Here is a 144,179-nt window from a genome sequence, read left to right as displayed (position 1 = left end):
ACTTCAAGAAACCGCTTGCAAAGGTAACGAAGCTTCTCATAAGATACACAGCTAGTGGGGTGTCACTTGAGGCAGACTGGCCAAAGTATCAAAAAAATGTGTATTTGGGTGAGCAACTAGCAGGAATCACTATGACACTCATACGGCAGCCAATGCCTCGTCACCAGCATAATCACATCAGCAACTTCAAGAAACCCCTGGCAAAAGTTACAATGACTCTTAAGATACACAACTAGTGGCGTAGCTATCAGGCAGACTGGAAAGAGTATCTAAAAAATGTGTATTTGGGTGAAGAACTTGCAGGAATCTCTATGACTCTCTTGAGGTATCCAATGATTCGTCACCAGCAGATCAAATCAGCAACTTCTAGAAACCCCTTTCAAAAGTAACGATGTTTCTCTTAAGATACACAACTAGTGGCGTATCGCTTCAGGCACACTGGAAACAGTATCTAAAAAATGTGTATTTGGGTGAGCAACTGGCACGAAACACTGTGACTCTCTTAGGGTAGCCAATATCTCGTCACCAGTATAATCACAGCTTCAAAGTCAAGAAACCGCTGGCAAGAGTAACGATGTTTCTCTTAAGATACACAACTAGTGGCGTATCGCTTCAGGCAGACGCCACAGTATCTCAAAATGTGTATTTGTGTGAGCAACTGGCAGGAAGCACTATGACTCTCTTAAGGTAGCCAATGCCTCGTCACCAACATAATCCCATCACCAACTTCAAGAAACCGTTTGCAAAGGTAACGAAGCTTCTCATAAGATAAGCAGCTAGTGGCGTGTCACTTGAGGCAGACTGGCCAAAGTATCAAAAAAATGTGTATTTGGGTGAGCAACTAGCAGGAATCACTATGACACTCATAGGGTAGCCAATGCCTCGTCACCAGCATAATCACATCAGCAACTTCAAGAAACCCCTGGCAAAAGTTACAATGACTCTTGAGATACACAACTAGTGGCGTAGCTATCAGGCAGACTGGAAAGAGTATCTAAAAAATGTGTATTTGGGTGAAGAACTGGCAGGAATCTCTATGACTCTCTTGAGGTAGCCAATGCCTCGTCACCAGCAGAATCAAATCAGCAACTTCTGGAAACCCCTGGTAAAAGTAACGATGTTTCTCTTAAGATACACAACTAGTGGCGTATCGCTTCAGGCAGACTGGCCACAGTATCTCAAAATGTGTATTTCGGTGAGCAACTGGCAGGAAGCACTATGACACTCTTAAGGTAGCCAATGCCTCGTCACCAACATAATCCCATCACCAACTTCAAGAAACCGCTTGCAAAGGTAACGAAGCTTCTCATAAGATACACAGCTAGTGGGGTGTCACTTGAGGCAGACTGGCCAAAGTATCAAAAGAATGTGTATTTGGGTGAGCAACTAGCAGGAATCACTATGAGACTCATAGGGTAGCCAATGCCTCGTCACCAGCATAATCACATCAGCAACTTCAAGAAATCCCTGGCAAAAGTTACAATGACTCTTAAGATACACAACTAGTGGCGTAGCTATCAGGCAGACTGGAAAGAGTATCTAAAAAATGTGTAATTGGGTGAAGAACTGGCAGGAATCTCTATGACTCTCTTGAGGTAGCCAATGCCTCGTCACCAGCAGAATCAAATCAGCAACTTCTAGAAACCCCTGGGAAAAGTAACGATGTTCCTCTTAAGATACACAACTAGTGGCGTATCGCTTCAGGCACACTGGAAACAGTATCTAAAAAATGTGTATTTGGGTGAGCAACTGGCACGAAACACTGTGACTCTCTTAGGGTAACCAATATCTCGTGACCAGTATAATCACATCTTCAAAGTCAAGAAACCGCTGGCAAGAGTAACGATGTTTCTCTTAAGATACACAACTAGTGGCGTATCGCTTCAGGCAGACTGGCCACAGTATCTCAAAATGTGTATTTGGGTGAGCAACTGGCAGAAAGCACTATGACTCTCTTAAGGTAGCCAATGGCTCGTCACCAACATAATCACATCACCAACTTCAAGAAACCGCTTGCAAAGGTAACGAAGCTTCTCATAAGATACACAGCTAGTGGGGTGTCACTTGAGGCAGACTGGCCAAAGTATCAAAAAAATGTGTATTTGGGTGAGCAACTAGCAGGAATCACTATGACACTCATATGGTAGCCAATGCCTCGTCACCAGCATAATCACATCAGCAACTTCAAGAAGCCCCTGGCAAAAGTTACAATGACTCTTAAGATACACAACTAGTGGCGTAGCTATCAGGCAGACTGTAAAGAGTATCTAAAAAATGTGTATTTGGATGAGCAACTGGCAGGAAACACTGTGACTCTCTTAGGGTAGCCAATATCTCGTCACCAGTATAATCACATCTTCAAAGTCAAGAAACCGCTGGCAATAGTAACGATGTTTCTCTTAAGATACACAACTAGTGGCGTATCGCTTCAGGCAGACTGGCCACAGTATCTCAAAATGTGTATTTGGGTGAGCAACTGGCAGGAAGCACTATGACTCTCTTAAGGTAGCCAATGCCTAGTCACCAACATAATTCCATCACCAACTTCAGGAAACCGCTTGCAAAGCTAACGAAGCTTCTCATAAGATACACAGCTAGTGGGGTGTCACTTGAGGAGACTGGCCAAAGTATCAAAAAAATGTGTATTTGGGTGAGCAACTAGCAGGAATCACTATGACACTCATAGGGCAGCCAATGCCTCGTCATCAGCATAATCACATCAGCAACTTCAAGAAACCCCTGGCAAATGTTACAATGACTCTTAAGATACACAACTAGTGGCATAGCTATCAGGCAGACTGGAAAGAGTATCTAAAAAATGTGTATTTGGGTGAAGAACTGGCAGGAATCTCTATGACCCTCTTGAGGTAGCCAATGATTCGTCAACAGCAGAATCAAATCAGCAACTTCTAGAAACCCCTTTCAAAAGTAACGATGTTTCTCTTAAGATACACAACTAGTGGCGTATCGCTTCAGGCACACTGGAAACAGTATCTAAAAAATGTGTATTTGGGTGAGCAACTGGCACGAAACACTGTGACTCTCTTAGGGAAACCAATATCTCGTCACCAGTATAATCACATCTTCAAAGTCAAGAAACCGCTGGCAAGAGTAACGATGTTTCTCTTAAGATACACAACTAGTGGCGTATCGCTTCAGGCAGACTGGCCACAGTATCTCAAAATGTGTATTTGGGTGAGCAACTGGCAGGAAGCACTATGACTCTCTTAAGGTAGTCAATGCCTCGTCACCAACATAATCACATCACCAACTTCAAGAAACCGCTTGCAAAGGTAACGAAGCTTCTCATAAGATACACAGCTAGTGGGGTGTCACTTGAGGCAAACTGGCCAAAGTATCAAAAAAATGTGTATTTGGGTGAGCAAATAGCAGGAATCACTATGACACTCATAGGGTAGCCAATGCCTCGTCACCAGCATAATCACATCAGCAACTTCAAGAAACCCCTGGCAAAAGTTACAATGACTCTTAAGATACACAACTAGTGGCGTAGCTATCAGGCAGACTGTAAAGAGTATCTAAAAAATGTGTATTTGGATGAGCAACCGGCAGGAAACACTGTGACTCTCTTAGGGTAGCCAATATCTCGTCGCCAGTATAATCACATCTTCAAAGTCAAGAAACCGCTGGCAAGAGTAACGATGTTTCTCTTAAGATACACAACTAGTGGCGTATCGCTTCAGGCACACTGGAAACAGTATCTAAAAAATGTGTATTTGGGTGAGCAACTGGCACGAAACACTGTGACTCTCTTAGGGTAACCAATATCTCGACACCAGTATAATCACATCCTCAAAGTCAAGAAACCGCTGGCAAGAGTAACGATGTTTCTCTTAAGATACACAACTAGTGGCGTATCGCTTCAGGCAGACTGGCCACAGTATCTCAAAATGTGTATTTGGGTGAGCAACTGGCAGAAAGCACTATGACTCTCTTAAGGTAGCCAATGCCTCATCACCAACATAATCACATCACCAACTTCAAGAAACCGCTTCCAAAGGTAACGAAGCTTCTCATAAGATACACAGCTAGTGGGGTGTCACTTGAGGCAGACTGGCCAAAGTATCAAAAAAATGTGTATTTGGGTGAGCAACTAGCAGGAATCACTATGACACTCATAGGGTAGCCAATGCCTCGTCACCAGCATAATCACATCAGCAACTTCAAGAAACCCCTGGCAAAAGTTATAATGACTCTTAAGATACACAACTAGTGGCGTAGCTATCAGGCAGACTGGAAAGAGTATCTAAATAATGTATATTTGGGTGAAGAACTGGCAGGAATCTCTATGACTCTCTTGAGGTAGCCAATGCCTCGTCACCAGCAGAAACAAATCAGCAACTTCTAGAAACCCCTGGCAAAAGTAACGATGTTTCTCTTAAGATACACAACTAGTGGCGTATCGCTTCAGGCACACTGGAAACAGTATCTAAAAAATGTGTATTTGGGTGAGCAACTGGCACGAAACACTGTGACTCTCTTAGGGTAACCAATATCTCGTCACCAGTATAATCACATCTTCAAAGTCAAGAAACCGCTGGCAAGAGTAACGATGTTTATCTTAAGATACACAACTAGTGGCGTATCGCTTCAGGCAGACTGGCCACAGTATCTCAAAATGTGTATTTGGGTGAGCAACGGGCAGAAAGCACTATGACTCTCTTAAGGTAGCCAATGCCTCGTCACCAACATAATCACATCACCAACTTCAAGAAACCGCTTGCAAAGGTAACGAAGCTTCTCATAAGATACACAGCTAGTGGGGTGTCACTTGAGGCAGACTGGCCAAAGTATCAAAAAAATGTGTATTTGGGTGAGCAACTAGCAGGAATCACTATGACACTCATAGGGTAGCCAATGCCTCGTCACCAGCATAATCACATCAGCAACTTCAAGAAGCCCCTTTCAAAAGTTACAATGACTCTTAAGATACACAACTAGTGGCGTAGCTATCAGGCAGACTGGAAAGAGTATCTAAAAAAAGTGTATTTGGATGAGCAACTGGCACGAAACACTGTGACTCTCTTAGGGTAGCCAATATCTCGTCACCAGTATAATCATATCTTCAAAGTCAAGAAACCGCTGGCAAGAGTAACGATGTTTCTCTTAAGATACACAACTAGTGGCGTATCGCTTCAGGCAGACTGGAAACAGTATCTAAAAAATGTGTATTTGTGTAAGCAACTGGCACGAAACACTGTGACTCTCTTAGGGTAGCCAATATCTCGTCACCAGTATAATCACAGCTTCAAAGTCAAGAAACCGCTGGCGAGAGTAACGATGTTTCTCTTAAGATACACAACTAGTGGCGTATCGCTTCAGGCACACTGGAAACAGTATCTAAAAAATGTGTATTTGGGTGAGCAACTGGCACGAAACACTGTGACTCTCTTAGGGTAACCAATATCTCGACACCAGTATAATCACATCCTCAAAGTCAAGAAACCGCTGGCAAGAGTAACGATGTTTCTCTTAAGATACACAACTAGTGGCGTATCGCTTCAGGCAGACTGGCCACAGTATCTCAAAATGTGTATTTGGGTGAGCAACTGGCAGAAAGCACTATGACTCTCTTAAGGTAGCCAATGCATCATCACCAACATAATCACATCACCAACTTCAAGAAACCGCTTCCAAAGGTAACGAAGCTTCTGATAAAATACACAGCTAGTGGGGTGTCACTTGAGGCAGACTGCCCAAAGTATCAAAAAAATGTGTATTTGGGTGAGCAACTAGCAGGAATCACTATGACACTCATAGGGTAGCCAATGCCTCGTCACCAGCATAATCACATCAGCAACTTCAAGAAACCCCTGGCAAAAGTTATAATGACTCTTAAGATACACAACTAGTGGCGTAGCTATCAGGCAGACTGGAAAGAGTATCTAAATAATGTATATTTGGGTGAAGAACTGGCAGGAATCTCTATGACTCTCTTGAGGTAGCCAATAATTCGTCACCAGCAGAATCAAATCAGCAACTTCTAGAAACCCCTTTCAAAAGTAACGATGTTTCTCTTAAGATACACAACTAGTGGCGTATCGCTTCAGGCACACTGGAAACAGTATCTAAAAAATGTGTATTTGGATGAGCAACTGGCAGGAAACACTGTGACTCTCTTAGGGTAGCCAATATCTCGTCACCAGTATAATCACATCTTCAAAGTCAAGAAACCGCTGGCAAGAGTAACGATGTTTCTCTTAAGATACACAACTAGTGGCGTATCGCTTCAGGCAGACGCCACAGTATCTCAAAATGTGTATTTGGGTGAGCAACTGGCAGAAAGCACTATGACTCTCTTAAGGTAGCCAATGCCTCGTCACCAACATAATCACATCACCAACTTCAAGAAACCGCTTGCAAAGGTAACGAAGCTTCTCATAAGATACACAGCTAGTGGGGTGTCACTTGAGGCAGACTGGCCAAAGTATCAAAAAAATGTGTATTTGGGTGAGCAAATAGCAGGAATCACTATGACACTCATAGGGTAGCCAATGCCTCGTCACCAGCATAATCACATCAGCAACTTCAAGAAACAGCTGGCAAAAGTTACAATGACTCTTAAGATACACAACTAGTGGCGTAGCTATCAGGCAGACTGTAAAGAGTATCTAAAAAATGTGTATTTGGATGAGCAACTGGCAGGAAACACTGTGACTCTCTTAGGGTAGCCAATATCTCGTCACCAGTATAATCACATCTTCAAAGTCAAGAAACCGCTGGCAAGAGTAACGATGTTTCTCTTAAGATACACAACTAGTGGCGTATCGCTTCAGGCAGACTGGCCACAGTATCTCAAAATGTGTATTTGGGTGAGCAACTGGCAGGAAGCACTATGACTCTCTTAAGGTAGCCAATGCCTAGTCACCAACATAATTCCATCACCAACTTCAGGAAACCGCTTGCAAAGCTAACGAAGCTTCTCATAAGATACACAGCTAGTGGGGTGTCACTTGAGGAGACTTGCCAAAGTATCAAAAAAATGTGTATTTGGGTGAGCAACTAGCAGGAATCACTATGACACTCATAGGGCAGCCAATGCCTCGTCATCAGCATAATCACATCAGCAACTTCAAGAAACCCCTGGCAAAAGTTACAATGACTCTTAAGATACACAACTAGTGGCGTAGCTATCAGGCAGACTGGAAAGAGTATCTACAAAATGTGTATTTGGGTGAAGAACTGGCAGGAATCTCTATGACTCTCTTGAGGTAGCCAATGATTCGTCAACAGCAGAATCAAATCAGCAACTTCTAGAAACCCCTTTCAAAAGTAACGATGTTTCTCTTAAGATACACAACTAGTGGCGTATCGCTTCAGGCACACTGGAAACAGTATCTAAAAAATGTGTATTTGGGTGAGCAACTGGCACGAAACACTGTGACTCTCTTAGGGAAACCAATATCTCGTCACCAGTATAATCACATCTTCAAAGTCAAGAAACCGCTGGCAAGAGTAACGATGTTTCTCTTAAGATACACAACTAGTGGCGTATCGCTTCAGGCAGACTGGCCACAGTATCTCAAAATGTGTATTTGGGTGAGCAACTGGCAGGAAGCACTATGACTCTCTTAAGGTAGTCAATGCCTCGTCACCAACATAATCACATCACCAACTTCAAGAAACCGCTTGCAAAGGTAACGAAGCTTCTCATAAGATACACAGCTAGTGGGGTGTCACTTGAGGCAGACTGGCCAAAGTAACAAAAAAATGTGTATTTGGGTGAGCAAATAGCAGGAATCACTATACCACTCATAGGGTAGCCAATGCCTCGTCACCAGCATAATCACATCAGCAACTTCAAGAAACCCCTGGCAAAAGTTACAATGACTCTTAAGATACACAACTAGTGGCGTAGCTATCAGGCAGACTGGAAAGAGTATCTAAAAAATGTGTATTTGGATGAGCAACTGGCAGGAAACACTGTGACTCTCTTAGGGTAGCCAATATCTCGTCACCAGTATAATCACATCTTCAAAGTCAAGAAACCGCTGGCAAGAGTAACGATATTTCTCTTAAGATACACAACTAGTGGCGTATCGCTTTAGGCACACTGGAAACAGTATCTAAAAAATGTGTATTTGGGTGAGCAACTGGCACGAAACACTGTGACTCTCTTAGGGTAGCCAATATCTCGTCACCAGTATAATCACATCTTCAAAGTCAAGAAACCGCTGGCAAGAGTAACGATGTTTCTCTTAAGATACACAACTAGTGGCGTATCGCTTCAGGCAGACTGGCCACAGTATCTCAAAATGTGTATTTGGGTGAGCAACTGGCAGGAAGCACTATGACTCTCTTAAGGTAGCCAATGCCTAGTCACCAACATAATTCCATCACCAACTTCAGGAAACCGCTTGCAAAGCTAACGAAGCTTCTCATAAGATACACAGCTAGTGGGGTGTCACTTGAGGAGACTTGCCAAAGTATCAAAAAAATGTGTATTTGGGTGAGCAACTAGCAGGAATCACTATGACACTCATAGGGCAGCCAATGCCTCGTCATCAGCATAATCACATCAGCAACTTCAAGAAACCCCTGGCAAATGTTACAATGACTCTTAAGATACACAACTAGTGGCATAGCTATCAGGCAGACTGGAAAGAGTATCTAAAAAATGTGTATTTGGGTGAAGAACTGGCAGGAATCTCTATGACCCTCTTGAGGTAGCCAATGATTCGTCAACAGCAGAATCAAATCAGCAACTTCTAGAAACCCCTTTCAAAAGTAACGATGTTTCTCTTAAGATACACAACTAGTGGCGTATCGCTTCAGGCACACTGGAAACAGTATCTAAAAAATGTGTATTTGGGTGAGCAACTGGCACGAAACACTGTGACTCTCTTAGGGAAACCAATATCTCGTCACCAGTATAATCACATCTTCAAAGTCAAGAAACCGCTGGCAAGAGTAACGATGTTTCTCTTAAGATACACAACTAGTGGCGTATCGCTTCAGGCAGACTGGCCACAGTATCTCAAAATGTGTATTTGGGTGAGCAACTGGCAGGAAGCACTATGACTCTCTTAAGGTAGTCAATGCCTCGTCACCAACATAATCACATCACCAACTTCAAGAAACCGCTTGCAAAGGTAACGAAGCTTCTCATAAGATACACAGCTAGTGGGGTGTCACTTGAGGCAAACTGGCCAAAGTATCAAAAAAATGTGTATTTGGGTGAGCAAATAGCAGGAATCACTATGACACTCATAGGGTAGCCAATGCCTCGTCACCAGCATAATCACATCAGCAACTTCAAGAAACCCCTGGCAAAAGTTACAATGACTCTTAAGATACACAACTAGTGGCGTAGCTATCAGGCAGACTGTAAAGAGTATCTAAAAAATGTGTATTTGGATGAGCAACCGGCAGGAAACACTGTGACTCTCTTAGGGTAGCCAATATCTCGTCGCCAGTATAATCACATCTTCAAAGTCAAGAAACCGCTGGCAAGAGTAACGATGTTTCTCTTAAGATACACAACTAGTGGCGTATCGCTTCAGGCACACTGGAAACAGTATCTAAAAAATGTGTATTTGGGTGAGCAACTGGCACGAAACACTGTGACTCTCTTAGGGTAACCAATATCTCGACACCAGTATAATCACATCCTCAAAGTCAAGAAACCGCTGGCAAGAGTAACGATGTTTCTCTTAAGATACACAACTAGTGGCGTATCGCTTCAGGCAGACTGGCCACAGTATCTCAAAATGTGTATTTGGGTGAGCAACTGGCAGAAAGCACTATGACTCTCTTAAGGTAGCCAATGCCTCATCACCAACATAATCACATCACCAACTTCAAGAAACCGCTTCCAAAGGTAACGAAGCTTCTCATAAGATACACAGCTAGTGGGGTGTCACTTGAGGCAGACTGGCCAAAGTATCAAAAAAATGTGTATTTGGGTGAGCAACTAGCAGGAATCACTATGACACTCATAGGGTAGCCAATGCCTCGTCACCAGCATAATCACATCAGCAACTTCAAGAAACCCCTGGCAAAAGTTATAATGACTCTTAAGATACACAACTAGTGGCGTAGCTATCAGGCAGACTGGAAAGAGTATCTAAATAATGTATATTTGGGTGAAGAACTGGCAGGAATCTCTATGACTCTCTTGAGGTAGCCAATGCCTCGTCACCAGCAGAAACAAATCAGCAACTTCTAGAAACCCCTGGCAAAAGTAACGATGTTTCTCTTAAGATACACAACTAGTGGCGTATCGCTTCAGGCACACTGGAAACAGTATCTAAAAAATGTGTATTTGGGTGAGCAACTGGCACGAAACACTGTGACTCTCTTAGGGTAACCAATATCTCGTCACCAGTATAATCACATCTTCAAAGTCAAGAAACCGCTGGCAAGAGTAACGATGTTTCTCTTAAGATACACAACTAGTGGCGTATCGCTTCAGGCAGACTGGCCACAGTATCTCAAAATGTGTATTTGGGTGAGCAACTGGCAGAAAGCACTATGACTCTCTTAAGGTAGCCAATGCCTCGTCACCAACATAATCACATCACCAACTTCAAGAAACCGCTTGCAAAGGTAACGAAGCTTCTCATAAGATACACAGCTAGTGGGGTGTCACTTGAGGCAGACTGGCCAAAGTATCTCAAAATGTGTATTTGGGTGAGCAACTGGCAGGAAGCACTATGACTCTCTTACGGTAGCCAATGCCTCGTCACCAACATAATCACATCACCAACTTTAAGAAACCGCTTGCAAAGGTAACGAAGCTTCTCATAAGATACACAGCTAGTGGGGTGTCACTTGAGGCAGACTGGCCAAAGTATCAAAAAAATGTGTATTTGGGTGAGCAACTAGCAGGAATCACTATGACACTCATAGGGTAGCCAATGCCTCGTCACCAGCATAATCACATCAGCAACTTCAAGAAACCCCTGGCAAAAGTTACAATGACTCTTAAGATACACAACTAGTGGCGTAGCTATCAGGCAGACTGGAAAGAGTATCTAAAAAATGTGTATTTGGGTGAAGAACTGGCAGGAATCTCTATGACTCTCTTGAGGTAGCCAATGATTCGTCAACAGCAGAATCAAATCAGCAACTTCTAGAAACCCCTTTCAAAAGTAACGATGTTTCTCTTAAGATACACAACTAGTGGCGTATCGCTTCAGGCACACTGGAAACAGTATCTAAAAAATGTGTATTTGGGTGAGCAACTGGCACGAAACACTGTGACTCTCTTAGGGAAACCAATATCTCGTCACCAGTATAATCACATCTTCAAAGTCAAGAAACCGCTGGCAAGAGTAACGATGTTTCTCTTAAGATACACAACTAGTGGCGTATCGCTTCAGGCAGACTGGCCACAGTATCTCAAAATGTGTATTTGGGTGAGCAACTGGCAGGAAGCACTATGACTCTCTTAAGGTAGTCAATGCCTCGTCACCAACATAATCACATCACCAACTTCAAGAAACCGCTTGCAAAGGTAACGAAGCTTCTCATAAGATACACAGCTAGTGGGGTGTCACTTGAGGCAGACTGGCCAAAGTATCAAAAAAATGTGTATTTGGGTGAGCAACTAGCAGGAATCACTATGACACTCATAGGGTAGCCAATGCCTCGTCACCAGCATAATCACATCAGCAACTTCAAGAAACCCCTGGCAAAAGTTACAATGACTCTTAAGATACACAACTAGTGGCGTAGCTATCAGGCAGACTGTAAAGAGTATCTAAAAAATGTGTATTTGGATGAGCAACTGGCAGGAAACACTGTGACTCTCTTAGGGTAGCCAATATCTTGTCACCAGTATAATCACATCTTCAAAGTCAAGAAACCGCTGGCAAGAGTAACGATGTTTCTCTTAAGATACACAACTAGTGGCGTATCGCTTCAGGCACACTGGAAACAGTATCTAAAAAATGTGTATTTGGGTGAGCAACTGGCACGAAACACTGTGACTCTCTTAGGGTAACCAATATCTCGTCACCAGTATAATCACATCATCAAAGTCAAGAAACCGCTGGCAAGAGTAACGATGTTTCTCTTAAGATACACAACTAGTGGCGTATCGCTTCAGGCAGACTGGCCACAGTATCTCAAAAGGTGTATTTGGGTGAGCAACTGGCAGAAAGCACTATGACTCTCTTAAGGTAGCCAATGCCTGGTCACCAACATAATCACATCACCAACTTCAAGAAACCGCTTGCAAAGGTAACGAAGCTTCTCATAAGATACACAGCTAGTGGGGTGTCACTTGAGGCAGACTGGCCAAAGTATCAAAAAAATGTGTATTTGGGTGAGCAACTAGCAGGAATCACTATGACACTCATAGGGTAGCCAATGCCTCGTCACCAGCATAATCACATCAGCAACTTCAAGAAACCCCTGGCAAAAGTTACAATGACTCTTAAGATACACAACTAGTGGCGTAGCTATCAGGCAGACTGGAAAGGGTATCTAAAAAATGTGTATTTGGATGAGCAACTGGCAGGAAACACTGTGACTCTCTTAGGGTATCCAATATCTCGTCACCAGTATAATCACATCTTCAAAGTCAAGAAACCGCTGGCAAGAGTAACGATGTTTCTCTTAAGATACACAACTAGTGGCGTATCGCTTCAGGCAGACTGGCCACAGTATCTCAAAATGTGTATTTGGGTGAGCAACTGGCAGGAAGCACTATGACTCTCTTAAGGTAGCCAATGCCTAGTCACCAACATAATCCCATCACCAACTTCAGGAAACCGCTTGCAAAGCTAACGAAGCTTCTCATAAGATACACAGCTAGTGGGGTGTCACTTGAGGAGACTTGCCAAAGTATCAAAAAAAGGTGTATTTGGGTGAGCAACTAGCAGGAATCACTATGACACTCATAGGGCAGCCAATGCCTCGTCACCAGCATAATCACATCAGCAACTTCAAGAAACCCCTGGCAAAAGTTACAATGGATCTTAAGATACACAACTAGTGGCGTAGCTATCAGGCAGACTGGAAAGAGTATCTAAAAAATGTGTATTTGGGTGAAGAACTGGCAGGAATCTCTATGACTCTCTTGAGGTAGCCAATGATTCGTCACCAGCAGAATCAAATCAGCAACTTCTAGAAACCCCTTTTAAAAGTAACGATGTTTCTCTTAAGATACACAACTAGTGGCGTATCGCTTCAGGCACACTGGAAACAGTATCTAAAAAATGTGTATTTGGGTGTGCAACTGGCACGAAACACTGTGACTCTCTTAGGGAAACCAATATCTCGTCACCAGTATAATCACATCTTCAAAGTCAAGAAACCGCTGGCAAGAGTAACGAAGTTTCTCTTAAGATACACAACTAGTGGCGTATCGCCTCAGGCAGACTGGCCACAGTATCTCAAAATGTGTATTTGGGTGAGCAACTGGCAGGAAGCACTATGACTCTCTTAAGGTAGTCAATGCCTCGTCACCAACATAATCACATCACCAACTTCAAGAAACCGCTTGCAAAGGTAACGAAGCTTCTCATAAGATACACAGCTAGTGGGGTGTCACTTGAGGCAGACTGGCCAAAGTATCAAAAAAATGTGTATTTGGGTGAGCAAATAGCAGGAATCACTATGACACTCATAGGGTAGCCAATGCCTCGTCACCAGCATAATCACATCAGCAACTTCAAGAAACCCCTGGCAAAAGTAACAATGACTCTTAAGATACACAACTAGTGGCGTAGCTATCAGGCAGACTGTAAAGAGTATCTAAAAAATGTGTATTTGGATGAGCAACTGGCAGGAAACACTGTGACTCTCTTAGGGTAGCCAATATCTCGTCACCAGTATAATCACATCTTCAAAGTCAAGAAACCGCTGGCAAGAGAAACGATGTTTCTCTTAAGATACACAACTAGTGGCGTATCGCTTCAGGCACACTGGAAACAGTATCTAAAAAATGTGTATTTGGGTGAGCAACTGGCACGAAACACTGTGACTCTCTTAGGGTAACCAATATTTCGTCAGCAGTATAATCACATCCTCAAAGTCAAGAAACCGCTGGCAAGAGTAACGATGTTTCTCTTAAGATACACAACTAGTGGCGTATCGCTTCAGGCAGACTGGCCACAGTATCTCAAAATGTGTATTTGGGTGAGCAACTGGCAGAAAGCACTATGACTCTCTTAAGGTAGCCAATGCCTCGTCACCAACATAATCACATCACCAACTTCAAGAAACCGCTTGCAAAGGTAACGAAGCTTCTCATAAGATACACAGCTAGTGGGGTGTCACTTGAGGCAGACTGGCCAAAGTATCAGAAAAATGTGTATTTGGGTGAGCAAATAGCAGGAATCACTATGACACTCATAGGGTAGCCAATGCCTCGTCACCAGCATAATCACATCAGCAACTTCAAGAAACCCCTGCCAAAAGTTACATTGACTCTTAAGATACACAACTAGTGGCGTAGCTATCAGGCAGACTGTAAAGAGTATCTAAAAAATGTGTATTTGGATGAGCAACTGGCAGGAAACACTGTGACTCTCTTAGGGTAGCCAATATCTCGTCACCAGTATAATCACATCTTCAAAGTCAAGAAACCGCTGGCAAGAGAAACGATGTTTCTCTTAAGATACACAACTAGTGGCGTATCGCTTCAGGCACACTGGAAACAGTATCTAAAAAACGTGTATTTGGGTGAGCAACTGGCACGAAACACTGTGACTCTCTTAGGGTAACCAATATTTCGTCGCAGTATAATCACATCCTCAAAGTCAAGAAACCGCTGGCAAGAGTAACGATGTTTCTCTTAAGATACACAACTAGTGGCGTATCGCTTCAGGCAGACTGGCCACAGTATCTCAAAATGTGTATTTGGGTGAGCAACTGGCAGAAAGCACTATGACTCTCTTAAGGTAGCCAATGCCTCGTCACCAACATAATCACATCACCAACTTCAAGAAACCGCTTGCAAAGGTAACGAAGCTTCTCATAAGATACACAGCTAGTGGGGTGTCACTTGAGGCAGACTGGCCAAAGTATCAAAAAAATGTGTATTTGGGTGAGCAACTAGCAGGAATCACTATGACACTCATAGGGTAGCCAATGCCTCGTCACCAGCATAATCACATCAGCAACTTCAAGAAACCCCTGGCAAAAGTTACAATGACTCTTAAGATACACAACTAGTGGCGTAGCTATCAGGCAGACTGTAAAGAGTATCTAAAAAATGTGTATTTGGATGAGCAACTGGCAGGAAACACTGTGACTCTCTTAGGGTAGCCAATATCTCGTCACCAGTATAATCACATCTTCAAAGTCAAGAAACCGCTGGCAAGAGTAACGATGTTTCTCTTAAGATACACAACTAGTGACGTATCGCTTCAGGCACACTGAAAACAGTATCTAAAAAATATGTATTTGGGTGAGCAACTGGCACGAAACACTGTGACTCTCTTAGGGTAACCAATATCTCGTCACCAGTATAATCACATCTTCAAAGTCAAGAAACCGCTGGCAAGAGTAACGATGTTTCTCTTAAGATACACAACTAGTGGCGTATCGCTTCAGGCAGACTGGCCACAGTATCTCAAAATGTGTATTTGGGTGAGCAACTGGCAGAAAGCACTATGACTCTCTTAAGGTAGCCAATGCCTCGTCACCAACATAATCACATCACCAACTTCAAGAAACCGCTTGCAAAGGTAACGAAGCTTCTCATAAGATACACAGCTAGTGGGGTGTCACTTGAGGCAGACTGGCCAAAGTATCAAAAAAATGTGTATTTGGGTGAGCAACTAGCAGGAATGACTATGACACTCATAGGGTAGCCAATGCCTCGTCACCAGCATAATCACATCAGCAACTTCAAGAAACCCCTGGCAAAAGTTACAATGACTCTTAAGATACACAACTAGTGGCGTAGCTATCAGGCAGACTGGAAAGAGTATCTAAAAAATGTGTATTTGGGTGAAGAACTGGCAGGAATCTCTATGACTCTCTTGAGGTAGCCAATAATTCGTCACCAGCAGAATCAAATCAGCAACTTCTAGAAACCCCTTTCAAAAGTAACGATGTTTCTCTTAAGATACACAACTAGTGGCGTATCGCTTCAGGCAGACTGGCCACAGTATCTCAAAATGTGCATTTGGGTGAGCAATGGCAATAAGCACTATGACTCTCTTAAGGTAGCCAATGCCTCGTCACCAAAATAATCCCATCACCAACTTCAGGAAACCGCTTGCAAAGGTAATGAAGCTTCTCATAAGATACACAGCTAGTGGGGTGTCACTTGAGGCAGACTGGACAAAGTATCAAAAAAATGTGTATTTGGGTGAGCAACTAGCAGGAATCACTATGACACTCATAGGGTAGCCAATGCCTCGTCACCAGCATAATCACATCAGCAACTTCAAGAAACCCCTGGCAAAAGTTACAATGACTCTTAAGATACACAACTAGTGGCGTAGCTATCAGGCAGACTGGAAGGAGTATCTAAAAAATGTGTGTTTGGTGAAGAACTGGCAGGAATCTCTATGACTCTCTTGAGGTAGCCAGTGCTTCGTCACCAGCAGAATCAAATCAGCAACTTCTAGAACCCCTTTCAAAAGTAACGATGTTTCTCTTAAGATACACAACTAGTTTCGTATCGCTTCAGGCACACTGGAAACAGTATCTAAAAAATGTGTATTTGGGTGAGCAACTGGCACGAAACACTGTGACTCTCTTAGGGTAACCAATATCTCGTCACCAGTATAATCACATCCTCAAAGTCAAGAAACCGCTGGCAAGAGTAACGATGTTTCTCTTAAGATACACAACTAGTGGCGTATCGCTTCAGGCAGACTGGCCACAGTATCTCAAAATGTGTATTTGGGTGAGCAACTGGCAGAAAGCACTATGACTCTCTTAAGGTAGCCAATGCCTCGTCACCAACATAATCACATCACCAACTTCAAGAAACCGCTTGCAAAGGTAACGAAGCTTCTCATAAGATACACAGCTAGTGGGGTGTCACTTGAGGCAGACTGGCCAAAGTATCAAAAAAATGTGTATTTGGGTGAGCAACTAGCATGAATCACTATGACACTCATAGGGTAGCCAATGCCTCGTCACCAGCATAATCACATCAGCAACTTCAAGAAACCCCTGGCAAAAGTTACAATGACTCTTAAGATACACAACTAGTGGCGTAGCTATCAGGCAGACTGGAAAGAGTATCTAAAAAATGTGTATTTGGGTGAAGAACTGGCAGGAATCTCTATGACTCTCTTGAGGTAGCCAATAATTCGTCACCAGCAGAATCAAATCAGCAACTTCTAGAAACCCCTTTCAAAAGTAACGATGTTTCTCTTAAGATACACAACTAGTGGCGTATCGCTTCAGGCACACTGGAAACAGTAACTAAAAAATGTGTATTTGGGTGAGCAACTGGCACGAAACACTGTGACTCTCTTAGGGTAACCAATATCTCGTCACCAGTATAATCACATCTTCAAAGTCAAGAAACCGCTGGCAAGAGTAACGATGTTTCTCTTAAGATACACAACTAGTGGCGTATCGCTTCAGGCAGACTGGCCACAGTATCTCAAAATGTGTATTTGGGTGAGCAACTGGCAGAAAGCACTATGACTCTCTTAAGGTAGCCAATGCCTCGTCACCAACATAATCACATCACCAACTTCAAGAAACCGCTTGCAAAGGTAACGAAGCTTCTCATAAGATACACAGCTAGTGGGGTGTCACTTGAGGCAGACTGGCCAAAGTATCAAAAAAATGTGTATTTGGGTGAGCAACTAGCAGGAATCACTATGACACTCATAGGGTAGCCAATGCCTCGTCACCAGCATAATCACATCAGCAACTTCAAGAAACCCCTGGCAAAAGTTACAATGACTCTTAAGATACACAACTAGTGGCGTAGCTATCAGGCAGACTGGAAAGAGTATCTAAATAATGTATATTTGGGTGAAGAACTGGCAGGAATCTCTATGACTCTCTTGAGGTAGCCAATAATTCGTCACCAGCAGAATCAAATCAGCAACTTCTAGAAACCCCTTTCAAAAGTAACGATGTTTCTCTTAAGATACACAACTAGTGGCGTATCGCTTCAGGCAGACTGGCCACAGTATCTCAAAATGTGCATTTGGGTGAGCAATGGCAATAAGCACTATGACTCTCTTAAGGTAGCCAATGCCTCGTCACCAACATAATCCCATCACCAACTTCAGGAAACCGCTTGCAAAGGTAATGAAGCTTCTCATAAGATACACAGCTAGTGGGGTGTCACTTGAGGCAGACTGGACAAAGTATCAAAAAAATGTGTATTTGGGTGAGCAACTAGCAGGAATCACTATGACACTCATAGGGTAGCCAATGCCTCGTCACCAGCATAATCACATCAGCAACTTCAAGAAACCCCTGCCAAAAGTTACATTGACTCTTAAGATACACAACTAGTGGCGTAGCTATCAGGCAGACTGTAAAGAGTATCTAAAAAATGTGTATTTGGATGAGCAACTGGCAGGAAACACTGTGACTCTCTTAGGGTAGCCAATATCTCGTCACCAGTATAATCACATCTTCAAAGTCAAGAAACCGCTGGCAAGAGAAACGATGTTTCTCTTAAGATACACAACTAGTGGCGTATCGCTTCAGGCACACTGGAAACAGTATCTAAAAAACGTGTATTTGGGTGAGCAACTGGCACGAAACACTGTGACTCTCTTAGGGTAACCAATATTTCGTCAGCAGTATAATCACATCCTCAAAGTCAAGAAACCGCTGGCAAGAGTAACGATGTTTCTCTTAAGATACACAACTAGTGGCGTATCGCTTCAGGCAGACTGGCCACAGTATCTCAAAATGTGTATTTGGGTGAGCAACTGGCAGAAAGCACTATGACTCTCTTAAGGTAGCCAATGCCTCGTCACCAACATAATCACATCACCAACTTCAAGAAACCGCTTGCAAAGGTAACGAAGCTTCTCATAAGATACACAGCTAGTGGGGTGTCACTTGAGGCAGACTGGCCAAAGTATCAAAAAAATGTGTATTTGGGTGAGCAACTAGCAGGAATCACTATGACACTCATAGGGTAGCCAATGCCTCGTCACCAGCATAATCACATCAGCAACTTCAAGAAACCCCTGGCAAAAGTTACAATGACTCTTAAGATACACAACTAGTGGCGTAGCTATCAGGCAGACTGTAAAGAGTATCTAAAAAATGTGTATTTGGATGAGCAACTGGCAGGAAACACTGTGACTCTCTTAGGGTAGCCAATATCTCGTCACCAGTATAATCACATCTTCAAAGTCAAGAAACCGCTGGCAAGAGTAACGATGTTTCTCTTAAGATACACAACTAGTGACGTATCGCTTCAGGCACACTGAAAACAGTATCTAAAAAATATGTATTTGGGTGAGCAACTGGCACGAAACACTGTGACTCTCTTAGGGTAACCAATATCTCGTCACCAGTATAATCACATCTTCAAAGTCAAGAAACCGCTGGCAAGAGTAACGATGTTTCTCTTAAGATACACAACTAGTGGCGTATCGCTTCAGGCAGACTGGCCACAGTATCTCAAAATGTGTATTTGGGTGAGCAACTGGCAGAAAGCACTATGACTCTCTTAAGGTAGCCAATGCCTCGTCACCAACATAATCACATCACCAACTTCAAGAAACCGCTTGCAAAGGTAACGAAGCTTCTCATAAGATACACAGCTAGTGGGGTGTCACTTGAGGCAGACTGGCCAAAGTATCAAAAAAATGTGTATTTGGGTGAGCAACTAGCAGGAATGACTATGACACTCATAGGGTAGCCAATGCCTCGTCACCAGCATAATCACATCAGCAACATCAAGAAACCCCTGGCAAAAGTTACAATGACTCTTAAGATACACAACTAGTGGCGTAGCTATCAGGCAGACTGGAAAGAGTATCTAAAAAATGTGTATTTGGGTGAAGAACTGGCAGGAATCTCTATGACTCTCTTGAGGTAGCCAATAATTCGTCACCAGCAGAATCAAATCAGCAACTTCTAGAAACCCCTTTCAAAAGTAACGATGTTTCTCTTAAGATACACAACTAGTGGCGTATCGCTTCAGGCAGACTGGCCACAGTATCTCAAAATGTGCATTTGGGTGAGCAATGGCAATAAGCACTATGACTCTCTTAAGGTAGCCAATGCCTCGTCACCAAAATAATCCCATCACCAACTTCAGGAAACCGCTTGCAAAGGTAATGAAGCTTCTCATAAGATACACAGCTAGTGGGGTGTCACTTGAGGCAGACTGGACAAAGTATCAAAAAAATGTGTATTTGGGTGAGCAACTAGCAGGAATCACTATGACACTCATAGGGTAGCCAATGCCTCGTCACCAGCATAATCACATCAGCAACTTCAAGAAACCCCTGGCAAAAGTTACAATGACTCTTAAGATACACAACTAGTGGCGTAGCTATCAGGCAGACTGGAAGGAGTATCTAAAAAATGTGTGTTTGGTGAAGAACTGGCAGGAATCTCTATGACTCTCTTGAGGTAGCCAGTGCTTCGTCACCAGCAGAATCAAATCAGCAACTTCTAGAACCCCTTTCAAAAGTAACGATGTTTCTCTTAAGATACACAACTAGTTTCGTATCGCTTCAGGCACACTGGAAACAGTATCTAAAAAATGTGTATTTGGGTGAGCAACTGGCACGAAACACTGTGACTCTCTTAGGGTAACCAATATCTCGTCACCAGTATAATCACATCCTCAAAGTCAAGAAACCGCTGGCAAGAGTAACGATGTTTCTCTTAAGATACACAACTAGTGGCGTATCGCTTCAGGCAGACTGGCCACAGTATCTCAAAATGTGTATTTGGGTGAGCAACTGGCAGAAAGCACTATGACTCTCTTAAGGTAGCCAATGCCTCGTCACCAACATAATCACATCACCAACTTCAAGAAACCGCTTGCAAAGGTAACGAAGCTTCTCATAAGATACACAGCTAGTGGGGTGTCACTTGAGGCAGACTGGCCAAAGTATCAAAAAAATGTGTATTTGGGTGAGCAACTAGCATGAATCACTATGACACTCATAGGGTAGCCAATGCCTCGTCACCAGCATAATCACATCAGCAACTTCAAGAAACCCCTGGCAAAAGTTACAATGACTCTTAAGATACACAACTAGTGGCGTAGCTATCAGGCAGACTGGAAAGAGTATCTAAAAAATGTGTATTTGGGTGAAGAACTGGCAGGAATCTCTATGACTCTCTTGAGGTAGCCAATAATTCGTCACCAGCAGAATCAAATCAGCAACTTCTAGAAACCCCTTTCAAAAGTAACGATGTTTCTCTTAAGATACACAACTAGTGGCGTATCGCTTCAGGCACACTGGAAACAGTAACTAAAAAATGTGTATTTGGGTGAGCAACTGGCACGAAACACTGTGACTCTCTTAGGGTAACCAATATCTCGTCACCAGTATAATCACATCTTCAAAGTCAAGAAACCGCTGGCAAGAGTAACGATGTTTCTCTTAAGATACACAACTAGTGGCGTATCGCTTCAGGCAGACTGGCCACAGTATCTCAAAATGTGTATTTGGGTGAGCAACTGGCAGAAAGCACTATGACTCTCTTAAGGTAGCCAATGCCTCGTCACCAACATAATCACATCACCAACTTCAAGAAACCGCTTGCAAAGGTAACGAAGCTTCTCATAAGATACACAGCTAGTGGGGTGTCACTTGAGGCAGACTGGCCAAAGTATCAAAAAAATGTGTATTTGGGTGAGCAACTAGCAGGAATCACTATGACACTCATAGGGTAGCCAATGCCTCGTCACCAGCATAATCACATCAGCAACTTCAAGAAACCCCTGGCAAAAGTTACAATGACTCTTAAGATACACAACTAGTGGCGTAGCTATCAGGCAGACTGGAAAGAGTATCTAAATAATGTATATTTGGGTGAAGAACTGGCAGGAATCTCTATGACTCTCTTGAGGTAGCCAATAATTCGTCACCAGCAGAATCAAATCAGCAACTTCTAGAAACCCCTTTCAAAAGTAACGATGTTTCTCTTAAGATACACAACTAGTGGCGTATCGCTTCAGGCAGACTGGCCACAGTATCTCAAAATGTGCATTTGGGTGAGCAATGGCAATAAGCACTATGACTCTCTTAAGGTAGCCAATGCCTCGTCACCAACATAATCCCATCACCAACTTCAGGAAACCGCTTGCAAAGGTAATGAAGCTTCTCATAAGATACACAGCTAGTGGGGTGTCACTTGAGGCAGACTGGACAAAGTATCAAAAAAATGTGTATTTGGGTGAGCAACTAGCAGGAATCACTATGACACTCATAGGGTAGCCAATGCCTCGTCACCAGCATAATCACATCAGCAACTTCAAGAAACCCCTGGCAAAAGTTACAATGACTCTTAAGATACACAACTAGTGGCGTAGCTATCAGGCAGACTGGAAGGAGTATCTAAAAAAAGTGTGTTTGGTGAAGAACTGGCAGGAATCTCTATGACTCTCTTGAGGTAGCCAGTGCTTCGTCACCAGCAGAATCAAATCAGCAACTTCTAGAACCCCTTTCAAAAGTAACTATGTTTCTCTTAAGATACACAACTAGTTTCGTATCGCTTCAGGCACACTGGAAACAGTATCTAAAAAATGTGTATTTGGGTGAGCAACTGGCACGAAACACTGTGACTCTCTTAGGGTAACCAATATCTCGTCACCAGTATAATCACATCCTCAAAGTCAAGAAACCGCTGGCAAGAGTAACGATGTTTCTCTTAAGATACACAACTAGTGGCGTATCGCTTCAGGCAGACTGGCCACAGTATCTCAAAATGTGTATTTGGGTCAGCAACTGGCTGGAAGCACTATGACTCTCTGAAGGTAGTCAATGCCTCGTCACCAACATAATCACATCACCAACTTCAAGAAACCGCTTGCAAAGGTAACGAAGCTTCTCATAAGATACACAGCTAGTGGGGTGTCACTTGAGGCAGACTGGCCAAAGTATCAGAAAAATGTGTATTTGGGTGAGCAAATATCAGGAATCACTATGACACTCATAGGGTAGCCAATGCCTCGTCACCAGCATAATCACATCAGCAACTTCAAGAAACCCCTGGCAAAAGTTACAATGACTCTTAAGATACACAACTAGTGGCGTAGCTATCAGGCAGACTGTAAAGAGTATCTAAAAAATGTGTATTTGGATGAGCAACTGGCAGGAAACACTGTGACTCTCTTAGGGTAGCCAATATCTCGTCACCAGTATAATCACATCTTCAAAGTCAAGAAACCGCTGGCAAGAGTAACGATGTTTCTCTTAAGATACACTACTAGTGGCGTATCGCTTCAGGCACACTGGAAACAGTATCTAAAAAATATGTATTTGGGTGAGCAACTGGCACGAAACACTGTGACTCTCTTAGGGTAACCAATATCTCGTCACCAGTATAATCACATCTTCAAAGTCAAGAAACCGCTGGCAAGAGTAACGATGTTTCTCTTAAGATACACAACTAGTGGCGTATCGCTTCAGGCAGACTGGAAGGAGTATCTAAAAAATGTGTGTTTGGTGAAGAACTGGCAGGAATCTCTATGACTCTCTTGAGGTAGCCAGTGCTTCGTCACCAGCAGAATCAAATCAGCAACTTCTAGAACCCCTTTCAAAAGTAACGATGTTTCTCTTAAGATACACAACTAGTTTCGTATCGCTTCAGGCACACTGGAAACAGTATCCAAAAAATGTGTATTTGGGTGAGCAACTGGCACGAAACACTGTGACTCTCTTAGGGTAACCAATATCTCGTCACCAGTATAATCACATCCTCAAAGTCAAGAAACCGCTGGCAAGAGTAACGATGTTTCTCTTAAGATACACAACTAGTGGCGTATCTCTTCAGGCAGACTGGCCACAGTATCTCAAAATGTGTATTTGGGTGAGCAACTGGCAGAAAGCACTATGACTCTCTTAAGGTAGCCAATGCCTCGTCACCAACATAATCACATCACCAACTTCAAGAAACCGCTTGCAAAGGTAACGAAGCTTCTCATAAGATACACAGCTAGTGGGGTGTCACTTGAGGCAGACTGGCCAAAGTATCAAAAAAATGTGTATTTGGGTGAGCAACTAGCAGGAATCACTATGACACTCATAGGGTAGCCAATGCCTCGTCACCAGCATAATCACATCAGCAACTTCAAGAAACCCCTGGCAAAAGTTACAATGACTCTTAAGATACACAACTAGTGGCGTAGCTATCAGGCAGACTGTAAAGAGTATCTAAAAAATGTGTATTTGGATGAGCAACTGGCAGGAAACACTGTGACTCTCTTAGGGTAGCCAATATCTCGTCACCAGTATAATCACATCTTCAAAGTCAAGAAACCGCTGGCAAGAGTAACGATGTTTCTCTTAAGATACACAACTAGTGACGTATCGCTTCAGGCACACTGAAAACAGTATCTAAAAAATATGTATTTGGGTGAGCAACTGGCACGAAACACTGTGACTCTCTTAGGGTAACCAATATCTCGTCACCAGTATAATCACATCTTCAAAGTCAAGAAACCGCTGGCAAGAGTAACGATGTTTCTCTTAAGATACACAACTAGTGGCGTATCGCTTCAGGCAGACTGGCCACAGTATCTCAAAATGTGTATTTGGGTGAGCAACTGGCAGAAAGCACTATGACTCTCTTAAGGTAGCCAATGCCTCGTCACCAACATAATCACATCACCAACTTCAAGAAACCGCTTGCAAAGGTAACGAAGCTTCTCATAAGATACACAGCTAGTGGGGTGTCACTTGAGGCAGACTGGCCAAAGTATCAAAAAAATGTGTATTTGGGTGAGCAACTAGCAGGAATGACTATGACACTCATAGGGTAGCCAATGCCTCGTCACCAGCATAATCACATCAGCAACTTCAAGAAACCCCTGGCAAAAGTTACAATGACTCTTAAGATACACAACTAGTGGCGTAGCTATCAGGCAGACTGGAAAGAGTATCTAAAAAATGTGTATTTGGGTGAAGAACTGGCAGGAATCTCTATGACTCTCTTGAGGTAGCCAATAATTCGTCACCAGCAGAATCAAATCAGCAACTTCTAGAAACCCCTTTCAAAAGTAACGATGTTTCTCTTAAGATACACAACTAGTGGCGTATCGCTTCAGGCAGACTGGCCACAGTATCTCAAAATGTGCATTTGGGTGAGCAATGGCAATAAGCACTATGACTCTCTTAAGGTAGCCAATGCCTCGTCACCAAAATAATCCCATCACCAACTTCAGGAAACCGCTTGCAAAGGTAATGAAGCTTCTCATAAGATACACAGCTAGTGGGGTGTCACTTGAGGCAGACTGGACAAAGTATCAAAAAAATGTGTATTTGGGTGAGCAACTAGCAGGAATCACTATGACACTCATAGGGTAGCCAATGCCTCGTCACCAGCATAATCACATCAGCAACTTCAAGAAACCCCTGGCAAAAGTTACAATGACTCTTAAGATACACAACTAGTGGCGTAGCTATCAGGCAGACTGGAAGGAGTATCTAAAAAATGTGTGTTTGGTGAAGAACTGGCAGGAATCTCTATGACTCTCTTGAGGTAGCCAGTGCTTCGTCACCAGCAGAATCAAATCAGCAACTTCTAGAACCCCTTTCAAAAGTAACGATGTTTCTCTTAAGATACACAACTAGTTTCGTATCGCTTCAGGCACACTGGAAACAGTATCTAAAAAATGTGTATTTGGGTGAGCAACTGGCACGAAACACTGTGACTCTCTTAGGGTAACCAATATCTCGTCACCAGTATAATCACATCCTCAAAGTCAAGAAACCGCTGGCAAGAGTAACGATGTTTCTCTTAAGATACACAACTAGTGGCGTATCGCTTCAGGCAGACTGGCCACAGTATCTCAAAATGTGTATTTGGGTGAGCAACTGGCAGAAAGCACTATGACTCTCTTAAGGTAGCCAATGCCTCGTCACCAACATAATCACATCACCAACTTCAAGAAACCGCTTGCAAAGGTAACGAAGCTTCTCATAAGATACACAGCTAGTGGGGTGTCACTTGAGGCAGACTGGCCAAAGTATCAAAAAAATGTGTATTTGGGTGAGCAACTAGCATGAATCACTATGACACTCATAGGGTAGCCAATGCCTCGTCACCAGCATAATCACATCAGCAACTTCAAGAAACCCCTGGCAAAAGTTACAATGACTCTTAAGATACACAACTAGTGGCGTAGCTATCAGGCAGACTGGAAAGAGTATCTAAAAAATGTGTATTTGGGTGAAGAACTGGCAGGAATCTCTATGACTCTCTTGAGGTAGCCAATAATTCGTCACCAGCAGAATCAAATCAGCAACTTCTAGAAACCCCTTTCAAAAGTAACGATGTTTCTCTTAAGATACACAACTAGTGGCGTATCGCTTCAGGCACACTGGAAACAGTAACTAAAAAATGTGTATTTGGGTGAGCAACTGGCACGAAACACTGTGACTCTCTTAGGGTAACCAATATCTCGTCACCAGTATAATCACATCTTCAAAGTCAAGAAACCGCTGGCAAGAGTAACGATGTTTCTCTTAAGATACACAACTAGTGGCGTATCGCTTCAGGCAGACTGGCCACAGTATCTCAAAATGTGTATTTGGGTGAGCAACTGGCAGAAAGCACTATGACTCTCTTAAGGTAGCCAATGCCTCGTCACCAACATAATCACATCACCAACTTCAAGAAACCGCTTGCAAAGGTAACGAAGCTTCTCATAAGATACACAGCTAGTGGGGTGTCACTTGAGGCAGACTGGCCAAAGTATCAAAAAAATGTGTATTTGGGTGAGCAACTAGCAGGAATCACTATGACACTCATAGGGTAGCCAATGCCTCGTCACCAGCATAATCACATCAGCAACTTCAAGAAACCCCTGGCAAAAGTTACAATGACTCTTAAGATACACAACTAGTGGCGTAGCTATCAGGCAGACTGGAAAGAGTATCTAAATAATGTATATTTGGGTGAAGAACTGGCAGGAATCTCTATGACTCTCTTGAGGTAGCCAATAATTCGTCACCAGCAGAATCAAATCAGCAACTTCTAGAAACCCCTTTCAAAAGTAACGATGTTTCTCTTAAGATACACAACTAGTGGCGTATCGCTTCAGGCAGACTGGCCACAGTATCTCAAAATGTGCATTTGGGTGAGCAATGGCAATAAGCACTATGACTCTCTTAAGGTAGCCAATGCCTCGTCACCAACATAATCCCATCACCAACTTCAGGAAACCGCTTGCAAAGGTAATGAAGCTTCTCATAAGATACACAGCTAGTGGGGTGTCACTTGAGGCAGACTGGACAAAGTATCAAAAAAATGTGTATTTGGGTGAGCAACTAGCAGGAATCACTATGACACTCATAGGGTAGCCAATGCCTCGTCACCAGCATAATCACATCAGCAACTTCAAGAAACCCCTGGCAAAAGTTACAATGACTCTTAAGATACACAACTAGTGGCGTAGCTATCAGGCAGACTGGAAGGAGTATCTAAAAAAAGTGTGTTTGGTGAAGAACTGGCAGGAATCTCTATGACTCTCTTGAGGTAGCCAGTGCTTCGTCACCAGCAGAATCAAATCAGCAACTTCTAGAACCCCTTTCAAAAGTAACTATGTTTCTCTTAAGATACACAACTAGTTTCGTATCGCTTCAGGCACACTGGAAACAGTATCTAAAAAATGTGTATTTGGGTGAGCAACTGGCACGAAACACTGTGACTCTCTTAGGGTAACCAATATCTCGTCACCAGTATAATCACATCCTCAAAGTCAAGAAACCGCTGGCAAGAGTAACGATGTTTCTCTTAAGATACACAACTAGTGGCGTATCGCTTCAGGCAGACTGGCCACAGTATCTCAAAATGTGTATTTGGGTCAGCAACTGGCTGGAAGCACTATGACTCTCTGAAGGTAGTCAATGCCTCGTCACCAACATAATCACATCACCAACTTCAAGAAACCGCTTGCAAAGGTAACGAAGCTTCTCATAAGATACACAGCTAGTGGGGTGTCACTTGAGGCAGACTGGCCAAAGTATCAGAAAAATGTGTATTTGGGTGAGCAAATATCAGGAATCACTATGACACTCATAGGGTAGCCAATGCCTCGTCACCAGCATAATCACATCAGCAACTTCAAGAAACCCCTGGCAAAAGTTACAATGACTCTTAAGATACACAACTAGTGGCGTAGCTATCAGGCAGACTGTAAAGAGTATCTAAAAAATGTGTATTTGGATGAGCAACTGGCAGGAAACACTGTGACTCTCTTAGGGTAGCCAATATCTCGTCACCAGTATAATCACATCTTCAAAGTCAAGAAACCGCTGGCAAGAGTAACGATGTTTCTCTTAAGATACACTACTAGTGGCGTATCGCTTCAGGCACACTGGAAACAGTATCTAAAAAATATGTATTTGGGTGAGCAACTGGCACGAAACACTGTGACTCTCTTAGGGTAACCAATATCTCGTCACCAGTATAATCACATCTTCAAAGTCAAGAAACCGCTGGCAAGAGTAACGATGTTTCTCTTAAGATACACAACTAGTGGCGTATCGCTTCAGGCAGACTGGAAGGAGTATCTAAAAAATGTGTGTTTGGTGAAGAACTGGCAGGAATCTCTATGACTCTCTTGAGGTAGCCAGTGCTTCGTCACCAGCAGAATCAAATCAGCAACTTCTAGAACCCCTTTCAAAAGTAACGATGTTTCTCTTAAGATACACAACTAGTTTCGTATCGCTTCAGGCACACTGGAAACAGTATCCAAAAAATGTGTATTTGGGTGAGCAACTGGCACGAAACACTGTGACTCTCTTAGGGTAACCAATATCTCGTCACCAGTATAATCACATCCTCAAAGTCAAGAAACCGCTGGCAAGAGTAACGATGTTTCTCTTAAGATACACAACTAGTGGCGTATCTCTTCAGGCAGACTGGCCACAGTATCTCAAAATGTGTATTTGGGTGAGCAACTGGCTGGAAGCACTATGACTCTCTGAAGGTAGTCAATGCCTCGTCACCAACATAATCACATCACCAACTTCAAGAAACCGCTTGCAAAGGTAACGAAGCTTCTCATAAGATACACAGCTAGTGGGGTGTCACTTGAGGCAGACTGGCCAAAGTATCAGAAAAATGTGTATTTGGGTGAGCAAATATCAGGAATCACTATGACACTCATAGGGTAGCCAATGCCTCGTCACCAGCATAATCACATCAGCAACTTCAAGAAACCCCTGGCAAAAGTTACAATGACTCTTAAGATACACAACTAGTGGCGTAGCTATCAGGCAGACTGTAAAGAGTATCTAAAAAATGTGTATTTGGATGAGCAACTGGCAGGAAACACTGTGACTCTCTTAGGGTAGCCAATATCTCGTCACCAGTATAATCACATCTTCAAAGTCAAGAAACCGCTGGCAAGAGTAACGATGTTTCTCTTAAGATACACTACTAGTGGCGTATCGCTTCAGGCACACTGGAAACAGTATCTAAAAAATATGTATTTGGGTGAGCAACTGGCACGAAACACTGTGAGTCTCTTAGGGTAACCAATATCTCGTCACCAGTATAATCACATCTTCAAAGTCAAGAAACCGCTGGCAAGAGTAACGATGTTTCTCTTAAGATACACAACTAGTGGCGTATCGCTTCAGGCAGACTGGAAGGAGTATCTAAAAAATGTGTGTTTGGTGAAGAACTGGCAGGAATCTCTATGACTCTCTTGAGGTAGCCAGTGCTTCGTCACCAGCAGAATCAAATCAGCAACTTCTAGAACCCCTTTCAAAAGTAACGATGTTTCTCTTAAGATACACAACTAGTTTCGTATCGCTTCAGGCACACTGGAAACAGTATCCAAAAAATGTGTATTTGGGTGAGCAACTGGCACGAAACACTGTGACTCTCTTAGGGTAACCAATATCTCGTCACCAGTATAATCACATCCTCAAAGTCAAGAAACCGCTGGCAAGAGTAACGATGTTTCTCTTAAGATACACAACTAGTGGCGTATCGCTTCAGGCAGACTGGCCACAGTATCTCAAAATGTGTATTTGGGTGAGCAACTGGCTGGAAGCACTATGACTCTCTGAAGGTAGTCAATGCCTCGTCACCAACATAATCACATCACCAACTTCAAGAAACCGCTTGCAAAGGTAACGAAGCTTCTCATAAGATACACAGCTAGTGGGGTGTCACTTGAGGCAGACTGGCCAAAGTATCAGAAAAATGTGTATTTGGGTGAGCAAATATCAGGAATCACTATGACACTCATAGGGTAGCCAATGCCTCGTCACCAGCATAATCACATCAGCAACTTCAAGAAACCCCTGGCAAAAGTTACAATGACTCTTAAGATACACAACTAGTGGCGTAGCTATCAGGCAGACTGTAAAGAGTATCTAAAAAATGTGTATTTGGATGAGCAACTGGCAGGAAACACTGTGACTCTCTTAGGGTAGCCAATATCTCGTCACCAGTATAATCACATCTTCAAAGTCAAGAAACCGCTGGCAAGAGTAACGATGTTTCTCTTAAGATACACTACTAGTGGCGTATCGCTTCAGGCACACTGGAAACAGTATCTAAAAAATATGTATTTGGGTGAGCAACTGGCACGAAACACTGTGACTCTCTTAGGGTAACCAATATCTCGTCACCAGTATAATCACATCTTCAAAGTCAAGAAACCGCTGGCAAGAGTAACGATGTTTCTCTTAAGATACACAACTAGTGGCGTATCGCTTCAGGCAGACTGGCCACAGTATCTCAAAATGTGTATTTGGGTGAGCAACTGGCAGAAAGCACTATGACTCTCTTAAGGTAGCCAATGCCTCGTCACCAACATAATCACATCACCAACTTCAAGAAACCGCTTGCAAAGGTAACGAAGCTTCTCATAAGATACACAGCTAGTGGGGTGTCACTTGAGGCAGACTGGCCAAAGTATCAAAAAAATGTGTATTTGGGTGAGCAACTAGCAGGAATCACTATGACACTCATAGGGTAGCCAATGCCTCGTCACCAGCATAATCACATCAGCAACTTCAAGAAACCCCTGGCAAAAGTTACAATGACTCTTAAGATACACAACTAGTGGCGTAGCTATCAGGCAGACTGGAAAGAGTATCTAAAAAATGTGTATTTGGGTGAAGAACTGGCAGGAATCTCTATGACTCTCTTGAGGTAGCCAATAATTCGTCACCAGCAGAATCAAATCAGCAACTTCTAGAAACCCCTTTCAAAAGTAACGATGTTTCTCTTAAGATACACAACTAGTGGCGTATCGCTTCAGGCAGACTGGCCACAGTATCTCAAAATGTGCATTTGGGTGAGCAATGGCAATAAGCACTATGACTCTCTTAAGGTAGCCAATGCCTCGTCACCAACATAATCCCATCACCAACTTCAGGAAACCGCTTGCAAAGGTAATGAAGCTTCTCATAAGATACACAGCTAGTGGGGTGTCACTTGAGGCAGACTGGACAAAGTATCAAAAAAAATGTGTATTTGGGTGAGCAACTAGCAGGAATCACTATGACACTCATAGGGTAGCCAATGCCTCGTCACCAGCATAATCACATCAGCAACTTCAAGAAACCCCTGGCAAAAGTTACAATGACTCTTAAGATACACAACTAGTGGCGTAGCTATCAGGCAGACTGGAAGGAGTATCTAAAAAATGTGTGTTTGGTGAAGAACTGGCAGGAATCTCTATGACTCTCTTGAGGTAGCCAGTGCTTCGTCACCAGCAGAATCAAATCAGCAACTTCTAGAACCCCTTTCAAAAGTAACGATGTTTCTCTTAAGATGCACAACTAGTTTCGTATCGCTTCAGGCACACTGGGTAACAGTATCTAAAAAATGTGTATTTGGGTGAGCAACTGGCACGAAACACTGTGACTCTCTTAGGGTAACCAATATCTCGTCACCAGTATAATCACATCCTCAAAGTCAAGAAACCGCTGGCAAGAGTAACGATGTTTCTCTTAAGATACACAACTAGTGGCGTATCGCTTCAGGCAGACTGGCCACAGTATCTCAAAATGTGTATTTGGGTGAGCAACTGGCTGGAAGCACTATGACTCTCTGAAGGTAGTCAATGCCTCGTCACCAACATAATCACATCACCAACTTCAAGAAACCGCTTGCAAAGGTAACGAAGCTTCTCATAAGATACACAGCTAGTGGGGTGTCACTTGAGGCAGACTGGCCAAAGTATCAGAAAAATGTGTATTTGGGTGAGCAAATATCAGGAATCACTATGACACTCATAGGGTAGCCAATGCCTCGTCACCAGCATAATCACATCAGCAACTTCAAGAAACCCCTGGCAAAAGTTACAATGACTCTTAAGATACACAACTAGTGGCGTAGCTATCAGGCAGACTGGAAAGAGTATCTAAAAAATGTGTATTTGGGTGAAGAACTGGCAGGAATCTCTATGACTCTCTTGAGGTAGCCAATAATTCGTCACCAGCAGAATCAAATCAGCAACTTCTAGAAACCCCTTTCAAAAGTAACGATGTTTCTCTTAAGATACACAACTAGTGGCGTATCGCTTCAGGCACACTGGAAACAGTATCTAAAAAATGTGTATTTGGGTGAGCAACTGGCACGAAACACTGTGACTCTCTTAGGGTAACCAATATCTCGTCACCAGTATAATCACATCTTCAAAGTCAAGAAACCGCTGGCAAGAGTAACGATGTTTCTCTTAAGATACACAACTAGTGGCGTATCGCTTCAGGCAGACTGGCCACAGTATCTCAAAATGTGTATTTGGGTGAGCAACTGGCAGAAAGCACTATGACTCTCTTAAGGTAGCCAATGCCCCGTCACCAACATAATCACATCACCAACTTCAAGAAACCGCTTGCAAAGGTAACGAAGCTTCTCATAAGATACACAGCTAGTGCGGTGTCACTTGAGGCAGACTGGACAAAGTATCAAAAAAATGTGTATTTGGGTGAGCAACTAGCAGGAATCACTATGACACTCATAGGGTAGCCAATGCCTCGTCACCAGCATAATCACATCAGCAACTTCAAGAAACCCCTGGCAAAAGTTACAATGACTCTTAAGATACACAACTAGTGGCGTAGCTATCAGGCAGACTGGAAGGAGTATCTAAAAAATGTGTGTTTGGTGAAGAACTGGCAGGAATCTCTATGACTCTCTTGAGGTAGCCAGTGCTTCGTCACCAGCAGAATCAAATCAGCAACTTCTAGAACCCCTTTCAAAAGTAACGATGTTTCTCTTAAGATACACAACTAGTGGCGTATCGCTTCAGGCACACTGGAAACAGTATCTAAAAAATGTGTATTTGGGTGAGCAACTGGCACGAAACACTGTGACTCTCTTAGGGAAACCAATATCTCGTCACCAGTATAATCACATCTTCAAAGTCAAGAAACCGCTGGCAAGAGTAACGATGTTTCTCTTAAGATACACAACTAGTGGCGTATCGCTTCAGGCAGACTGGCCACAGTATCTCAAAATGTGTATTTGGGTGAGCAACTGGCAGAAAGCACTATGACTCTCTTAAGGTAGCCAATGCCTCGTCACCAACATAATCACATCACCAACTTCAAGAAACCGCTTGCAAAGGTAACGAAGCTTCTCATAAGATACACAGCTAGTGGGGTGTCACTTGAGGCAGACTGGCCAAAGTATCAAAAAAATGTGTATTTGGGTGAGCAACTAGCAGGAATCACTATGACACTCATAGGGTAGCCAATGCCTCGTCACCAGCATAATCACATCAGCAACTTCAAGAAACCCCTGGCAAAAGTTACAATGACTCTTAAGATACACAACTAGTGGCGTAGCTATCAGGCAGACTGGAAAGAGTATCTAAAAAATGTGTATTTGGGTGAAGAACTGGCAGGAATCTCTATGACTCTCTTGAGGTAGCCAATAATTCGTCACCAGCAGAATCAAATCAGCAACTTCTAGAAACCCCTTTCAAAAGTAACGATGTTTCTCTTAAGATACACAACTAGTGGCGTATCGCTTCAGGCAGACTGGCCACAGTATCTCAAAATGTGCATTTGGGTGAGCAATGGCAATAAGCACTATGACTCTCTTAAGGTAGCCAATGCCTCGTCACCAACATAATCCCATCACCAACTTCAGGAAACCGCTTGCAAAGGTAATGAAGCTTCTCATAAGATACACAGCTAGTGGGGTGTCACTTGAGGCAGACTGGACAAAGTATCAAAAAAATGTGTATTTGGGTGAGCAACTAGCAGGAATCACTATGACACTCATAGGGTAGCCAATGCCTCGTCACCAGCATAATCACATCAGCAACTTCAAGAAACCCCTGGCAAAAGTTACAATGACTCTTAAGATACACAACTAGTGGCGTAGCTATCAGGCAGACTGGAAGGAGTATCTAAAAAATGTGTGTTTGGTGAAGAACTGGCAGGAATCTCTATGACTCTCTTGAGGTAGCCAGTGCTTCGTCACCAGCAGAATCAAATCAGCAACTTCTAGAACCCCTTTCAAAAGTAACGATGTTTCTCTTAAGATACACAACTAGTTTCGTATCGCTTCAGGCACACTGGAAACAGTATCTAAAAAATGTGTATTTGGGTGAGCAACTGGCACGAAACACTGTGACTCTCTTAGGGTAACCAATATCTCGTCACCAGTATAATCACATCCTCAAAGTCAAGAAACCGCTGGCAAGAGTAACGATGTTTCTCTTAAGATACACAACTAGTGGCGTATCGCTTCAGGCAGACTGGCCACAGTATCTCAAAATGTGTATTTGGGTGAGCAACTGGCAGAAAGCACTATGACTCTCTTAAGGTAGCCAATGCCTCGTCACCAACATAATCACATCACCAACTTCAAGAAACCGCTTGCAAAGGTAACGAAGCTTCTCATAAGATACACAGCTAGTGGGGTGTCACTTGAGGCAGACTGGCCAAAGTATTAAAAAAATGTGTATTTGGGTGAGCAACTAGCATGAATCACTATGACACTCATAGGGTAGCCAATGCCTCGTCACCAGCATAATCACATCAGCAACTTCAAGAAACCCCTGGCAAAAGTTACAATGACTCTTAAGATACACAACTAGTGGCGTAGCTATCAGGCAGACTGGAAAGAGTATCTAAAAAATGTGTATTTGGGTGAAGAACTGGCAGGAATCTCTATGACTCTCTTGAGGTAGCCAATAATTCGTCACCAGCAGAATCAAATCAGCAACTTCTAGAAACCCCTTTCAAAAGTAACGATGTTTCTCTTAAGATACACAACTAGTGGCGTATCGCTTCAGGCACACTGGAAACAGTATTTAAAAAATGTGTATTTGGGTGAGCAACTGGCACGAAACACTGTGACTCTCTTAGGGTAACCAATATCTCGTCACCAGTATAATCACATCCTCAAAGTCAAGAAACCGCTGGCAAGAGTAACGATGTTTCTCTTAAGATACACAACTAGTGGCGTATCGCTTCAGGCAGACTAGCCACAGTATCTCAAATTGTGTATTTGGGTGAGCAACTGGCAGAAAGCACTATGACTCTCTTAAGGTAGCCAATGCCTCGTTACCAACATAATCACATCACCAACTTCAAGAAACCGCTTGCAAAGGTAACGAAGCTTCTCATAAGATACACAGCTAGTGGGGTGTCACTTGAGGCAGACTGGCCAAAGTATCAAAAAAATGTGTATTTGGTTGAGCAACTAGCAGGAATCACTATGACACTCATAGGGTAGCCAATGCCTCGTCACCAGCATAATCACATCAGCAACTTCAAGAAACCCCTGGCAAAAGTTACAATGACTCTTAAGATACACAACTAGTGGCGTAGCTATCAGGCAGACTGGAAAGAGTATCTAAAAAATGTGTATTTGGGTGAAGAACTGGCAGGAATCTCTATGACTCTCTTGAGGTAGCCAATAATTCGTCACCAGCAGAATCAAATCAGCAACTTCTAGAAACCCCTTTCAAAAGTAACGATGTTTCTCTTAAGATACACAACTAGTGGCGTATCGCTTCAGGCACACTGGAAACAGTATCTAAAAAATGTGTATATGGGTAAGCAACTGGCACGAAACATTGTGACTCTCTTAGGGTAGCCAATATCTCGTCACCACTATAATCACATCTTCAAAGTCAAGAAACAGCTGGCAAGAGTAACGATGTTTTTCTTAAGATACACAACTAGTGGCGTATCGCTTCAGGCAGACTGGCCACAGTATCTCAAAATGTGCATTTGGGTGAGCAATGGCAATAACCACTATGACTCTCTTAAGGTAGCCAATGCATCGTCACCAACATAATCCCATCACCAACTTCAGGAAACCGCTTGCAAAGGAAACGAAGCTTCTCATAAGATACACAGCTAGTGGGGTGTCACTTGAGGCAGACTGGACAAAGTATCAAAAAATGTGTATTTGGGTGAGCAACTAGCAGGAATCACTATGACACTCATAGGGTAGCCAATGCCTCGTCACCAGCATAATCACATCAGCAACTTCAAGAAACCCCTGGCAAAAGTTACAATGACTCTTAAGATACACAACTAGTGGCGTAGCTATCAGGCAGACTGGAAAGAGTATCTAAAAAATGTGTATTTGGGTGAAGAACTGGCAGGAATCTCTATGACTCTCTTGAGGTAGCCAATGCCTCGTCACCAGCAGAATCAAATCAGCAACTTCTAGAAACCCCAGGCAAAAGTAACGATGTTTCTCTTAAGATACACAACTAGTGGCGTATCGCTTCAGGCACACTGGAAACAGTATCTAAAAAATGTGTATTTGGGTGAGCAACTGGCACGAAACGCTGTGACTCTCTTAGGGTAACCAATATCTCGTCACCAGTATAATCACATCTTCAAAGTCAAGAAACCGCTGGCAAGAGTAACGATGTTTCTCTTAAGATACACAACTAGTGGCGTATCGCTTCAGGCAGACTGGCCACAGTATCTCAAAATGTGTATTTGGGTGAGCAACTGGCAGGAAGCACTATGACTCTCTTAAGGTAGTCAATGCCTCGTCACCAACATAATCACATCACCAACTTCAAGAAACCGCTTGCAAAGGTAACGAAGCTTATCATAAGATACACAGCTAGTGGGGTGTCACTTGAGGCAGACTGGCCAAAGTATCAAAAAAATGTGTATTTGGGTGAGCAAATAGCAGGAATCACTATGACACTCATAGGGTAGCCAATGCCTCGTCACCAGCATAATCACATCAGCAACTTCAAGAAACCCCTGGCAAAAGTTACAATGACTCTTAAGATACACAACTAGTGGCGTAGCTATCAGGCAGACTGGAAAGAGTATCTAAAAAATGTGTATTTGGATGAGCAACTGGCAGGAAACACTGTGACTCTCTTAGGGTAGCCAATATCTCGTCACCAGTATAATCACATCTTCAAAGTCAAGAAACCGCTTTCAAGAGTAACGATGTTTCTCTTAAGATACACAACTAGTGGCGTATCGCTTCAGGCACACTGGAAACAGTATCTAAAAAATGTGTATTTGGGTGAGCAACTGGCACGAAACACTGTGACTCTCTTAGGGTAACCAATATCTCGTCACCAGTATAATCACATCCTCAAAGTCAAGAAACCGCTGGCAAGAGTAACGATGTTTCTCTTAAGATACACAACTAGTGGCGTATCGCTTCAGGCAGACTGGCCACAGTATCTCAAAATGTGTATATGGGTGAGCAACTGGCAGAGAGCACTATGACTCTCTTAAGGTAGCCAATGCCTCGTCACCAACATAATCCCATCACCAACTTCAAGAAACCGCTTGCAAAGGTAACGAAGCTTCTCATAAGATACACAGCTAGTGGGGTGTCACTTGAGGCAGACTGGCCAAAGTATCAAAAAAATGTGTATTTGGGTGAGCAACTAGCAGGAATCACTATGACACTCATAGGGTAGCCAATGCCTCGTCACCAGCATAATCACATCAGCAACTTCATGAAACCCCTGGCAAAAGTTACAATGACTCTTAAGATACACAACTAGTGGCGTAGCTATCAGGCAGACTGGAAAGAGTATCTCAAAAATGTGTATTTGGGTGAAGAACTGGCAGGAATCTCTATGACTCTCTTGAGGTAGCCAATGCCTCGTCACCAGCAGAATCAAATCAGCAACTTCTAGAAACCCCTGGCAAAAGTAACGATGTTTCTCTTAAGATACACAACTAGTGGCGTATCGCTTCAGGCACACTGGCCACAGTATCTCAAAATGTGTATTTGGGTGAGCAACTGGCAGGAAGCGCTATGACTCTCTTAAGGTAGCCAATGCCTAGTCACCAACATAATCCCATCACCAACTTCAGGAAACCGCTTGCAAAGCTAACGAAGCTTCTCATGAGATACTCAGCTAGTGGGGTGTCACTTGAGGAGACTTGCCAAAGTATCAAAAAAATGTGTATTTGGGTGAGCAACTAGCAGGAATCACTATGACACTCATAGGGCAGACAATGCCTCGTCACCAGCATAATCACATCAGCAACTTCAAGAAACCCCTGGGAAAAGTTACAATGACTCTTAAGATACACAACTAGTGGCGTAGCTATCAGGCAGACTGGAAAGAGTATCTAAAAAATGTGTATTTGGGTGAAGAACTGGCAGGAAGCTCTATGACTCTCTTGAGGTAGCCAATGCCTCGTCACCAGCAGAATCAAATCAGCAACTTCTAGAAACCCCTGGCAAAAGTAACGATGTTTCTCTTAAGATACACAACTAGTGGCGTATCGCTTCAGGCACACGAAACAGTATCTAAAAAATGTGTATTTGGGTGAGCAACCGGCACGAAACACTGTGACTCTCTTAGGGTAACCAATATCTCGTCACCAGTACAATCACAGCTTCAAAGTCAAGAAACCGCTGGCAAGAGTAACGATGTTTCTCTTAAGATACACAACTAGTGGCGTATCGCTTCAGGCAGACTGGCCACAGTATCTCAAAATGTGTATTTTGGTGAGCAACTGGCAGGAAGCACTCTGACTCTCTTAAGGTAGCCAATGCCTCGTCACCTACATAATCCCATCACCAACTTCAAGAAACCGCTTGCAAAGGTAACGAAGCTTCTCATAAGATACACAGCTAGTGGGGTGTCACTTGAGGCAGACTGGCCAAAGTATCAAAAAAATGTGTATTTGGGTGAGCAACTAGCAGGAATCACTATGACACTCATAGGGTAGCCAATGCCTCGTCACCAGCATAATCACATCAGCAACTTCTAGAAACCCCTGGCAAAAGTTACAATGACTCTTAAGATACACAACTAGTGGCGTAGCTATCAGGCAGACTGGAAAGAGTATCTAATAAATGTGTATTTGGGTGAAGAACTGGCAGGAATCTCTATGACTCTCTTGAGGTAGGCAATGCCTCGTCACCAGCTGAATCAAATCAGCAACTTCTAGAAACCCCTGGCAAAAGTAACGATGTTTCTCTTAAGATACACAACTAGTGGCGTATCGCTTCTGGCACACTGGAAACAGTATCTAAAAAATGTGTATTTGGGTGAGCAACTAGCACGAAACACTGTGACTCTCTTAGGGTAACCGATATCTCGTCACCAGTATAATCACATCTTCAAAGTCAAGAAACCGCTGGCAAGAGTAACGATGTTTCTCTTAAGATACACAACTAGTGGCGTATCGCTTCAGGCAGACTGGCCACAGTATCTCAAAATGTGTATTTGGGTAAGCAACTGGCAGAAAGCACTATGACCCTCTTAACGTAGCCAAAGCCTCGTCACCAACATAATCACATCATCAACTTCAAGAAACCGCTTGCAAAGGTAACGAAGCTTCTCATAAGATACACAACTAGTGGGGTGTCACTTGAGGCAGACTGGCCAAAGTATCAAAAAAATGTGTATTTGGGTGAGCAACTAGCAGGAATCACTATGACACTCATAGGGTAGCCAATGCCTCGTCACCAGCATAATCACATCAGCAACTTCAAGAAACCCCTGGCAAAAGTTACAATGACTCTAAAGATACACAACTAGTGGCGTAGCTATCAGGCAGACTGGAAAGAGTATCTAAAAATTTGTATTTGGATGAGCAACTGGCAGGAAACACTGTGACTCTCTTAGGGTAGCCAATATCTCGTCACCAGTATAATCACATCTTCAAAGTCAAGAAACCGCTGGCAAGAGTAACGATGTTTCTCTTAAGATACACAACTAGTGGCGTATCGCTTCAGGCAGACTGGCCACAGTATCTCAAAATGTGTATTTGGGTGAGCAACTGGCAATAAGCACTATGACTCTCTTAAGGAAGCCAATGCCTCGTCACCAACATAATCCCATCACCAACTTCAGGAAACCGCTTGCAAAGGTAACGAAGCTTCTCATAAGATACACAGCTAGTGGGGTGTCACTTGAGGCAGACTGGCCAAAGTATCAAAAAAATGTGTATTTGGGTGAGCAACTAGCAGGAATCACTATGACACTCATAGGGTAGCCAATGCCTCGTCACCAGCATAATCACATCAGCAACTTCAAGAAACCCCTGGCAAAAGTTACAATGACTCTTAAGATACACAACTAGTGGCGTAGCTATCAGGCAGACTGGAAAGAGTATCTAAAAAATGTGTATTTGGGTGAAGAACTGGCAGGAATCTCTATGACTCTCTTGAGGTAGCCAATGCTTCGTCACCAGCAGAATCAAATCAGCAACTTCTAGAAAACCCTTTCAAAAGTAACGATGTTTCTCTTAAGATACACAACTAGTGGCGTATCGCTTCAGGCACACTGGAAACAGTATCTAAAAAATGTGTATTTGGGTGAGCAACTGGCACGAAACACTGTGACTCTCTTAGGGTAGCCAATATCTCGTCACCAGTATAATCACATCTTCAAAGTCAAGAAACCGCTGGCAAGAGTAACGATGTTTCTCTTAAGATACACAACTAGTGGCGTATCGCTTCAGGCAGACTGGCCACAGTATCTCAAAATGTGTATTTGGGTGAGCAACTGGCAGGAAGCACTATGACTCTCTTAAGGTAGCCAATGCCTAGTCACCAACATAATCCCATCACCAACTTCAGGAAACCGCTTGCAAAGGTAACGAAGCTTCTCATAAGATACACAGCTAGTGGGGTGTTATTTGAGGCAGACTGGCCAAAGTATCAAAAAAATGTGTATTTGGGTGAGCAACTAGCAGGAATCACTATGACACTCATAGGGTAGCCAATGCCTCGTCACCAGCATAATCACATCAGCAACTTCAAGAAACCCCTGGCAAAAGTTACAATGACTCTTAAGATACACAACTAGTGGCGTAGCTATCAGGCAGACTGGAAAGAGTATCTAAAAAATGTGTATTTGGGTGAAGAACTGGCAGGAATCTCTATGACTCTCTTGAGGTAGCCAATGCCTCGTCACCAGCAGAATCAAATCAGCAACTTCTAGAAACCCCTGGCCAAAGTAACGATGTTTCTCTTAAGATACACAACTAGTGGCGTATCGCTTCAGGCACACTGGAAACAGTATCTAAAAAATGTGTATTTGGGTGAGCAGCTGGCACGAAAAACTGTGACTCTCTTAGGGTAACCAATATCTCGTCACCAGTATAATCACATCTTCAAAGTCAAGAAACCGCTGGCAAGAGTAACGATGTTTCTCTTAAGATACACAACTAGTGGCGTATCGCTTCAGGCAGACTGGCCACAGTATCTCAAAATATGTATTTGGGTGAGCAACTGGCAGGAAGCACTATGACTCTCTTAAGGTAGCCAATGCCTAGTCACCAACATAATCCCATCACCAACTTCAGGAAACCGCTTGCAAAGGTAACGAAGCTTCTCATAAGATACACAGCTAGTGGGGTGTCACTTGAGGCAGACTGGCCAAAGTATCAAAAAAATGTGTATTTGGGTGAGCAACTAGCAGGAATCACTATCACACTCATAGGGCAGCCAATGCCTCGTCACCAGCATAATCACATCAGCAACTTCAAGAAACCCCTGGCAAAAGTTACAATGACTCTTAAGATACACAACTAGTGGCGTAGCTATCAGGCAGACTGTAAAGAGTATGTAAAAAATGTGTATTTGGGTTCAGAACTGGCAGGAATCTCTATGGCTCTCTTGAGGTAGCCAATGCCTCGTCACCAGCAGAATCAAATCAGCAACTTCTAGAAACCCCTTTCAAAAGTAACGATGTTTCTCTTAAGATACACAACTACTGGCGTATCGCTTCAGGCACACTGGAAACAGTATCTAAAAAATGTGTATTTGGGTGAGCAACTGGCACGAAACACTGTCACTCTCTTAGGGTAGCCAATATCTCGTCACCAGTATAATCACAGCTTCAAAGTCAAGGAACCGCTGGCAAGAGTAACGATGTTTCTCTTAAGATACACAACTAGTGGCGTATCGCTTCAGGCAGACTGGCCACAGTATCTCAAAATGTGTATTTGGGTGAGCAACTGGCAGGAAGCACTATGACTCTCTTAAGGTAGCCAATGCCTCGTCACCAACATAATCCCATCACCAACTTCAAGAAACCGCTTGCAAAGGTAACGAAGCTTCTCATAAGATACACAGCTAGTGGGGTGTCACTTGAGGCAGACTGGCCAAAGTATCAAGAAAATGTGTATTTGGGTGAGCAACTAGCAGGAATCACTATGACACTCATAGGGCAGCCAATGCCTCGTCACCAGCATAATCACATCAGCAACTTCAAGAAACCCCTGGCAAAAGTTACAATGACTCTTAAGATACACAACTAGTGGCGTAGCTATCAGGCAGACTGGAAAGAGTATCTAAAAAATGTGTATTTGGATGAGCAACTGGCAGGAAACACTGTGACTCTCTTAGGGTAGCCAATAACTCGTCACCAGTATAATCACATCTTCAAAGTCAAGAAACCGCTGGCAAGAGTAACGATGTTTCTCTTAAGATACACAACTAGTGGCGTATCGCTTCAGGCAGACTGGCCACAGTATCTCAAAATGTGTATTTGGGTGAGCAACTGGCAGGAAGCACTATGACTCTCTTAAGGTAGCCAATGCCTAGTCACCAACATAATCCCATCACCAACTTCAGGAAACCGCTTGCAAAGGTAACGAAGCTTCTCATAAGATACACAGCTAGTGGGGTGTCACTTGAGGCAGACTGGCCAAAGTATCAAAAAATGTGTATTTGGGTGAGCAACTAGCAGGAATCACTATGACACTCATAGGGTAGCCAATGCCTCGTCACCAGCATTATCACATCAGCAACTTCAAGAAACCCCTGGCAAAAGTTACAATGACTCTTAAGATACACAACTAGTGGCGTAGCTATCAGGCAGACTGTAAAGAGTATCTAAAAAATGTGTATTTGGGTGAAGAACTGGCAGGAATCTCTATGACTCTCTTGAGGTAGCCAATGCCTCGTCACCAGCAGAATCAAATCAGCAACTTCTAGAAACCCCTGGCCAAAGTAACGATGTTTCTCTTAAGATACACAACTAGTGGCGTATCGCTTCAGGCACACTGGAAACAGTATCTAAAAAATGTGTATTTGGGTGAGCAACTGGCACGAAAAACTGTGACTCTCTTAGGGAAACCAATATCTCGTCACCAGTATAATCACATCTTCAAAGTCAAGAAACCGCTGGCAAGAGTAACGATGTTTCTCTTAAGATACACAACTAGTGGCGTATCGCCTCAGGCAGACTGGCCACAGTATCTCAAAATGTGTATTTGGGTGAGCAACTGGCAGGAAGCACTATGACTCTCTTAAGGTAGTCAATGCCTCGTCACCAACATAATCACATCACCAACTTCAAGAAACCGCTTGCAAAGGTAACGAAGCTTCTCATAAGATACACAGCTAGTGGGGTGTCACTTGAGGCAGACTGGCCAAAGTATCAAAAAATGTGTATTTGGGTGAGCAAATAGCAGTAATCACTATGACACTCATAGGGTAGCCAATGCCTCGTCACCAGCATAATCACATCAGCAACATCAAGAAACCCCTGGCAAAAGTAACAATGACTCTTAAGATACACAACTAGTGGCGTAGCTATCAGTCAGACTGTAAAGAGTATCTAAAAAATGTGTATTTGGATGAGCAACTGGCAGGAAACACTGTGACTCTCTTAGGGTAGCCAATATCTCGTCACCAGTATAATCACATCTTCAAAGTCAAGAAACCGCTGGCAAGAGTAACGATGTTTCTTTTAAGATACACAACTAGTGGCGTATCGCTTCAGGCACACTGGAAACAGTATCTAAAAAATGTGTATTTGGGTGAGCAACTGGCACGAAACACTGTGACTCCCTTAGGGTAACCAATATCTCGTCACCAGTATAATCACATCCTCAAAGTCATGGAACCGCTGGCAAGAGTAACGATGTTTCTCTTAAGATACACAACTAGTGGCGTATCGCTTCAGGCAGACTGGCCACAGTATCTCAAAATGTGTATTTCGGTGAGCAACTGGCAGGAAGCACTATGACTCTCTTAAGGTAGCCAATGCCTCGTCACCAACATAATCCCATCACCAACTTCAAGAAACCGCTTGCAAAGGTAACGAAGCTTCTCATAAGATACACAGCTAGTGGGGTGTCACTTGAGGCAGACGGGCCAAAGTATCAAAAAAATGTGTATTTGGGTGAGCAACTAGCAGGAATCACTATGACACTCATAGGGCAGCCAATGCCTCGTCACCAGCATAATCACATCAGCAACTTCAAGAAACCCCTGGCAAAAGTTACAATGACTCTTAAGATACACAACTAGTGGCGTAGCTATCAGGCACACTGGAAACAGTATCTAAAAAATGTGTATTTGGATGAGCAACTGGCAGGAAACACTGTGACTCTCTTAGGGTAGCCAATATCTCGTCACCAGTATAATCACATCTTCAAAGTCAAGAAACCGCTGGCAAGAGTAACGATGTTTCTCTTAAGCTACACAACTAGTGGCGTATCGCTTCAGGCAGACTGGCCACAGTATCTCAAAATGTGTATTTGGGTGAGCAATGGCAATAAGCACTATGACTCTCTTAAGGTAGCCAATGCCTCGTCACCAACATAATCCCATCACCAACTTCAGGAAACCGCTTGCAAAGGTAACGAAGCTTCTCATAAGATACACAGCTAGTGGGGTGTCACTTGAGGCAGACTGGACAAAGTTTCAAAAAAATGTGTATTTGGGTGAGCAACTAGCAGGAATCACTATGACACTCATAGGGTAGCCAATGCCTCGTCACCAGCATAATCACATCAGCAACTTCAAGAAACCCCTGGCAAAAGTTACAATGACTCTTAAGATACACAACTAGTGGCGTAGCTATCAGGCAGACTGGGAAGAGTATCTAAAAAATGTGTATTTGGGTGAAGAACTCGCAGGAATCTCTATGACTCTCTTGAGGTAGCCAGTGCTTCGTCACCAGCAGAATCAAATCAGCAACTTCTAGAACCCCTTTCAAAAGTAACGATGTTTCTCTTAAGATACACAACTAGTGGCGTATCGCTTCAGGCACACTGGAAACAGTATCTAAAAAATGTGTATTTGGGTGAGCAACTGGCACGAAACACTGTGACTCTCTTAGGGTAGCCAATATCTCGTCACCAGTATTATCACAGCTGCAAAGTCAAGAAACCGCTGGCAAGAGTAACGATGTTTCTCTTAAGATACACAACTAGTGGCGTATCGCTTCAGGCAGACTGGCCACAGTATCTCAAAATGTGTATTTGGGTGAGCAACTGGCAGGAAGCACTATGACTCTCTTAAGGTAGCCAATGCCTCGTCACCAACATAATCCCATCACCAACTTCAAGAAACCGCTTGCAAAGGTAACGAAGCTTCTCATAAGATACACAGCTAGTGGGGTGTCACTTGAGGCAGACTGGCCAAAGTATCAAAAAAATGTGTATTTGGGTGAGCAACTAGCAGGAATCACTATGACACTCATAGGGCAGCCAATGCCTCGTCACCAGCATAATCACATCAGCAACTTCAAGAAACCCCTGGCAAAAGTAACAATGACTCTTAAGATACACAACTAGTGGCGTAGCTATCAGGCAGACTGTAAAGAGTATCTAAAAAATGTGTATTTGGATGAGCAACTGGCAGGAAACACTGTGACTCTCTTAGGGTAGCCAATATCTCGTCACCAGTATAATCACATCTTCAAAGTCAAGAAACCGCTGGCAAGAGTAACGATGTTTCTTTTAAGATACACAACTAGTGGCGTATCGCTTCAGGCACACTGGAAACAGTATCTAAAAAATGTGTATTTGGGTGAGCAACTGGCACGAAACACTGTGACTCCCTTAGGGTAACCAATATCTCGTCACCAGTATAATCACATCCTCAAAGTCATGGAACCGCTGGCAAGAGTAACGATGTTTCTCTTAAGATACACAACTAGTGGCGTATCGCTTCAGGCAGACTGGCCACAGTATCTCAAAATGTGTATTTCGGTGAGCAACTGGCAGGAAGCACTATGACTCTCTTAAGGTAGCCAATGCCTCGTCACCAACATAATCCCATCACCAACTTCAAGAAACCGCTTGCAAAGGTAACGAAGCTTCTCATAAGATACACAGCTAGTGGGGTGTCACTTGAGGCAGACTGGCCAAAGTATCAAAAAAATGTGTATTTGGGTGAGCAACTAGCAGGAATCACTATGACACTCATAGGGCAGCCAATGCCTCGTCACCAGCATAATCACATCAGCAACTTCAAGAAACCCCTGGCAAAAGTTACAATGACTCTTAAGATACACAACTAGTGGCGTAGCTATCAGGCACACTGGAAACAGTATCTAAAAAATGTGTATTTGGATGAGCAACTGGCAGGAAACACTGTGACTCTCTTAGGGTAGCCAATATCTCGTCACCAGTATAATCACATCTTCAAAGTCAAGAAACCGCTGGCAAGAGTAACGATGTTTCTCTTAAGCTACACAACTAGTGGCGAATCGCTTCAGGCAGACTGGCCACAGTATCTCAAAATGTGTATTTGGGTGAGCAATGGCAATAAGCACTATGACTCTCTTAAGGTAGCCAATGCCTCGTCACCAACATAATCCCATCACCAAATTCAGGAAACCGCTTGCAAAGGTAACGAAGCTTCTCATAAGATACACAGCTAGTGGGGTGTCACTTGAGGCAGACTGGACAAAGTATCAAAAAAATGTGTATTTGGGTGAGCAACTAGCAGGAATCACTATGACACTCATAGGGTGGCCAATGCCTCGTCACCAGCATAATCACATCAGCAACTTCAAGAAACCCCTGGCAAAAGTTACAATGACTCTTAAGATACACAACTAGTGGCGTAGCTATCAGGCAGACTGGAAAGAGTATCTAAAAAATGTGTATTTGGGTGAAGAACTCGCAGGAATCTCTATGACTCTCTTGAGGTAGCCAGTGCTTCGTCACCAGCAGAATCAAATCAGCAACTTCTAGAACCCCTTTCAAAAGTAACGATGTTTCTCTTAAGATACACAACTAGTGGCGTATCGCTTCAGGCACACTGGAAACAGTATCTAAAAAATGTGTATTTGGGTGAGCAACTGGCACGAAACACTGTGACTCTCTTAGGGTAGCCAATATCTCGTCACCAGTATAATCACAGCTTCAAAGTCAAGAAACCGCTGGCAAGAGTAACGATGTTTCTCTTAAGATACACAACTAGTGGCGTATCGCTTCAGGCAGACTGGCCACAGTATCTCAAAATGTGTATTTGGGTGAGCAAATGGCAGGAAGCACTATGACTCTCTTAAGGTTGCCAATGCCTAGTCACCAACATAATCCCATCACCAACTTCAGGAAACCGCTTGCAAAGGTAACGAAGCTTCTCATAAGATACACAGCTAGTGGGGTGTCACTTGAGGCAGACTGGACAAAGTATCAAAAAAATGTGTATTTGTTTGAGCAACTAGCAGGAATCACTATGACACTCATAGGGTAGCCAATGCCTCGTCACCAGCATAATCACATCAGCAACTTCAAGAAACCCCTGGCAAAAGTTACAATGACTCTTAAGATACACAACTAGTGGCGTAGCTATGAGGCAGACTGTAAAGAGTATCTAAAAAATGTGTATTTGGATGAGCAACTGGCAGGAAACACTGTGACCTTCTTAGGGTAGCCAATATCTCGTCACCAGTATAATCACATCTTCAAAGTCAAGAAACCGCTGGCAAGAGTAACGATGTTTCTCTTAAGATACACAACTATTGGCGTATCGCTTCAGGCAGACTGGCCACAGTATCTCAAAATGGGTATTTGGGTGAGCAATGGCAATATACAATTAGACTCTCTTAAAGTAGCCAATGCCTCTTCACCAACATAATCCCATCACAAACTTCCGGAAACCGCTTGCAAAGGTAACGAAGCTTCTCATAAGATACACAGCTAGTGGGGTGTCACTTGAGGCAGACTGGCCAAAGTATCAAAAAAATGTGTATTTGGGTGAGCAACTAGCAGGAATCACTATGACACTCATAGGGTAGCCAATGCCTCGTCACCAGCATAATCACATCAGCAACTTCAAGAAACCCCTGGCAAGAGTTACAATGACTCTTAAGATACACAACTAGTGGCGTAGCTATCAGGCAGACTGAAAAGAGTATCTAAAAAATGTGTATTTGGGTGAAGAACTGGCAGGAATCTCTATGACTCTCTTGAGGTAGCCAGTGCTTCGTCACCAGCAGAATCAAATCAGCAACTTCTAGAAACCCTTTCAAAAGTAACGATGTTTCTCTTCAGATACACAACTAGTGGCGTATCGCTTCAGGCACACTGGAAACAGTATCTAAAAAATGTGTATTTGGGTGAGCAACTGGCACGAAACACTGTGACTCTCTTAGGGTAGCCAAGATCTCGTCACCAGTATAATCACAGCTTCAAAGTCAAGAAACCGCTGGCAAGAGTAACGATGTTTCTCTTAAGATACACAACTAGTAGCGTATCGCTTCAGGCAGACTGGCCACAGTATCTCAAAATGTGTACTTTGGTGAGCAACTGGCAGGAAGATCTATGACTCTCTTAAGGTAGCCAATGCCTCGTCACCAGCAGAATCAAATCAGCAACTTCTATAAACCCCTGGCAAAAGTAACGATGTTTCTCTTAAGATACACAACTAGTGGCGTATCGCTTCAGGCACACACGCCACAGTATCTCAAAATGTGTATTTGGGTGAGCAACTGGCAGGAAGCGCTATGACTCTCTTAAGGTAGCCAATGCCTAGTCACCAACATAATCCCATCACCAACTTCAGGAAACCGCTTGCAAAGCTAACGAAGCTTCTCATAAGATACACAGCTAGTGGGGTGTCACTTGAGGAGACTTGCCAAAGTATCAAAAAAATGTGTATTTGGGTGAGCAACTAGCAGGAATCACTATGACACTCATAGGGCAGCCAATGCCTCGTCACCAGCATAATCACATCAGCAACTTCTAGAAACCCCTGGCAAAAGTTACAATGACTCTTAAGATACTCAACTAGTGGCGTAGCTATTAGGCAGACTGGAAAGAGTATCTAAAAAATGTGTATTTGGGTGATGAACTGGCAGGAATCTCTATGACTCTCTTGAGGTAGCCAATGCCTCGTCACCAGCAGAATCAAATCAGCAACTTCTAGAAACCCCTGGCAATAGTAACGATGTTTCTCTGAAGATACACAACTAGTGGCGTATCGCTTCAGGCACACTGGAAACAGTATCTAGAAAATGTGTATTTGGGTGAGCAACTAGCACGAAACACTGTGACTCTCTTAGGGTAACCAATATCTCGTCACCAGTATAATCACATCTTCAAAGTCAAGAAACCGCTGGCAAGAGTAACGATGTTTCTCTTAAGATACACAACTAGTGGCGTATCGCTTCAGGCAGACTGGCCACAGTATCTCTAAATGTGTATTTGGGTGAGCAACTGGCAGAAAGCACAATGACTCTCTTAACGTAGCCAAAGCCTCGTCACCAACATAATCACATCACCAACTTCAAGAAACCGCTTGCAAAGGTAACGAAGCTTCTCATAAGATACACAACTAGTGGGGTGTCACTTGAGGCAGACTGGCCAAAGTATCAAAAAAATGTGTATTTGGGTGAGCAACTAGCAGGAATCACTATGACACTCATAGGGTAGCCAATGCCTCATCACCAGCATAATCACATCAGCAACTTCAAGAAACCCCTGGCAAAAGTTACAATGACTCTTAAGATACACAACTAGTGGCGTAGCTATCAGGCAGACTGGAAAGAGTATCCAAAAATGTGTATTTAAATGAGCAACTGGCAGGAAACACTGTGACTCTCTTAGGGTAGCCAATATCTCGTCACCAGTATAATCACATCTTCAAAGTCAAGAAACCGCTGGCAAGAGTAACGATGTTTCTCTTTAGATACACAACTAGTGGCGTATCGCTTCAGGCAGACTGGCCACAGTATCTCAAAATGTGTATTTGGGTGAGCAACTGGCAATAAGCACTATGACTCTCTTAAGGAAGCCAATGCCTCGTCACCAACATAATCCCATCACCAACTTCAGGAAACCGCTTGCAAAGGTAACGAAGCTTCTCATAAGATACACAGCTAGTGGGGTGTCACTCGAGGCAGACTGGCCAAAGTATCAAAAAAATGTGTATTTGGGTGAGCAACTAGCAGGAATCACTATGACACTCATAGGGTAGCCAATGCCTCGTCACCAGCATAATCACATCAGCAACTTCAAGAAACCCCTGGCAAAAGTTACAATGACTCTTAAGATACACAACTAGTGGCGTAGCTATCAGGCAGACTGGAAAGAGTATCTAAAAAAGGTGTATTTGGGTGAAGAACTGGCAGGAATCTCTATGACTCTCTAGAGGTAGCCAATGCTTCGTCACCAGCAGAATCAAATCAGCAACTTCTAGAAAACCCTTTCAAAAGTAACGATGTTTCTCTTAAGATACACAACTAGTGGCGTATCGCTTCAGGCACACTGGAAACAGTATCTAAAAAATGTGTATTTGGGTGAGCAACTGGCACGAAATACTGTGACTCTCTTAGGGTAACCAATATCTCGTCACCAGTATAATCACATCTTCAATGTCAAGAAACCGCTGGCAAGAGTAACGATGTTTCTCTTAAGATACACAACCAGTGGCGTATCGCTTCAGGCAGACTGGCCACAGTATCTCAAAATGTGTATTTGGGTGAGCAACTGGCAGAAAGCACTATGACTCTCTTAAGGTAGGCAATGCCTCGTCACCAACATTATCACATCACCAACTTCAAGAAACCGCTTGCAAAGGTAACGAAGCTTCTCATAAGATACCCAGCTAGTGGGGTGTCTTTTTATGCAGACTGGCCAAAGTATCAAAAAAATGTGTATTTGGGTGAGCAACTAGCAGGAATCACTATGACACTCATAGGGTAGCCAATGCTACGTCACCAGTATAATCACATCTTCAAAGTGAAGAAACCGCTGGCAAGAGTAACGATGTTTCTCTTAAGATACACAACTAGTGGCGTATCGCCTCAGGCAGACTGGAAACAGTATCTAAAAAATGTGTATTTGGATGAGCAACTGGCACGAAAAACTGTGACTCTCTTAGGGTAACCAATATCTCGTCACCAGTATAATCACATCTTCAAAGTCAAGAAACCGCTGGCAAGAGTAACGATGTTTCTCTTAAGATACACAACTAGTGGCGTATCGCCTCAGGCAGACTGGCCACAGTAACTCAAAATGTGTATTTGGGTGAGCAACTGGCAGGAAGCACTATGACTCTCTTAAGGTAGCCAATGCCTAGTCACCAACATAATCCCATCACCAACTTCAGGAAACCGCTTGCAAAGGTAACGAAGCTTCTCATAAGATACATAGCTAGTGGGGTATCACTTGAGGCAGACTGGCCAAAGTATCAAAAAAATGTGTATTTGGGTGAGCAACTAGCAGGAATCACTATGACACTCATAGGGCAGCCAATGCCTCGTCACCAGCATAATGACATCAGCTACATCAAGAAACCCCTGGCAAAAGTTACAATGACTCTTAAGATACACAACTAGTGGCGTAGCTATCAGGCAGACTGGAAAGAGTATCTAAAAAAGGTGTATTTGGGTGAAGAACTGGCAGGAATCTCTATGACTCTCTTGAGGTAGCCAATGCTTCGTCACCAGCAGAATCAAATCAGCAACTTCTAGAAAACCCTTTCAAAAGTAACGATGTTTCTCTTAAGATACACAACTAGTGGCGTATCGCTTCAGGCACACTGGAAACAGTAACTAAAAATGTGTATTTGGGTGAGCAACTGGCACGAAACACTGTGACTCTCTTAGGGTAACCAATATCTCGTCACCAGTATAATCACATCTTCAAAGTCAAGAAACCGCTGGCAAGAGTAACGATGTTTCTCTTAAGATACACAACTAGTGGCGTATCGCTTCAGGCAGACTGGCCACAGTATCTCAAAATGTGTATTTGGGTGAGCAACTGGCAGAAAGCACTATGACTCTCTTAAGGTAGCCAATGCCTCGTCACCAACATTATCACATCACCAACTTCAAGAAACCGCTTGCAAAGGTAACGAAGCTTCTCATAAGATACACAGCTAGTGGGGTGTCACTTTAGGCAGACTGGCCAAAGTATCAAAAAAATGTGTATTTGGGTGAGCAACTAGCAGGAATCACTATGACACTCATAGGGTAGCCAATGCTACGTCACCAGTATAATCACATGTTCAAAGTCAAGAAACCGCTGGCAAGAGTAACGATGTTTCTCTTAAGATACACAACTAGTGGCGTATCGCTTCAGGCAGACTGGCCACAGTAACTCAAAATGTGTATTTGTTTGAGCAACTGGCAGGAAGCACTATGACTCTCTTAAGGTAGTCAATGCCTAGTCACCAACATAATCCCATCACCAGCTTCAGAAAACCGCTGGCAAAGGTAACGAAGCTTCTCATAAGATACACAGCTAGTGGGGTGTCATTTGAGGCAGACTGGCCAAAGTATCAAAAAAATGTGTATTTGGGTGAGCAACTAGCAGGAATCACTATGACACTCATAGGGTAGCCAATGCCTCATCACCAGCATAATCACATCAGCAACTTCAAGAAACCCCTGGCAAAAGTTACAATGACTCTTAAGATACACAACTAGTGGCGTAGCTATCAGGCAGACTGTAAAGAGTATCTAAAAAATGTGTATTTGTGTGAAGAACTGGCAGGAATCTCTATGACTCTCTTGAGGTAGCCAATGCCTCGTCACCAGCAGAATCAAATCAGCAACTTCTAGAAACCCCTGGCAAAAGTAACGATGTTTCTCTTAAGATACACAACTAGTGGCGTATCGCTTCAGGCACACTGGAAACAGTATCTAAAAAATGTGTATTTGGGTGAGCAACTGGCACGAAAAACTGTGACTCTCTTAGGGTAACCAATATCTCGTCACCAGTATAATCACATCTTCAAAGTCAAGAAACCGCTGGCAAGAGTAACGATGTTTCTCTTAAGATACACAACTAGTGGCGTATCGCATCAGGCAGACTGGCCACATTATCTCAAAATGTGTATTTGGGTGAGCAACTGGCAGGAAGCACTAGACTCTCTTAAGGTAGCCAATGCCTAGTCACCAACATAATCCCATCACAAACTTCAGGAAACCGCTTGCAAAGGTAACGAAGCTTCTCATAAGATACACAGCTAGTGGGGTGTCACTTGAGGCAGACTGGCCAAAGTATCAAAAAAATGTGTATTTGGGTGAGCAACTAGCAGGAATCACTATGACACTCATAGGGCAGCCAATGCCTCGTCACCAGCATAATCACATCAGCAACTTCAAGAAACCCCTGGCAAAAGTTACAATGACTCTTAAGATACACAACTAGAGGCGTATCTATCAGGCAAACTGGAAAGAGTATCTAAAAAATGTGTATTTGGATGAGCAACTGGCAGGAAACACTGTGACTCTCTTAGGGTAGCCAATATCTCGTCACCAGTATAATCACATCTTCAAAGTCAAGAAACTGCTGGCAAGAGTAACGATGTTTCTCTTAAGATACACAACTAGTGGCGTATCGCTTCAGGCAGACTGGCCACAGTATCTCAAAATGTGTATTTGGGTGAGAAACTGGCAGGAAGCACTATGACTCTCTTAAGGTAGCTAATGCCTCGTCACCAACATAATCCCATCACCAACTTCAAGAAACCGCTTGCAAAGGTAACGAAGCTTCTCATAAGATACACAGCTAGTGGGGTGTCACTTGAGGCAGACTGGCCAAAGTATCAAAAAAATGTGTATTTGGGTGAGCAACTAGCAGGAATCACTATGACACTCATAGGGTAGCCAATGCCTCGTCACCAGCATAATCACATCAGCAACTTTCTAGAAACCCCTGGCAAAAGTTACAATGACTCTTAAGATACACAACTAGTGGCGTAGCTATCAGGCAGACTGGAAAGAGTATCTAAAAAATGTGTATTTGGGTGAAGAACTGGCAGGAATCTCTATGACTCTCCTGAGGTAGCCAATGCCTCGTCACCAGCAGAATCAAATCAGCAACTTCTAGAAACCCCTGGCAAAGGTAACGATGTTTCTCTTAAGATACACAACTAGTGGCGTATCGCCCAGGCATACTAGAAACAGTATCTAAAAAATGTGTATTTGCGTGAGCAACTGGCACGAAACACTGTGACTCTCTTAGGGTAACCAATATCTCGTCACCAGTATAATCACATCTTCAAAGTCAAGAAACCGCTGGCAAGAGTAACGATGTTTCTCTTAAGATACACAACTAGTGGCGTATCGCTTCAGGCAGACTGGCCACAGTATCTCAAAATGTGTATTTGGGTGAGCAACTGGCAGGAAGCACTATGACTCTCTTAAGGTAGCCAATGCCTCGTCACCAACAAATCCCATCACCAACTTCAGGAAACCGCTTGCAAAGGTAACGAAGCTTCTCATAAGATACACAGCTAGTGGGGTGTCACTTTAGGCAGACTGGCCAAAGTATCAAAAAAATGTGTATTTGGGTGAGCAACTAGCAGGAATCACTATGACACTCATAGGGTAGCCAATGCCTCGTCACCAGCATAATCACATCAGCAACTTCAAGAAACCCCTGGCAAAAGTTACAATGACTCTTAAGATACACAACTAGTGGCGTAGCTATCAGGCAGACTGTGAAGAGTATCTAAAGAATGTGTATTTGGGTGAAGAACTGGCAGGAATCTCTATGACTCTCTTGAGGTAGCCAATGCTTCGTCACCAGCAGAATCAAATCAGCAACTTCTAGAAACCCCTTTCAAAAGTAACGATGTTTCTCTTAAGATACACAACTAGTGGCGTATCGCCTCAGCCACACTGGAAACAGTATCTAAAAAATGTGTATTTGGGTGAGCAACTGGCACGAAACACTGTGACTCTCTTAGGGTAACCAATATCTCGTCACCAGTATAATCACATCTTCAAAGTCAAGAAACCGCTGGCAAGAGTAACGATGTTTCTCTTAAGATACACAACTAGTGGCGTATCGCTTCAGGCAGACTGGCCACAGTATCTCAAAATGTGTATTTGGGTGAGCAACTGGCAGGAAGCACTATGACTCTCTTAAGGTAGCCAATGCCTCGTCACCAACATAATCCCATCACCAACTTCAGGAAACCGCTTGCAAAGGTAACGAAGCTTCTCATAAGATACACAGCTAGTGGGGTGTCACTTTAGGCAGACTGGCCAAAGTATCAAAAAAATGTGTATTTGGGTGAGCAACTAGCAGGAATCACTATGACACTCATAGGGTAGCCAATGCCTCGTCACCAGCATAATCACATCAGCAACTTCAAGAAACCCCTGGCAAAAGTTACAATGACTCTTAAGATACACAACTAGTGGCGTAGCTATCAGGCAGACTGGAAAGAGTATCTAAAAAATTTGTATTTGGATGAGCAACTGGCAGGAAACACTGGGACTCTCTTAGGGTAGCCAATATCTCGTCACCAGTATAATCACATCTTCAAAGTCAAGAAACCGCTGGCAAGAGTAACGATGTTTCTCTTAAGATACACAACTAGTGGCGTATCGCTTAAGGCAGACTGGCCACAGTATCTCAAAATGTGTATTTGGGTGAGCAACTGGCAGGAAGCACTATGACTCTCTTAAGGTAGCCAATGCCTTGTCACCAACATAATCCCATCACCAACTTCAGGAAACCGCTTGCAAAGGTAACGAAGCTTCTCATAAGATACACAGCTAGTGGGGTGTCACTTGAGGCAGACTGGCCAAAGTATCAAAAAAATGTGTATTTGGGTGAGCAACTAGCAGGAATCACTATGACACTCATAGGGCAGCCAATGCCTCGTCACCAGCATAATCACATCAGCAACTTCAAGAAACCCCTGGCAAAAGTTACAATGACTCTTAAGATACACAACTAGTGGCGTAGCTATCAGGCAGACTGGAAAGAGTATCTAAAAATGTGTATTTGGGTGAAGAACTGGCAGGAATCTCTATGACTCTCTTGAGGTAGCCAATGATTCGTCACCAGCAGAATCAAATCAGCAACTTCTAGAAAACCCTTTCAAAAGTAACGATGTTTCTCTTAAGATACACAACTAGTGGCGTATCGCTTCAGGCACACTGGAAACAGTATCTAAAAAATGTGTATTTGGGTGAGCAACTGGCACGAAACACTGTGACTCTCTTAGGGTAGCCAATATCTCGTCACCAGTATAATCACAGCTTCAAAGTCAAGAAACCGCTGGCAAGAGTAACGATGTTTCTCTTAAGATACACAACTAGTGGCGTATCGCTTCAGGCAGACTGGCCACTGTATCTCAAAATGTGTCATTGGGTGAGCAACTGGCAGTAAGCACTATGACTCTCTTAAGGTAGCCAATGCCTCGTCACCAACATAATCACATCACCAACTTCAAGAAACCGCTTGCAAAGGTAACGAAGCTTCTCATAAGATACACAGCTAGTGGGGTGTCACTTGAGGCAGACTGGCCAAAGTATCAAAAAAATTTGTATTTGGGTGAGCAACTAGCAGGAATCACTATGACACTCATAGGGTAGCCAATGCCTCGTCACGAGCATAATCACATCAGCAACTTCAAGAAACCCCAAGCAAAAGTTACAATGACTCTTAAGATACACATCTAGTGGCGTAGCTATCAGGCACACTGGAAAGAGTATCTAAAAAATGTGTATTTGGATGAGCAACTGGCAGGAAACACTGTGACTCTCTTAGGGTAGCCAATATCTCGTCACCAGTATAATCACATCTTCAAAGTCAAGAAACTGCTGGCAAGAGTAACGATGTTTCTCTTAAGATACACAACTAGTGGCGTATCGCTTCAGGCAGACTGGCCACAGTATCTCAAAATGTGTATTTGGGTGAGCAACTGGCAGGAATCACTATGACACTCATAGGGTAGCCAATGCCTCGTCACCAGCATAATCACATCAGCAACTTCAAGAAACCCCTGGCAAAAGTAACGATGTTTCTCTTAAGATACACAACTAGTGGCGTATCGCTTCAGGCACACTAGAAACAGTATCTAAAAAATGTGTATTTGGGTGAGCAACTGGCACGAAACACTGTGACTCTCTTAGGGTAACCAATATCTCGTCACCAGTATAATCACATCTTCAAAGTCAAGAAACCGCTGGCAAGAGTAACGATGTTTCTCTTAAGATACACAACTAGTGGCGTATCGCTTCAGGCAGACTGGCCACAGTATCTCAAAATGTGTATTTGGGTGAGCAACTGGCAGGAAGCACTATGACTCTCTTAAGGTAGCCAATGCCTTGTCACCAACATAATCCCATCACCAACTTCAGGAAACCGCTTGCAAAGGTAACGAAGCTTCTCATAAGATACACAGCTAGTGGGGTGTCACTTGAGGCAGACTGGCCAAAGTATCAAAAAAATGTGTATTTGGGTGAGCAACTAGCAGGAATCACTATGACACTCATAGGGCAGCCAATGCCTCGTCACCAGCATAATCACATCAGCAACTTCAAGAAACCCCTGGCAAAAGTTACAATGACTCTTAAGATACACAACTAGTGGCGTAGCTATCAGGCAGACTGGAAAGAGTATCTAAAAAATGTGTATTTGGGTGAAGAACTGGCAGGAATCTCAATGACTCTCTTGAGGTAGCCAATGATTCGTCACCAGCAGAATCAAATCAGCAACTTCTAGAAACCCCTTTCAAAAGTAACGATGTTTCTCTTAAGATACACAACTAGTGGCGTATCGCTTCAGGCACACTGGAAACAGTATCTAAAAAATGTGTATTTGGGTGAGCAACTGGCACGAAACACTGTGACTCTCTTAGGGTAGCCAATATCTCGTCACCAGTATAATCACAGCTTCAAAGTCAAGAAACCGCTGGCAAGAGTAACGATGTTTCTCTTTAGATACACAACTAGTGGCGTATCGCTTCAGGCAGACTGGCCACAGTATCTCAAAATGTGTATTTGGGTGAGCAACTGGCAGGAAGCACTATGACTCTCTTAAGGAAGCCAATGCCTCGTCACCAACATAATCCCATCACCAACTTCAAGAAACCGCTTGCAAAGGTAACGAAGCTTCTCATAAGATACGCAGCTAGTGGGGTGTCACTTGAGGCAGACTGGCCAAAGTATCAAAAAAATGTGTATTTGGGTGAGCAACTAGCAGGAATCACTATGACACTCATAGGGTAGCCAATGCCTCGTCACCAGCATAATCACATCAGCAACTTCAAGAAACCCCCTGGCAAAAGTTACAATGACTCTTAAGATACACAACTAGTGGCGTAGCTATCAGGCAGACTGGAAAGAGTATCTAAAAAATGTGTATTTGGATGAGCAACTGGCAGGAAACACTGTGACTCTCTTAGGGTAGCCAATATCTCGTCACCAGTATAATCACATCTTCAAAGTCAAGAAACCGCTGGCAAGAGTAACGATGTTTCTCTTAAGATACACAACTAGTGGCGTATCGCTTCAGGCAGACTGGCCACAGTATCTCAAAATGTGTATTTGGGTGAGCAACTGGCAGGAAGCACTATGACTCTCTTAAGGTAGCCAATGCCTCGTCACCAACAAATCCCATCACCAACTTCAGGAAACCGCTTGCAAAGGTAACGAAGCTTCTCATAAGATACACAGCTAGTGGGGTGTCACTTTAGGCAGACTGGCCAAAGTATCAAAAAAATGTGTATTTGGGTGAGCAACTAGCAGGAATCACTATGACACTCATAGGGTAGCCAATGCCTCGTCACCAGCATAATCACATCAGCAACTTCAAGAAACCCCTGGCAAAAGTTACAATGACTCTTAAGATACACAACTAGTGGCGTAGCTATCAGGCAGACTGTGAAGAGTATCTAAAGAATGTGTATTTGGGTGAAGAACTGGCAGGAATCTCTATGACTCTCTTGAGGTAGCCAATGCTTCGTCACCAGTAGAATCAAATCAGCAACTTCTAGAAACCCCTTTCAAAAGTAACGATGTTTCTCTTAAGATACACAACTAGTGGCGTATCGCCTCAGGCACACTGGAAACAGTATCTAAAAAATGTGTATTTGGGTGAGCAACTGGCACGAAACACTGTGACTCTCTTAGGGTAACCAATATCTCGTCACCAGTATAATCACATCTTCAAAGTCAAGAAACCGCTGGCAAGAGTAACGATGTTTCTCTTAAGATACACAACTAGTGGCGTATCGCTTCAGGCAGACTGGCCACAGTATCTCAAAATGTGTATTTGGGTGAGCAACTGGCAGGAAGCACTATGACTCTCTTAAGGTAGCCAATGCCTCGTCACCAACATAATCCCATCACCAACTTCAGGAAACCGCTTGCAAAGGTAACGAAGCTTCTCATAAGATACACAGCTAGTGGGGTGTCACTTTAGGCAGACTGGCCAAAGTATCAAAAAAATGTGTATTTGGGTGAGCAACTAGCAGGAATCACTATGACACTCATAGGGTAGCCAATGCCTCGTCACCAGCATAATCACATCAGCAACTTCAAGAAACCCCTGGCAAAAGTTACAATGACTCTTAAGATACACAACTAGTGGCGTAGCTATCAGGCAGACTGGAAAGAGTATCTAAAAAATTTGTATTTGGATGAGCAACTGGCAGGAAACACTGGGACTCTCTTAGGGTAGCCAATATCTCGTCACCAGTATAATCACATCTTCAAAGTCAAGAAACCGCTGGCAAGAGTAACGATGTTTCTCTTAAGATACACAACTAGTGGCGTATCGCTTAAGGCAGACTGGCCACAGTATCTCAAAATGTGTATTTGGGTGAGCAACTGGCAGGAAGCACTATGACTCTCTTAAGGTAGCCAATGCCTTGTCACCAACATAATCCCATCACCAACTTCAGGAAACCGCTTGCAAAGGTAACGAAGCTTCTCATAAGATACACAGCTAGTGGGGTGTCACTTGAGGCAGACTGGCCAAAGTATCAAAAAATGTGTATTTGGGTGAGCAACTAGCAGGAATCACTATGACACTCATAGGGCAGCCAATGCCTCGTCACCAGCATAATCACATCAGCAACTTCAAGAAACCCCTGGCAAAAGTTACAATGACTCTTAAGATACACAACTAGTGGCGTAGCTATCAGGCAGACTGGAAAGAGTATCTAAAAAATGTGTATTTGGGTGAAGAACTGGCAGGAATCTCTATGACTCTCTTGAGGTAGCCAATGATTCGTCACCAGCAGAATCAAATCAGCAACTTCTAGAAAACCCTTTCAAAAGTAACGATGTTTCTCTTAAGATACACAACTAGTGGCGTATCGCTTCAGGCACACTGGAAACAGTATCTAAAAAATGTGTATTTGGGTGAGCAACTGGCACGAAACACTGTGACTCTCTTAGGGTAGCCAATATCTCGTCACCAGTATAATCACAGCTTCAAAGTCAAGAAACCGCTGGCAAGAGTAACGATGTTTCTCTTAAGATACACAACTAGTGGCGTATCGCTTCAGGCAGACTGGCCACTGTATCTCAAAATGTGTCATTGGGTGAGCAACTGGCACTAAGCACAATGACTCTCTTAAGGTAGCCAATGCCTCGTCACCAACATAATCACATCACCAACTTCAAGAAACCGCTTGCAAAGGTAACGAAGCTTCTCATAAGATACACAGCTAGTGGGGTGTCACTTGAGGCAGACTGGCCAAAGTATAAAAAAAATTTGTATTTGGGTGAGCAACTAGCAGGAATCACTATGACACTCATAGGGTAGCCAATGCCTCGTCACGAGCATAATCACATCAGCAACTTCAAGAAACCCCAAGCAAAAGTTACAATGACTCTTAAGATACACAACTAGTGGCGTAGCTATCAGGCACACTGGAAAGAGTATCTAAAAAATGTGTATTTGGATGAGCAACTGGCAGGAAACACTGTGACTCTCTTAGGGTAGCCAATATCTCGTCACCAGTATAATCACATCTTCAAAGTCAAGAAACTGCTGGCAAGAGTAACGATGTTTCTCTTAAGATACACAACTAGTGGCGTATCGCTTCAGGCAGACTGGCCACAGTATCTCAAAATGTGTATTTGGGTGAGCAACTGGCAGGAAGCACTATGCCTCTCTTAAGGTAGCTAATGCCTCGTCACCAACATAATCCCATCACCAACTTCAAGAAACCGCTTGCAAAGGTAACGAAGCTTCTCATAAGATACACAGCTAGTGGGGTGTCACTTGAGGCAGACTGGCCAAAGTATCAAAAAAATGTGTATTTGGGTGAGCAACTAGCAGGATTCACTATGACACTCATAGGGTAGCCAATGCCTCGTCACCAGCATAATCACATCAGCAACTTCAAGAAACCCCTGGCAAAAGTTACAATGACTCTTAAGATACACAACTAGTGGCGTAGCTATCAGGCAGACTGTAAAGAGTATCTAAAAAATGTGTATTTGGGTGAAGAACTGGCAGGAATCTCTATGACTCTCTTGAGGTAGCCAATGCCTCGTCACCAGCAGAATCAAATCAGCAACTTCTAGAACCCCTGGCAAAAGTAACGATGTTTCTCTTAAGATACACAACTAGTGGCGTATCGCTTCAGGCACACTAGAAACAGTATCTAAAAAATGTGTATTTGGGTGAGCAACTGGCACGAAACACTGTGACTCTCTTAGGGTAACCAATATCTCGTCACCAGTATAATCACATCTTCAAAGTCAAGAAACCGCTGGCAAGAGTAACGATGTTTCTCTTAAGATACACAACTAGTGGCGTATCGCTTCAGGCAGACTGGCCACAGTATCTCAAAATGTGTATTTGGGTGAGCAACTGGCAGGAAGCACTATGACTCTCTTAAGGTAGCCAATGCCTTGTCACCAACATAATCCCATCACCAACTTCAGGAAACCGCTTGCAAAGGTAACGAAGCTTCTCATAAGATACACAGCTAGTGGGGTGTCACTTGAGGCAGACTGGCCAAAGTATCAAAAAAATGTGTATTGGGGTGAGCAACTAGCAGGAATCACTATGACACTCATAGGGCAGCCAATGCCTCGTCACCAGCATAATCACATCAGCAACTTCAAGAAACCCCTGGCAAAAGTTACAATGACTCTTAAGATACACAACTAGTGGCGTAGCTATCAGGCAGACTGGAAAGAGTATCTAAAAAATGTGTATTTGGGTGAAGAACTGGCAGGAATCTCAATGACTCTCTTGAGGTAGCCAATGATTCGTCACCAGCAGAATCAAATCAGCAACTTCTAGAAACCCCTTTCAAAAGTAACGATGTTTCTCTTAAGATACACAACTAGTGGCGTATCGCTTCAGGCACACTGGAAACAGTATCTAAAAAATGTGTATTTGGGTGAGCAACTGGCACGAAACACTGTGACTCTCTTAGGGTAGCCAATATCTCGTCACCAGTATAATCACAGCTTCAAAGTCAAGAAACCGCTGGCAAGAGTAACGATGTTTCTCTTTAGATACACAACTAGTGGCGTATCGCTTCAGGCAGACTGGCCACAGTATCTCAAAATGTGTATTTGGGTGAGCAACTGGCAGGAAGCACTATGACTCTCTTAAGGAAGCCAATGCCTCGTCACCAACATAATCCCATCACCAACTTCAAGAAACCGCTTGCAAAGGTAACGAAGCTTCTCATAAGATACGCAGCTAGTGGGGTGTCACTTGAGGCAGACTGGCCAAAGTATCAAAAAAATGTGTATTTGGGTGAGCAACTAGCAGGAATCACTATGACACTCATAGGGTAGCCAATGCCTCGTCACCAGCATAATCACATCAGCAACTTCAAGAAACCCCCTGGCAAAAGTTACAATGACTCTTAAGATACACAACTAGTGGCGTAGCTATCAGGCAGACTGGAAAGAGTATCTAAAAAATGTGTATTTGGATGAGCAACTGGCAGGAAACACTGTGACTCTCTTAGGGTAGCCAATATCTCGTCACCAGTATAATCACATCTTCAAAGTCAAGAAACCGCTGGCAAGAGTAACGATGTTTCTCTTAAGATACACAACTAGTGGCGTATCGCTTCAGGCAGACTGGCCACAGTATCTCAAAATGTGTATTTGGGTGAGCAACGGGCAGGAAGCACTATGACTCTCTTAAGAAAGCCAATGCCTCGTCACCAACATAATCCCATCACCAACTTCAGGAAACCGCTTGCAAAGGTAACGAAGCTTCTCATAAGATACACAGCTAGTGGGGTGTCACTTTAGGCAGACTGGCCAAAGTATCTAAAAAATGTGTATTTGGGTGAGCAACTAGCAGGAATCACTATGACACTCATAGGGTAGCCAATGCCTCGTCACCAGCATAATCACATCAGCAACTTCAAGAAACCCCTGGCAAAAGTTACAATGACTCTTAAGATACACAACTAGTGGCGTAGCTATCAGGCAGACTGTAAAGAGTATCTAAAAAATGTGTATTTGGGTGAAGAACTGGCAGGAATCTCTATGACTCTCTTGAGGTAGCCAATGCTTCGTCACCAGCAGAATCAAATCAGCAACTTCTAGAAACCCCTTTCAAAAGTAACGATGTTTCTCTTAAGATACACAACTAGTGGCGTATCGCCTCAGGCACACTGGAAACAGTATCTAAAAAATGTGTATTTGGGTGAAGAACTGGCAGGAATCTCTATGACTCTCTTGAGGTAGCCAATAATTCGTCACCAGTATAATCACATCTTCAAAGTCAAGAAACCGCTGGCAAGAGTAACGATGTTTCTCTTAAGATACACAACTAGTGGCGTATCGCTTCAGGCAGACTGGCCACAGTATCTCAAAATGTGTATTTGGGTGAGCAACTGGCAGGAAGCACTATGACTCTCTTAAGGTAGCCAATGCCTCGTCACCAACATAATCCCATCACCAACTTCAAGAAACCGCTTGCATAGGTAACGAAGCTTCTCATAAGATACACAGCTAGTGGGGTGTCACTTGAGGCAGACTGGCCAAAGTATCAAAAAAATGTGTATTTGGGTGAGCAACTAGCAGGAATCACTATGACACTCATAGGGCAGCCAATGCCTCGTCACCAGCATAATCACATCAGCAACTTCAAGAAACCCCTGGCAAAAGTTACAATGACTCTTAAGATACACAACTAGTGGCGTAGCTATGAGGCAGACTGGAAAGAGTATCTAAAAATGTGTATTTGGGTGAAGAACTGGCAGGAATCTCTATGACTCTCTTGAGGTAGCCAATGATTCGTCACCAGCAGAATCAAATCAGCAACTTCTAGAAACCCCTTTCAAAAGTAACGATTTTCTCTTAAGATACACAACTAGTGGCGTATCGCTTCAGGCACACTGGCAACAGTATCTAAAAAATGTGTATTTGGATGAGCAACTGGCAGGAAACACTGTGACTCTCTTAGGGTAGCCAATATCTCGTCACCAGTATAATCACATCTTCAAAGTCAAGAAACTGCTGGCAAGAGTAACGATGTTTCTCTTAAGATACACAACTAGTGGCGTATCGCTTCAGGCAGACTGGCCACAGTATCTCAAAATGTGTATTTGGGTGAGCAACTGGCAGGAAGCACTATGACTCTCTTAAGGTAGCTAATGCCTCGTCACCAACATAATCCCATCACCAACTTCAAGAAACCGCTTGCAAAGGTAACGAAGCTTCTCATAAGATACACAGCTAGTGGGGTGTCACTTGAGGCACACTGGCCAAAGTATCAAAAAAATGTGTATTTGGGTGAGCAACTAGCAGGATTCACTATGACACTCATAGGGTAGCCAATGCCTCGTCACCAGCATAATCACATCAGCAACTTCAAGAAACCCCTGGCAAAAGTTACAATGACTCTTAAGATACACAACTAGTGATGTAGCTATCAGGCAGACTGTAAAGAGTATCTAAAAAATGTGTATTTGTGTGAAGAACTGGCAGGAATCTCTATGACTCTCTTGAGGTAGCCAATGCCTCGTCACCAGCAGAATCAAATCAGCAACTTCTAGAACCCCTGGCAAAAGTAACGATGTTTCTCTTAAGATACACAACTAGTGGCGTATCGCTTCAGGCACACTAGAAACAGTATCTAAAAAATGTGTATTTGGGTGAGCAACTGGCACGAAACACTGTGACTCTCTTAGGGTAACCAATATCTCGTCACCAGTATAATCACATCTTCAAAGTCAAGAAACCGCTGGCAAGAGTAACGATGTTTCTCTTAAGATACACAACTAGTGGCGTATCGCTTCAGGCAGACTGGCCACAGTATCTCAAAATGTGTATTTGGGTGAGCAACTGGCAGGAAGCACTATGACTCTCTTAAGGTAGCCAATGCCTTGTCACCAACATAATCCCATCACCAACTTCAGGAAACCGCTTGCAAAGGTAACGAAGCTTCTCATAAGATACACAGCTAGTGGGGTGTCACTTGAGGCAGACTGGCCAAAGTATCAAAAAAATGTGTATTTGGGTGAGCAACTAGCAGGAATCACTATGACACTCATAGGGCAGCCAATGCCTCGTCACCAGCATAATCACATCAGCAACTTCAAGAAACCCCTGGCAAAAGTTACAATGACTCTTAAGATACACAACTAGTGGCGTAGCTATCAGGCAGACTGGAAAGAGTATCTAAAAAATGTGTATTTGGGTGAAGAACTGGCAGGAATCTCAATGACTCTCTTGAGGTAGCCAATGATTCGTCACCAGCAGAATCAAATCAGCAACTTCTAGAAACCCCTTTCAAAAGTAACGATGTTTCTCTTAAGATACACAACTAGTGGCGTATCGCTTCAGGCACACTGGAAACAGTATCTAAAAAATGTGTATTTGGGTGAGCAACTGGCACGAAACACTGTGACTCTCTTAGGGTAGCCAATATCTCGTCACCAGTATAATCACAGCTTCAAAGTCAAGAAACCGCTGGCAAGAGTAACGATGTTTCTCTTTAGATACACAACTAGTGGCGTATCGCTTCAGGCAGACTGGCCACAGTATCTCAAAATGTGTATTTGGGTGAGCAACTGGCAGGAAGCACTATGACTCTCTTAAGGAAGCCAATGCCTCGTCACCAACATAATCCCATCACCAACTTCAAGAAACCGCTTGCAAAGGTAACGAAGCTTCTCATAAGATACGCAGCTAGTGGGGTGTCACTTGAGGCAGACTGGCCAAAGTATCAAAAAAATGTGTATTTGGGTGAGCAACTAGCAGGAATCACTATGACACTCATAGGGTAGCCAATGCCTCGTCACCAGCATAATCACATCAGCAACTTCAAGAAACCCCCTGGCAAAAGTTACAATGACTCTTAAGATACACAACTAGTGGCGTAGCTATCAGGCAGACTGGAAAGAGTATCTAAAAAATGTGTATTTGGATGAGCAACTGGCAGGAAACACTGTGACTCTCTTAGGGTAGCCAATATCTCGTCACCAGTATAATCACATCTTCAAAGTCAAGAAACCGCTGGCAAGAGTAACGATGTTTCTCTTAAGATACACAACTAGTGGCGTATCGCTTCAGGCAGACTGGCCACAGTATCTCAAAATGTGTATTTGGGTGAGCAACGGGCAGGAAGCACTATGACTCTCTTAAGAAAGCCAATGCCTCGTCACCAACATAATCCCATCACCAACTTCAGGAAACCGCTTGCAAAGGTAACGAAGCTTCTCATAAGATACACAGCTAGTGGGGTGTCACTTTAGGCAGACTGGCCAAAGTATCTAAAAAATGTGTATTTGGGTGAGCAACTAGCAGGAATCACTATGACACTCATAGGGTAGCCAATGCCTCGTCACCAGCATAATCACATCAGCAACTTCAAGAAACCCCTGGCAAAAGTTACAATGACTCTTAAGATACACAACTAGTGGCGTAGCTATCAGGCAGACTGTAAAGAGTATCTAAAAAATGTGTATTTGGGTGAAGAACTGGCAGGAATCTCTATGACTCTCTTGAGGTAGCCAATGCTTCGTCACCAGCAGAATCAAATCAGCAACTTCTAGAAACCCCTTTCAAAAGTAACGATGTTTCTCTTAAGATACACAACTAGTGGCGTATCGCCTCAGGCACACTGGAAACAGTATCTAAAAAATGTGTATTTGGGTGAAGAACTGGCAGGAATCTCTATGACTCTCTTGAGGTAGCCAATAATTCGTCACCAGTATAATCACATCTTCAAAGTCAAGAAACCGCTGGCAAGAGTAACGATGTTTCTCTTAAGATACACAACTAGTGGCGTATCGCTTCAGGCAGACTGGCCACAGTATCTCAAAATGTGTATTTGGGTGAGCAACTGGCAGGAAGCACTATGACTCTCTTAAGGTAGCCAATGCCTCGTCACCAACATAATCCCATCACCAACTTCAAGAAACCGCTTGCATAGGTAACGAAGCTTCTCATAAGATACACAGCTAGTGGGGTGTCACTTGAGGCAGACTGGCCAAAGTATCAAAAAAATGTGTATTTGGGTGAGCAACTAGCAGGAATCACTATGACACTCATAGGGCAGCCAATGCCTCGTCACCAGCATAATCACATCAGCAACTTCAAGAAACCCCTGGCAAAAGTTACAATGACTCTTAAGATACACAACTAGTGGCGTAGCTATGAGGCAGACTGGAAAGAGTATCTAAAAATGTGTATTTGGGTGAAGAACTGGCAGGAATCTCTATGACTCTCTTGAGGTAGCCAATGATTCGTCACCAGCAGAATCAAATCAGCAACTTCTAGAAACCCCTTTCAAAAGTAACGATTTTCTCTTAAGATACACAACTAGTGGCGTATCGCTTCAGGCACACTGGCAACAGTATCTAAAAAATGTGTATTTGGGTGAGCAACTGGCACGAAACACTGTGACTCTCTTAGGGTAGCCAATATCTCGTCACCAGTATAATCACAGCTTCAAAGTCAAGAAACCGCTGGCAAGAGTAACGATGTTTCTCTTAAGATACACAACTAGTGGCGTATCGCTTCAGGCAGACTGGCCACGGTATCTCAAAATGTCTATTTGGGTGAGCAACTGGCAGGAAGCACTATGACTCTCTTAAGGTAGCCAATGCCTCGTCACCAACATAATCCCATCACCAACTTCAAGAAACCGCTTGCATAGGTAACGAAGCTTCTCATAAGATACACAGCTAGTGGGGTGTCACTTGAGGCAGACTGGCCAAAGTATCAAAAAAATGTGTATTTGGGTGAGCAACTAGACAGAATCACTATGACACTCATAGAGTAGCCAATGCCTCGTCACCAGCATAATCACATCAGCAACTTCAAGAAACCCCTGGCAAAAGTTACAATGACTCTTAAGATACACAACTAGTGGCGTAGCTATCAGGCAGACTGTAAAGAGTATCTAAAAAATGTGTATTTGGGTGAAGAACTGGCAGGAATCTCTATGACTCTCTTGAGGTAGCCAATGCCTCGTCACCAGCAGAATCAAATCAGCAACTTCTAGAACCCCTGGCAAAAGTAACGATGTTTCTCTTAAGATACACAACTAGTGGCGTATCGCTTCAGGCACACTAGAAACAGTATCTAAAAAATGTGTATTTGGGTGAGCAACTGGCACGAAACACTGTGACTCTCTTAGGGTAACCAATATCTCGTCACCAGTATAATCACATCTTCAAAGTCAAGAAACTGCTGGCAAGAGTAACGATGTTTCTCTTAAGATACACAACTAGTGGCGTATCGCTTCAGGCAGACTGGCCACAGTATCTCAAAATGTGTATTTGGGTGAGCAACTGGCAGGAAGCACTATGACTCTCTTAAGGTAGCCAATGCCTTGTCACCAACATAATCCCATCACCAACTTCAGGAAACCGCTTGCAAAGGTAACGAAGCTTCTCATAAGATACACAGCTAGTGGGGTGTCACTTGAGGCAGACTGGCCAAAGTATCAAAAAAATGTGTATTTGGGTGAGCAACTAGCAGGAATCACTATGACACTCATAGGGCAGCCAATGCCTCGTCACCAGCATAATCACATCAGCAACTTCAAGAAACCCCTGGCAAAAGTTACAATGACTCTTAAGATACACAACTAGTGGCGTAGCTATCAGGCAGCCTGGAAAGAGTATCTAAAAAATGTGTATTTGGGTGAAGAACTGGCAGGAATCTCAATGACTCTCTTGAGGTAGCCAATGATTCGTCACCAGCAGAATCAAATCAGCAACTTCTAGAAACCCCTTTCAAAAGTAACGATTTTCTCTTAAGATACACAACTAGTGGCGTATCGCTTCAGGCACACTGGCAACAGTATCTAAAAAATGTGTATTTGGGTGAGCAACTGGCACGAAACACTGTGACTCTCTTAGGGTAGCCAATATCTCGTCACCAGTATAATCACAGCTTCAAAGTCAAGAAACCGCTGGCAAGAGTAACGATGTTTCTCTTAAGATACACAACTAGTGGCGTATCGCTTCAGGCAGACTGGCCACGGTATCTCAAAATGTCTATTTGGGTGAGCAACTGGCAGGAAGCACTATGACTCTCTTAAGGTAGCCAATGCCTCGTCACCAACATAATCCCATCACCAACTTCAAGAAACCGCTTGCATAGGTAACGAAGCTTCTCATAAGATACACAGCTAGTGGGGTGTCACTTGAGGCAGACTGGCCAAAGTATCAAAAAAATGTGTATTTGGGTGAGCAACTAGACAGAATCACTATGACACTCATAGAGTAGCCAATGCCTCGTCACCAGCATAATCACATCAGCAACTTCAAGAAACCCCTGGCAAAAGTTACAATGACTCTTAAGATACACAACTAGTGGCGTAGCTATCAGGCAGACTGTAAAGAGTATCTAAAAAATGTGTATTTGGGTGAAGAACTGGCAGGAATCTCTATGACTCTCTTGAGGTAGCCAATGCCTCGTCACCAGCAGAATCAAATCAGCAACTTCTAGAACCCCTGGCAAAAGTAACGATGTTTCTCTTAAGATACACAACTAGTGGCGTATCGCTTCAGGCACACTAGAAACAGTATCTAAAAAATGTGTATTTGGGTGAGCAACTGGCACGAAACACTGTGACTCTCTTAGGGTAACCAATATCTCGTCACCAGTATAATCACATCTTCAAAGTCAAGAAACTGCTGGCAAGAGTAACGATGTTTCTCTTAAGATACACAACTAGTGGCGTATCGCTTCAGGCAGACTGGCCACAGTATCTCAAAATGTGTATTTGGGTGAGCAACTGGCAGGAAGCACTATGACTCTCTTAAGGTAGCCAATGCCTTGTCACCAACATAATCCCATCACCAACTTCAGGAAACCGCTTGCAAAGGTAACGAAGCTTCTCATAAGATACACAGCTAGTGGGGTGTCACTTGAGGCAGACTGGCCAAAGTATCAAAAAAATGTGTATTTGGGTGAGCAACTAGCAGGAATCACTATGACACTCATAGGGCAGCCAATGCCTCGTCACCAGCATAATCACATCAGCAACTTCAAGAAACCCCTGGCAAAAGTTACAATGACTCTTAAGATACACAACTAGTGGCGTAGCTATCAGGCAGACTGGAAAGAGTATCTAAAAAATGTGTATTTGGGTGAAGAACTGGCAGGAATCTCAATGACTCTCTTGAGGTAGCCAATGATTCGTCACCAGCAGAATCAAATCAGCAACTTCTAGAAACCCCTTTCAAAAGTAACGATGTTTCTCTTAAGATACACAACTAGTGGCGTATCGCTTCAGGCACACTGGAAACAGTATCTAAAAAATGTGTATTTGGGTGAGCAACTGGCACGAAACACTGTGACTCTCTTAGGGTAGCCAATATCTCGTCACCAGTATAATCACAGCTTCAAAGTCAAGAAACCGCTGGCAAGAGTAACGATGTTTCTCTTTAGATACACAACTAGTGGCGTATCGCTTCAGGCAGACTGGCCACAGTATCTCGAAATGTGTATTTGGGTGAGCAACTGGCAAGAAGCACTATGACTCTCTTAAGGAAGCCAATGCCTCGTCACCAACATAATCCCATCACCAACTTCAAGAAACCGCTTGCAAAGGTAACGAAGCTTCTCATAAGATACGCAGCTAGTGGGGTGTCACTTGAGGCAGACTGGCCAAAGTATCAAAAAAATGTGTATTTGGGTGAGCAACTAGCAGGAATCACTATGACACTCATAGGGTAGCCAATGCCTCGTCACCAGCATAATCACATCAGCAACTTCAAGAAACCCCCTGGCAAAAGTTACAATGACTCTTAAGATACACAACTAGTGGCGTAGCTATCAGGCAGACTGGAAAGAGTATCTAAAAAATGTGTATTTGGATGAGCAACTGGCAGGAAACACTGTGACTCTCTTAGGGTAGCCAATATCTCGTCACCAGTATAATCACATCTTCAAAGTCAAGAAACCGCTGGCAAGAGTAACGATGTTTCTCTTAAGATACACAACTAGTGGCGTATCGCTTCAGGCAGACGCCACAGTATCTCAAAATGTGTATTTGGGTGAGCAACGCGCAGGAAGCACTATGACTCTCTTAAGAAAGCCAATGCCTCGTCACCAACATAATCCCATCACCAACTTCAGGAAACCGCTTGCAAAGGTAACGAAGCTTCTCATAAGATACACAGCTAGTGGGGTGTCACTTTAGGCAGACTGGCCAAAGTATCTAAAAAATGTGTATTTGGGTGAGCAACTAGCAGGAATCACTATGACACTCATAGGGTAGCCAATGCCTCGTCACCAGCATAATCACATCAGCAACTTCAAGAAACCCATGGCAAAAGTTACAATGACTCTTAAGATACACAACTAGTGGCGTAGCTATCAGGCAGACTGTAAAGAGTATCTAAAAAATGTGTATTTGGGTGAAGAACTGGCAGGAATCTCTATGACTCTCTTGAGGTAGCCAATGCTTCGTCACCAGCAGAATCAAATCAGCAACTTCTAGAAACCCCTTTCAAAAGTAACGATGTTTCTCTTAAGATACACAACTAGTGGCGTATCGCCTCAGGCACACTGGAAACAGTATCTAAAAAATGTGTATTTGGGTGAAGAACTGGCAGGAATCTCTATGACTCTCTTGAGGTAGCCAATAATTCGTCACCAGTATAATCACATCTTCAAAGTCAAGAAACCGCTGGCAAGAGTAACGATGTTTCTCTTAAGATACACAACTAGTGGCGTATCGCTTCAGGCAGACTGGCCACAGTATCTCAAAATGTGTATTTGGGTGAGCAACTGGCAGGAAGCACTATGACTCTCTTAAGGTAGCCAATGCCTCGTCACCAACATAATCCCATCACCAACTTCAAGAAACCGCTTGCATAGGTAACGAAGCTTCTCATAAGATACACAGCTAGTGGGGTGTCACTTGAGGCAGACTGGCCAAAGTATCAAAAAAATGTGTATTTGGGTGAGCAACTAGCAGGAATCACTATGACACTCATAGGGCAGCCAATGCCTCGTCACCAGCATAATCACATCAGCAACTTCAAGAAACCCCTGGCAAAAGTTACAATGACTCTTAAGATACACAACTAGTGGCGTAGCTATGAGGCAGACTGGAAAGAGTATCTAAAAATGTGTATTTGGGTGAAGAACTGGCAGGAATCTCTATGACTCTCTTGAGGTAGCCAATGATTCGTCACCAGCAGAATCAAATCAGCAACTTCTAGAAACCCCTTTCAAAAGTAACGATTTTCTCTTAAGATACACAACTAGTGGCGTATCGCTTCAGGCACACTGGCAACAGTATCTAAAAAATGTGTATTTGGGTGAGCAACTGGCACGAAACACTGTGACTCTCTTAGGGTAGCCAATATCTCGTCACCAGTATAATCACAGCTTCAAAGTCAAGAAACCGCTGGCAAGAGTAACGATGTTTCTCTTAAGATACACAACTAGTGGCGTATCGCTTCAGGCAGACTGGCCACGGTATCTCAAAATGTCTATTTGGGTGAGCAACTGGCAGGAAGCACTATGACTCTCTTAAGGTAGCCAATGCCTCGTCACCAACATAATCCCATCACCAACTTCAAGAAACCGCTTGCATAGGTAACGAAGCTTCTCATAAGATACACAGCTAGTGGGGTGTCACTTGAGGCAGACTGGCCAAAGTATCAAAAAAATGTGTATTTGGGTGAGCAACTAGACGGAATCACTATGACACTCATAGAGTAGCCAATGCCTCGTCACCAGCATAATCACATCAGCAACTTCAAGAAACCCCTGGCAAAAGTTACAATGACTCTTTAGATACACAACTAGTGGCGTAGCTATCAGGCAGACAGGAAAGAGTATCTAAAAAATGTGTATTTGGGTGAAGAACTGGCAGGAATCTCTATGACTCTCTTGAGGTAGCCAATGCCTCGTCACCAGCAGAATCAAATCAGCAACTTCTAGAAACCCCTGGCAAAAGTAACGATGTTTCTCTTAAGATACACAACTAGTGGCGTATCGCTTCAGGCACACTGGAAACAGTATCTAAAAAATGTGTATTTGGGTGAGCAACTGGCACGAAACACTGTGACTCTCTTAGGGTTGCCAATATCTCGTCACCAGTACAATCACATCTTCAATGTCAAGAAACCGCTGGCAAGAGTAACGATGTTTCTCTTAAGATACACAACTAGTGGCGTATCGCTTCAGGCAGACTGGCCACAGTATCTCAAAATGTGTATTTGGGTGAGCAACTGGCAGGAAGCACTATGACTCTCTTAAGGTAGCCAATGCCTCGTCACCAACATAATCCCATCACCAACTTCAGGAAACCACTTGCAAAGGTAACGAAGCTTCTCATAAGATACACAGCTAGTGGGGTGTCACTTGAGGCAGACTGGCCAAAGTATCAAAAAATGTGTATTTGGGTGAGCAACTAGCAGGAATCACTATGACACTCATAGGGCAGCCAATGCCTCGTCACCAGCATAATCACATCAGCAACTTCAAGAAACCCCTGGCAAAAGTTACAATGACTCTTAAGATACACAACTAGTGGCGTAGCTATCAGGCAGACTGGAAAGAGTATCTAAAAAATGTGAATTGGGTGAAGAACTGGCAGGAATCTCTATGACTCTCTTGAGGTAGCCAGTGATTCGTCACCAGCAGAATCAAATCAGCAACTTCTAGAAACCCCTTTCAAAAGTAACGATGTTTCTCTTAAGATACACAACTAGTGGCGTATCGCTTCAGGCACACTGGAAACAGTATCTAAAAAATGTGTATTTGGGTGAGCAACCGGCACGAAACACTGTGACTCTCTTAGGGTAACCAATATCTCGTCACCAGTATAATCACATCTTCAAAGTCAAGAAACCGCTGGCAAGAGTAACGATGTTTCTCTTAAGATACACAACTAGTGGCGTATCGCTTCAGGCAGACTGGCCACAGTATCTCAAAATGTGTATTTGGGTGAGCAACTGGCAAAAAGCACTATGACTCTCTGAAGGTAGCCAATGCCTCGTCACCAACATAATCACATCACCAACTTCAAGAAACCGCTTGCAAAGGTAACGCAGCTTCTCATAAGATACACAGCTAGTGGGGTGTCACTTGAGGCAGACTGGCCAAAGTATCAAAAAAATGTGTATTTGGGTGAGCAACTAGCAGGAATCACTATGACACTCATAGGGTAGCCAATGCCTCGTCACCAGCATAATCACATCAGCAACTTCAAGAAACCCCTGGCAAAAGTTACAATGACTCTTAAGATACACAACTAGTGGCGTAGCTATCAGGCAGACTGGAAAGAGTATCTAAAAAATGTGTATTTGGGTGAAGAACTGGCAGGAATCTCTATGACTCTCTTGAGGTAGCCAATGATTCGTCGCCAGCAGAATCAAATCAGCAACTTCTAGAAACCCCTTTCAAAAGTAACGATGTTTCTCTTAAGATACACAACTAGTGGCGTATCGCTTCAGGCACACTGGAAACAGTATCTAAAAAATGTGTATTTGGGTGAGCAACTGGCACGAAACACTGTGACTCTCTTAGGGTAGCCAATATCTCGTCACCAGTATAATCACAGCTTCAAAGTCAAGAAACCGCTGGCAAGAGTAACGATGTTTCTCTTAAGATACACAACTAGTGGCGTATCGCTTCAGGCAGACTGGCCACTGTATCTCAAAATGTGTCATTGGGTGAGCAACTGGCAGTAAGCACTATGACTCTCTTAAGGTAGCCAATGCCTCGTCACCAACATAATCACATCACCAACTTCAAGAAACCGCTTGCAAAGGTAACGAAGCTTCTCATAAGATACACAGCTAGTGGGGTGTCACTTGAGGCAGACTGGCCAAAGTATCAAAAAAATTTGTATTTGGGTGAGCAACTAGCAGGAATCACAATGACACTCATAGGGTAGCCAATGCCTCGTCACGAGCATAATCACATCAGCAACTTCAAGAAACCCCAAGCAAAAGTTACAATGACTCTTAAGATACACAACTAGTGGCGTAGCTATCAGGCACACTGGAAAGAGTATCTAAAAAATGTGTATTTGGATGAGCAACTGGCAGGAAACACTGTGACTCTCTTAGTGTAGCCAATATCTCGTCACCAGTATAATCACATCTTCCAAGTCAAGAAACTGCTGGCAAGAGTAACGATGTTTCTCTTAAGATACACAACTAGTGGCCTATCGCTTCAGGCAGACTGGCCACAGTATCTCAAAATGTGTATTTGGGTGAGCAACTGGCAGGAAGCACTATGACTCTCTTAAGGTAGCTAATGCCTCGTCACCAACATAATCCCATCACCAACTTCAAGAAACCGCTTGCAAAGGTAACGAAGCTTCTCATAAGATACACAGCTAGTGGGGTGTCACTTGAGGCAGACTGGCCAAAGTATCAAAAAAATGTGTATTTGGGTGAGCAACTAGCAGGAATCACTATGACACTCATAGGGTAGCCAATGCCTCGTCACCAGCATAATCACATCAGCAACTTCAAGAAACCCCTGGCAAAAGTTACAATGACTCTTAAGATACACAACTAGTGGCGTAGCTATCAGGCAGACTGTAAAGAGTATCTAAAAAATGTGTATTTGGGTGAAGAACTGGCAGGAATCTCTATGACTCTCTTGAGGTAGCCAGTGATTCGTCACCAGCAGAATCAAATCAGCAACTTCTAGAAACCCCTTTCAAAAGTAACGATGTTTCTCTTAAGATACACAACTAGTGGCGTATCGCTTCAGGCACACTGGAAACAGTATCTAAAAAATGTGTATTTGGGTGAGCAACCGGCACGAAACACTGTGACTCTCTTAGGGTAACCAATATCTCGTCACCAGTATAATCACATCTTCAAAGTCAAGAAACCGCTGGCAAGAGTAACGATGTTTCTCTTAAGATACACAACTAGTGGCGTATCGCTTCAGGCAGACTGGCCACAGTATCTCAAAATGTGTATTTGGGTGAGCAACTGGCAAAAAGCACTATGACTCTCTGAAGGTAGCCAATGCCTCGTCACCAACATAATCACATCACCAACTTCAAGAAACCGCTTGCAAAGGTAACGCAGCTTCTCATAAGATACACAGCTAGTGGGGTGTCACTTGAGGCAGACTGGCCAAAGTATCAAAAAAATGTGTATTTGGGTGAGCAACTAGCAGGAATCACTATGACACTCATAGGGTAGCCAATGCCTCGTCACCAGCATAATCACATCAGCAACTTCAAGAAACCCCTGGCAAAAGTTACAATGACTCTTAAGATACACAACTAGTGGCGTAGCTATCAGGCAGACTGGAAAGAGTATCTAAAAAATGTGTATTTGGGTGAAGAACTGGCAGGAATCTCTATGACTCTCTTGAGGTAGCCAATGATTCGTCGCCAGCAGAATCAAATCAGCAACTTCTAGAAACCCCTTTCAAAAGTAACGATGTTTCTCTTAAGATACACAACTAGTGGCGTATCGCTTCAGGCACACTGGAAACAGTATCTAAAAAATGTGTATTTGGGTGAGCAACTGGCACGAAACACTGTGACTCTCTTAGGGTAGCCAATATCTCGTCACCAGTATAATCACATCTTCAAAGTCAAGAAACCGCTGGCAAGAGTAACGATGTTTCTCTTAAGATACACAACTAGTGGCGTATCGCTTCAGGCAGACTGGCCACTGTATCTCAAAATGTGTCATTGGGTGAGCAACTGGCAGTAAGCACTATGACTCTCTTAAGGTAGCCAATGCCTCGTCACCAACATAATCACATCACCAACTTCAAGAAACCGCTTGCAAAGGTAACGAAGCTTCTCATAAGATACACAGCTAGTGGGGTGTCACTTGAGGCAGACTGGCCAAAGTATCAAAAAAATTTGTATTTGGGTGAGCAACTAGCAGGAATCACAATGACACTCATAGGGTAGCCAATGCCTCGTCACGAGCATAATCACATCAGCAACTTCAAGAAACCCCAAGCAAAAGTTACAATGACTCTTAAGATACACAACTAGTGGCGTAGCTATCAGGCACACTGGAAAGAGTATCTAAAAAATGTGTATTTGGATGAGCAACTGGCAGGAAACACTGTGACTCTCTTAGTGTAGCCAATATCTCGTCACCAGTATAATCACATCTTCCAAGTCAAGAAACTGCTGGCAAGAGTAACGATGTTTCTCTTAAGATACACAACTAGTGGCCTATCGCTTCAGGCAGACTGGCCACAGTATCTCAAAATGTGTATTTGGGTGAGCAACTGGCAGGAAGCACTATGACTCTCTTAAGGTAGCTAATGCCTCGTCACCAACATAATCCCATCACCAACTTCAAGAAACCGCTTGCAAAGGTAACGAAGCTTCTCATAAGATACACAGCTAGTGGGGTGTCACTTGAGGCAGACTGGCCAAAGTATCAAAAAAATGTGTATTTGGGTGAGCAACTAGCAGGAATCACTATGACACTCATAGGGTAGCCAATGCCTCGTCACCAGCATAATCACATCAGCAACTTCAAGAAACCCCTGGCAAAAGTTACAATGACTCTTAAGATACACAACTAGTGGCGTAGCTATCAGGCAGACTGTAAAGAGTATCTAAAAAATGTGTATTTGGGTGAAGAACTGGCAGGAATCTCTATGACTCTCTTGAGGTAGCCAATGCCTCGTCACCAGCAGAATCAAATCAGCAACTTCTAGAACCCCTGGCAAAAGTAACGATGTTTCTCTTAAGATACACAACTAGTGGCGTATCGCTTCAGGCACACTAGAAACAGTATCTAAAAAATGTGTATTTGGGTGAGCAACTGGCACGAAACACTGTGACTCTCTTAGGGTAGCCAATATCTCGTCACCAGTATAATCACATCTTCAAAGTCAAGAAACCGCTGGCAAGAGTAACGATGTTTTTCTTAAGATACACAACTAGTGGCGTATCGCTTCAGGCAGACTGGCCACAGTATCTCTAAATGTGTATTTGGGTGAGCAACGGGCAGGAAGCACTATGACTCTCTTAAGATAGCCAATGCCTCGTCACCAACATAATCCCATCACCAACTTCAGGAAACCGCTTGCAAAGGTAACGAAGCTTCTCATAAGATACACAGCTAGTGGGGTGTCACTTTGGGCAGATTGGCCAAAGTATTTAAAAAATGTGTATTTGGGTGAGCAACTAGCAGGAATCACTATGACACTCATAGGGTAGCCAATGCCTCGTCACCAGCATAATCACATCAGCAACTTCAAGAAACCCCTGGCAAAAGTTACAATGACTCTTAAGATACACAACTAGTGGCGTAGCTATCAGGCAGACTGTAAAGAGTATCTAAAAAATGTGTATTTGGGTGAAGAACTGGCAGGAAACTCTATGACTCTCTTGAGGTAGCCAATGCTTCGTCACCAGCAGAATCAAATCAGCAACTTCTAGAAACCCCTTTCAAAAGTAACGATGTTTCTCTTAAGATACACAACTGGTGGCGTATCGCCTCAGGCACACTGGAAACAGTATCTAAAAAATGTGTATTTGGGTGAAGAACTGGCAGGAATCTCTATGACTCTCTTGAGGTAGCCAATAATTCGTCACCAGTATAATCACATCTTCAAAGTCAAGAAACCGCTGGCAAGAGTAACGATGTTTCTCTTAAGATACACAACTAGTGGCGTATCGCTTCAGGCAGACTGGCCACAGTATCTCAAAATGTGTATTTGGGTGAGCAACTGGCAGGAAGCACTATGACTCTCTTAAGGTTGCCAATGCCTCGTCACCAACATAATCCCATCACCAACTTCAAGAAACCGCTTGCATAGGTAACGAAGCTTCTCATAAGATACACAGCTAGTGGGGTGTCACTTGAGGCAGACTGGCCAAAGTATCAAAAAAATGTGTATTTGGGTGAGCAACTAGCAGGAATCACTATGACACTCATAGGGCAGCCAATGCCTCGTCACCAGCATAATCACATCAGCAACTTCAAGAAACCCCTGGCAAAAGTTACAATGACTCTTAAGATACACAACTAGTGGCGTAGCTGTGAGGCAGACTGGAAAGAGTATCTAAAAATGTGTATTTGGGTGAAGAACTGGCAGGAATCTCTATGACTCTCTTGCGGTAGCCAATGATTCGTCACCAGCAGAATCAAATCAGCAACTTCTAGAAACCCCTTTCAAAAGTAACGATTTTCTCTTAAGATACACAACTAGTGGCGTATCGCTTCAGGCACACTGGCAACAGTATCTAAACAATGTGTATTTGGGTGAGCAACTGGCACGAAACACTGTGACTCTCTTAGGGTAGCCAATATCTCGTCACCAGTATAATCACAGCTTCAAAGTCAAGAAACCGCTGGCAAGAGTAACGATGTTTCTCTTAAGATACACAACTAGTGGCGTATCGCTTCAGGCAGACTGGCCACGGTATCTCAAAATGTCTATTTGGGTGAGCAACTGGCAGGAAGCACTATGACTCTCTTAAGGTAGCCAATGCCTCGTCACCAACATAATCCCATCATAAACTTCAAGAAACCGCTTGCATAGGTAACGAAGCTTCTCATAAGATACACAGCTAGTGGGGTGTCACTTGAGGCAGACTGGCCAAAGTATCAAAAAAATGTGTATTTGGGTGAGCAACTAGACGGAATCACTATGACACTCATAGAGTAGCCAATGCCTCGTCACCAGCATAATCACATCAGCAACTTCAAGAAACCCCTGGCAAAAGTTACAATGACTCTTAAGATACACAACTAGTGGCGTAGCTATCAGGCAGACAGGAAGGAGTATCTAAAAAATGTGTATTTGGGTGAAGAACTGGCAGGAATCTCTATGACTCTCTTGAGGTAGCCAATGCCTCGTCACCAGCAGAATCAAATCAGCAACTTCTAGAAACCCCTGGCAAAAGTAACGATGTTTCTCTTAAGATACACAACTAGTGGCGTATCGCTTCAGGCACACTGGAAACAGTATCTAAAAAATGTGTATTTGGGTGAGCAACTGTCACGAAACACTGTGACTCTCTTAGGGTTGCCAATATCTCGTCACCAGTACAATCACATCTTCAAAGTCAAGAAACCGCTGGCAAGAGTAACGATGTTTCTCTTAAGATACACAACTAGTGGCGTATCGCTTCAGGCAGACTGGCCACAGTATCTCAAAATGTGTATTTGGGTGAGCAACTGGCAGGAAGCACTATGACTCTCTTAAGGTAGCCAATGCCTCGTCACCAACATAATCCCATCACCAACTTCAGGAAACCACTTGCAAAGGTAACGAAGCTTCTCATAAGATACACAGCTAGTGGGGTGTCACTTGAGGCAGACTGGCCAAAGTATCAAAAAAATGTGTATTTGGGTGAGCAACTAGCAGGAATCACTATGACACTCATAGGGCAGCCAATGCCTCGTCACCAGCATAATCACATCAGCAACTTCAAGAAACCCCTGGCAAAAGTTACAATGACTCTTAAGATACACAACTAGTGGCGTAGCTATCAGGCAGACTGGAAAGAGTATCTAAAAAATGTGTATTTGGGTGAAGAACTGGCAGGAATCTCTATGACTCTCTTGAGGTAGCCAGTGATTCGTCGCCAGCAGAATCAAATCAGCAACTTCTAGAAACCCATTTCAAAAGTAACGATGTTTCTCTTAAGATACACAACTAGTGGCGTATCGCTTCAGGCACACTGGAAACAGTATCTAAAAAATGTGTATTTGGGTGAGCAACTGGCACGAAACACTGTGACTCTCTTAGGGTAACCAATATCTCGTCACCAGTATAATCACATCTTCAAAGTCAAGAAACCGCTGGCAAGAGTAACGATGTTTCTCTTAAGATACACAACTAGTGGCGTATCGCTTCAGGCAGACTGGGCACAGTATCTCAAAATGTGTATTTGGGTGAGCAACTGGCAAAAAGCACTATGACTCTCTGAAGGTAGCCAATGCCTCGTCACCAACATAATCACATCACCAACTTCAAGAAACCGCTTGCAAAGGTAACGCAGCTTCTCATAAGATACACAGCTACTGGGGTGTCACTTGAGGCAGACTGGCCAAAGTATCAAAAAAATGTGTATTTGGGTGAGCAACTAGCAGGAATCACTATGACACTCATAGGGTAGCCAATGCCTCGTCACCAGCATAATCACATCAGCAACTTCAAGAAACCCCTGGCAACAGTTACAATGACTCTTAAGATACACAACTAGTGGCGTAGCTATCAGGCAGACTGGAAAGAGTATCAAAAAAATGTGTATTTCGATGAGCAACTGGCAGGAAACACTGTGACTCTCTTAGGGTAGCCAATATCTCGTCACCAGTATAATCACATCTTCAAAGTCAAGAAACCGCTGGCAAGAGTAACGATGTTTCTCTTGAGATACACAACTAGTGGCGTATCGCTTTAGGCAGACTGGCCACAGTATCTCAAAATGTGTATTTGGGTGAGCAACTGGCAGGAAGCACTATGACTCTCTTAAGGTAGCCAATGCCTCGGCCTCAACATAATCCCATCACCAACTTCAGGAAACCGCTTGCAAAGGTAACGAAGCTTCTCATAAGATACACAGCTAGTGGGGTGTCACTTGAGGCAGACTGGCCAAAGTATCAAAAAAATGTGTATTTGGGTGAGCAACCAGCAGGAATCACTATGACACTCATAGGGTAGCCAATGCCTCGTCACCAGCATAATCACATCAGCAACTTCAAGAAACCCCTGGCAAAAGTTACAATGACTCTTAAGATACACAACTAGTGGCGTAGCTATCAGGCAGACTGGAAAGAGTATCAAAACAATGTGTATTTGGATGAGCAACTGGCAGGAAACACTGTGACTCTCTTAGGGTAGCCAATATCTCGTCACCAGTATAATCACATCTTCAAAGTCAAGAAACCGCTGGCAAGAGTAACGATGTTTCTCTTAAGATACACAACTAGTGGCGTATGGCTTCAGGCAGACTGGCCACAGTATCTCAAAATGTGTATTTGGGTTAGCAACTGGCAGAAAGCACTATGACTCTCTTAAGGTAGCCAATGCCTCGTCACCAACATAATCCCATCACCAACTTCAGGAAACCGCTTGCAAAGGTAACGAAGCTTCTCATAAGATACACAGCTAATAGGGTGTCACTTGAGGCAGACTGGCCAAAGTATCAAAAAAATGTGTATTTGGGTGAGCAACTAGCAGGAATCACTATGACACTCATAGGGTAGCCAATGCCTCGTCACCAGCATAATCACATCAGCAACTTCAAGAAACCCCTGGCAAAAGTTACAATGACTCTTAAGATACACAACTAGTGGCGTAGCTATCAGGCAGACAGGAAAGAGTATCTAAAAAATGTGTATTTGGGTGAAGAACTGGCAGGAATATCTATTTACTCTCTTGAGGTAGCCAATGATTCGTCACCAGCAGAATCAAATCAGCAACTTCTAGAAACCCCTTTCAAAAGTAACGATGTTTCTCTTAAGATACACAACTAGTGGCGTATCGCTTCAGGCACACTGGAAACAATATCTAAAAAATGTGTATTTGGGTGAGCAACTGGCACGAAACACTGTGACTCTCTTAGGGTAACCAATATCTCGTCACCAGTATAATCACATCTTCAAAGTCAAGAAACCGCTGGCAAGAGTAACGATGTTTCTCTTAAGATACACAACTAGTGGCGTATCGCTTCAGGCAGACAGGCCACAGTATCTCAAAATGTGTATTTGGGTGAGCAACTGGCAGAAAGCACTATGACTCTCTTAAGGTAGCCAATGCCTCGTCACCAACATAATGCTATCACCAACTTCAAGAAACCGCTTGCAAAGGTAACGAAGCTTCTCATAAGATACACAGCTAGTGGGGTGTCACTTGAGGCACACTGGCCAAAGTATCAAAAAAATGTGTATTTGGGTGTGCAACTAGCAGGAATCACTATGACACTCATAGGGTAGCCAATGCCTCGTCACCAGCATAATCACATCAGCAACTTCAAGAAACCCCTGGCAAAAGTTACAATGACTCTTAAGATACACAACTAGTGGCGTAGCTATCAGGCAGACTGGAAAGAGTATCTAAAAAATGTGTATTTGGGTGAAGAACTGGCAGGAATCTCTATGACTCTCTTGAGGTAGCCAGTGATTCGTCACCAGCAGAATCAAATCAGCAACTTCTAGAAACCCCTTTCAAAAGTAACGATGTTTCTCTTAAGATACACAACTAGTGGCGTATCGCTTCAGGCACACTGGAAACAGTATCTAAAAATGTGTATTTGGGTGAGCAACTGGCACGAAACACTGTGACTGTCTTAGGGTAACCAATATCTCGTCACCAGTATAATCACATCTTCAAAGTCAAGAAACCGCTGGCAAGAGTAACGATGTTTCTCTTAAGATACACAACTAGTGGCGTATCGCTTCAGGCAGACTGGCCACAGTATCTCAAAATGTGTATTTGGGTGAGCAACTGGCAGAAAGCACTATGACTCTCTTAAGTTAGCCAATGCCTCGTCACAAACATAATCCCATCACCAACTTCAGGAAACCGCTTGCAAAGTTAACGAAGCTTCTCATAAGATACACAGCTAGTGGGGTGTCACTTGAGGCAGACTGGCCAAAGTATCAAAAAAATGTGTATTTGGGTGAGCAACTAGCAGGAATCACTATGACACTCATAGGGCAGCCAATGCCTCGTCACCAGCATAATCACATCAGCAACTTCAAGAAACCCCTGGCAAAAGTTACAATGACTCTTAAGATACACAACTAGTGGCGTAGCTATCAGGCAGACTGGAAAGAGTATCTAAAAAATGTGTATTTGTGTGAAGAACTGGCAGGAATCTCTATGACTCTCTTGAGGTAGCCTATGATTCGTCACCAGCAGAATCAAATCAGCAACTTCTAGAAACCCCTTTCAAAAGTAACGATGTTTCTCTTAAGATACACAACTAGTGGCGTATCGCTTGAGGCACACTGGAAACAATATCTAAAAAATGTGTATTTGGGTGAGCAACTGGCACGAAACACTGTGACTCTCTTAGGGTTGCCAATATCTCGTCACCAGTACAATCACATCTTCAAAGTCAAGAAACCGCTGGCAAGAGTAACGATGTTTCTCTTAAGATACACAACTAGTGGCGTATCGCTTCAGGCAGACTGGCCACGGTATCTCAAAATGTCTATTTGGGTGAGCAACTGGCAGGAAGCACTATGACTCTCTTAAGGTAGCCAATGCCTCGTCACCAACATAATCCCATCACCAACTTCAAGAAACCGCTTGCATAGGTAACGAAGCTTCTCATAAGATACACAGCTAGTGGGGTGTCACTTGAGGCAGACTGGCCAAAGTATCAAAAAAATGTGTATTTGGGTGAGCAACTAGACGGAATCACTATGACACTCATAGAGTAGCCAATGCCTCGTCACCAGCATAATCACATCAGCAACTTCAAGAAACCCCTGGCAAAAGTTACAATGACTCTTAAGATACACAACTAGTGGCGTAGCTATCAGGCAGACAGGAAAGAGTATCTAAAAAATGTGTATTTGGGTGAAGAACTGGCAGGAATCTCTATGACTCTCTTGAGGTAGCCAATGCCTCGTCACCAGCAGAATCAAATCAGCAACTTCTAGAAACCCCTGGCAAAAGTAACGATGTTTCTCTTAAGATACACAACTAGTGGCGTATCGCTTCAGGCACACTGGAAACAGTATCTAAAAAATGTGTATTTGGGTGAGCAACTGGCAGGAAACACTGTGACTCTCTTAGGGTTGGCAATATCTCGTCACCAGTACAATCACATCTTCAAAGTCAAGAAACCGCTGGCAAGAGTAACGATGTTTCTCTTAAGATACACAACTAGTGGCGTATCGCTTCAGGCACACTGGAAACAGTATCTCAAAATGTGTATTTGGGTGAGCAACTGGCAAAAAGCACTATGACTCTCTGAAGGTAGCCAATGCCTCGTCACCAACGTAATCACATCACCAACTTCAAGAAACCGCTTGCAAAGGTAACGCAGCTTCTCATAAGATACACAGCTAGTGGGGTGTCACTTGAGGCAGACTGGCCAAAGTATCAAAAAAATGTGTATTTGGGTGAGCAACAAGCAGGAATCACTATGACACTCATAGGGTAGCCAATGCCTCGTCACCAGCATAATCACATCAGCAACTTCAAGAAACCCCTGGCAACAGTTACAATGACTCTTAAGATACACAACTAGTGGCGTAGCTATCAGGCAGACTGGAAAGAGTATCAAAAAAATGTGTATTTGGATGAGCAACTGGCAGGAAACACTGTGACTCTCTTAGGGTAGCCAATATCTCGTCACCAGTATAATCACATCTTCAAAGTCAAGAAACCGCTGGCAAGAGTAACGATGTTTCTCTTGAGATACACAACTAGTGGCGTATAGCTTTAGGCAGACTGGCCACAGTATCTCAAAATGTGTATTTGGGTGAGCAACTGGCAGGAAGCACTATGACACTCTTAAGGTAGCCAATGCCTCGGCCTCAACATAATCCCATCACCAACTTCAGGAAACCGCTTGCAAAGGTAACGAAGCTTCTCATAAGATACACAGCTAGTGGGGTGTCACTTGAGGCAGACTGGCCAAAGTTTCAAAAAAATGTGTATTTGGGTGAGCAACTAGCAGGAATCACTATGACACTCATAGGGCAGCCAATGCCTCGTCACCAGCATAATCACATCAGCAACTTCAAGAAACCCCTGGCAAAAGTTACAATGACTCTTAAGATACACAACTAGTGGCGTAGCTATCAGGCAGACTGGAAAGAGTATCTAAAAAATGTGTATTTGGGTGAAGAACTGGCAGGAATCTCTATGACTCTCTTGAGGTAGCCAGTGATTCGTCACCAGCAGTATCAAATCAGCAACTTCTAGAAACCCCTTTCAAAAGTAACGATGTTTCTCTTAAGATAAACAACTAGTGGCGTATCGCTTCACGCACACTGGAAACAGTATCTAAAAAATGTGTATTTGGGTGAGCAACTGGCACGAAACACTGTGACTCTCTTAGGGTAACCAATATCTCGTCACCAGTATAATCACATCTTCAAAGTCAAGAAACCGCTGGCAAGAGTAACGATGTTTCTCTTAAGATACACAACTAGTGGCGTATCGCTTCAGGCAGACTGGCCACAGTATCTCAAAATGTGTATTTGGGTGAGCAACTGGCAGAAAGCACTATGACTCTCTTAAGGTAGCCAATGCCTCGTCACAAACATAATCCCATCACCAACTTCAGGAAACCGCTTGCAAAGGTAACGAAGCTTCTCATAAGATACACAGCTAGTGGGGTGTCACTTGAGGCAGACTGGCCAAAGTATCAAAAAAATGTGTATTTGGGTGAGTAACTAGCAGGAATCACTAAGACACTCATAGGGCAGACAATGCCTCGTCACCAGCATAATCACATCAGCAACTTCAAGAAACCCCTGGCAAAAGTTACAATGACTCTTAAGATACACAACTAGTGGCGTAGCTATCAGGCAGACTGGAAAGGGTATCTAAAAAATGTGTATTTGTGTGAAGAACTGGCAGGAATCTCTATGACTCTCTTGAGGTTGCCTATGATTCGTCACCAGCAGAATCAAATCAGCAACTTCTAGAAACCCCTTTCAAAAGTAACGATGTTTCTCTTAAGATACACAACTAGTGGCATATCGCTTCAGGCACACTGGAAACAGTATCTAAAAAATGTGTATTTGGGTGAGCAACTGGCACGAAACACTGTGACTCTCTTAGGGTTGCCAATATCTCGTCACCAGTACAATCACATCTTCAAAGTCAAGAAACCGCTGGCAAGAGTAACGATGTTTCTCTTAAGATACACAACTAGTGGCGTATCGCTTCAGGCAGACTGGCCACAGTATCTCAAAATGTGTATTTGGGTGAGCAACTGGCAGAAAGCACTATGACTCTCTGAAGGTAGCCAATGCCTCGTCACCAACATAATCACATTACCAACTTCAAGAAACCGCTTGCAAAGGTAACGCAGCTTCTCATAAGATACACAGCTAGTGGGGTGTCACTTGAGGCAGACTGGCCAAAGTATCAAAAAAATGTGTATTTGGGTGAGCAACTAGCAGGAATCACTATGACACTCATAGGGTAGCCAATGCCTCGTCACCAGCATAATCACATCAGCAACTTCAAGAAACCCCTGGCAAAAGTTACAATGACTCTTAAGATACACAACTAGTGGCGTAGCTATCAGGCAGACTGGAAAGAGTATCTAAAAAATGTGTATTTGGGTGAAGAACTGGCAGGAATCTCTATGACTCTCTTGAGGTAGCCTATGATTCGTCACCAGCAGAATCAAATCAGCAACTTCTAGAAACCCCTTTCAAAAGTAACGATGTTTCTCTTAAGATACACAATTAGTGGCGTATCGCTTCAGGCACACTGGAAACAGTATCTAAAAAATGTGTATTTGGGTGAGCAACTGGCACGAAACACTGTGACTCTCTTAGGGTTGCCAATATCTCGTCACCAGTACAATCACATCTTCAAAGTCAAGAAACCGCTGGCAAGAGTAACGATGTTTCTCTTAAGATACACAACTAGTGGCGTATCGCTTCAGGCAGACTGGCCACAGTATCTCAAAATGTGTATTTGGGTGAGCAACTGGCAGAAAGCACTATGACTCTCTGAAGGTAGCCAATGCTTCGTCACCAACATAATCACATCACCAACTTCAAGAAACCGCTTGCAAAGGTAACGCAGCTTCTCATAAGATACACAGCTAGTGGGGTGTCACTTGAGGCAGACTGGCCAAAGTATCAAAAAAATGTGTATTTGGGTGAGCAACTAGCAGGAATCACTATGACACTCATAGGGTAGCCAATGCCTCGTCACCAGCATAATCACATCAGCAACTTCAAGAAACCCCTGGCAAAAGTTACAATGACTCTTAAGATACACAACTAGTGGCGTAGCTATCAGGCAGACTGGAAAGAGTATCAAAACAATGTGTATTTGGATGAGCAACTGGCAGGAAACACTGTGACTCTCTTAGGGTAGCCAATATCTCGTCACCAGTATAATCACATCTTCAAAGTCAAGAAACCGCTGGCAAGAGTAACGATGTTTCTCTTAAGATACACAACTAGTGGCGTATGGCTTCAGGCAGACTGGCCACAGTATCTCAAAATGTGTATTTGGGTTAGCAACTGGCAGAAAGCACTATGACTCTCTTAAGGTAGCCAATGCCTCGTCACCAACATAATCCCATCACCAACTTCAGGAAACCGCTTGCAAAGGTAACGAAGCTTCTCATAAGATACACAGCTAATGGGGTGTCACTTGAGGCAGACTGGCCAAAGTATCAAAAAAATGTGTATTTGGGTGAGCAACTAGCAGGAATCACTATGACACTCATAGGGTAGCCAATGCCTCGTCACCAGCATAATCACATCAGCAACTTCAAGAAACCCCTGGCAAAAGTTACAATGACTCTTAAGATACACAACTAGTGGCGTAGCTATCAGGCAGACTGGAAAGAGTATCAAAACAATGTGTATTTGGATGAGCAACTGGCAGGAAACACTGTGACTCTCTTAGGGTAGCCAATATCTCGTCACCAGTATAATCACATCTTCAAAGTCAAGAAACCGCTGGCAAGAGTAACGATGTTTCTCTTAAGATACACAACTAGTGGCGTATGGCTTCAGGCAGACTGGCCACAGTATCTCAAAATGTGTATTTGGATTAGCAACTGGCAGAAAGCACTATGACTCTCTTAAGGTAGCCAATGCCTCGTCACCAACATAATCCCATCACCAACTTCAGGAAACCGCTTGCAAAGGTAACGAAGCTTCTCATAAGATACATAGCTAATGGGGTGTCACTTGAGGCAGACTGGCCAAAGTATCAAAAAAATGTGTATTTGGGTGAGCAACTAGCAGGAATCACTATGACACTCATAGGGTAGCCAATGCCTCGTCACCAGCATAATCACATCAGCAACTTCAAGAAACCCCTGGCAAAAGTTACAATGACTCTAAAGATACACAACTAGTGGCGTAGCTATCAGGCAGACTGGAAAGAGTATCTAAAAAATGTGTATTTGGGTGAAGAACTGGCAGGAATCTCTATGACTCTCTTGAGGTAGCCAATGATTCGTCACCAGCAGAATCAAATCAGCAACTTCTAGAAACCCCTTTCAAAAGTAACGATGTTTCTCTTAAGATACACAACTAGTGGCGTATCGCTTCAGGAACACGGGAAACAATATCTAAAAAATGTGTATTTGGGTGAGCAACTGGCACGAAACACTGTGACTCTCTTAGGGTAACCAATATCTCGTCACCAGTATAATCACATCTTCAAAGTCAAGAAACCGCTGGCAAGAGTAACGATGTTTCTCTTAAGATACACAACTAGTGGCGTATCGCTTCAGGCAGACAGGCCACAGTATCTCAAAATGTGTATTTGGGTGAGCAACTGGCAGAAAGCACTATGACTCTCTTAAGGTAGCCAATGCCTCGTCACCAACATAATGCTATCACCAACTTCAAGAAACCGCTTGCAAAGGTAACGAAGCTTCTCATAAGATACACAGCTAGTGGGGTGTCACTTGAGGCAGACTGGCCAAAGTATCAAAAAAATGTGTATTTGGGTTTGCAACTAGCAGGAATCACTATGACACTCATAGGGTAGCCAATGCCTCGTCACCAGCATAATCACATCAGCAACTTCAAGAAACCCCTGGCAAAAGTTACAATGACTCTTAAGATACACAACTAGTGGCGTAGCTATCAGGCAGACTGGAAAGAGTATCTAAAAAATGTGTATTTGGGTGAAGAACTGGCAGGAATCTCTATGACTCTCTTGAGGTAGCCAGTGATTCGTCACCAGCAGAATCAAATCAGCAACTTCTAGAAACCCCTTTCAAAAGTAACGATGTTTCTCTTAAGATACACAACTAGTGGCGTATCGCTTCAGGCACACTGGAAACAGTATCTAAAAATGTGTATTTGGGTGAGCAACTGGCACGAAACACTGTGACTCTCTTAGGGTAACCAATATCTCGTCACCAGTAGAATCACATCTTCAAAGTCAAGAAACCGCTGGCAAGAGTAACGATGTTTCTCTTAAGATACACAACTAGTGGCGTATCGCTTCAGGCAGACTGGCCACAGTATCTCAAAATGTGTATTTGGGTGAGCAACTGGCAGAAAGCACTATGACTCTCTGAAGGTAGCCAATGCCTCGTCACCAACATAATCACATCACCAACTTCAAGAAACCGCTTGCAAAGGTAACGCAGCTTCTCATAAGATACACAGCTAGTGGGGTGTCACTTGAGGCAGACTGGCCAAAGTATCAAAAAAATGTGTATTTGGGTGAGCAACTAGCAGGAATCACTATGACACTCATAGGGTAGCCAATGCCTCGTCACCAGCATAATCACATCAGCAACTTCAAGAAACCCCTGGCAAAAGTTACAATGACTCTTAAGATACACAACTAGTGGCGTAGCTATCAGGCAGACTGGAAAGAGTATCAAAACAATGTGTATTTGGATGAGCAACTGGCAGGAAACACTGTGACTCTCTTAGGGTAGCCAATATCTCGTCACCAGTATAATCACATCTTCAAAGTCAAGAAACCGCTGGCAAGAGTAACGATGTTTCTCTTAAGATACACAACTAGTGGCGTATGGCTTCAGGCAGACTGGCCACAGTATCTCAAAATGTGTATTTGGGTTAGCAACTGGCAGAAAGCACTATGACTCTCTTAAGGTAGCCAATGCCTCGTCACCAACATAATCCCATCACCAACTTCAGGAAACCGCTTGCAAAGGTAACGAAGCTTCTCATAAGATACACAGCTAATGGGGTGTCACTTGAGGCAGACTGGCCAAAGTATCAAAAAAATGTGTATTTGGGTGAGCAACTAGCAGGAATCACTATGACACTCATAGGGTAGCCAATGCCTCGTCACCAGCATAATCACATCAGCAACTTCAAGAAACCCCTGGCAAAAGTTACAATGACTCTTAAGATACACAACTAGTGGCGTAGCTATCAGGCAGACTGGAAAGAGTATCTAAAAAATGTGTATTTGGGTGAAGAACTGGCAGGAATCTCTATGACTCTCTTGAGGTAGCCAATGATTCGTCACCAGCAGAATCAAATCAGCAACTTCTAGAAACCCCTTTCAAAAGTAACGATGTTTCTCTTAAGATACACAACTAGTGGCGTATCGCTTCAGGCATACTGGAAACAATATCTAAAAAATGTGTATTTGGGTGAGCAACTGGCACGAAACACTGTGACTCTCTTAGGGTAACCAATATCTCGTCACCAGTATAATCACATCTTCAAAGTCAAGAAACCGCTGGCAAGAGTAACGATGTTTCTCTTAAGATACACAACTAGTGGCGTATCGCTTCAGGCAGACAGGCCACAGTATCTCAAAATGTGTATTTGGGTGAGCAACTGGCAGAAAGCACTATGACTCTCTTAAGGTAGCCAATGCCTCGTCACCAACATAATGCTATCACCAACTTCAAGAAACCGCTTGCAAAGGTAACGAAGCTTCTCATAAGATACACAGCTAGTGGGGTGTCACTTGAGGCAGACTGGCCAAAGTATCAAAAAAATGTGTATTTGGGTTTGCAACTAGCAGGAATCACTATGACACTCATAGGGTAGCCAATGCCTCGTCACCAGCATAATCACATCAGCAACTTCAAGAAACCCCTGGCAAAAGTTACAATGACTCTTAAGATACACAACTAGTGGCGTAGCTATCAGGCAGACTGGAAAGAGTATCTAAAAAATGTGTATTTGGGTGAAGAACTGGCAGGAATCTCTATGACTCTCTTGAGGTAGCCAGTGATTCGTCACCAGCAGAATCAAATCAGCAACTTCTAGAAACCCCTTTCAAAAGTAACGATGTTTCTCTTAAGATACACAACTAGTGGCGTATCGCTTCAGGAACACTGGAAACAATATCTAAAAAATGTGTATTTGGGTGAGCAACTGGCACGAAACACTGTGACTCTCTTAGGGTAACCAATATCTCGTCACCAGTATAATCACATCTTCAAAGTCAAGAAACCGCTGGCAAGAGTAACGATGTTTCTCTTAAGATACACAACTAGTGGCGTATCGCTTCAGGCAGACATGCCACAGTATCTCAAAATGTGTATTTGGGTGAGCAACTGGCAGAAAGCACTATGACTCTCTTAAGGTAGAAAATGCCTCGTCACCAACATAATGCTATCACCAACTTCAAGAAACCGCTTGCAAAGGTAACGAAGCTTCTCATAAGATACACAGCTAGTGGGGTGTCACTTGAGGCAGACTGGCCAAAGTATCAAAAAAATGTGTATTTGGGTTTGCAACTAGCAGGAATCACTATGACACTCATAGGGTAGCCAATGCCTCGTCACCAGCATAATCACATCAGCAACTTCAAGAAACCCCTGGCAAAAGTTACAATGACTCTTAAGATACACAACTAGTGGCGTAGCTATCAGGCAGACTGGAAAGAGTATCTAAAAAATGTGTATTTGGGTGAAGAACTGGCAGGAATCTCTATGACTCTCTTGAGGTAGCCAGTGATTCGTCACCAGCAGAATCAAATCAGCAACTTCTAGAAACCCCTTTCAAAAGTAACAATGTTTCTCTTAAGATACACAACTAGTGGCGTATCGCTTCAGGCACACTGGAAACAGTATCTAAAAATGTGTATTTGGGTGAGCAACTGGCACGACACACTGTGACTCTCTTAGGGTAACCAATATCTCGTCACCAGTACAATCACATCTTCAAAGTCAAGAAACCGCTGGCAAGAGTAACGATGTTTCTCTTAAGATACACAACTAGTGGCGTATCGCTTCAGGCAGACTGGCCACAGTATCTCAAAATGTGTATTTGGGTGAGCAACTGGCAGAAAGCACTATGACTCTCTGAAGGTAGCCAATGCCTCGTCACCAACATAATCACATCACCAACTTCAAGAAACCGCTTGCAAAGGTAACGCAGCTTCTCATAAGATACACAGCTAGTGGGGTGTCACTTGAGGCAGACTGGCCAAAGTATCAAAAAAATGTGTATTTGGGTGAGCAACTAGCAGGAATCACTATGACACTCATAGGGTAGCCAATGCCTCGTCACCAGCATAATCACATCAGCAACTTCAAGAAACCCCTGGCAAAAGTTACAATGACTCTTAAGATACACAACTAGTGGCGTAGCTATCAGGCAGACTGGAAAGAGTATCAAAACAATGTGTATTTGGATGAGCAACTGGCAGGAAACACTGTGACTCTCTTAGGGTAGCCAATATCTCGTCACCAGTATAATCACATCTTCAAAGTCAAGAAACCGCTGGCAAGAGTAACGATGTTTCTCTTAAGATACACAACTAGTGGCGTATGGCTTCAGGCAGACTGGCCACAGTATCTCAAAATGTGTATTTGGGTTAGCAACTGGCAGAAAGCACTATGACTCTCTTAAGGTAGCCAATGCCTCGTCACCAACATAATCCCATCACCAACTTCAGGAAACCGCTTGCAAAGGTAACGAAGCTTCTCATAAGATACACAGCTAATGGGGTGTCACTTGAGGCAGGCTGGCCAAAGTATCAAAAAAATGTGTATTTGGGTGAGCAACTAGCAGGAATCACTATGACACTCATAGGGTAGCCAATGCCTCGTCACCAGCATAATCACATCAGCAACTTCAAGAAACCCCTGGCAAAAGTTACAATGACTCTTAAGATACACAACTAGTGGCGTAGCTATCAGGCAGACTGGAAAGAGTATCTAAAAAATGTGTATTTGGGTGAAGAACTGGCAGGAATCTCTATGACTCTCTTGAGGTAGCCAATGATTCGTCACCAGCAGAATCAAATCAGCAACTTCTAGAAACCCCTTTCAAAAGTAACGATGTTTCTCTTAAGATACACAACTAGTGGCGTATCGCTTCAGGCACACTGGAAACAATATCTAAAAAATGTGTATTTGGGTGAGCAACTGGCACGAAACACTGTGACTCTCTTAGGGTAACCAATATCTCGTCACCAGTATAATCACATCTTCAAAGTCAAGAAACCGCTGGCAAGAGTAACGATGTTTCTCTTAAGATACACAACTAGTGGCGTATCGCTTCAGGCAGACAGGCCACAGTATCTCAAAATGTGTATTTGGGTGAGCAACTGGCAGAAAGCACTATGACTCTCTTAAGGTAGCCAATGCCTCGTCACCAACATAATGCTATCACCAACTTCAAGAAACCGCTTGCAAAGGTAACGAAGCTTCTCATAAGATACACAGCTAGTGGGGTGTCACTTGAGGCAGACTGGCCAAAGTATCAAAAAAATGTGTATTTGGGTTTGCAACTAGCAGGAATCACTATGACACTCATAGGGTAGCCAATGCCTCGTCACCAGCATAATCACATCAGCAACTTCAAGAAACCCCTGGCAAAAGTTACAATGACTCTTAAGATACACAACTAGTGGCGTAGCTATCAGGCAGACTGGAAAGAGTATCTAAAAAATGTGTATTTGGGTGAAGAACTGGCAGGAATCTCTATGACTCTCTTGAGGTAGCCAGTGATTCGTCACCAGCAGAATCAAATCAGCAACTTCTAGAAACCCCTTTCAAAAGTAACGATGTTTCTCTTAAGATACACAACTAGTGGCGTATCGCTTCAGGCACACTGGAAACAGTATCTAAAAATGTGTATTTGGGTGAGCAACTGGCACGAAACACTGTGACTCTCTTAGGGTAACCAATATCTCGTCACCAGTATAATCACATCTTCAAAGTCAAGAAACCGCTGGCAAGAGTAACGATGTTTCTCTTAAGATACACAACTAGTGGCGTATCGCTTCAGGCAGACTGGCCACAGTATCTCAAAATGTGTATTTGGGTGAGCAACTGGCAGAAAGCACTATGACTCTCTTAAGGTAGCCAATGCCTCGTTACCAACATAATCCCATCACCAACTTCAGGAAACCGCTTGCAAAGTTAACGAAGCTTCTCATAAGATACACAGCTAGTGGGGTGTCACTTGAGGCAGACTGGCCAAAGTATCAAAAAAATGTGTATTTGGGTGAGCAACTAGCAGGAATCACTATGACACTCATAGGGCAGACAATGCCTCGTCACCAGCATAATCACATCAGCAACTTCAAGAAACCCCTGGAAAAAGTTACAATGACTCTTAAGATACACAACTAGTGGCGTAGCTATCAGGCAGACTGGAAAGAGTATCTAAAAAATGTGTATTTGGGTGAAGAACTGGCAGGAATCTCTATGACTCTCTTGAGGTAGCCTATGATTCGTCACCAGCAGAATCAAATCAGCAACTTCTAGAAACCCCTTTCAAAAGTAACGATGTTTCTCTTAAGATACACAACTAGTGGCGTATCGCTTGAGGCACACTGGAAACAGTATCTAAAAAATTTGTATTTGTGTGAGCAACTGGCACGAAACACTGTGACTCTCTTAGGGTTGCCAATATCTCGTCACCAGTACAATCACATCTTCAAAGTCAAGAAACCGATGGCAAGAGTAACGATGTTTCTCTTAAGATACACAACTAGTGGCGTATCGCTTCAGGCAGACTGGCCACAGTATCTCAAAATGTGTATTTGGGTGAGCAACTGGCAGAAAGCACTATGACTCTCTGAAGGTAGCCAATGCCTCGTCACCAACATAATCACATCACCAACTTCAAGAAACCGCTTGCAAAGGTAACGCAGCTTCTCATAAGATACACAGCTAGTGGGGTGTCACTTGAGGCAGACTGGCCAAAGTATCAAAAAAATGTGTATTTGGGTGAGCAACTAGCAGGAATCACTATGACACTCATAGGGTAGCCAATGCCTCGTCACCAGCATAATCACATCAGCAACTTCAAGAAACCCCTGGCAAAAGTTACAATGACCCTTAAGATACACAACTAGTGCCGTAGCTATCAGGCAGACTGGAAAGAGTATCTAAAAAATGTGTATTTGGGTGAAGAACTGGCAGGAATCTCTATGACTCTCTTGAGGTAGCCTATGATTCGTCACCAGCAGAATCAAATCAGCAACTTCTAGAAACCCCTTTCAAAAGTAACGATGTTTCTCTTAAGATACACAATTAGAGGCGTATCGCTTCAGGCACACTGGAAACAGTATCTAAAAAATGTGTATTTGGGTGAGCAACTGGCACGAAACACTGTGACTCTCTTAGGGTTGCCAATATCTCGTCACCAGTACAATCACATCTTCAAAGTCAAGAAACCGCTGGCAAGAGTAACGATGTTTCTCTTAAGATACACAACTAGTGGCGTATCGCTTCAGGCAGACTGGCCACAGTATCTCAAAATGTGTATTTGGGTGAGCAACTGGCAGGAAGCACTATGACTCTCTTAAAGTAGCCAATGCCTCGTCACCAACATAATCCCATCACCAACTTCAAGAAGCCGCTTGCAAAGGTAACGAAGCTTCTCATAAGATACACAGCTAGTGGGGTGTCACTTGAGGCAGACTGGCCAAAGTATCAAAAAAATGTGTATTTGGGTGAGCAACTAGCAGGAATCGCTATGACAGTCATAGGGCAGACAATGCCTCGTCACCAGCATAATCACATCAGCAACTTCAAGAAACCCCTGGCAAAAGTTACAATGACTCTTAAGATACACAACTAGTGGCGTAGCTATCAGGCAGACTGGAAAGAGTATCTAAAAAATGTGTATTTGTGTGAAGAACTGGCAGGAATCTCTATGACTCTCTTGAGGTAGCCTATGATTCGTCACCAGCAGAATCAAATCAGCAACTTCTAGAAACCCCTTTCAAAAGTAACGATGTTTATCTTAAGATACACAACTAGTGGCGTATCGCTTCAGGCACACTGGAAACAGTATCTAAAAAATGTGTATTTGGGTGAGCAACTGGCACGAAACACTGTGACTCTCTTAGGGTTGCCAATATCTAGTCACCAGTACAATCACATCTTCAAAGTCAAGAAACCGCTGGCAAGAGTAACGATGTTTCTCTTAAGATACACAACTAGTGGCGTATCGCTTCAGGCAGACTGGCCACAGTATCTCAAAATGTGTATTTGGGTGAGCAACTGGCAGAAAGCACTATGACTCTCTGAAGGTAGCCAATGCCTCGTCACCAACATAATCACATCACCAACTTCAAGAAACCGCTTGCAAAGGTAACGCAGCTTCTCATAAGATACACAGCTAGTGGGGTGTCACTTGAGGCAGACTGGCCAAAGTATCAAAAAAATGTGTATTTGGGTGAGCAACTAGCAGGAATCACTATGACACTCATGGGGTAGCCAATGCCTCGTCACCAGCATAATCACATCAGCAACTTCAAGAAACCCCTGGCAAAAGTTACAATGACTCTTAAGATACACAACTAGTGGCGTAGCTATCAGGCAGACTGGAAAGAGTATCTAAAAAATGTTTATTTGGGTGAAGAACTGGCAGGAATCTCTACGACTCTCTTGAGGTAGCCTATGATTCGTCACCAGCAGAATCAAATCAGCAACTTCTAGAAACCCCTTTCAAAAGTAACGATGTTTCTCTTAAGATACACAATTAGTGGCGTATCGCTTCAGGCACACTGGAAACAGTATCTAAAAAATGTGTATTTGGGTGAGCAACTGGCACGAAACACTGTGACTCTCTTAGGGTTGCCAATATCTCGTCACCAGTACAATCACATCTTCAAAGTCAAGAAACCGCTGGCAAGAGTAACGATGTTTCTCTTAAGATACACAACTAGTGGCGTATCGCTTCAGGCAGACTGGCCACAGTATCTCAAAATGTGTATTTGGGTGAGCAACTGGCAGAAAGCACTATGACTCTCTGAAGGTAGCCAATGCCTCGTCACCAACATAATCACATCACCAACTTCAAGAAACCGCTTGCAAAGGTAACGCAGCTTCTCATAAGATACACAGCTAGTGGGGTGTCACTTGAGGCAGACTGGCCAAAGTATCAAAAAAATGTGTATTTGGGTGAGCAACTAGCAGGAATCACTATGACACTCATAGGGTAGCTAATGCCTCGTCACCAGCATAATCACATCAGCAACTTCAAGAAACCCCTGGCAAAAGTTACAATGACTCTTAAGATACACAACTAGTGGCGTAGCTATCAGGCAGACTGGAAAGAGTATCTAAAAAATGTGTATTTGGGTGAAGAACTGGCAGGAATCTCTATGACTCTCTTGAGGTAGCCTATGATTCGTCACCAGCAGAATCAAATCAGCAACTTCTAGAAACCCCTTTCAAAAGTAACGATGTTTCTCTTAAGATACACAACTAATGGCGTATCGCTTCAGGCACACTGGAAACAGTATCTAAAAAATGTGTATTTGGGTGAGCAACTGGCACGAAACACTGTGACTCTCTTAGGGTTGCCAATATCTCGTCACCAGTACAATCACATCTTCAAAGTCAAGAAACCGCTGGCAAGAGTAACGATGTTTCTCTTAAGATACACAACTTGTGGCGTATCGCCTCAGGCAGACTGGCCACAGTATCTCAAAATGTGTATTTGGGTGAGCAACTGGCAGAAAGCACTATGACTCTCTGAAGGTAGCCATTGCCTCGTCACCAACATAATCACATCACCAACTTCAAGAAACTGCTTGCAAAGGTAACGCAGCTTCTCATAAGATACACAGCTAGTGGGGTGTCACTTGAGGCAGACTGGCCAAAGTATCAAAAAAATGTGTATTTGGGTGAGCAACTAGCAGGAATCACTATGACACTCATAGGGTAGCCAATGCCTCGTCACCAGCATAATCACATCAGCAACTTCAAGAAACCCCTGGCAAAAGTTACAATGACTCTTAAGATACACAACTAGTGGCGTAGCTATCAGGCAGACTGGAAAGAGTATCTAAAAAATGTGTATTTGGGTGAAGAACTGGCAGGAATCTCTATGACTCTCTTGAGGTAGCCTATGATTCGTCACCAGCAGAATCAAATCAGCAACTTCTAGAAACCCCTTTCAAAAGTAACGATGTTTCTCTTAAGATACACAATTAGTGGCGTATCGCTTCAGGCACACTGGAAACAGTATCTAAAAAATGTGTATTTGGGTGAGCAACTGGCACGAAACACTGTGACTCTCTTAGGGTTGCCAATATCTCGTCACCAGTACAATCACATCTTCAAAGTCAAGAAACCGCTGGCAAGAGTAACGATGTTTCTCTTAAGATACACAACTAGTGGCGTATCGCTTCAGGCAGACTGGCCACAGTATCTCAAAATGTGTATTTGGGTGAGCAACTGGCAGAAAGCACTATGACTCTCTGAAGGTAGCCAATGCCTCGTCACCAACATAATCACATCACCAACTTCAAGAAACCGCTTGCAAAGGTAACGCAGCTTCTCATAAGATACACAGCTAGTGGGGTGTCACTTGAGGCAGACTGGCCAAAGTATCAAAAAAATGTGTATTTGGGTGAGCAACTAGCAGGAATCACTATGACACTCATAGGGTAGCCAATGCCTCGTCACCAGCATAATCACATCAGCAACTTCAAGAAACCCCTGGCAAAAGTTACAATGACTCTTAAGATACACAACTAGTGGCGTAGCTATCAGGCAGACTGGAAAGAGTATCAAAAAAATGTGTATTTGGGTGAAGAACTGGCAGGAATCTCTTTGACTCTCTTGAGGTAGCCTATGATTCGTCACCAGCAGAATCAAATCAGCAACTTCTAGAAACCCCTTTCAAAAGTAACGATGGTTCTCTTAAGATACACAACTAGTGGCGTATCGCTTCAGGCACACTGGAAACAGTATCTAAAAAATGTGTATTTGGGTGAGCAACTGGCACGAAACACTGTGACTCTCTTAGGGTTGCCAATATCTCGTCACCAGTACAATCACATCTTCAAAGTCAAGAAACCGCTGGCAAGAGTAACGATGTTTCTCTTAAGATACACAACTAGTGGCGTATCGCCTCAGGCAGACTGGCCACAGTATCTCAAAATGTGTATTTGGGTGAGCAACTGGCAGAAAGCACTATGACTCTCTGAAGGTAGCCAATGCCTCGTCACCAACTTAATCACATCACCAACTTCAACAAACTGCTTGCAAAGGTAACGCAGCTTCTCATAAGATACACAGCTAGTGGGGTGTCACTTGAGGCAGACTGGCCAAGTATCAAAAAAATGTGTATTTGGGTGAGCAACTAGCAGGAATCACTATGACACTCATAGGGTAGCCAATGCCTCGTCACCAGCATAATCACATCAGCAACTTCAAGAAACCCCTGGCAAAAGTTACAATGACTTAAGATACACAACTAGTGGCGTAGCTATCAGGCAGACTGGAAAGAGTATCTAAAAAATGGGTATTTGGGTGAAGAACTGGCAGGAATCTCTATGACTCTCTTGAGGTAGCCTATGATTCGTCACCATTAGAATCAAATCAGCAACTTCTAGAAACCCCTTTCAAAAGTAACGATGTTTCTCTTAAGATACACAATTAGTGGCGTATCGCTTCAGGCACACTGGAAACAGTATCTAAAAAATGTGTATTTGGGTGAGCAACTGGCACGAAACACTGTGACTCTCTTAGGGTTGCCAATATCTCGTCACCAGTACAATCACATCTTCAAAGTCAAGAAACCGCTGGCAAGAGTAACGATGTTTCTCTTAAGATACACAACTAGTGGCGTATCGCTTCAGGCAGACTGGCCACAGTATCTCAAAATGTGTATTTGGGTGAGCAACTGGCAGAAAGCACTATGACTCTCTGAAGGTAGCCAATGCCTCGTCAGCAACATAATCACATCACCAACTTCAAGAAACCGCTTGCAAAGGTAACGCAGCTTCTCATAAGATACACAGCTAGTTAGGTGTCACTTGAGGCAGACTGGCCAAAGTATCAAAAAAATGTGTATTTGGGTGAGCAACTAGCAGGAATCACTATGACACTCATAGGGTAGCCAATGCCTCGTCACCAGCATAATCACATCAGCAACTTCAAGAAACCCCTGGCAAAAGTTACAATGACTCTTAAGATACACAACTAGTGGCGTAGCTATCAGGCAGACTGGAAAGAGTATCAAAAAAATGTGTATTTGGATGAGCAACTGGCAGGAAACACTGTGACTCTCTTAGGGTAGCCAATATCTCGTCACCAGTATAATCACATCTTCAAAGTCAAGAAACCGCTGGCAAGAGTAACGATGTTTCTCTTAAGATACACAACTAGTGGCGTATCGCTTCAGGCAGACTGGCCACAGTATCTCAAAATGTGTATTTGGGTGAGCAACTGGCAGGAAGCACTATGACTCTCTTAAGGTAGCCAATGCCTCGGCCTCAACATAATCCCATCACCAACTTCAGGAAACCGCTTGCAAAGGTAACGAAGCTTCTCATAAGATACACAGCTAGTGGGGTGTCACTTGAGGCAGACTGGCCAAAGTATCAAAAAAATGTGTATTTGGGTGAGCAACTAGCAGGAATCACTATGACACTCATAGGGCAGCCAATGCCTCGTCACCAGCATAATCACATCAGCAACTTCAAGAAACCCCTGGCAAAAGTTACAATGACTCTTAAGATACACAACTAGTGGCGTAGCTATCAGGCAGACTGGAAAGAGTGTCTAAAAAATGTGTATTTGGGTGAAGAACTGGCAGGAATCTCTATGATTCTCTTGAGGTAGCCAGTGATTCGTCACCAGCAGAATCAAATCAGCAACTTCTAGAATCCCCTTTCAAAAGTAACGATGTTTCTCTTAAGATACACAACTAGTGGCGTAGCTATCAGGCACACTGGAAACAGTATCTAAAAAATGTGTATTTGGGTGAGCAACTGGCACGAAACACTGTGACTCTCTTAGGGTAACCAATATCTCGTCACCAGTACAATCACATCTTCAAAGTCAAGAAACCGCTGGCAAGAGTAACGATGTTTCTCTTAAGATACACAACTAGTGGCGTATCGCTTCAGGCAGACTGGCCACAGTATCTCAAAATGTGTATTTGGGTGAGCAACTGGCAGAAAGCACTATGACTCTCTGAAGGTAGCCAATGCCTCGTCACCAACATAATCACATCACCAACTTCAAGAAACCGCTTGCAAAGGTAACGCAGCTTCTCATAAGATACACAGCTAGTGGGGTGTCACTTGAGGCAGACTGGCCAAAGTATCAAAAAAATGTGTATTTGGGTGAGCAACTAGCAGGAATCACTATGAAACTCATAGGGTAGCCAATGCCTCGTCACCAGCATAATCACAACAGCAACTTCAAGAAACCCCTGGCAAAAGTTACAATGACTCTTAAGATACACAACTAGTGGCGTAGCTATCAGGCAGACTGGAAAGAGTATCTAAAAAATGTGTATTTGGGTGAAGAACTGGCAGGAATCTCTATGACTCTCTTGAGGTAGCCTATGATTCGTCACCATTAGAATCAAATCAGCAACTTCTAGAAACCCCTTTCAAAAGTAACGATGTTTCTCTTAAGATACACAATTAGTGGCGTATCGCTTCAGGCACACTGGAAACAGTATCTAAAAAATGTGTATTTGGGTGAGCAACTGGCACGAAACACTGTGACTCTCTTAGGGTTGCCAATATCTCGTCACCAGTACAATCACATCTTCAAAGTCAAGAAACCGCTGGCAAGAGTAACGATGTTTCTCTTAAGATACACAACTAGTGGCGTATCGCTTCAGGCAGACTGGCCACAGTATCTCAAAATGTGTATTTGGGTGAGCAACTGGCAGAAAGCACTATGACTCTCTGAAGGTAGCCAATGCCTCGTCACCAACATAATCACATCACCAACTTCAAGAAACCGCTTGCAAAGGTAACGCAGCTTCTCATAAGATACACAGCTAGTTAGGTGTCACTTGAGGCAGACTGGCCAAAGTATCAAAAAAATGTGTATTTGGGTGAGCAACTAGCAGGAATAACTATGACACTCATAGGGTAGCCAATGCCTCGTCACCAGCATAATCACATCAGCAACTTCAAGAAACCCCTGGCAAAAGTTACAATGACTCTTAAGATACACAACTAGTGGCGTAGCTATCAGGCAGACTGGAAAGAGTATCTAAAAAATGTGTATTTGGGTGAAGAACTGGCAGGAATCTCTATGACTCTCTTGAGGTAGCCTATGATTCGTCACCAGCAGAATCAAATCAGCAACTTCTAGAAACCCCTTTCAAAAGTAACGATGTTTCTCTTAAGATACACAATTAGTGGCGTATCGCTTCAGGCACACTGGAAACAGTATCTAAAAAATGTGTATTTGGGTGAGCAACTGGCACGAAACACTGTGACTCTCTTAGGGTTGCCAATATCTCGTCACCAGTACAATCACATCTTCAAAGTCAAGAAACCGCTGGCAAGAGTAACGATGTTTCTCTTAAGATACACAACTAGTGGCGTATCGCTTCAGGCAGACTGGCCACAGTATCTCAAAATGTGTATTTGGGTGAGCAACTGGCAGAAAGCACTATGACTCTCTGAAGGTAGCCAATGCCTCGTCACCAACATAATCACATCACCAACTTCAAGAAACCGCTTGCAAAGGTAACGCAGCTTCTCATAAGATACACAGCTAGTGGGGTGTCACTTGAGGCAGACTGGCCAAAGTATCAAAAAAATGTGTATTTGGGTGAGCAACTAGCAGGAATCACTATGACACTCATAGGGTAGCCAATGCCTCGTCACCAGCATAATCACATCAGCAACTTCAAGAAACCCCTGGCAAAAGTTACAATGACTCTTAAGATACACAACTAGTGGCGTAGCTATCAGGCAGACTGGAAAGAGTATCAAAAAAATGTGTATTTGGGTGAAGAACTGGCAGGAATCTCTTTGACTCTCTTGAGGTAGCCTATGATTCGTCACCAGCAGAATCAAATCAGCAACTTCTAGAAACCCCTTTCAAAAGTAACGATGTTTCTCTTAGGATACACAATTAGTGGCGTATCGCTTCAGGCAGACTGGCCACAGTATCTCAAAATGTGTATTTGGGTGAGCAACTGGCACGAAACACTGTGACTCTCTTAGGGTTGCCAATATCTCGTCACCAGTACAATCACATCTTCAAAGTCAAGAAACCGCTGGCAAGAGTAACGATGTTTCTCTTAAGATACACAACTAGTGGCGTATCGCCTCAGGCAGACTGGCCACAGTATCTCAAAATGTGTATTTGGGTGAGCAACTGGCAGAAAGCACTATGACTCTCTGAAGGTAGCCAATGCCTCGTCACCAACTTAATCACATCACCAACTTCAAGAAACTGCTTGCAAAGGTAACGCAGCTTCTCATAAGATACACAGCTAGTGGGGTGTCACTTGAGGCAGACTGGCCAAGTATCAAAAAAATGTGTATTTGGGTGAGCAACTAGCAGGAATCACTATGACACTCATAGGGTAGCCAATGCCTCGTCACCAGCATAATCACATCAGCAACTTCAAGAAACCCCTGGCAAAAGTTACAATGACTCTTAAGATACACAACTAGTGGCGTAGCTATCAGGCAGACTGGAAAGAGTATCTAAAAAATGGGTATTTGGGTGAAGAACTGGCAGGAATCTCTATGACTCTCTTGAGGTAGCCTATGATTCGTCACCATTAGAATCAAATCAGCAACTTCTAGAAACCCCTTTCAAAAGTAACGATGTTTCTCTTAAGATACACAATTAGTGGCGTATCGCTTCAGGCACACTGGAAACAGTATCTAAAAAATGTGTATTTGGGTGAGCAACTGGCACGAAACACTGTGACTCTCTTAGGGTTGCCAATATCTCGTCACCAGTACAATCACATCTTCAAAGTCAAGAAACCGCTGGCAAGAGTAACGATGTTTCTCTTAAGATACACAACTAGTGGCGTATCGCTTCAGGCAGACTGGCCACAGTATCTCAAAATGTGTATTTGGGTGAGCAACTGGCAGAAAGCACTATGACTCTCTGAAGGTAGCCAATGCCTCGTCAGCAACATAATCACATCACCAACTTCAAGAAACCGCTTGCAAAGGTAACGCAGCTTCTCATAAGATACACAGCTAGTTAGGTGTCACTTGAGGCAGACTGGCCAAAGTATCAAAAAAATGTGTATTTGGGTGAGCAACTAGCAGGAATCACTATGACACTCATAGGGTAGCCAATGCCTCGTCACCAGCATAATCACATCAGCAACTTCAAGAAACCCCTGGCAAAAGTTACAATGACTCTTAAGATACACAACTAGTGGCGTAGCTATCAGGCAGACTGGAAAGAGTATCAAAAAAATGTGTATTTGGATGAGCAACTGGCAGGAAACACTGTGACTCTCTTAGGGTAGCCAATATCTCGTCACCAGTATAATCACATCTTCAAAGTCAAGAAACCGCTGGCAAGAGTAACGATGTTTCTCTTAAGATACACAACTAGTGGCGTATCGCTTCAGGCAGACTGGCCACAGTATCTCAAAATGTGTATTTGGGTGAGCAACTGGCAGGAAGCACTATGACTCTCTTAAGGTAGCCAATGCCTCGGCCTCAACATAATCCCATCACCAACTTCAGGAAACCGCTTGCAAAGGTAACGAAGCTTCTCATAAGATACACAGCTAGTGGGGTGTCACTTGAGGCAGACTGGCCAAAGTATCAAAAAAATGTGTATTTGGGTGAGCAACTAGCAGGAATCACTATGACACTCATAGGGCAGCCAATGCCTCGTCACCAGCATAATCACATCAGCAACTTCAAGGAACCCCTGGCAAAAGTTACAATGACTCTTAAGATACACAACTAGTGGCGTAGCTATCAGGCAGACTGGAAAGAGTGTCTAAAAAATGTGTATTTGGGTGAAGAACTGGCAGGAATCTCTATGATTCTCTTGAGGTAGCCAGTGATTCGTCACCAGCAGAATCAAATCAGCAACTTCTAGAATCCACTTTCAAAAGTAACGATGTTTCTCTTAAGATACACAACTAGTGGCGTATCGCTTCAGGCACACTGGAAACAGTATCTAAAAAATGTGTATTTGGGTGAGCAACTGGCACGAAACACTGTGACTCTCTTAGGGTAACCAATATCTCGTCACCAGTACAATCACATCTTCAAAGTCAAGAAACCGCTGGCAAGAGTAACGATGTTTCTCTTAAGATACACAACTAGTGGCGTATCGCTTCAGGCAGACTGGCCACAGTATCTCAAAATGTGTATTTGGGTGAGCAACTGGCAGAAAGCACTATGACTCTCTGAAGGTAGCCAATGCCTCGTCACCAACATAATCACATCACCAACTTCAAGAAACCGCTTGCAAAGGTAACGCAGCTTCTCATAAGATACACAGCTAGTGGGGTGTCACTTGAGGCAGACTGGCCAAAGTATCAAAAAAATGTGTATTTGGGTGAGCAACTAGCAGGAATCACTATGACACTCATAGGGTAGCCAATGCCTCGTCACCAGCATAATCACAACAGCAACTTCAAGAAACCCCTGGCAAAAGTTACAATGACTCTTAAGATACACAACTAGTGGCGTAGCTATCAGGCAGACTGGAAAGAGTATCTAAAAAATGTGTATTTGGGTGAAGAACTGGCAGGAATCTCTATGACTCTCTTGAGGTAGCCTATGATTCGTCACCATTAGAATCAAATCAGCAACTTCTAGAAACCCCTTTCAAAAGTAACGATGTTTCTCTTAAGATACACAATTAGTGGCGTATCGCTTCAGGCACACTGGAAACAGTATCTAAAAAATGTGTATTTGGGTGAGCAACTGGCACGAAACACTGTGACTCTCTTAGGGTTGCCAATATCTCGTCACCAGTACAATCACATCTTCAAAGTCAAGAAACCGCTGGCAAGAGTAACGATGTTTCTCTTAAGATACACAACTAGTGGCGTATCGCTTCAGGCAGACTGGCCACAGTATCTCAAAATGTGTATTTGGGTGAGCAACTGGCAGAAAGCACTATGACTCTCTGAAGGTAGCCAATGCCTCGTCACCAACATAATCACATCACCAACTTCAAGAAACCGCTTGCAAAGGTAACGCAGCTTCTCATAAGATACACAGCTAGTTAGGTGTCACTTGAGGCAGACTGGCCAAAGTATCAAAAAAATGTGTATTTGGGTGAGCAACTAGCAGGAATCACTATGACACTCATAGGGTAGCCAATGCCTCGTCACCAGCATAATCACATCAGCAACTTCAAGAAACCCCTGGCAAAAGTTACAATGACTCTTAAGATACACAACTAGTGGCGTAGCTATCAGGCAGACTGGAAAGAGTATCAAAAAAATGTGTATTTGGATGAGCAACTGGCAGGAAACACTGTGACTCTCTTAGGGTAGCCAATATCTCGTCACCAGTATAATCACATCTTCAAAGTCAAGAAACCGCTGGCAAGAGTAACGATGTTTCTCTTAAGATACACAACTAGTGGCGTATCGCTTCAGGCAGACTGGCCACAGTATCTCAAAATTTGTATTTGGGTGAGCAACTGGCAGGAAGCACTATGACTCTCTTAAGGTAGCCAATGCCTCGGCCTCAACATAATCCCATCACCAACTTCAGGAAACCGCTTGCAAAGGTAACGAAGCTTCTCATAAGATACACAGCTAGTGGGGTGTCACTTGAGGCAGACTGGCCAAAGTATCAAAAAAATGTGTATTTGGGTGAGCAACTAGCAGGAATCACTATGACACTCATAGGGCAGCCAATGCCTCGTCACCAGCATAATCACATCAGCAACTTCAAGAAACCCCTGGCAAAAGTTACAATGACTCTTAAGATACACAACTAGTGGCGTAGCTATCAGGCAGACTGGAAAGAGTGTCTAAAAAATGTGTATTTGGGTGAAGAACTGGCAGGAATCTCTATGACTCTCTTGAGGTAGCCAGTGATTCGTCACCAGCAGAATCAAATCAGCAACTTCTAGAATCCCCTTTCAAAAGTAACGATGTTTCTCTTAAGATACACAACTAGTGGCGTATCGCTTCAGGCACACTGGAAACAGTATCTAAAAAATGTGTATTTGGGTGAGCAACTGGCACGAAACACTGTGACTCTCTTAGGGTAACCAATATCTCGTCACCAGTATAATCACAGCTTCAAAGTCAAGAAACCGCTGGCAAGAGTAACGATGTTTCTCTTAAGATACACAACTAGTGGCGTATCGCTTTAGGCAGACTGGCCACAGTATCTCAAAATGTGTATTTGGGTGAGCAACTGGCAGGAAGCACTATGACTCTCTTAAGGTAGCCAATGCCTCGTCACCAACATAATCCCATCACCAACTTCAAGAAACCGCTTGCAAAGGTAACGAAGCTTCTCATAAGATACACAGCTAGTGGGGTGTCACTTGAGGCAGACTGGCCAAAGTATCAAAAAAATGTGTATTTGGGTGAGCAACTAGCAGGAATCACTACGACACTCATAGGGTAGCCAATGCCTCGTCACCAGCATAATCACATCAGCAACTTCAAGAAACCCCTGGCAAAAGTTACAATGACTCTTAAGATACACAACTAGTGGCGTAGCTATCAGGCAGACTGGAAAGAGTATCAAAACAATGTGTATTTGGATGAGCAACTGGCACGAAACACTGTGACTCTCTTAGGGTAACCAATATCTCGTCACCAGTATAATCACATCTTCAAAGTCAAGAAACCGCTGGCAAGAGTAACGATGTTTCTCTTAAGATACACAACTAGTGGCGTATCGCTTCAGGCAGACTGGCCACAGTATCTCAAAATGTGTATTTGGGTGAGCAACTGGCAGAAAGCACTATGACGCTCTTAAGGTAGCCAATGCCTCGTCACAAACATAATCCCATCAACAACTTCAGGAAACCGCTTGCAAAGTTAACGAAGCTTCTCATAAGATACACAGCTAGTGGGGTGTCACTTGAGGCAGACTGGCCAAAGTATCAAAAAAATGTGTATTTGGGTGAGCAACTAGCAGGAATCACTATGACACTCATAGGGCAGACAATGCCTCGTCACCAGCATAATCACATCAGCAACTTCAAGAAACCCCTGGCAAACGTTACAATGACTCTTAAGATACACAACTAGTGGCGTAGCTATCAGGCAGACTGGAAAGAGTATCTAAAAAATGTGTATTTGTGTGAAGAACTGGCAGGAATCTCTATGACTCTCTTGAGGTAGCCTATGATTCGTCACCAGCAGAATCAAATCAGCAACTTCTAGAAACCCCTTTCAAAAGTAACGATGTTTCTCTTAAGATACACAACTAGTGGCGTATCGCTTCAGGCACACTGGAAACAGTATCTAAAAATGTGTATTTGGGTGAGCAACTGGCACGAAACACTGTGACTCTCTTAGGGTTGCCAATATCTCGTCACCAGTACAATCACATCTTCAAAGTCAAGAAACCGCTGGCAAGAGTAACGATGTTTCTCTTAAGATACACAACTAGTGGCGTATCGCTTCAGGCAGACTGGCCACAGTATCTCAAAATGTGTATTTGGGTGAGCAACTGGCAGAAAGCACTATGACTCTCTGAAGGTAGCCAATGCCTCGTCACCAACATAATCACATCACCAACTTCAAGAAACCGCTTGCAAAGGTAACGCAGCTTCTCATAAGATACACAGCTAGTGGGGTGTCACTTGAGGCAGACTGGCCAAAGTATCAAAAAAATGTGTATTTGGGTGAGCAACTAGCAGGAATCACTATGACACTCATAGGGTAGCCAATGCCTCGTCACCAGCATAATCACATCAGCAACTTCAAGAAACCCCTGGCAAAAGTTACAATGACTCTTAAGATACACAACTAGTGGCGTAGCTATCAGGCAGACTGGAAAGAGTATCAAAAAAATGTGTATTTGGGTGAGCAACTAGCAGGAATCACTATGACACTCATAGGGCAGCCAATGCCTCGTCACCAGCATAATCACATCAGCAACTTCAAGAAACCCCTGGCAAAAGTTACAATGACTCTTAAGATACACAACTAGTGGCGTAGCTATCAGGCAGACTGGAAAGAGTATCTAAAAAATGTGTATTTGGGTGAAGAACTGGCAGGAATCTCTATGACTCTCTTGAGGTAGCCAGTGATTCGTCACCAGCAGAATCAAATCAGCAACTTCTAGAAACCCCTTTCAAAAGTAACGATGTTTCTCTTAAGATACACAACTAGTGGCGTATCGCTTCAGGCACACTGGAAACAGTATCTAAAAAATGTGTATTTGGGTGAGCAACTGGCACGAAACACTGTGACTCTCTTAGCGTAACCAATATCTCGTCACCAGTATAATCACATCTTCAAAGTCAAGAAACCGCTGGCAAGAGTAACGATGTTTCTCTTAAGATACACAACTAGTGGCGTATCGCTTCAGGCAGACTGGCCACAGTATCTCAAAATGTGTATTTGGGTGAGCAACTGGCAGAAAGCACTATGACGCTCTTAAGGTAGCCAATGCCTCGTCACAAACATAATCCCATCACCAACTTCAGGAAACCGCTTGCAAAGTTAACGAAGCTTCTCATAAGATACACAGCTAGTGGGGTGTCACTTGAGGCAGACTGGCCAAAGTATCAAAAAAATGTGTATTTGGGTGAGCAACTAGCAGGAATCACTATGACACTCATAGGGCAGACAATGCCTCGTCACCAGCATAATCACATCAGCAACTTCAAGAAACCCCTGGCAAAAGTTACAATGACTCTTAAGATACACAACTAGTGGCGTAGCTATCAGGCAGACTGGAAAGAGTATCTAAAAAATGTGTATTTGTGTGAAGAACTGGCAGGAATCTCTATGACTCTCTTGAGGTAGCCTATGATTCGTCACCAGCAGAATCAAATCAGCAACTTCTAGAAACCCCTTTCAAAAGTAACGATGTTTCTCTTAAGATACACAACTAGTGGCGTATCGCTTCAGGCACACTGGAAACAGTATCTAAAAATGTGTATTTGGGTGAGCAACTGGCACGAAACACTGTGACTCTCTTAGGGTTGCCAATATCTCGTCACCAGTACAATCACATCTTCAAAGTCAAGAAACCGCTGGCAAGAGTAACGATGTTTCTCTTAAGATACACAACTAGTGGCGTATCGCTTCAGGCAGACTGGCCACAGTATCTCAAAATGTGTATTTGGGTGAGCAACTGGCAGAAAGCACTATGACTCTCTGAAGGTAGCCAATGCCTCGTCACCAACATAATCACATCACCAACTTCAAGAAACCGCTTGCAAAGGTAACGCAGCTTCTCATAAGATACACAGCTAGTGGGGTGTCACTTGAGGCAGACTGGCCAAAGTATCAAAAAAATGTGTATTTGGGTGAGCAACTAGCAGGAATCACTATGACACTCATAGGGTAGCCAATGCCTCGTCACCAGCATAATCACATCAGCAACTTCAAGAAACCCCTGGCAAAAGTTACAATGACTCTTAAGATACACAACTAGTGGCGTAGCTATCAGGCAGACTGGAAAGAGTATCAAAACAATGTGTATTTGGATGAGCAACTGGCAGGAAACACTGTGACTCTCTTAGGGTAGCCAATATCTCGTCACCAGTACAATCACATCTTCAAAGTCAAGAAACCGCTGGCAAGAGTAACGATGTTTCTCTTAAGATACACAACTAGTGGCGTATCGCTTCAGGCAGACTGGCCACAGTATCTCAAAATGTGTATTTGGGTGAGCAACTGGCAGGAAGCACTATGACTCTCTTAAGGTAGCCAATGCCTCGTCACCAACATAATCCCATCACCAACTTCAGGAAACCGCTTGCAAAGGTAACGAAGCTTCTCATAAGATACACAGCTAGTGGGGTGTCACTTGAGGCAGACTGGCCAAAGTATCAAAAAAATGTGTATTTGGGTGAGCAACTAGCAGGAATCACTATGACACTCATAGGGCAGCCAATGCCTCGTCACCAGCATAATCACATCAGCAACTTCAAGAAACCCCTGGCAAAAGTTACAATGACTCTTAAGATACACAACTAGTGGCGTAGCTATCAGGCAGACTGGAAAGAGTATCTAAAAAATGTGTATTTGGGTGAAGAACTGGCAGGAATCTCTATGACTCTCTTGAGGTAGCCAGTGATTCGTCACCAGCAGAATCAAATCAGCAACTTCTAGAAACCCCTTTCAAAAGTAACGATGTTTCTCTTAAGATACACAACTAGTGGCGTATCGCTTCAGGCACACTGGAAACAGTATCTAAAAAATGTGTATTTGGGTGAGCAACTGGCACGAAACTCTGTGACTCTCTTAGGGTAACCAATATCTCGTCACCAGTATAATCACATCTTCAAAGTCAAGAAACCGCTGGCAAGAGTAACGATGTTTCTCTTAAGATACACAACTAGTGGCGTATCGCTTCAGGCAGACTGGCCACAGTATCTCAAAATGTGTATTTGGGTGAGCAACTGGCAGAAAGCGCTATGACTCTCTGAAGGTAGCCAATGCCTCGTCACAAACATAATCCCATCACCAACTTCAGGAAACCGCTTGCAAAGTTAACGAAGCTTCTCATAAGATACACAGCTAGTTAGGTGTCACTTGAGGCAGACTGGCCAAAGTATCAAAAAAATGTGTATTTGGGTGAGCAACTAGCAGGAATCACTATGACACTCATAGGGCAGACAATGCCTCGTCACCAGCATAATCACATCAGCAACTTCAAGAAACCCCTGGCAAAAGTTACAATGACTCTTAAGATACACAACTAGTGGCGTAGCTATCAGGCAGACTGGAAAGAGTATCTAAAAAATGTGTATTTGTGTGAAGAACTGGCAGGAATCTCTATGACTCTCTTGAGGTAGCCTATGATTCGTCACCAGCAGAATCAAATCAGCAACTTCTAGAAACCCCTTTCAAAAGTAACGATGTTTCTCTTAAGATACACAACTAGTGGCGTATCGCTTCAGGCACACTGGAAACAGTATCTAAAAATGTGTATTTGGGTGAGCAACTGGCACGAAACACTGTGACTCTCTTAGGGTTGCCAATATCTCGTCGCCAGTACAATCACATCTTCAAAGTCAAGAAACCGCTGGCAAGAGTAACGATGTTTCTCTTAAGATACACAACTAGTGGCGTATCGCTTCAGGCAGACTGGCCACAGTATCTCAAAATGTGTATTTGGGTAAGCAACTTCCAGGAAGCACTATGACTCTCTTAAGGTAGCCAATGCCTCGTCACCAACATAATGCCATCACCAACTTCAGGAAACCGCTTGCAAAGGTAACGAAGCGTCTCATAAGATACACAGCTAGTGGGGTGTCACTTGAGGCAGACTGGCCAAAGTATCAAAAAAATGTGTATTTGGGTGAGCAACTAGCAGGAATCACTATGACACTCATAGGGCAGACAATGCCTCGTCACCAGCATAATCACATCAGCAACTTCAAGAAACCCCTGGCAAAAGTTACAATGACTCTTAAGATACACAACTAGTGGCGTAGCTATCAGGCAGACTGGAAAGAGTATCTAAAAAATGTGTATTTGTGTGAAGAACTGGCAGGAATCTCTATGACTCTCTTGAGGTAGCCTATGATTCGTCACCAGCAGAATCAAATCAGCAACTTCTAGAAACCCCTTTCAAAAGTAACGATGTTTCTCTTAAGATACACAATTAGTGGCGTATCGCTTCAGGCACACTGGAAACAGTATCTAAAAAATGTGTATTTGGGTGAGCAACTGGCACGAAACACTGTGACTCTCTTAGGGTTGCCAATATCTCGTCACCAGTATAATCACAGCTTCAAACTCAAGAAACCCCTGGCAAGAGTAACGATGTTTCTCTTAAGATACACAACTAGTGGCGTATCGCTTCAGGCAGACTGGCCACAGTATCTCAAAATGTGTATTTGGGTGAGCAACTGGCAGGAAGCACTATGACTCTCTTAAGGTAGCCAATGCCTCGTCACCAACATAATCCCATCACCAACTTCAGGAAACCGCTTGCAAAGGTAACGAAGCTTCTCATAAGATACACAGCTAGTGGGGTGTCACTTGAGGCAGACTGGCCAAAGTATCAAAAAAATGTGTATTTGGGTGAGCAACTAGCAGGAATCACTATGACACTCATAGGGCAGCCAATGCCTCGTCACCAGCATAATCACATCACCAACTTCAAGAAACCCCTGGCAAAAGTTACAATGACTCTTAAGATACACAACTAGTGGCGTAGCTATCAGGCAGACTGGAAAGAGTATCTAAAAAATGTGTGTTTGTGTGAAGAACTGGCAGGAATCTCTATGACTCTCTTGAGGTAGCCAGTGATTCGTCACCAGCAGAATCAAATCAGCAACTTCTAGAAACCCCTTTCAAAAGTAACGATGTTTTCTTAAGATACACAACTAGTGGCGTATCGCTTCAGGCACACTGGAAACAGTATCTAAAAAATGTGTATTTGGGTGAGCAACTGGCACGAAACACTGTGACTCTCTTAGGGTTGCCAATATCTCGTCACCAGTACAATCACATCTTCAAAGTCAAGAAACCGCTGGCAAGAGTAACGATGTTTCTCTTAAGATACACAACTAGTGGCGTATCGCTTCAGGCAGACTGGCCACAGTATCTCAAAATGTGTATTTGGGTAAGCAACTTCCAGGAAGCACTATGACTCGCTTAAGGTAGCCAATGCCTCGTCACCAACATAATCCCATCACCAACTTCAGGAAACCGCTTGCAAAGGTAACGAAGCTTCTCATAAGATACACAGCTAGTGGGGTGTCACTTGAGGCAGACTGGCCAAAGTATCAAAAAAATGTGTATTTGGGTGAGCAACTAGCAGGAATCACTATGACACTCATAGGGCAGCCAATGCCTCGTCACCAGCATAATCACATCACCAACTTCAAGAAACCCCTGGCAAAAGTTACAATGACTCTTAAGATACACAACTAGTGGCGTAGCTATCAGGCAGACTGGAAAGAGTATCTAAAAAATGTGTATTTGTGTGAAGAACTGGCAGGAATCTCTATGACTCTCTTGAGGTAGCCAGTGATTCGTCACCAGCAGAATCAAATCAGCAACTTCTAGAAACCCCTTTCAAAAGTAACGATGTTTCTCTTAAGATACACAACTAGTGGCGTATCGCTTCAGGCACACTGGAAACAGTATCTAAAAAATGTGTATTTGGGTGAGCAACTGGCACGAAACACTGTGACTCTCTTAGGGTAACCAATATCTCGTCACCAGTATAATCACATCTTCAAAGTCAAGAAACCGCTGGCAAGAGTAACGATGTTTCTCTTAAGATACACAACTAGTGGCGTATCGCTTCAGGCAGACTGGCCACAGTATCTCAAAATGTGTATTTGGGTGAGCAACTGGCAGAAAGCACTATGACTCTCTTAAGGTAGCCAATGCCTCGTCACAAACATAATCCCATCACCAACTTCAGGAAACCGCTTGCAAAGTTAACGAAGGTTCTCATAAGATACACAGCTAGTGGGGTGTCACTTGAGGCAGACTGGCCAAAGTATCAAAAAAATGTGTATTTGGGTGAGCAACTAGCAGGAATCACTATGACACTCATAGGGCAGACAATGCCTCGTCACCAGCATAATCACATCAGCAACTTCAAGAAACCCCTGGCAAAAGTTACAATGACTCTTAAGATACACAACTAGTGGCGTAGCTATCAGGCAGACTGGAAAGAGTATCTAAAAAATGTGTATTTGTGTGAAGAACTGGCAGGAATCTCTATGACTCTCTTGAGGTAGCCTATGATTCGTCACCAGCAGAATCAAATCAGCAACTTCTAGAAACCCATTTCAAAAGTAACGATGTTTCTCTTAAGATACACAACTAGTGGCGTATCGCTTCAGGCACACTGGAAACAGTATCTAAAAATGTGTATTTGGGTGAGCAACTGGCACGAAACACTGTGACTCTCTTAGGGTTGCCAATATCTCGTCACCAGTACAATCACATCTTCAAAGTCAAGAAACCGCTGGCAAGAGTAACGATGTTTCTCTTAAGATACACAACTAGTGGCGTATCGCTTCAGGCAGACTGGCCACAGTATCTCAAAATGTGTATTTGGGTAAGCAACTTCCAGGAAGCACTATGACTCGCTTAAGGTAGCCAATGCCTCGTCACCAACATAATCCCATCACCAACTTCAGGAAACCGCTTGCAAAGGTAACGAAGCTTCTCATAAGATACACAGCTAGTGGGGTGTCACTTGAGGCAGACTGGCCAAAGTATAAAAAAAATGTGTATTTGGGTGAGCAACTAGCAGGAATCACTATGACACTCATAGGGCAGACAATGCCTCGTCACCAGCATAATCACATCAGCAACTTCAAGAAACCCCTGGCAAAAGTTACAATGACTCTTAAGATACACAACTAGTGGCGTAGCTATCAGGCAGACTGGAAAGAGTATCTAAAAAATGTGTATTTGGGTGAAGAACTGGCAGGAATCTCTATGACTCTCTTGAGGTAGCCTATGATTCGTCACCAGCAGAATCAAATCAGCTACTTCTAGAAACCCCTTTCAAAAGTAACGATGTTTCTCTTAAGATACACAATTAGTGGCGTATCGCTTCAGGCACACTGGAAACAGTATCTAAAAAATGTGTATTTGGGTGAGCAACTGGCACGAAACACTGTGACTCTCTTAGGGTTGCCAATATCTCGTCACCAGTATAATCACAGCTTCAAAGTCAAGAAACCCCTGGCAAGAGTAACGATGTTTCTCTTAAGATACACAACTAGTGGCGTATCGCTTCAGGCAGACTGGCCACAGTATCTCAAAATGTGTATTTGGGTGAGCAACTGGCAGGAAGCACTATGACTCTCTTAAGGTAGCCAATGCCTCGTCACCAACATAATCCCATCACCAACTTCAAGAAACCGCTTGCAAAGGTAACGAAGCTTCTCATAAGATACACAGCTAGTGGGGTGTCACTTGAGGCAGACTGGCCAAAGTATCAAAAAAATGTGTATTTGGGTGAGCAACTAGCAGGAATGACTATGACACTCATAGGGTAGCCAATGCCTCGTCACCAGCATAATCACATCAGCAACTTCAAGAAACCCCTGGCAAAAGTTACAATGACTCTTAAGATACACAACTAGTGGCGTAGCTATCAGGCAGACTGGAAAGAGTATCTAAAAAATGTGTATTTGGGTGAAGAACTGGCAGGAATCTCTATGACTCTATTGAGGTAGCCTATGATTCGTCACCAGCCGAATCAAATCAGCAACTTCTAGAAACCCCTTTCAAAAGTAACGATGTTTCTCTTAAGATACACAATTAGTGGCGTATCGCTTCAGGCACACTGGAAACAGTATCTAAAAAATGTGTATTTGGGTGAGCAACTGGCACGAAACACTGTGACTCTCTTAGGGTTGCCAATATCTCGTCACCAGTATAATCACAGCTTCAAAGTCAAGAAACCCCTGGCAAGAGTAACGATGTTTCTCTTAAGATACACAACTAGTGGCGTATCGCTTCAGGCAGACTGGAAACAGTATCTAAAAATGTGTATTTGGGTGAGCAACTGGCAGAAAGCACTATGACTCTCTGAAGGTAGCCAATGCCTCGTCACAAACATAATCCCATCACCAACTTCAGGAAACCGCTTGCAAAGTTAACGAAGCTTCTCATAAGATACACAGCTAGTGGGGTGTCACTTGAGGCAGACTGGCCAAAGTATCAAAAAAATGTGTATTTGGGTGAGCAACTAGCAGGAATCACTATGACACTCATAGGGCAGACAATGCCTCGTCACCAGCATAATCACATCAGCAACTTCAAGAAACCCCTGGCAAAAGTTACAATGACTCTTAAGATACACAACTAGTGGCGTAGCTATCAGGCAGACTGGAAAGAGTATCTAAAAAATGTGTATTTGTGTGAAGAACTGGCAGGAATCTCTATGACTCTCTTGATGTAGCCTATGATTCGTCACCAGCAGAATCAAATCAGCAACTTCTAGAAACCCCTTTCAAAAGTAACGATGTTTCTCTTAAGATACACAACTAGTGGCGTATCGCTTCAGGCACACTGGAAACAGTATCTAAAAATGTGTATTTGGGTGAGCAACTGGCACGAAACACTGTGACTCTCTTAGGGTTGCCAATATCTCGTCACCAGTACAATCACATCTTCAAAGTCAAGAAACCGCTGGCAAGAGTAACGATGTTTCTCTTAAGATACACAACTAGTGGCGTATCGCTTCAGGCAGACTGGCCACAGTATCTCAAAATGTGTATTTGGGTGAGCAACTGGCAGGAAGCACTATGACTCTCTTAAGGTAGCCAATGCCTCGTCACCAACATAATCCCATCACCAACTTCAGGAAACCGCTTGCAAAGGTAACGAAGCTTCTCATAAGATACACAGCTAGTGGGGTGTCACTTGAGGCAGACTGGCCAAAGTATCAAAAAAATGTGTATTTGGGTGAGCAACTAGCAGGAATCACTATGACACTCATAGGGCAGACAATGCCTCGTCACCAGCATAATCACATCAGCAACTTCAAGAAACCCCTGGCAAAAGTTACAATGACTCTTAAGATACACAACTAGTGGCGTAGCTATCAGGCAGACTGGAAAGAGTATCTAAAAAATGTGTATTTGTGTGAAGAACTGGCAGGAATCTCTATGACTCTCTTGAGGTAGCCTATGATTCGTCACCAGCAGAATCAAATCAGCAACTTCTAGAAACCCCTTTCAAAAGTAACGATGTTTCTCTTAAGATACACAACTAGTGGCGTATCGCTTCAGGCACACTGGAAACAGTATCTAAAAATGTGTATTTGGGTGAGCAACTGGCACGAAACACTGTGACTCTCTTAGGGTTGCCAATATCTCGTCACCAGTACAATCACATCTTCAAAGTCAAGAAACCGCTGGCAAGAGTAACGATGTTTCTCTTAAGATACACAACTAGTGGCGTATCGCTTCAGGCAGACGCCACAGTATCTCAAAATGTGTATTTGGGTGAGCAACTGGCAGAAAGCACTATGACTCTCTGAAGGTAGCCAATGCCTCGTCACCAACATAATCACATCACCAACTTCAAGAAACCGCTTGCAAAGGTAACGCAGCTTCTCATAAGATACACAGCTAGTGGGGTGTCACTTGAGGCAGACTGGCCAAAGTATCAAAAAAATGTGTATTTGGGTGAGCAACTAGCAGGAATCACTATGACACTCATAGGGTAGCCAATGCCTCGTCACCAGCATAATCACATCAGCAACTTCAAGAAACCCCTGGCAAAAGTTACAATGACTCTTAAGATACACAACTAGTGGCGTAGCTATCAGGCAGACTGGAAAGAGTATCTAAAATATGTGTATTTGGGTGAAGAACTGGCAGGAATCTCTATGACTCTCTTGAGGTAGCCTATGATTCGTCACCAGCAGAATCAAATCAGCAACTTCTAGAAACCCCTTTCAAAAGTAACGATGTTTCTCTTAAGATACACAATTAGTGGCGTTTCGCTTCAGGCACACTGGAAACAGTATCTAAAAAATGTGTATTTGGGTGAGCAACTGGCACGAAACACTGTGACTCTCTTAGGGTTGCCAATATCTCGTCACCAGTATAATCACAGCTTCAAAGTCAAGAAACCCCCGGCAAGAGTAACGATGTTTCTCTTAAGATACACAACTAGTGGCGTATCGCTTCAGGCAGACTGGCCACAGTATCTCAAAATGTGTATTTGGGTAAGCAACTGGCAGGAAGCACTATGACTCTCTTAAGGTAGCCAATGCCTCGTCACCAACATAATCCCATCACCAACTTCAGGAAACCGCTTGCAAAGGTAACGAAGCTTCTCATAAGATACACAGCTAGTGGGGTGTCACTTGAGGCAGACTGGCCAAAGTATCAAAAAAATGTGTATTTGGGTGAGCAACTAGCAGGAATCACTATGACACTCATAGGGCAGCCAATGCCTCGTCACCAGCATTATCACATCAGCAACTTCAAGAAACCCCTGGCAAAAGTTACAATGACTCTTAAGATACACAGCTAGTGGCGTAGCTATCAGGCAGACTGGAAAGAGTATCTAAAAAATGTGTATTTGGGTGAAGAACTGGCAGGAATCTCTATGACTCTCTTGAGGTAGCCAGTGATTCGTCACCAGCAGAATCAAATCAGCAACTTCTAGAAACCCCTTTCAAAAGTAACGATGTTTCTCTTAAGATACACAACTAGTGGCGTATCGCTTCAGGCACACTGGAAACAGTATCTAGAAAATGTGTATTTGGGTGAGCAACTGGCACGAAACACTGTGACTCTCTTAGGGTAACCAATATCTCGTCACCAGTATAATCACATCTTCAAAGTCAAGAAACCGCTGGCAAGAGTAACGATGTTTCTCTTAAGATACACAACTAGTGGCGTATCGCTTCAGGCAGACTGGCCACAGTATCTCAAAATGTGTATTTGGGTGAGCAACTGGCAGAAAGCACTATGACTCTCTTAAGGTAGCCAATGCCTCGTCACAAACATAATCCCATCACCAACTTCAGGAAACCGCTTGCAAAGTTAACGAAGCTTCTCATAAGATACACAGCTAGTGGGGTGTCACTTGAGGCAGACTGGCCAAAGTATCAAAAAAATGTGTATTTGGGTGAGCAACTAGCAGGAATCACTATGACACTCATAGGGCAGACAATGCCTCGTCACCAGCATAATCACATCAGCAACTTCAAGAAACCCCTGGCAAAAGTTACAATGACTCTTAAGATACACAACTAGTGGCGTAGCTATCAGGCAGACTGGAAAGAGTATCTAAAAAATGTGTATTTGGGTGAAGAACTGGCAGGAATCTCTATGACTCTCTTGAGGTAGCCTATGATTCGTCACCAGCAGAATCAAATCAGCAACTTCTAGAAACCCCTTTCAAAAGTAACGATGTTTCTCTTAAGATACACAACTACTGGCGTATCGCTTCAGGCACACTGGAAACAGTATCTAAAAATGTGTACTTGGGTGAGCAACTGGCACGAAACACTGTGACTCTCTTAGGGTTGCCAATATCTCGTCACCAGTACAATCACATCTTCAAAGTCAAGAAACCGCTGGCAAGAGTAACGATGTTTCTCTTAAGATACACAACTAGTGGCGTATCGCTTCAGGCAGACTGGCCACAGTATCTCAAAATGTGTATTTGGGTGAGCAACTGGCAGAAAGCACTATGACTCTCTGAAGGTAGCCAATGCCTCGTCACCAACATAATCACATCACCAACTTCAAGAAACCGCTTGCAAAGGTAACGCAGCTTCTCATAAGATACACAGCTAGTGGGGTGTCACTTGAGGCAGACTGGCCAAAGTATCAAAAAAATGTGTATTTGGGTGAGCAACTAGCAGGAATCACTATGACACTCATAGGGTAGCCAATGCCTCGTCACCAGCATAATCACATCAGCAACTTCAAGAAACCCCTGGCAAAAGTTACAATGACTCTTAAGATACACAACTAGTGGCGTAGCTATCAGGCAGACTGGAAAGAGTATCTAAAAAATGTGTGTTTGTGTGAAGAACTGGCAGGAATCTCTATGACTCTCTTGAGGTAGCCTATGATTCGTCACCAGCAGAATCAAATCAGCAACTTCTAGAAACCCCTTTCAAAAGTAACGATGTTTCTCTTAAGATACACAACTAGTGGCGTATCGCTTCAGGCACACTGGAAACAGTATCTAAAAATGTGTATTTGGGTGAGCAACTGGCACGAAACACTGTGACTCTCTTAGGGTTGCCAATATCTCGTCACCAGTACAATCACTTCTTCAAAGTCAAGAAACCGCTGGCAAGAGTAACGATGTTTCTCTTAAGATACACAACTAGTGGCGTATCGCTTCAGGCAGACTGGCCACAGTATCTCAAAATGTGTATTTGGGTGAGCAACTGGCAGAAAGCACTATGACTCTCTTAAGGTAGCCAATGCCTCGTCACAAACATAATCCCTTCACCAACTTCAGGAAACCGCTTGCAAAGTTAACGAAGCTTCTCATAAGATACACAGCTAGTGGGGTGTCACTTGAGGCAGACTGGCCAAAGTATCAAAAAAATGTGTATTTGGGTGAGCAACTAGCAGGAATCACTATGACACTCATAGGGCAGACAATGCCTCGTCACCAGCATAATCACATCAGCAACTTCAAGAAACCCCTGGCAAAAGTTACAATGACTCTTAAGATACACAACTAGTGGCGTAGCTATCAGGCAGACTGGAAAGAGTATCTAAAAAATGTGTATTTGTGTGAAGAACTGGCAGGAATCTCAATGACTCTCTTGAGGTAGCCTATGATTCGTCACCAGCAGAATCAAATCAGCAACTTCTAGAAACCCCTTTCAAAAGTAACGATGTTTCTCTTAAGATACACAACTAGTGGCGTATCGCTTCAGGCACACTGGAAACAGTATCTAAAAATGTGTATTTGGGTGAGCAACTGGCACGAAACACTGTGACTCTCTTAGGGTTGCCCATATCTCGTCACCAGTACAATCACATCTTCAAAGTCAAGAAACCGCTGGCAAGAGTAACGATGTTTCTCTTAAGATACACAACTAGTGGCGTATCGCTTCAGGCAGACTGGCCACAGTATCTCAAAATGTGTATTTGGGTGAGCAACTGGCAGAAAGCACTATGACTCTCTGAAGGTAGCCAATGCCTCGTCACCAACATAATCACATCACCAACTTCAAGAAACCGCTTGCAAAGGTAACGCAGCTTCTCATAAGATACACAGCTAGTGGGGTGTCACTTGAGGCAGACTGGCCAAAGTATCAAAAAAATGTGTATTTGGGTGAGCAACTAGCAGGAATCACTATGACACTCATAGGGTAGCCAATGCCTCGTCACCAGCATAATCACATCAGCAACTTCAAGAAACCCCTGGCAAAAGTTACAATGACTCTTAAGATACACAACTAGTGGCGTAGCTATCAGGCAGACTGGAAAGAGTATCTAAAAAATGTGTATTTGGGTGAAGAACTGGCAGGAATCTCTATGACTCTCTTGAGGTAGCCTATGATTCGTCACCAGCAGAATCAAATCAGCAACTTCTAGAAACCCCTTTCAAAAGTAACGATGTTTCTCTTAAGATACACAATTAGTGGCGTATCGCTTCAGGCACACTGGAAACAGTATCTAAAAAATGTGTATTTGGGTGAGCAACTGGCACGAAACACTGTGACTCTCTTAGGGTTGCCAATATCTCGTCACCAGTACAATCACTTCTTCAAAGTCAAGAAACCGCTGGCAAGAGTAACGATGTTTCTCTTAAGATACACAACTAGTGGCGTATCGCTTCAGGCAGACTGGCCACAGTATCTCAAAATGTGTATTTGGGTGAGCAACTGGCAGAAAGCACTATGACTCTCTTAAGGTAGCCAATGCCTCGTCACAAACATAATCCCTTCACCAACTTCAGGAAACCGCTTGCAAAGTTAACGAAGCTTCTCATAAGATACACAGCTAGTGGGGTGTCACTTGAGGCAGACTGGCCAAAGTATCAAAAAAATGTGTATTTGGGTGAGCAACTAGCAGGAATCACTATGACACTCATAGGGCAGACAATGCCTCGTCACCAGCATAATCACATCAGCAACTTCAAGAAACCCCTGGCAAAAGTTACAATGACTCTTAAGATACACAACTAGTGGCGTAGCTATCAGGCAGACTGGAAAGAGTATCTAAAAAATGTGTATTTGTGTGAAGAACTGGCAGGAATCTCAATGACTCTCTTGAGGTAGCCTATGATTCGTCACCAGCAGAATCAAATCAGCAACTTCTAGAAACCCCTTTCAAAAGTAACGATGTTTCTCTTAAGATACACAACTAGTGGCGTATCGCTTCAGGCACACTGGAAACAGTATCTAAAAATGTGTATTTGGGTGAGCAACTGGCACGAAACACTGTGACTCTCTTAGGGTTGCCAATATCTCGTCACCAGTACAATCACATCTTCAAAGTCAAGAAACCGCTGGCAAGAGTAACGATGTTTCTCTTAAGATACACAACTAGTGGCGTATCGCTTCAGGCAGACTGGCCACAGTATCTCAAAATGTGTATTTGGGTGAGCAACTGGCAGAAAGCACTATGACTCTCTGAAGGTAGCCAATGCCTCGTCACCAACATAATCACATCACCAACTTCAAGAAACCGCTTGCAAAGGTAACGCAGCTTCTCATAAGATACACAGCTAGTGGGGTGTCACTTGAGGCAGACTGGCCAAAGTATCAAAAAAATGTGTATTTGGGTGAGCAACTAGCAGGAATCACTATGACACTCATAGGGTAGCCAATGCCTCGTCACCAGCATAATCACATCAGCAACTTCAAGAAACCCCTGGCAAAAGTTACAATGACTCTTAAGATACACAACTAGTGGCGTAGCTATCAGGCAGACTGGAAAGAGTATCTAAAAAATGTGTATTTGGGTGAAGAACTGGCAGGAATCTCTATGACTCTCTTGAGGTAGCCTATGATTCGTCACCAGCAGAATCAAATCAGCAACTTCTAGAAACCCCTTTCAAAAGTAACGATGTTTCTCTTAAGATACACAATTAGTGGCGTATCGCTTCAGGCACACTGGAAACAGTATCTAAAAAATGTGAATTTGGGTGAGCAACTGGCACGAAACACTGTGACTCTCTTAGGGTTGCCAATATCTCGTCACCAGTATAATCACAGCTTCAAAGTCAAGAAACCCCTGGCAAGAGTAACGATGTTTCTCTTAAGATACACAACTAGTGGCGTATCGCTTCAGGCAGACTGGCCACAGTATCTCAAAATGTGTATTTGGGTGAGCAACTGGCAGGAAGCACTATGACTCTCTTAAGGTAGCCAATGCCTCGTCACCAACATAATCCCATCACCAACTTCAAGAAACCGCTTGCAAAGGTAACGAAGCTTCTCATAAGATACACAGCTAGTGGGGTGTCACTTGAGGCAGACTGGCCAAAGTATCAAAAAAATGTGTATTTGGGTGAGCAACTAGCAGGAATGACTATGACACTCATAGGGTAGCCAATGCCTCGTCACCAGCATAATCACATCAGCAACTTCAAGAAACCCCTGGCAAAAGTTACAATGACTCTTAAGATACACAACTAGTGGCGTAGCTATCAGGCAGACTGGAAAGAGTATCTAAAAAATGTGTGTTTGTGTGAAGAACTGGCAGGAATCTCTATGACTCTCTTGAGGTAGCCTATGATTCGTCACCAGCAGAATCAAATCAGCAACTTCTAGAAACCCCTTTCAAAAGTAACGATGTTTCTCTTAAGATACACAACTAGTGGCGTATCGCTTCAGGCACACTGGAAACAGTATCTAATAAATGTGTATTTGGGTGAGCAACTTTCCGAAACACTGTGACTCTCTTAGGGTAACCAATATCTCGTCACCAGTATAATCACATCTTCAAAGTCAAGAAACCGCTGGCAAGAGTAACGATGTTTCTCTTAAGATACACAACTAGTGGCGTATCGCTTCAGGCAGACTGGCCACAGTATCTCAAAATGTGTATTTGGGTGAGCAACTGGCAGAAAGCACTATGACTCTCTTAAGGTAGCCAATGCCTCGTCACAAACATAATCCCATCACCAACTTCAGGAAACCGCTTGCAAAGGTAACGAAGCTTCTCATAAGATACACAGCTAGTGGGGTGTCACTTGAGGCAGACTGGCCAAAGTATCAAAAAAATGTGTATTTGGGTGAGCAACTAGCAGGAATCACTATGACACTCATAGGGCAGACAGTGCCTCGTCACCAGCATAATCACATCAGCAACTTCAAGAAACCCCTGGCAAAAGTTACAATGACTCTTAAGATACACAACTAGTGGCGTAGCTATCAGGCAGACTGGAAAGAGTATCTAAAAAATGTGTATTTGTGTGAAGAACTGGCAGGAATCTCTATGACTCTCTTGATGTAGCCTATGATTCGTCACCAGCAGAATCAAATCAGCAACTTCTAGAAACCCCTTTCAAAAGTAACGATGTTTCTCTTAAGATACACAACTAGTGGCGTATCGCTTCAGGCACACTGGAAACAGTATCTAAAAATGTGTATTTGGGTGAGCAACTGGCACGAAACACTGTGACTCTCTTAGGGTTGCCAATATCTCGTCACCAGTACAATCACATCTTCAAAGTCAAGAAACCGCTGGCAAGAGTAACGATGTTTCTCTTAAGATACACAACTAGTGGCGTATCGCTTCAGGCAGACTGGCCACAGTATCTCAAAATGTGTATTTGGGTGAGCAACTGGCAGAAAGCACTATGACTCTCTGAAGGTAGCCAATGCCTCGTCACCAACATAATCACATCACCAACTTCAAGAAACCGCTTGCAAAGGTAACGCAGCTTCTCATAAGATACACAGCTAGTGGGGTGTCACTTGAGGCAGACTGGCCAAAGTATCAAAAAAATGTGTATTTGGGTGAGCAACTAGCAGGAATCACTATGACACTCATAGGGTAGCCAATGCCTCGTCACCAGCATAATCACATCAGCAACTTCAAGAAACCCCTGGCAAAAGTTACAATGACTCTTAAGATACACAACTAGTGGCGTAGCTATCAGGCAGACTGGAAAGAGTATCTAAAAAATGTGTATTTGGGTGAAGAACTGGCAGGAATCTCTATGACTCTCTTGAGGTAGCCTATGATTCGTCACCAGCAGAATCAAATCAGCAACTTCTAGAAACCCCTTTCAAAAGTAACGATGTTTCTCTTAAGATACACAATTAGTGGCGTATCGCTTCAGGCACACTGGAAACAGTATCTAAAAAATGTGTATTTGGGTGAGCAACTGGCACGAAACACTGTGACTCTCTTAGGGTTGCCAATATCTCGTCACCAGTATAATCACAGCTTCAAAGTCAAGAAACCCCCGGCAAGAGTAACGATGTTTCTCTTAAGATACACAACTAGTGGCGTATCGCTTCAGGCAGACTGGCCACAGTATCTCAAAATGTGTATTTGGGTAAGCAACTGGCAGGAAGCACTATGACTCTCTTAAGGTAGCCAATGCCTCGTCACCAACATAATCACATCACCAACTTCAAGAAACCGCTTGCAAAGGTAACGCAGCTTCTCATGAGATACACAGCTAGTGGGGTGTCACTTGAGGCAGACTGGCCAAAGTATCAAAAAAATGTGTATTTGGGTGAGCAACTAGCAGGAATCACTATGACACTCATAGGGTAGCCAATGCCTCGTCACCAGCATAATCACATCAGCAACTTCAAGAAACCCCTGGCAAAAGTTACAATGACTCTTAAGATACACAACTAGTGGCGTAGCTATCAGGCAGACTGGAAAGAGTATCTAAAAAATGTGTATTTGGGTGAAGAACTGGCAGGAATCTCTATGACTCTCTTGAGGTAGCCTATGATTCGTCACCAGCAGAATCAAATCAGCAACTTCTAGAAACCCCTTTCAAAAGTAACGATGTTTCTCTTAAGATACACAATTAGTGGCGTATCGCTTCAGGCACACTGGAAACAGTATCTAAAAAATGTGTATTTGGGTGAGCAACTGGCACGAAACACTGTGACTCTCTTAGGGTTGCCAATATCTCGTCACCAGTATAATCACAGCTTCAAAGTCAAGAAACCCCTGGCAAGAGTAACGATGTTTCTCTTAAGATACACAACTAGTGGCGTATCGCTTCAGGCAGACTGGCCACAGTATCTCAAAATGTGTATTTGGGTGAGCAACTGGGAGGAAGCACTATGACTCTCTTAAGGTAGCCAATGCCTCGTCACCAACATAATCCCATCACCAACTTCAAGAAACCGCTTGCAAAGGTAACGAAGCTTCTCATAAGATACACAGCTAGTGGGGTGTCACTTGAGGCAGACTGGCCAAAGTATCAAAAAAATGTGTATTTGGGTGAGCAACTAGCAGGAATCACTATGACACTCATAGGGTAGCCAATGTCTCGTCACCAGCATAATCACATCAGCAACTTCAAGAAACCCCTGGCAAAAGTTACAATGACTCTTAAGATACACAACTAGTGGCGTAGCTATCAGGCAGACTGGAAAGAGTATCTAAAAATGTGTATTTGTGTGAAGAACTGGCTGGAATCTCTATGACTCTCTTGAGGTAGCCTATGATTCGTCACCAGCAGAATCAAATCAGCAACTTCTAGAAACCCCTTTCAAAAGTAACGATGTTTCTCTTAAGATACACAACTAGTGGCGTATCGCTTCAGGCACACTGGAAACAGTATCTAAAAAATGTGTATTTGGGTGAGCAACTGGCCGAAACACTGTGACTCTCTTAGGGTAACCAGTATCTCGTCACCAGTATAATCACATCTTCAAAGTCAAGAAACCGCTGGCAAGAGTAACGATGTTTCTCTTAAGATACACAACTAGTGGCGTATCGCTTCAGGCAGACTGGCCACAGTATCTCAAAATGTGTATTTGGGTGAGCAACTGGCAGAAAGCACTATGACTCTCTTAAGGTAGCCAATGCCTCGTCACAAACATAATCCCATCACCAACTTCAAGAAACCGCTTGCAAAGGTAACGAAGCTTCTCATAAGATACACAGCTAGTGGGGTGTCACTTGAGGCAGACTGGCCAAAGTATCAAAAAAATGTGTATTTGGGTGAGCAACTAGCAGGAATCACTATGACACTCATAGGGCAGACAGTGCCTCGTCACCAGCATAATCACATCAGCAACTTCAAGAAACCCCTGGCAAAAGTTACAATGACTCTTAAGATACACAACTAATGGCGTAGCTATCAGGCAGACTGGAAAGAGTATCTAAAAAATGTGTATTTGTGTGAAGAACTGGCAGGAATCTCTATGACTCTCTTGAGGTAGCCTATGATTCGTCACCAGCAGAATCAAATCAGCAACTTCTAGAAACCCCTTTCAAAAGTAACGATGTTTCTCTTAAGATACACAACTAGTGGCGTATCGATTGAGGCACACTGGAAACAGTATCTAAAAAATGTGTATTTGGGTGAGCAACTGGCACGAAACACTGTGACTCTCTTAGGGTTGCCAATATCTCGTCACCAGTACAATCACATCTTCAAAGTCAAGAAACCGCTGGCAAGAGTAACGATGTTTCTCTTAAGATACACAACTAGTGGCGTATCGCTTCAGGCAGACTGGCCACAGTATCTCAAAATGTGTATTTGGGTGAGCAACTGGCAGAAAGCACTATGACTCTCTGAAGGTAGCCAATGCCTCGTCACCAACATAATCACATCACCAACTTCAAGAAACCGCTTGCAAAGGTAACGCAGCTTCTCATAAGATACACAGCTAGTGGGGTGTCACTTGAGGCAGACTGGCCAAAGTATCAAAAAAATGTGTATTTGGGTGAGCAACTAGCAGGAATCACTATGACACTCATAGGGTAGCCAATGCCTCGTCACCAGCATAATCACATCAGCAACTTCAAGAAACCCCTGGCAAAAGTTACAATGACTCTTAAGATACACAACTAGTGGCGTAGCTATCAGGCAGACTGGAAAGAGTATCTAAAAAATGTGTATTTGGGTGAAGAACTGGCAGGAATCTCTATGACTCTCTTGAGGTAGCCTATGATTCGTCACCAGCAGAATCAAATCAGCAACTTCTAGAAACCCCTTTCAAAAGTAACGATGTTTCTCTTAAGATACACAATTAGTGGCGTATCGCTTCAGGCACACTGGAAACAGTATCTAAAATGTGTATTTGGGTGAGCAACTGGCACGAAACACTGTGACTCTCTTAGGGTTGCCAATATCTCGTCACCAGTACAATCACATCTTCAAAGTCAAGAAACCGCTGGCAAGAGTAACGATGTTTCTCTTAAGATACACAACTAGTGGCGTATCGCTTCAGGCAGACTGGCCACAGTATCTCAAAATGTGTATTTGGGTGAGCAACTGGCAGAAAGCACTATGACTCTCTGAAGGTAGCCAATGCCTCGTCACCAACATAATCACATCACCAACTTCAAGAAACCGCTTGCAAAGGTAACGCAGCTTCTCATAAGATACACAGCTAGTGGGGTGTCACTTGAGGCAGACTGGCCAAAGTATCAAAAAAATGTGTATTTGGGTGAGCAACTAGCAGGAATCACTATGACACTCATAGGGCAGACAGTGCCTCGTCACCAGCATAATCACATCAGCAACTTCAAGAAACCCCTGGCAAAAGTTACAATGACTCTTAAGATACACAACTAGTGGCGTAGCTATCAGGCAGACTGGAAAGAGTATCTAAAAAATGTGTATTTGTGTGAAGAACTGGCAGGAATCTCTATGACTCTCTTGAGGTAGCCTATGATTCGTCACCAGCAGAATCAAATCAGCAACTTCTAGAAACCCCTTTCAAAAGTAACGATGTTTCTCTTAAGATACACAACTAGTGGCGTATCGCTTGAGGCACACTGGAAACAGTATCTAAAAAATGTGTATTTGGGTGAGCAACTGGCAGGAAACACTGTGACTCTCTTAGGGTTGCCAATATCTCGTCACCAGTACAATCACATCTTCAAAGTCAAGAAACCGCTGGCAAGAGTAACGATGTTTCTCTTAAGATACACAACTAGTGGCGTATCGCTTCAGGCAGACTGGCCACAGTATCTCAAAATGTGTATTTGGGTGAGCAACTGGCAGAAAGCACTATGACTCTCTGAAGGTCGCCAATGCCTCGTCACCAACATAATAACATCACCAACTTCAAGAAACCGCTTGCAAAGGTAACGCAGCTTCTCATAAGATACACAGCTAGTGGGGTGTCACTTGAGGCAGACTGGCCAAAGTATCAAAAAAATGTGTATTTGGGTGAGCAACTAGCAGGAATCACTATGACACTCATAGGGTAGCCAATGCCTCGTCACCAGCATAATCACATCAGCAACTTCAAGAAACCCCTGGCAAAAGTTACAATGACTCTTAAGATACACAACTAGTGGCGTAGCTATCAGGCAGACTGGAAAGAGTATCTAAAAAATGTGTATTTGGGTGAAGAACTGGCAGGAATCTCTATGACTCTCTTGAGGTAGCCTATGATTCGTCACCAGCAGAATCAAATCAGCAACTTCTAGAAACCCCTTTCAAAAGTAACGATGTTTCTCTTAAGATACACAACTAGTGGCGTATCGCTTCAGGCACACTGGAAACAGTATCTAAAAAATGTGTATTTGGGTGAGCAACTGGCACGAAACACTGTGACTCTCTTAGGGTTGCCAATATCTCGTCACCAGTACAATCACATCTTCAAAGTCAAGAAACCCCTGGCAAGAGTAACGATGTTTCTCTTAAGATACACAACTAGTGGCGTATCGCTTCAGGCAGACTGGCCACAGTATCTCAAAATGTGTATTTGGGTGAGCAACTGGCAGGAAGCACTATGACTCTCTTAAGGTAGCCAATGCCTCGTCACCAACATAATCCCATCACCAACTTCAAGAAACCGCTTGCAAAGGTAACGCAGCTTCTCATAAGATACACAGCTAGTGGGGTGTCACTTGAGGCAGACTGGCCAAAGTATCAAAAAAATGTGTATTTGGGTGAGCAACTAGCAGGAATCGCTATGACACTCATAGGGCAGACAATGCCTCGTCACCAGCATAATCACATCAGCAACTTCAAGAAACCCCTGGCAAAAGTTACAATGACTCTTAAGATACACAACTAGTGGCGTAGCTATCAGGCAGACTGGAAAGAGTATCTAAAAAATGTGTATTTGTGTGAAGAACTGGCAGGAATCTCTATGACTCTCTTGAGGTAGCCTATGATTCGTCACCAGCAGAATCAAATCAGCAACTTCTAGAAACCCCTTTCAAAAGTAACGATGTTTCTCTTAAGATACACAACTAGTGGCGTATCGCTTCAGGCACACTGGAAACAGTATCTAAAAAATGTGTATTTGGGTGAGCAACTGGCACGAAACACTGTGACTCTCTTAGGGTTGCCAATATCTCGTCACCAGTACAATCACATCTTCAAAGTCAAGAAACCGCTGGCAAGAGTAACGATGTATCTCTTAAGATACACAACTAGTGGCGTATCGCTTCAGGCAGACTGGCCACAGTATCTCAAAATGTGTATTTGGGTGAGCAACTGGCAGAAAGCACTATGACTCTCTGAAGGTAGCCAATGCCTCGTCACCAACATAATCACATCACCAACTTCAAGAAACCGCTTGCAAAGGTAACGCAGCTTCTCATAAGATACACAGCTAGTGGGGTGTCACTTGAGGCAGACTGGCCAAAGTATCAAAAAAATGAGTATTTGGGTGAGCAACTAGCAGGAATCACTATGACACTCATAGGGTAGCCAATGCCTCGTCACCAGCATAATCACATCAGCAACTTCAAGAAACCCCTGGCAAAAGTTACAATGACTCTTAAGATACACAACTAGTGGCGTAGCTATCAGGCAGACTGGAAAGAGTATCTAAAAAATGTGTATTTGGGTGAAGAACTGGCAGGAATCTCTATGACTCTCTTGAGGTAGACTATGATTCGTCACCAGCAGAATCAAATCAGCAACTTCTAGAAACCCCTTTCAAAAGTAACGATGTTTCTCTTAAGATACACAATTAGTGGCGTATCGCTTCAGGCACACTGGAAACAGTATCTAAAATGTGTATTTGGGTGAGCAACTGGCACGAAACACTGTGACTCTCTTAGGGTTGCCAATATCTCGTCACCAGTACAATCACATCTTCAAAGTCAAGAAACCGCTGGCAAGAGTAACGATGTTTCTCTTAAGATACACAACTAGTGGCGTATCGCTTCAGGCAGACTGGCCACAGTATCTCAAAATGTGTATTTGGGTGAGCAACTGGCAGAAAGCACTATGACTCTCTGAAGGTAGCCAATGCCTCGTCACCAACATAATCACATCACCAACTTCAAGAAACCGCTTGCAAAGGTAACGCAGCTTCTCATAAGATACACAGCTAGTGGGGTGTCACTTGAGGCAGACTGGCCAAAGTATCAAAAAAATGTGTATTTGGGTGAGCAACTAGCAGGAATCACTATGACACTCATAGGGTAGCCAATGCCTCGTCACCAGCATAATCACATCAGCAACTTCAAGAAACCCCTGGCAAAAGTTACAATGACTCTTAAGATACACAACTAGTGGCGTAGCTATCAGGCAGACTGGAAAGAGTATCAAAAAAATGTGTATTTGGATGAGCAACTGGCAGGAAACACTGTGACTCTCTTAGGGTAGCCAATATCTCGTCACCAGTATAATCACATCTTCAAAGTCAAGAAAATGCTGGCAAGAGTAACGATGTTTCTCTTAAGATACACAACTAGTGGCGTATCGCTTCAGGTAGACTGGCCACAGTATCTCAAAATGTGTATTTGGGTGAGCAACTGGCAGGAAGCACTATGACTCTCTTAAGGTAGCCAATGCCTCGTCACCAACATAATCACATCACCAACTTCAAGAAACCGCTTGCAAAGGTAACGCAGCTTCTCATAAGATACACAGCTAGTGGGGTGTCACTTGAGGCAGACTGGCCAAAGTATCAAAAAAATGTGTATTTGGGTGAGCAACTAGCAGGAATCACTATGACACTCATAGGGTAGCCAATGCCTCGTCACCAGCATAATCACATCAGCAACTTCAAGAAACCCCTGGCAAAAGTTACAATGACTCTTAAGATACACAACTAGTGGCGTAGCTATCAGGCAGACTGGAAAGAGTATCTAAAAAATGTGTATTTGGGTGAGCAACTGGCACGAAACACTGTGACTCTCTTAGGGTTGCCAATATCTCGTCACCAGTACAATCACATCTTCAAAGTCAAGAAACCGCTGGCAAGAGTAACGATGTTTCTCTTAAGATACACAACTAGTGGCGTATCGCTTCAGGCAGACTGGCCACAGTATCTCAAAATGTGTATTTGGGTGAGCAACTGGCAGAAAGCACTATGAGTCTCTGAAGGTAGCCAATGCCTCGTCACCAACATAATCACATCACCAACTTCAAGAAACCGCTTGCAAAGGTAACGCAGCTTCTCATAAGATACACAGCTAGTGGGGTGTCACTTGAGGCAGACTGGCCAAAGTATCAAAAAAATGTGTATTTGGGTGAGCAACTAGCAGGAATCACTATGACACTCATAGGGTAGCCAATGCCTCGTCACCAGCATAATCACATCAGCAACTTCAAGAAACCCCTGGCAAAAGTTACAATGACTCTTAAGATACACAACTAGTGGCGTAGCTATCAGGCAGACTGGAAAGAGTATCAAAAAAATGTGTATTTGGATGAGCAACTGGCAGGAAACACTGTGACTCTCTTAGGGTAGCCAATATCTCGTCACCAGTATAATCACATCTTCAAAGTCAAGAAAATGCTGGCAAGAGTAACGATGTTTCTCTTAAGATACACAACTAGTGGCGTATCGCTTCAGGTAGACTGGCCACAGTATCTCAAAATGTGTATTTGGGTGAGCAACTGGCAGGAAGCACTATGACTCTCTTAAGGTAGCCAATGCCTCGTCACCAACATAATCACATCACCAACTTCAAGAAACCGCTTGCAAAGGTAACGCAGCTTCTCATAAGATACACAGCTAGTGGGGTGTCACTTGAGGCAGACTGGCCAAAGTATCAAAAAAATGTGTATTTGGGTGAGCAACTAGCAGGAATCACTATGACACTCATAGGGTAGCCAATGCCTCGTCACCAGCATAATCACATCAGCAACTTCAAGAAACCCATGGCAAAAGTTACAATGACTCTTAAGATACACAACTAGTGGCGTAGCTATCAGGCAGACTGGAAAGAGTATCTAAAAAATGTGTATTTGGGTGAGCAACTGGCACGAAACACTGTGACTCTCTTAGGGTTGCCAATATCTCGTCACCAGTACAATCACATCTTCAAAGTCAAGAAACCGCTGGCAAGAGTAACGATGTTTCTCTTAAGATACACAACTAGTGGCGTATCGCTTCAGGCAGACTGGCCACAGTATCTCAAAATGTGTATTTGGGTGAGCAACTGGCAGGAAGCACTATGACTCTCTTAAGGTAGCCAATGCCTCGTCACCAACATAATCACATCACCAACTTCAAGAAACCGCTTGCAAAGGTAACGCAGCTTCTCATAAGATACACAGCTAGTGGGGTGTCACTTGAGGCAGACTGGCCAATGTATCAAAAAAATGTGTATTTGGGTGAGCAACTAGCAGGAATCACTATGACACTCATAGGGTAGCCAATGCCTCGTCACCAGCATAATCACATCAGCAACTTCAAGAAACCCCTGGCAAAAGTTACAATGACTCTTAAGATACACAACTAGTGGCGTAGCTATCAGGCAGACTGGAAAGAGTATCTAAAAAATGTGTATTTGGGTGAAGAACTGGCAGGAATCTCTATGACTCTCTTGAGGTAGCCTATGATTCGTCACCAGCAGAATCAAATCAGCAACTTCTAGAAACCCCTTTCAAAAGTAACGATGTTTCTCTTAAGATACACAATTAGTGGCGTATCGCTTCAGGCACACTGGAAACAGTATCTAAAAAATGTGTATTTGGGTGAGCAACTGGCACGAAACACTGTGACTCTCTTAGGGTTGCCAATATCTCGTCACCAGTATAATCACAGCTTCAAAGTCAAGAAACCCCTGGCAAGAGTAACGATGTTTCTCTTAAGATACACAACTAGTGGCGTATCGCTTCAGGCAGACTGGCCACAGTATCTCAAAATGTGTATTTGGGTGAGCAACTGGCAGAAAGCACTATGACTCTCTGAAGGTAGCCAATGCCTCGTCACCAACATAATCACATCACCAACTTCAAGAAACCGCTTGCAAAGGTAACGAAGCTTCTCATAAGATACATAGCTAGTGGGGTGTCACTTGAGGCAGACTGGCCAAAGTATCAAAAAAATGTGTATTTGGGTGAGCAACTAGCAGGAATCACTATGACACTCATAGGGCAGACAGTGCCTCGTCACCAGCATAATCACATCAGCAACTTCAAGAAACCCCTGGCAAAAGTTACAATGACTCTTAAGATACACAACTAGTGGCGTAGCTATCAGGCAGACTGGAAAGAGTATCTAAAACATGTGTATTTGGGTGAAGAACTGGCAGGAATCTCTATGACTCTCTTGAGGTAGCCTATGATTCGTCACCAGCAGAATCAAATCAGCAACTTCTAGAAACCCCTTTCAAAAGTAACGATGTTTCTCTTAAGATACACAATTAGTGGCGTATCGCTTCAGGCACACTGGAAACAGTATCTAAAAAATGTGTATTTGGGTGAGCAACTGGCACGAAACACTGTGACTCTCTTAGGGTTGCCAATATCTCGTCACCAGTACAATCACATCTTCAAAGTCAAGAAACCGCTGGCAAGAGTAACGATGTTTCTCTTAAGATACACAACTAGTGGCGTATCGCTTCAGGCAGACTGGCCACACTATCTCAAAATGTGTATTTGGGTGAGCAACTGGCAGGAAGCAGTATGACTCTCTTAAGGTAGCCAATGCCTCGTCACCAACATAATCCCATCACCAACTTCAAGAAACCGCTTGCAAAGGTAACGAAGCTTCTCATAAGATACACAGCTAGTGGGGTGTCACTTGAGGCAGACTGGCCAAAGTATCAAAAAAATGTGTATTTGGGTGAGCAACTAGCAGGAATCGCTATGACACTCATAGGGCAGACAATGCCTCGTCACCAGCATAATCACATCAGCAACTTCAAGAAACCCCTGGCAAAAGTTACAATGACTCTTAAGATACACAACTAGTGGCGTAGCTATCAGGCAGACTGGAAAGAGTATCTAAAAAATGTGTATTTGGGTGAAGAACTGGCAGGAATCTCTATGACTCTCTTGAGGTAGCCTATGATTCGTCACCAGCAGAATCAAATCAGCAACTTCTAGAAACCCCTTTCAAAAGTAACGATGTTTCTCTTAAGATACACAACTAGTGGCGTATCGCTTCAGGCACACTGGAAACAGTATCTAAAAAATGTGTATTTGGGTGAGCAACTGGCCGAAACACTGTGACTCTCTTAGGGTAACCAATATCTCGTCACCAGTATAATCACATCTTCAAAGTCAAGAAACCGCTGGCAAGAGTAACGATGTTTCTCTTAAGATACACAACTAGTGGCGTATCGCTTCAGGCAGACTTGCCACAGTATCTCAAAATGTGTATTTGGGTGAGCAACTGGCAGAAAGCACTATGACTCTCTTAAGGTAGCCAATGCCTCGTCACAAACATAATCCCATCACCAACTTCAGGAAACCGCTTGCAAAGATAACGAAGCTTCTCATAAGATACATAGCTAGTGGGGTGTCACTTGAGGCAGACTGGCCAAAGTATCAAAAAAATGTGTATTTGGGTGAGCAACTAGCAGGAATCACTATGACACTCATAGGGCAGACAGTGCCTCGTCACCAGCATAATCACATCAGCAACTTCAAGAAACCCCTGGCAAAAGTTACAATGACTCTTAAGATACACAACTAGTGGCGTAGCTATCAGGCAGACTGGAAAGAGTATCTAAAACATGTGTATTTGTGTGAAGAACTGGCAGGAATCTCTATGACTCTCTTGAGGTAGCCTATGATTCGTCACCAGCAGAATCAAATCAGCAACTTCTAGAAACCCCTTTCAAAAGTAACGATGTTTCTCTTAAGATACACAACTAGTGGCGTATCGCTTGAGGCACACTGGAAACAGTATCTAAAAAATGTGTATTTGGGTGAGCAACTGGCACGAAAAACTGTGACTCTCTTAGGGTTGCCAATATCTCGTCACCAGTACAATCACATCTTCAAAGTCAAGAAACCGCTGGCAAGAGTAACGATGTTTCTCTTAAGATACACAACTAGTGGCGTATCGCTTCAGGCAGACTGGCCACAGTATCTCAAAATGTGTATTTGGGTGAGCAACTGGCAGAAAGCACTATGACTCTCTGAAGGTAGCCAATGCCTCGTCACCAACATAATCACATCACCAACTTCAAGAAACCGCTTGCAAAGGTAACGCAGCTTCTCATAAGATACACAGCTAGTGGGGTGTCACTTGAGGCAGACTGGCCAAAGTATCAAAAAAATGTGTATTTGGGTGAGCAACTAGCAGGAATCACTATGACACTCATAGGGCAGCCAATGCCTCGTCACCAGCATAATCACATCAGCAACTTCAAGAAACCCCTGGCAAAAGTTACAATGACTCTTAAGATACACAACTAGTGGCGTAGCTATCAGGCAGACTGGAAAGAGTATCTAAAAAATGTGTATTTGGGTGAAGAACTGGCAGGAATCTCTATGACTCTCTTGAGGTAGCCTATGATTCGTCACCAGCAGAATCAAATCAGCAACTTCTAGAAACCCCTTTCAAAAGTAACGATGTTTCTCTTAAGATACACAATTAGTGGCGTATCGCTTCAGGCACACTGGAAACAGTATCTAAAAAATGTGTATTTGGGTGAGCAACTGGCACGAAACACTGTGACTCTCTTAGGGTTGCCAATATCTCGTCACCAGTACAATCACATCTTCAAAGTCAAGAAACCGCTGGCAAGAGTAACGATGTTTCTCTTAAGATACACAACTAGTGGCGTATCGCTTCAGGCAGACTGGCCACAGTATCTCAAAATGTGTATTTGGGTGAGCAACTGGCAGGAAGCACTATGACTCTCTTAAGGTAGCCAATGCCTCGTCACCAACATAATCCCATCACCAACTTCAAGAAACCGCTTGCAAAGGTAACGAAGCTTCTCATAAGATACACAGCTAGTGGGGTGTCACTTGAGGCAGACTGGCCAAAGTATCAAAAAAATGTGTATTTGGGTGAGCAACTAGCAGGAATGACTATGACACTCATGGGGTAGCCAATGCCTCGTCACCAGCATAATCACATCAGCAACTTCAAGAAACCCCTGGCAAAAGTTACAATGACTCTTAAGATACACAACTAGTGGCGTAGCTATCAGGCAGACTGGAAAGAGTATCTAAAAAATGTGTATTTGTGTGAAGAACTGGCAGGAATCTCTATGACTCTCTTGAGGTAGCCTATGATTCGTCACCAGCAGAATCAAATCAGCAACTTCTAGAAACCCCTTTCAAAAGTAACGATGTTTCTCTTAAGATACACAACTAGTGGCGTATCGCTTCAGGCACACTGGAAACAGTATCTAAAAAATGTGTATTTGGGTGAGCAACTGGCCGAAACACTGTGACTCTCTTAGGGTAACCAATATCTCGTCACCAGTATAATCACATCTTCAAAGTCAAGAAACCGCTGGCAAGAGTAACGATGTTTCTCTTAAGATACACAACTAGTGGCGTATCGCTTCAGGCAGACTTGCCACAGTATCTCAAAATGTGTATTTGGGTGAGCAACTGGCAGAAAGCACTATGACTCTCTTAAGGTAGCCAATGCCTCGTCACAAACATAATCCCATCACCAACTTCAGGAAACCGCTTGCAAAGGTAACGAAGCTTCTCATAAGATACATAGCTAGTGGGGTGTCACTTGAGGCAGACTGGCCAAAGTATCAAAAAAATGTGTATTTGGGTGAGCAACTAGCAGGAATCACTATGACACTCATAGGGCAGACAGTGCCTCGTCACCAGCATAATCACATCAGCAACTTCAAGAAACCCCTGGCAAAAGTTACAATGACTCTTAAGATACACAACTAGTGGCGTAGCTATCAGGCAGACTGGAAAGAGTATCTAAAACATGTGTATTTGTGTGAAGAACTGGCAGGAATCTCTATGACTCTCTTGAGGTAGCCTATGATTCGTCACCAGCAGAATCAAATCAGCAACTTCTAGAAACCCCTTTCAAAAGTAACGATGTTTCTCTTAAGATACACAACTAGTGGCGTATCGCTTGAGGCACACTGGAAACAGTATCTAAAAAATGTGTATTTGGGTGAGCAACTGGCACGAAAAACTGTGACTCTCTTAGGGTTGCCAATATCTCGTCACCAGTACAATCACATCTTCAAAGTCAAGAAACCGCTGGCAAGAGTAACGATGTTTCTCTTAAGATACACAACTAGTGGCGTATCGCTTCAGGCAGACTGGCCACAGTATCTCAAAATGTGTATTTGGGTGAGCAACTGGCAGAAAGCACTATGACTCTCTGAAGGTAGCCAATGCCTCGTCACCAACATAATCACATCACCAACTTCAAGAAACCGCTTGCAAAGGTAACGCAGCTTCTCATAAGATACACAGCTAGTGGGGTGTCACTTGAGGCAGACTGGCCAAAGTATCAAAAAAATGTGTATTTGGGTGAGCAACTAGCAGGAATCACTATGACACTCATAGGGCAGCCAATGCCTCGTCACCAGCATAATCACATCAGCAACTTCAAGAAACCCCTGGCAAAAGTTACAATGACTCTTAAGATACACAACTAGTGGCGTAGCTATCAGGCAGACTGGAAAGAGTATCTAAAAAATGTGTATTTGGGTGAAGAACTGGCAGGAATCTCTATGACTCTCTTGAGGTAGCCTATGATTCGTCACCAGCAGAATCAAATCAGCAACTTCTAGAAACCCCTTTCAAAAGTAACGATGTTTCTCTTAAGATACACAATTAGTGGCGTATCGCTTCAGGCACACTGGAAACAGTATCTAAAAAATGTGTATTTGGGTGAGCAACTGGCACGAAACACTGTGACTCTCTTAGGGTTGCCAATATCTCGTCACCAGTACAATCACATCTTCAAAGTCAAGAAACCGCTGGCAAGAGTAACGATGTTTCTCTTAAGATACACAACTAGTGGCGTATCGCTTCAGGCAGACTGGCCACAGTATCTCAAAATGTGTATTTGGGTGAGCAACTGGCAGGAAGCACTATGACTCTCTTAAGGTAGCCAATGCCTCGTCACCAACATAATCCCATCACCAACTTCAAGAAACCGCTTGCAAAGGTAACGAAGCTTCTCATAAGATACACAGCTAGTGGGGTGTCACTTGAGGCAGACTGGCCAAAGTATCAAAAAAATGTGTATTGGGGTGAGCAACTAGCAGGAATCGCTATGACACTCATAGGGCAGACAATGCCTCGTCACCAGCATAATCACATCAGCAACTTCAAGAAACCCCTGGCAAAAGTTACAATGACTCTTAAGATACACAACTAGTGGCGTAGCTATCAGGCAGACTGGAAAGAGTATCTAAAAAATGTGTATTTGTGTGAAGAACTGGCAGGAATCTCTATGACTCTCTTGAGGTAGCCTATGATTCGTCACCAGCAGAATCAAATCAGCAACTTCTAGAAACCCCTTTCAAAAGTAACGATGTTTCTCTTAAGATACACAACTAGTGGCGTATCGCTTGAGGCACACTGGAAACAGTATCTAAAAAATGTGTATTTGGGTGAGCAACTGGCACGAAACACTGTGACTCTCTTAGGGTTGCCAATATCTCGTCACCAGTACAATCACATCTTCAAAGTCAAGAAACCGCTGGCAAGAGTAACGATGTTTCTCTTAAGATACACAACTAGTGGCGTATCGCTTCAGGCAGACTGGCCACAGTATCTCAAAATGTGTATTTGGGTGAGCAACTGGCAGAAAGCACTATGACTCTCTGAAGGTAGCCAATGCCTCGTCACCAACATAATCACATCACCAACTTCAAGAAACCGCTTGCAAAGGTAACGCAGCTTCTCATAAGATACACAGCTAGTGGGGTGTCACTTGAGGCAGATTGGCCAAAGTATCAAAAAAATGTGTATTTGGGTGAGCAACTAGCAGGAATCACTATGACACTCATAGGGTAGCCAATGCCTCGTCACCAGCATAATCACATCAGCAACTTCAAGAAACCCCTGGCAAAAGTTACAATGACTCTTAAGATACACAACTAGTGGCGTAGCTATCAGGCAGACTGGAAAGAGTATCTAAAAAATGTGTATTTGGGTGAAGAACTGGCAGGAATCTCTATGACTCTCTTGAGGTAGCCTATGATTCGTCACCAACAGAATCAAATCAGCAACTTCTAGAAACCCCTTTCAAAAGTAACGATGTTTCTCTTAAGATACACAATTAGTGGCGTATCGCTTCAGGCACACTGGAAACAGTATCTAAAAAATGTGTATTTGGGTGAGCAACTGGCACGAAACACTGTGACTCTCTTAGGGTTGCCAATATCTCGTCACCAGTACAATCACATCTTCAAAGTCAAGAAACCGCTGGCAAGAGTAACGATGTTTCTCTTAAGATACACAACTAGTGGCGTATCGCTTCAGGCAGACTGGCCACAGTATCTCAAAATGTGTATTTGGGTGAGCAACTGGCAGAAAGCACTATGACTCTCTGAAGGTAGCCAATGCCTCGTCACCAACATAATCACATCACAAACTTCAAGAAACCGCTTGCAAAGGTAACGCAGCTTCTCATAAGATACACAGCTAGTGGGTAGTCACTTGAGGCAGACTGGCCAAAGTATCAAAAAAATGTGTATTTGGGTGAGCAACTAGCAGGAATGACTATGACACTCATAGGGTAGCCAATGCCTCGTCACCAGCATAATCACATCAGCAACTTCAAGAAACCCCTGGCAAAAGTTACAATGACTCTTAAGATACACAACTAGTGGCGTAGCTATCAGGCAGACTGGAAAGAGTATCAAAAAAATGTGTATTTGGATGAGCAACTGGCAGGAAACACTGTGACTCTCTTAGGGTAGCCAATATCTCGTCACCAGTATAATCACATCTTCAAAGTCAAGAAACCGCTGGCAAGAGTAACGATGTTTCTCTTAAGATACACAACTAGTGGCGTATCGCTTCAGGCAGACTGGCCACAGTATCTCAAAATGTGTATTTGGGTGAGCAACTGGCAGGAAGCACTATGACTCTCTTAAGGTAGCCAATGCCTCGGCCTCAACATAATCCCATCACCAACTTCAGGAAACCGCTTGCAAAGGTAACGAAGCTTCTCATAAGATACACAGCTAGTGGGGTGTCACTTGAGGCAGACTGGCCAAAGTATCAAAAAAATGTGTATTTGGGTGAGCAACTAGCAGGAATCACTATGACACTCATAGGGCAGCCAATGCCTCGTCACCAGCATAATCACATCAGCAACTTCAAGAAACCCCTGGCAAAAGTTACAATGACTCTTAAGATACACAAGTAGTGGCGTAGCTATCAGGCAGACTGGAAAGAGTATCTAAAAAATGTGTATTTGGGTGAAGAACTGGCAGGAATCTCTATGACTCTCTTGAGGTAGCCAATGCCTCGTCACCAGCAGAATCAAATCAGCAACTTCTAGAAACCCCTGGCAAAAGTAAAGATGTTTCTCTTAAGATACACAACTAGTGGCGTATCGCTTCAGGCACACTGGAAACAGTATCTAAAAAATGTGTATTTGGGTGAGCAACTGGCACGAAACACTGTGACTCTCTTAGGGTAACCAATATCTCGTCACCAGTATAATCACATCT

The sequence above is a fragment of the Schistocerca nitens genome, chromosome 3 (genome assembly GCF_023898315.1).
Source record: "Schistocerca nitens isolate TAMUIC-IGC-003100 chromosome 3, iqSchNite1.1, whole genome shotgun sequence".
Taxonomy (NCBI): Eukaryota; Metazoa; Arthropoda; class Insecta; order Orthoptera; family Acrididae; genus Schistocerca; species Schistocerca nitens.
Note: the sequence above shows the minus strand (reverse complement) of the source record.